We start from the raw sequence: 144,179 nt of genomic DNA, 5'->3' as shown, positions 1-144,179 counted from the left end.
AGCTGGGAAGGTGTGGCTGTAAATGTCAGCTGACCTTATGTTCCTAGTTCACCATGCAGTGTTTTTTTCCTTTTCCTTTATATATTTCCCATTTTCTGCACCTGTCCAGGAATAGTGACCTATCTCAGCACTGATTTCAAAATAAAAATTGTTTTAAACCCTTTTGAGCATTTGTTAGTTTGGTACTGATACAAATAAAGTTGGGTGAAGAAAAAAAATGGCTGATTACCATACGCTCACCTGTGCCTGATTTTAGTCTTTTTTTGCCCTGCAGATGAAAGCACATGGCCTGCTGTAGCCACATGCTTGGTAAGTATTGTTTGAATGTGATTATGATTGCAATGTTCATTTTAATGCTGCATTCTAAATGTGTTTTTTTTTTTTTTTTTTATTCCCTGCACTTTGTTTAAATGTGACAAAAACATGTTACAATATTGATGTATAATTGCTTTTTGGTTTACTGTCAACTGTTGTATTATGGCCTACCAAAATGGTTTGTATTCACATGACTCGACACCAACATTGTGTTGTCTTGGTTATAACATGGATAAGACTGTGTTGCTAGATCCCATATTTCTCATAGGTTTATGGCAACTGTTTTGATCTGTAGGCATTACATTTTCAGTGGTTATGATGCAATCCTTTTTTCGAACCCCCCCCCCCCTTTTGTTTAATTATTTTTATTTTTCTAGTTCCTACTGGGAAGAAAAAGCTCAAAGCAACGTGGAATCCGTTCTGTGGCCCTGCTGCTTCAATAAATGGTAAGCACCCATAGAAGCACGCTGCCATAGTGGTCCCCAGGTTCTGGGGTCTTGGAGTTGAAAGTGCCAGTTCAGTGCAAAGTCTCTGCCAGAGATCTTCTAGTATGTGGATTGTCTACCCTGTAATCTGGTTTAAACAGTGTTGCTTGCACTGCCCTGTTATACCAGAGAACTTGGTTTTCGCCACATGTGCGTCCCCTGCCCTGATGGTTACCGGTTTCTAGGAGTTTTCTGCAACAGAGATGGAGGGCAGTTCTGTCATTTGATGCACCAAGATCACTCTTGGAAAGTCTACAGAGAGCTTGGGCTGAGCTTGGACTGCATTGTGAAATTGCTTTCTGGAAGTGAGGGTCTGCTGTTTGAAGGGAATGTGAAATTTCTGTTGCGAGTTGATTGGGTCCATGAACTGGTGGGGCGGCCGGTCGAGACTGAATCCAATCTCAGTCATTGCTGGAATGGAAGAGGGGTGCCCACTCATCCAGGAAGGCCGTGGCTAGCTTAAGACAGAAAGAGTAGGATTGTCTTCACTGCTTATCCTTCTTCCCTGGGAGTACAGAGTGGGTTCTGGAATGGTTCCTGGTCGTTTCTTGGTTAGAGTATGAGGGCACCACATACTAGAGCCATCAAACACGAGGGGCCAGACTGGGGTCCACACTTACACTCAGGTTAGACTTTTGGTATCGAGTCACAACCTTAAGGGGAGAGGCTGACACGTGCCAGTTCCACAATGGCAGCACTTGGTTTTCGGTTGTCCTATATGGGGTGTTTTGTATGGGGGTTAATGCCTACGTTTTTATATTGTAGCTGGTGAGGTGACTCAAGGCTGAACTATGACAACACTGTTGGAGACTAAACAGGAGTAATGTGAGGTATGTATCAGATTTAGCTATATGCTGTAATGTGGGGGACATTTAAATGAAATATGTTTTGATGTGTATGAAGCTAAACTACCAAATTCCAAACCAGCAAAAATGTTGTCATTCTGTGTTCTGAGAGCTGACTTGCCATCCAACTCCTGATTGTGGCTGTTGCATCCAGCCGCTGCACTTATCTAGGGGTCTGCTTGCGCTCACTTGCTAAACTGGGGTGACTACTAGGATTTACCGTGTGCCAGCCTGTAGCCCAGCTTGGCTGTCTGAAGAAAGTAAAAAAAAATGCTGCTTATGCTGACTTGGAATGCATGAAAGATTTTTTAATGCAAATGGTGTCTTATGGTTTAGTTTTATTTTTCTTGATGTCCTATCTGCCTTTTTTGGGAGTAAGCATAAACTTCCATTATGGGTTTCTCCTTCTGGACATATGTTGCCCAGCTGTCATGCTGATCTAAACCAGGACTAGTATGCAGAAAAGACTGACCTCTAGACTTTGATCTGCACACTTAGGGGTGACCTGGAACAAATGAAGCCAGGTGTAAAGCATTTTACGTTTAATGAGCTTCTATCTCAATGACCGGTTTAGATTTTGTATTTTAACCCCAGCCTTTTAAGCTATCGAGGCATGATGCCATTGTGAATTTTTCTCTTTTCTTTCCATGACTATTTGAAAGCCTTGACCACTCCAAGCAAGATGGAATCCCTTTTTCTTGTCCTGCAGCATTGGTTGGATGGTGGGTACCTATAGAACTCATTAGGATGATCTACCTTGCTAAAGGTTTCACCAGAGTTATGCGCTTTTCTCATAACTCAGATTTTTGGGGTTGAAGAGGGGTCCTGGATCTCTTGAAATCTCTGTGCAGAAATGGGCTCCTAGGCTGTGGGTTTTGTGAGCTTTGATGGGGCAGGGCCGGGCCATTGGAACACTGCTTCATCAGACTGTTGGCCTCTTTAACCCACTTTGTGCTTACCCTGCAGGTTACCTGTTTCTAGGAGTTCTTTCTTTCGCGTACAGGGATGCATAGTAGAGAAGGGATTTCACTCTGAAACCTCTTGGGAAAGTCTACGGAGAGCCCTATGGGCTCTCTGGAAGAAAGGGTCTGCTGTTTAAAGATAGTCTGAAGTTTTTCTTGAGTTATGGTCGAGTTTCTGGACCGGTTGCCAAATTGTGGTGTAGCAGAGGGCTTGAAGACTGGGTCTTTCCCAGTCTTTGCTGGAATGGATCAGGGGTGCCCACTCATCCAGGAAGGCCAGGGCTAGGTCTGATTCAGTCCTCTTGCCCACTGCCTCATTGCAGCCTGGCAGTCGGTCCAGAAGCTTGATTATGACTTAAAATAGAAATGGAGGGTTGTCTTTAACTGCTCATCCTTTCTTCCCTGGGAGTACAGGGTGTTGATTATGGAATGGTTCCTGGTTGTTTCTTGGTTAGAGTATGTGGGCACCATACTAGAGCCATTGAACACCAGGGGCCAGACTGGGGTCCACACTCTTATTCTTGGGTCAGACTTTGGTATTGGGTTAGAATCCTTATCTCTTAAGGGAAAAGGTCTAACCCGTGCCACTCCCACTAGTTTAACCTTTAAGCTCCACTAAGGCAGTTTAACAGATTGCACAGTTTTAATTATTTGCTGCATAAACTGAGCAGTTACAGAATCAATCTTTAAAATATAATTATAGAAATGTTTACCACTGGGGCTTAAAGAGCCCAACCAGGAAAGCATTTCTAGCCAGGAGCCTGCCCAGTTCATGGTTTTTAAAATGTCTGTTTTGTCTATTACAGTAAAGATTTGTTACTGGAGCTTTAAGGCCCTTATCCCATGTGTTCTAAAGGTACTTTTATTTTAGATGGCTGGGTTCTGGTAAGACACTGCTGGTGTTGGAAATTGGTAAGCATCCATATGTAACCTTTGTAGTACTAAGCTTTCTAGGAAATATGTCCGGCAGACAGTGGGATGTACAGTAAGTGAAGGGTTTTGTTGTATCTGTACTTGGATAATGCTCTTTACAAGCTTAAAGGAGTTTGGGGGATAATCTGTTTGCTTCAAGAGAACTCCCACCCCCGTGTTCCTATTCACACAGCATATCAAAAATTGGGAAAACCACTCACCTTTTTTAGATAATTCTAGGGAGGTGTCATAGGTGACTGTAAATTTCTGGAGTCTCAAGCTGTCCTCTACTCTACCTAGCTCTTAACCTACAATGCAGGAGGGTGGTTTAAATTTTGTTTATCTTTTGTTAGGACAGTGTTTAAATCCCGTTCACAACCGATACATGCAAACACATTACAGACAAGGCTAGGTATGGTAAACCTTACAAAGAAGTGCCTCAATACCCTTCATGCTCTACTTACTGTTATATTAATGGCAACCTGGAATCCCAATTTGGCTACAAAACTGGAAATACTCTTTTAAGGGGCTGATTTACAAATGTCTTGTCTCTAATCCTATACTTTTTTTTTTCCTTTTTAGCTGCTGCCACCATTATAACATCTCTGCTCAACTATACTGGCCGTGTACATTTGCACAAGGAGAACATTGCTTATCTTAGACGGCGTCCTTTGTTCCTTTGCCAGATTTCCTTACAATTTTTTTTTTTTTTTCCTGTGATTGCAGTAGGCAATAGCTGCTTTCTGATCGCCTAAAGGTCCTTCAACTAACATTGTAATATGGACTAAAAATCTATTGTACATTGCTGAAGAATAAATGTTGACATGATTAAACATAAGGAATGTCTTCCCAGCTTTTCTTTACTATGTTTTAACTAGATTGTGGTGGGCAGTTTGCTTGCACTTGGATTAAATGGCAATTCAATCTTGGTACTTTAAAAACAATTGTGAAAGACCACATATCGGCCACATACAAAAATACAAATACTTAACTTGATTTAGACTTTACTGGTCCATAATAAGCATGTACATATTAAAATCAATATACTTTTATTTATTCCATCTTCATTAAAATCTGACATGAGTGGCATGACCATAAAATTAATAACAATACTGCAGCATACATACACAATATAGGCCTAGTATTTGACCAATAAAGTAAAGTTGGCATGTGGCTTTGTGGTGATCCCCTTAAAGTCAATGTTTCGAACGATTTTCTTCAGGACTGGTTAAGGATCATGCAGGCAGGTAGCAATACATACTAAATGAAAAATCATATTGCAATCAATTTACAACCAGATTATATATACAACATATTAATAAAGGAATGTGTTCATTGCCTGCCTCCTGCCTTGCGATGCATACATGCGACCAGACAGGATGAGAATTCTAAAAGGACACACCAGTGTTGTCTTCCTTTTCTGGCACCCTTGCACAGTGATTGGCCTTGGTATCATGTGATAGCTGGCTGCTCTGATATTGCTGTATGTCAGTGCCACCAGCCAGTGTCTGATCACCACCACAGCATTACAATTGCTAATGCTGCCAGTCAGTGTCCCTAATCACCGCACCACCCAGAAGTTCTAATCCCTACCACACCAGTCATATTGTCCCTGATCACTGCCCGAAAAGGAAGGTGCTGGTAAATTGACATATTTACTAGTCTCTTCCCCCCCACCCTCCATTCTAAAACTCTGCAGCAGCTAGGGAGAGGAAGGAAGCAATCGGCAAGGGGGTCAATACAGGGGATTTGGCACTGCAGGTAGTGATTAGGGTGTTCCCAGGCACCCTCCCTGCACACACCAGATTAAAATAGTCCACACAATGATCGGGTGCCTGCTGGAGGAGTGTTGTTGAAGCTGACAACCCTGGGTTCCGTACCTGCTATTTAAAGACTCCAGGAAAGGAGAGGCAGACAAACAGCATCAAGGTAAAAAAGCACATGGGGCCAAGGCTTGAAGCAGAGATAATAAACCTGTGAGAGTTAACTTTAAGTCGGTGTGCTATTCTTCTATTCTCCACGAAATGAAGGATAAAGTTCTTTACTAACCATGAAAATCGCATGATAAAACATTGGCGTTCAGAGTAAGCCAGGCTATGCTAATCAAGGACACTGAATGGATGGAATAAACAAGACCCATTGAGCCAGCCTACTTGCCAGACAGTTAAAGGTATTCACAGTGTCTTCCATTGGAGAATTGAGTCCTCAGCTGGAACTAAATGCAGGGCTGCCAAGCTTCCATAAAGGCTGCGATGACGCAAGGCAGATGGAAAGACGGGATAGTAGAACCCTGTGCACACCTATGGTTCTAATTGCCATCACACTAGTGCAGTGTTGCCTCTGCCTGTACTAACCCTACCCTGTTTATTGGCCATGTTGCTGCTTGGACTGATTCTTTGCCCATTTGCTGAAAATGTATCTGCCTGAATCGACCTATCTGCACATCCTGCTGACTACATTCCTGCAAGACACCAATCCTAACCATCCCCTGCAGACAACTGCAAGCCTGGAACCACAGGAACTCTTCCTTCAGCCTCCTTTGCTTCTGGCCAGTGAATGTGGCATTCCTGGAGGTAGCAACATAAGTAGGCTTGCTTGACTTGTAGGAACTGCTTATAGGTGATGCTATATTCCTTGACCACTCATACAAAGGTGACCATTACAGTACATTGGTTTTGACAAAATTGGTTTCAATTTTGTGATACAAGATCTTCAAAGGACTCTCCATGCCCCCTTAAATACCTTTGGTGTTCTCCAAAATGTAGTTCCTTTGTGTCTCTACACTGTCCTGGTACTCCCAAGGTCTCAAACTGGATGTGCAATTTGTGATCCTTGGCAGGGCCGAAATAACGTAGGGGTTATTTGAGAGGCATCGCTAGGCCCAAGCTGCCCAGTTTCATGGTCATGGTTTCATGCTGCCAGGGCACAGATGTCAGAGAGTGCTGGCTGGGGAACGAAGCTTTGGCTTCGTGAGTAAAGGGTGCAGAGGTGAGCTTTAGATGTGGGGGCAAAAGAGCCCCCTCTGCATCGCAGAACCCTGCGCTCTGTGTATTATGCACTCCTGATTTTATTAAACAATGCTCCTTTGAGACCCTCCTACTGTACAATTTGGCCACAACCACCCTATGACGTGGCATGCTCCTCCGCGGAAGGAGGGGGAGAAGGAATTCCAGCACCTATTCCCCGAAAAGAAAAGCCCTGGGCCCAGCTGCCCACAAAGTACAAGCCGTGCACAGAAAGCAATAAGCCGATGTGGAGAAATCTCCCCTGGCCTGACCGGCCCTACATTACACATATCACCGCCTGAGCCAGAAGGCCGTGTGATAAATAATGGGCACTGGGTGGGCAGTCCTAATGTAAGCCTGGTATTTGGCTTCTGCAGAATTTGTTTTGGGGCTTAATTCCAAATATGCTCATGATGTACTAGAAATATCTTATTGACCATTTTGTGTTAAACATCCTGCAGTATTCGAAAACTTTTGGCAAAAAGGCCTTTACAGTATTTAGATGCATAATGTATGCTCCTTGAAAGCCCAAATATGCTGCTTTGGATGTTGGGCAGCTTTATGTTTTTAGGCTGTAGTCTCGTGTGGTATCCCCCCAACTCAGGAGGAATAGTAGAAGAGGCATTTCAGGTGTGTGTGTGTGTATAATATCTTGTTACTTGTTAAAATGACGACTTTGTAAAAAAAAAAAAACACATTAATTTTTCCCCAAAAATCTGACAAAATTGCAACTTCAAAAACTACTACTTACTACCTTGGTCTTGCTACTTTCCAAAGACGGGTCATCTAAAAGGACATTTGTACTGTCCTGGTATTTTAGAGCCTGAAGAAATGAGATGGTCGTCATTACTAGAAATGCCGTGAACATAAAATTTTCCGTTCGCGAATATGTGAACAGGGCGAACCGCCATAGACTTCAATAGGCAGGCGAATTTTAAAACCCACAGGGACTCTTTCTGGCCACAATAGTGATGGAAAAGTTGTTTCAAGGGGACTAACACCTGGACTGTGGCATGCCGGAGTGGGATCCATGGCAAAACTCCCATGGAAAATTACGTAGTTGGGTTTTAATCCATAAAGGGCATAAATCCCCTAACATTCCTAAATTGTTTGGAATAATGTGCTTTAAAACATCCAGTGTGTGTATACGATCAGGTATGATGTTGTATTGATCAGGTAGTGTAAGGGTTACGCCCGCTTCACAGTGACAGACCAAACTCCCTGTTTAACGCACTGCGAACAGTCCATTTGCACAACTGCAAACTCCCCATTTTCACAAGGTTGGATACCAAGCTAGCCATGTCCCGTTCCTTGTCCTCACTGATGTCCATTGAAGGTTTCTTCCTCCACCCAGCCACGTACAACACCAAGGGTCCCCAAAATGTGACAACAAGCCCCCTGGGACGCCTGCTGTGGTTGGTCTTCCACCTCCTCAAAGCCACCTTCCTCCTCTTCTTCAGACTCCTCTCTCTGCGTTGCCGCAGGTACAGCAATCGACGTCAAGGCTGCTTCTGGTGGCTAGGGTTTTAGGGGTTAGGGTTGCCTATTGCCGGAACAGACACAGGGGATGGTTTTTTGACACAGGAGATGGGGGGGGGGTGTCATGGACCCACCCCAAAGGTCAAAGGTCAGGAGCGTTTGCTCAAAGGTCATAGCGCCACCTATTGCTGGACACGGAGTGGCGTAGGCTAAAAAAAAAAAAGACTGATGTACCAGCCCTAGAAAGTCCTTTTTTGGGGTGCTGTCAGGATGCTGTCCTTACAGCAGATGGGTCTTTGAGGACTGGAGTGGACACAGAACACTGGCCTAGCTATTAATTCAGCAGCACTCTCCCTGCTCTAACTAACACTGCAGCTTCAGAATGAATCTAAGATGGATGCTGTCCTTGCTTTTTTATAGGAGGTGGGAGGGTCTTGGAGGGAGGGTATGCTGATTGGCTGGAATGTGTCTGCTAACTGTGAGGTACAGGGTCAAAGTTTGCTCAATGAGGATGTCTGGGGGCGGACCGAACATCGCATATGTTCACCCGCAGCGGCGAACGCTAACAAGCGATGTTCGCTGGCAAATAGTTCGGGACATCTCTAGTCATTACATCAGGACTGATCAATTTTCAAATATATCATGCATTCATGAAGTATTCAGATCCCTTCACATTTTCAGTTTTGTTATGTTGCAGCCTGAATATAGAGTTGCTTAACCACTTTAACTTTAGAAGATTTTGCTGTTCAATGACCAGGTCACTTTTTTCAACTTGGCACTGCGTGACTTTAACTGGCAATTGCGCGGTCATGCAATGCTGTACCCAAACAAAATTTACATCCTTTTTCCCACAAACAGAGCTTTCTTTTGGTGGTATTTGATCACCTCTGCGCTTTTATTTTTTGCGATAATAAGCGAAAATTTTGCGAAAAAAATTTCTACTTTGTTAAATATCCAATATATTTTAATTGTTGTCATATATTTAGGCCAAAATGTATTTTGTTACATGTCTTTGACAAAAAAATTCTCAACGAGCGTATTTTTATCCACTTTAAGACCAGAAGATTTTACCCCCTTCCTGACCAGGCCATATTTTGCAATTTGACACTGCGTTACTTTAGCGGACAATTGTGCGGTCATGCGACGCTGCACCCAAATGAAATTTACGTCCTTTTTTTCCCCACAAAAGAGCTTTCTTTTGGTGGTATTTGATCCCCTGTGCAATTTTTTTTAATTTTTGAAAAAAAGAGAGCGACAATTATGAAAAAAGAACCAATATTTTTCACATTCTGATATAGAACATTCCCAAAAAAATTAAAAAATCAATTTTTTAACATTTTAGGCCAATTTGTTTTCTGCTACATATTTTTGGTAAAAAAAAATTGCAATAAGCGTATCTTGATTGGTTTGCGCAATAGTTATCGCGTTTATGGACTATGGGAAAGATTTGTCATTTTTGTTTGTTTTTTTTTTTTTTTTATACTAGTAATGGCGGTGATCTGCGTTTTTTGTGGGATTGTGATATTGTAGCAGACAGATCGGACTCCTAACTAAGATTTTTTACACTTTTGGGGGGACCAGTGACATTACTACAGTAATCAGTGCTAAAAATATGCACTGTTACTGTAATAATGACACTGGCAGGGAAGGGGTTAACACTGTTGGTGATCAAGGGGTTAAATGTATGCCTCATGCTTACTGACGTGTGTGGGGGGAGGGGGCTCTGTGACAGAGACAGAGATCGCAGGTTCAGCTATGCTGAATACTGTGATCTCTTCCTGTCTGTCACAGAGAAGATCTGCCTGCTTTGTTTACACAAGCAGGCGGATCTTCTCACACTTTCCCGATCGGGGAAGAGAGAAGGCAATCGCCGCCTCTCCTCCTCCGGCCCGACTCCCGCTGTGTTTAGACACAGCGGGAGCGAGACTCCGGCAGCGCGTGTGCCGCCGAGACAGCTAGGATTTCAGCGACGTACGTCTACATTGCTAGACCTAGGGCTGCCACTGTGCTGCAGTAGCAGAACAGTGAGCGGTCCTAAAGTGGTTGAATTAATTTTTTTCTATACAGAAAATGAGGTTCCCCTTATTGGGACTTTATAGGCACATAAATTATATGAAAAATAGTAATTTAGAAAAATAATTTTTATTTTATCAACACAAATGATAAGTTTAAAAAACAAAGTGCAAAGCAAATATAGACAGGTAAGTCAACCACATGTAGTCTGAACTATAAACCCGACATGTTTCGAAGCCAGAGAAATTTGCTTCTTCTTCAGGGGATGGTTCAAACGGTACTCTAGTGAATAGATAAATTAACATGTAAAAAACCATGAATTTTTAAAGGTTTTTAAACATTAAAGAGTGACTATAAAAGTTCACATGATAAATACAATAACATTGGCGAGTACTCACAGGGTTGAGACATGACTGTATTTAGGTAGCCTGCAAAGTTTAAAAACATCTGATGGGTGCGAGTGTCCTTGCGACAGAATGCAATGTATATGGTAAGTAAAATGTACTGGTTAATAGACCACAGCTGTTTAGGTTGGGTGTGCGGTCTACAATCACTGGGCATCTGAAGTCCTCAAATTGAAGAAGCCAGGGACAGTCTTTAACCATAGGTATATATCAGAAACATAGGTATCACCGATCTAAAACAATAGGCAGATCAGGGCTAATTAGTATGTATATTTGGGAACAGAGGGGAATACAATTTTCAGCATTTAGCAAGAAAATATGCCATGAATGACCCAACAAGAGGAGGGGATTTAGAGAAGATTTGTATCATAATGGCTACATAAGAGCCAAGAGGATCACCTGAACTTGCTGCATAATAGAAAAGTCCATTAGGGAAGGAAAGGGACAATACCTGTATGTTGAAGGTAAGATGGTAATCGGCGTCCTCTCTGCACCACAGCCAGCAAACAATAGCGCTGGCTGTGTGTTGCGAGAGGTGCACTATAAGAGTGCTGGCCGATTGATGAAAGATACCTGTCAGCTGGCTTCATGGGGAGGGCTTCCCGGAACGCTGGTGCCGGGACCGCCCCCAAACGACACGTGTCACACGTGACACGGTGTGGGCGGAAGCGGCATCTGCGCTCCACCGGCACGGAGATCAGAGCCGGAAGTGAAACCACACTGCGGCTGCTGATTTGTCTAGGCTGAACCACATGGGGACAGACGATGGAAAGAAGGGACCAAACTACCACACGCGAAGCGCGGTGTATGTCTCCCCGTGCCGCGACGTCCAGGGAAGGAGGGGCACACACCAAACCAAAAACAATTTGCTGGGGAGAATACTAATGGCATAGTATTATGATTAATTACAGTGCATTAAGATATACTGTGATTGTACCAGTTAAAGACAACAATAATAACTATAATTATTGCATATAACTGTCAGCAAGGGCACAACCCTCAGATGTGAATAGTTGAAAACACGGGAAAACAAAAAATGACAAGATCATCAACAAAGGGGAAAGAATATGCATAACAATGTATGGCAATATTTAGTGGAAAATCATATAGGAACAATATGAAATAGTATGAAACAATCATCAAGGATACATATACATATTATATTAGGAAACATGACTGTTATAATCAAGAATTATAATTATACAGTATGGTAAAAATAGGGCAATTGAGCCATAGACACCAATATACAAAATGATATTATATATAGACACCAATATACAAGATGATATTATATAAAGTCCCATTGTGCTGAGGGTGGATATATGGAGTAATGGCATCACGTTGGGAGGGAGAATTAGACCTCCATCCCTCCAGAGTTGAAGCCCTCAAGAAAAGGCTTGAACGACAGGGATCCATTGAGCCCTGGGGGCTCAGTGGCCCTGAGCGAATAGATCCACCTTAATTCAAGCTGAAGGAGGGACTTATTCCAGTCTCCTCCTCTAGGGGCAGGGTAGACTCGATCAAGGATCAAGAACTTTACCTTAGGCATTTTGCCGGCATGTGTTGTAGCTACATGTCTACCCAGAGGTAACTCTGGGTCTGCTTTTCTCATACTTAAAAGGTGACGGTAGGCGCGTTGCCAAAATTCCTGTTTGGTCTTGCCAATGTAAAAACACTGGCAAGAACAAAGTAGGAGATAGACCACGCCTGCCGTGCGGCAATTTGCAAAATGTTTGGGTTGATGGATAGTTCCATTGGGCAATGTAGGGGATCTTTGTGTAAACATGTAGCCACAATACTTGCAGTTGCCACACATATATGTCCCCCTATATTTGCAACAGGTGGACATATCGGTGCCGCGAAATTCACTGCGGACTACTTTGTCTCTCAATCGCAAACATATCTTCTCTAAATCCCCTCCTCTTGTTGGGTCATTCATGGCATATTTTCTTGCTAAATGCTGAAAATTGTATTCCCCTCTGTTCCCAAATATACATACTAATTAGCCCTGATCTGCCTATTGTTTTAGATCGGTGATACCTATGTTTCTGATACAGTGGGTACGGAAAGTATTCAGACCCCCTTAAATTTTTCACTCTTTGTTATATTGCAACCATTTGCTAAAATCATTTAAGTTCATTCTTCTTCCTCATGAATGTACACATAGTACCCCATACTGACAGAAAAACACAGAATTGTTGACATTGTTGCAGATTTATTAAAAAAGAAAAACTGAAATATCACATGGTCCTAAGTATTCAGACCCTTTGCTCAGTATTTAGTAGAAGCCCCCTTTTGATCTAATACAGCCAGGAGTCTTTTTGGGAAAGATGCAACAAGTCTTTCACACCTGGATTTGGGGATCCTCTGCCATTCCTCCTTGCAGATCCTCTCCAGTTCTGTCAGGTTGGATGGTAAACGTTGGTGGACAGCCATTTTTAGGTCTCTCCAGAGATGCTCAATTGGGTTTAAGTCAAGGCTCTGGCTGGGCGATTCAAGAACAGTCACAGAGTTGTTGTGAAGCCACTCCTTCGTTATTTTAGCTGTGTGCTTAGGGTCATTATCTTGTTGGAAGGTAAACCTTCGGCCCAGTCTGAGGTCCAGAGCACTCTGGAGAAGGTTTTTGTCCAGGATATCCCTGTACTTGGCCGCATTCATCTTTCCCTCGATTGCAACCAGTCGTCCTGTCCCTGCAGCTGAAAAACACCCCCACAGCATGATGCTGCCACCACCATGCTTCACTGTTGGGACTGTATTGGACAGGTGATGAGCAGTGCCTGGTTTTCTCCACACATACCACTTAGAATTAAGGCCAAAAAGTTCTATTTTGGTCTCATCAGACCAGAGAATCTTATTCCTCACCATCTTGGAGTCCTTCAGGTGTTTTTTTAGCAAACTCCATGCGGGCTTTCATGTGTCTTACACTGAGGAGAGGCTTCTGTCGGGCCAGTCTGCCATAAAGCCCCAACTGGTGGAGGGCTGCAGTGATGGTTGACTTTCTACAACTTTCTCCCATCTCCTGACTGCATCTCTGGAGCTCAGCCACAGTGATCTTTGGGTTCTTCTTTACCTCTCTCACCAAGGCTCTTCTCCCCCGATAGCTCAGTTTGGCCGGACGGCCAGCTCTAGGAAGGGTTCTGGTCGTCCCAAACGTCTTCCATTAGAGGATTATGGAGGCCACTGTGCTCTTAGGAACCTTAAGTGCAGCAGAAATCTTTTTGTAACCTTGGCCAGATCTGTGCCTTGCCACAATTCTGTCTCTGAGCTCTTCAGGTAGTTCCTTTGACCTCATGCTTCTCATTTGCTCTGACATGCATTGTGATCTGGAAGGTCTTATATAAACAGGTGTGTGGCTTTCCTAATCAAGTCCAATCAGTATAATCAAACACAGCTGGACTCAAATTAAGGCGTAGAACCATCTCAAGGATGATCAGAAGAAATGGAAAGCACCTGAGTTAAATATATGAGTGTCACAGCAAAGGGTCTGAATACTTAGGACCATGTGATATTTCAGTTTTTCTTTTTTAATAAATCTGCAACAATGTCAACAATTCTGTGTTTTTCTGTCAGTATGGGGTGCTATGTGTACATTCATGAGGAAGAAGAATGAACTTAAATGATTTTAGCAAATGGCTGCAATATAACAATAGTGAAAAATTTAAGGGGGTCTGAATACTTTCCGTACCCACTGTATATACCTATGGTTAAAGACTGTCTCTGGCTTCTTCAATTCGAGGACTTCAGATGCCCAGTGATTGTAGACCGCACACCCAACCTAAACAGCTGTGGTCTATTAACCAGTACATTTTACTTACCATATACATTGCATTCTGTCGCAAGGACACTCGCACCCATCAGATGTTTTTAAACTGTGCAGGCTACCTAAAAACAGTCATGTCTCAACCCTGTGAGTACTCACCAATGTTATTGTATTTATCATGTGAACTTTTATAGTCACTCTTTAATGTTTAAAAACCTTTAAAAATTCATGGTTTTTTACATGTTAATTTATCTATTCACTAGAGTACCGTTTGAACCATCCCCTGAAGAAGCAAATTTCTCTGGCTTCGAAACATGTCGGGTTTATAGTTCAGACTACATGTGGTTGACTTACCTGTCTATATTTGCTTTGCACTTTGTTTTTTAAACTTATCATTTGTGTTGATAAAATAAAAATTATTTTTCTAAATTACTATTTTTCATATAATTTATGTGCCTATAAAGTCCCAATAAGGGGAACCTCATTTTCTGTATATTGTTACTAGGGATGTGGCACACATAAAGCGTTAGGCTTAAGCACCTTTCAAATTCATTTTTTTCCCCCTAAATCTACACTCCGTACCCTGTAATGATAAAGTGAAAACAGAATTTTAGAAATGTCTGTGAATTTACTAAAAAGAACTAAAATATCACATGCGCTTCGGCTCTCACCCCTTATAGACCAGAGCAATTTTCAAATTTCTGCTATGAGCCTGTTTATTCAGCGATAATTCTTCAATTACTTACGATAGAACCTAATACATATATATAGGCTTTCTGTTAGTGAATATTGTCCTGCGACAATTTTTTTTTTTTTTTTAACAATTAGACAGTTATGCGTATTAAAACTAAACAAAAGGCGCTCTTTATTTCAGCAGTGTTAGTTTAAAAATAGTGTTACTGCACGTAAGTGTGCATTTTATTCTGTAATTTGTCCTGCTTGCAATACATTGTAGCAGAATCATAATTTTAGTGTTTTAAAGTCATTTACAAATGAGTTAAAGTTGTTTTTTTCAATTTTGCGCTTTTTTTTTTTTGTAAATGTAAATATATGTAAAGGTGTAAAAATATTAAACATAGCAAACAAAATGAAAACAAGTTTAAATATTACATAACATAATAGAAAAAAAAAACAAATCACAAGGAAAATTTTAATTGAACGGAGAAGGAGTCAATTAGGACTGATTAGAGTGAACTAAGGGTTAATAAGAGGTTCAACAGAGGAACATTTTTTTTTTTTTGTTTGTTTTTTTTTTGTCAGGTTGCAATAACTGCAATTCATCTGCGATCGAAGTTCTTCCCTTTAAACTGTAGATGAAAAAACCAAAAGATAAAAAAATGAAAGTGCTTTATTGTATCTTTTCATGGCTGAGCAATGTTGTGGGTAAACATTTTGGATAAATGTTTTTACATGAATAAATGAATGCTGGTCATTGTAAGCACCCCTGTCAGTGGTAAATTGTTGGTCTCACTCCCTTAACTAGTACATCCGCAGGAGCTAGTTCTGTTAAAAAATAGACTTTCTGGCTGGATCACCAGGTGAAAATAGAAGAAAGCCTATAAATAGAAAACTAGTACAGTACATCTAAGAATTGGTAAGCTGCATTACATAATATTTTTGTTTTTGAGTTTAATACGGCTTTATTAAACTACCTCAATACTGGGCACTTAAACCCCCTTCCTTCCCAGACCAATTTTCAGCTTTTAGCGCTGTTGCATTTTGAATGACAATTTCGCAGTCATGCAACAACTGTACCTAAACCAAATTTATGTCATTTTTTCCCCACAAATAGAGCTTTCTTTTGGTGGTATTTGATCACCGCCAGGTTTTTTCTTTTTTGGTGCACAAATAAAAAAAGACCGAAACGTTTGGAAAAAAAAAAAAAAAGTTTTTTTGTTTAGGTTATAAAATTTTGTGAATAGATACGTTTTTTCCTGCACTGATGACGCCGCACTGACAGGCACTGATGAGGAGACACTGATTGTGTGGCACTGATATGCAGCACTGATGGGCACTGATAGGTAGCACTGATATGCAGCACTGATGGGCACTGATAGGCGGCACTGATGGGCGGCACTGATGGGCGGCACTGATGGGCGGCACTGATGGGCGGCACTGATGGGCGGCACTGGTGGGCAATAATGGGCACTGGTGGGTGGCACTGATGGATGGCAATAACGGGCACTGGTGGGCAGCACTGATATATGGCATTGGTGGGCAGCACTGATAGGAGGGCACCACTGGCAGGCTGTTTGCCATCCCTGGTGGCCATGGTGGGCATCCCTGGTGGTCATGGGTGGGCATCCCTGGTGGCTCTAGTGGCACCCCACCCCCCCCCCAGGGCTGCACTGGTAATCAATGTTCTGATTACCAGCACAGACCCCCCCCCCCTGTGATCAGTGAGTACTTAGAAATACTCACTGATCCCCCCAGCTCCAGTATCGATCCTCTTCTTCTCCTCACTGACAGGATCTGTCAGGAGGAGAAGAGATCGAAGCCGTTACAAGGGCTGTGTTTACATTGCATGATGGCTGTGATTGGACACAGCCGTCATGTGATCAGGAGGGCCAATCACAGGGCCCTCCTGACGCATCTTGTTGCTCTGTGTTCGAGGGACACAGGCACATCGAGATCGCGCCGCGGCGCAATCTCGCTCCTTCTGAAGGGCGTTCCGGAACGTCCGATCAGAAGGACGAGACTCCCACCCGGCCGTATATGTGCAATGGCCGGGTGGGAGGTGGTTAAAGATTTTTTAGCAATTGCTTTTGATGAATGTGAAGGATTGGACTCGCAAGGATGTAGGGCTGCAAAGCGGCCTCCCTGCCCTTGATCAAGTATCGGGTATGTGAACGTCCAGCTCTGCTATGATTCATCATAGCACAAGCTGATCAACAGGTCTTGGCCAATGATTGGCCACTGGCAGCCGCTGATCGGCTCGGTTTTCACATTGAAAACGGCTTTGAAATCCTGTGACTTCATCTGAAATGTCGCTGGTGAGGTCTGTGGTAGTTAGTCAGTCCCTCCCCCCCCCCCCCCCTCCACAGTGTCACTATCGCAGTCCCGTTATAAGTCGCTGATCACTGCCATTAGTAGTATATTATAAACCAACAAACCAAACAAACCAATCAATATATACTGATTGGGACTTTGATTTTGGCCAAACTCTATGAAAAAAAAAATTAGATTTTTAATTTTTTTTGTATTAGGTACACTATATTACCAAAAGAATTGGAACACCTGCCTTTACACGCTCATGAATAGTGATAGACGAACATCGGCCGGGGCTGTTCGCGAACGTCAGCTGCAAATTTTCTCAAATGTCCGCGAACCGCAAGTTCGCGGCGGGCCCATTGACTTTAATGGGAGGTAAACTTTAAAAACCTTTTAGGTCATATTTGCAGCCACAAAAGACTTACTAGCTGTGCACAAATAGTCCCACCACATGGACAATGTCATAACAGAAGTATTGCAATTGGAAAAGTTGCTCTAAAAATTTTATTTTTTTTCATTAATCAGCCAGAACTGACAGCAGCCAGTAAATACATGTCAAATACATATAGGGTCCATTCACACATCATCTGTAAAATGGGTCCGCATCCATTCCACAATTTGGCGGAACGTTTACAGACCCATTGATTTTCAATTCCAGTCTGAAAAATTAGGCATTCACAGGATACAGAAGTGTGTGTCAGCCATTCCAGGCCCCATAAATTAGCCCACATTGACAGCTAAGAACGTACAGTGGGGATCGAAAGTTTGGGCACCCCAGGTAAAAATTTGTATTAATGTGCATAAAGAAGCCAAGGAAAGATGGAAAAATCTCCAAAAGGCATCAAATTACAGATTAGACATTCTTATAATATGTCAACAAAAGTTAGATTTTATTTCCATCATTGACACTTTCAAAATGACAGAAAACAAAAAAATGTCATCATTGTCCTTTTTCCTCCTGTAGCTGCAGGAGGAAAATGGAGAAGATTGGTTCCTGTGTATGCTGCCCCCGCCACTCCTATCCAGTTCACTTGTGTTCTGTCTCTGGGCCCCTGTGTGCTCCCCTGGTCGTCGTCCTCCCCACTGTGCTCCCTCCCCTCTCCTGCCAGCTGCTGCAGGGGATGTGTCACAATAGAGAACCAGGAAGGGGTCGGTAAATATGATATTTACCAGCTCTTTCCTTTTCTGAATGGACAGAGTCATAGTCAGTGACATTGTAAAAAAATTAAATAAAATGATAAAAAATAATAAAATTAAAATATCAAAAAATAACAACTACTGACACCAGTGGGTGAACTTCCAGGATTGCAAAGGTCACACTTGCAACCGGGCCCTGGCATTCCACCAACATGGAAACCAAGATGGCAGGAAGGGGGCCCACTACAGAACTTGTGAAAGGGTCCCTCTGCGGGATCGGATTAAAGGGCCCAACAATGAGAGTATATGGCCACAGGATCAGTGGGAAGAGCCCCAGGCTCGAAGGGAAGGGCCCCGGCCAGGGTCCGGGGGCCCTTTATGGTTTCTTGCACTGGGGCCCTGAAGGTTCTAGTTACGCCTCTGCTCCTCTGACTCCTCTTCAGACTCCTGTTAACTTGCCTCAGATGGAGTAGCACCCCCTGGGAATTCATCCAACATTGCGACTTCCTCATCTTCCTGCTCCTGCTCCTCGACGGCTTGATCAATGACGCGACGCAATGCATGCTCCAGAAAGAAGGCATAAGGTACGATGTCACTGATGGCACCCTGGCCGTGACTGACCAGTTTGGTGATTTCATCAAATGGCTGCAGAAGTCTGCATGCATCGCGCATGAGCAGCCACTGGCGAGGTGACAAAAACTCCAAGCTCCCCAAAACCTGTTCTGCTGCAGAATTCGTACAGGTAGTCGTTAACTGAGCGTTTCTGCTGGAGCAGCCTATCAAGCATAATGTTGAGTTCCATCGCATTGGGCAGTCACAAATAAGACGCTTGACGGGCAGGTTGTGTCACCGCTGAATGTCAGCAAGGCCTGCCATGGCTGTGTAAGATCTTCTGAAATGGCCCGAGATTTTCCTGGCCTGCCGCAAGATGTCCTGGACCCCAGGGCATTTGGCAACGAATCACTGCACGACCAAGTTAAGGACGTGTGTCATGCATGGCACGTGTGTTATTTTGCCCTGTTTCAGTGCGCTCAGCAGATTGGCACCGTTGTCGCACACCACTTTACCAACTGTCAAATTGAGCGGTGTCAGCCACTGATCTGCCTGTGAACGCAAAGCTGAAAGAAGTGTAGGACCAGTGTGGCTCTTAGCTTCCAGGCACAACAGACGCAGCACAGCATGACAATGTCTCACCTGGCATGTTGAATAGGTTAGGGCAGTGATGGCGAACCTTGGCACCCCAGATGTTTTGGAACTACATTTCCCATGATGCTCATGCACTCTGCAGTGTAGCTGAGCATCATGGGAAATGTAGTTCCAAAACATCTGGGGTGCCAAGGTTCGCCATCACTGGGTTAGGGGGTCTTGGGCGGCGCAGCGGAAAAGGAGGAGTCAGCCGATGAGGAGATGGAGTAGGAGGAGGAGAAGAAGAGGCAGGCCTGCATGCAATCCGTGGCGGTACAACCAAATCTACATGGGTGCCACGGGTAACATGCTTGACGGCCGTCAGAAGGTTCACCCAGTGGGCAGTAAAAGTGATATACCTTCCCTGCCCGTGTTTGCTAGACCATGTGTCTGTGGTCAGATGTATCTTGACACCGACACTGTGTGCCAGAGATACATTGACTTGCCGCTGAATATGGCCATACAGCTCTGGAATGCCCTTCTGCAAGAAATATTTCCTGCCCGGGACCTTCCATTGTGGTGTTCCAATGGCCACAAATTTCCGAAAGGCCTCCGAGTCCACCAGTTGATATGGCAGTAGTTGGCGGGCTATCAGTTCCGACAAGCCAGCAGTCAAACGTTGGGCAAGAGGGTTATCCGGTGTCATAATTTTTTAACGCTCCAACATTTGGGCCACGGAAGCCTGCCTTTTTCCACAACAAAGTGAGGATGGCATGATGGAAAGTGAAGTGGAGGACAATTGTGAGGAGAAGGAGAAGAGGCTGGATGGTGAGAGCCTGGAGTGTGGCTTTGTGGGTTCTGACGGCGTTGCTCCAACTGGGCTCGGTGATGGGAGTTCAGGTGCCTTCTTAAGGCGGTTGTCCCTAGGTGAGTGTTGGGCTTACCACGACTTATGCGTTAACTGCAAAGGCTGCGGATGGCAACACTATTGTCTGCAGTGGACACATTAAAAAAGCCCACACTGCGGAGCCATGTGCCGTTGTCCTGGGAGCACCAGATGTGACTGTACGTGGTTGATGGCTCACTCCTGATACATTTGCAGTCTGCTTTGTCCCTCCTGTGCAATGCAAGTTCCGCCCGCTTCTCCTCCCTATCTGCTGTTTCGTCTCTCCCTCGGAACCCCCCTCCTCCTCTTCCTCTCTTGTGGCCACCCATGTGACATCCATAGACACGTCATCATCCACGTCACCTTTCCCACCACTAACATTCGAGTAGGTAGTAACAGCGGGGACCAACCTCCTTGGGCTGATCTGGGTACTGTCGTCAGACTGCTGAGTGGCTGCTGTTGCTACCTCCTCTTCCTGATCCAATGCTAACAATGTCTGCACACCGCAAATGTCTTGTGATGGATCAGAAAATAATTCCAGTGACTCAAGTGGAGGGTATATGGTGGTGTTGGTGTCTTTGGGGGTGCACACAGCAGAGAGTGAAGAGGGTGCAGATAGAGAGGATGAGGAGGGTGCAGAAGAGGAAGGCTGAGTGAGCCACTCAACCAAGTCTGGTGCGTCCTTTGATGTAATCAAACGTACCTTCTGAAACTTCACACTTTGGCTCCGGCTTACTGCTCCTGCCCTACCCCTACCACCCCTGCGTAAGTGCCTGCCTCTTCCTCTGCCTGTCATTTTTTAAATTACCATGTGACAAAAGTCCCTAGAGAAGCACAGTATATGTGGTACAAGGTCCTTGAGGGCAGGGACTGATGTGAATGTACAATGTATATGTAAAGCGCAGCGTAAATTGACAGCGCTATATAAGTACCTGAAATAAATAAATAAATAAACCAATTGGGGGGCCACTGGTTTATCACACCAGTTCTACAAATAATTGGCCAGTGAGTTTGGCACTGTGTGTATCAGAGTTAACGCAGCAAAAGAGACAATATTGTTGCAGGACACAAATACACTTATAAAAGTATACTCAGATAACACCCCACTTCAATATGTGGTATTGGGGGGCCACTGGTCTATCACACTAGTTATAATACATTAAAAGTGCTTTTGTCACTGTTTGTAGTATTGCTGCAGCAATGCTTACCACATCAGTCACAATGCTGCACAGTGCACAATACAAATCCACTATAATATGCTTTCGATATTAGAAAGTATATTATACGTGGATTACACCCCTATATAGTGCACTGCACGCCTATCCCAAATAGCAGCCCTTAAAATGACTTTTGTGGACCTTAACAGAGCGATTTGTGTCACTGGCGATCTGTCCCTGATGCACTCGCCAACCTCTCCCTACACTGACAAAAAGCAGAATGTGAAATGGCCGCCAGCTCTGGTCTATTTATAAGGTAGGAGGCATGTCCATGTGCTGAAATGTTTCAATTGGCTGTCCCGTTCCACAGACAGCTGTGTCATGGGTCAAAGTTCTCCCCAATGTAAACTAATATGGCCGTCGCGAATGTCATGTGTTCGCAAAATCGGCGGGCTGCGAAAGAGCAAAGTTCGCCACGAACCGACCGCCGGGCGAACCGCAAGGCCATCCCTACTCATTAACTTACTCACTGGCATCCCAGGCTTAGTCTGAAAGGTTCAATATTCAGTTGGCCCACCCTTTGCAGCTATAACAGCTTCAACTCTTCTGGGAAGGCTGTCCACAAGGTTTAGGAGTGTGTCTATGGGAATGTTTGACCATTCTTCCAGAAGCGCATTTGTAAGGTCAGGCAAGGATGTGGATCTCAGTCTCTGTTCTAATTCATCCCAAAGGTGTTCTATTGGGTTGAGGTCAGGATGCAGTATAGGCCACTCAAATTCCCCCACCCCAAACTCGCTCATCCATGTTTTTATGAACCTTACTTTGTGCACTGGTCAAAATCATTTGGTGGAGGGGGGATTATGGTGTGAGGTTGTTTTTCCAGGGGTTGGGCTTTGCCCTTAGTTCCAGTGAAGAGAACCCTTAAAGCGGAGATCCGGCCTGAAAAAAAAAAAATGTAGATAAAAATACCCCCGGGACAGTCAGGGCTAGTGCATTTCAGAATGGATAGCCTCTGAATTGTCCCAGGTTGCACTTACCTTTTAGAAGAAATAATTACCTTGAAAATTTCTTGTCCAGCGCTGCCATCTCAGGTGTGGGCAGCTAAAGCCAGAGCATCCTCTTCGGTCCCAGAATGCCCTGCACCGGCCCCGATCATCAGTTCCGGCGCAGGCGCGTCAACCCTGTACAGCTTCTAGGCATGCCCAGAAGCTGTTTAGCAGGGAATGACGCGTCTGCGCCGGAACTGACAAGCGGGGCAGGTGCAGGCGCATTGACTCCTGGGAGTGATGACGTTCAGCTCCCAGGAGTCAACGCAAGCAGGAAGTGACAGTGGGCCGTGGCTACAGAGGGAGGAAGAGGAAGTAAGGTAAGTACAGTGCCTTGCGAAAGTATTCGGCCCCCTTGAACTTTGCGACCTTTTGCCACATTTCAGGCTTCAAACATAAAGATATAAAACTGTAATTTTATGTGAAGAATCAACAACAAGTGGGACACAATCATGAAGTGGAACGAAATTTATTGGATATTTCAAACTTTTTTAACAAATAAAAAATTGAAAAATTGGGCGTGCAAAATTATTCAGCCCCCTTAAGTTAATACTTTGTAGCGAAACCTTTTGCTGCGATTACAGCTGTAAGTCGCTTGAGGTATGTCTCTATCAGTTTTGCACATCGAGAGACTGAAATTTTTGCTCATTCCTCCTTGCAAAACAGCTCAAGCTCAGTGAGGTTGGATGGAGAGCGTTTGTGAACTGCCATTTTCAGTTCTTTCTACAGATTCTCGATTGGATTCAGGTCTGGACTTTGACTTGGCCATTCTAACACCTGGATATGTTTATTTGTGAACCATTCCATTGTAGATTTTGGTTTATGTTTTGGATCATTGTCTTGTTGGAAGACAAAACTCCGTCCCAGTCTCAGGTCTTTTCCACTCCCATCAGGTTTTCTTCAAGAATGGTCCCATCAATTTTAACCATCTTCCCTGTCCCTGCTGAAGAAAAGCAGGCCCAAACCATGATGCTGCCACCACCATGTTTGACAGTGGGGATGGTGTGTTCAGGGTGATGAGCTGTGTTGCTTTTACGCCAAACATAACGTTTTGCATTGTTGCCAAAAAGCTTGATTTTGGTTTCATCTGACCAGAGCACCTTCTTCCACATGTTGGTGTGTCTCCCAGGTGGCTTGTGGCAAACTTTAAACAGCACTTTTTATGGATATCTTTAAGAAATGGCTTTCTTCTTGCCACTCTTTCATAAAGGCCAGATTTGTGCAGTATACGACTGATTGTTGTCCTATGGACAGAGTCTCCCACCTCAGCTGTAGATCTCTGCAGTTCATCCAGAGTGATCATGGGCCTCTTGGCTGCATCTCTGATCAGTCTTCTCCTTGTATTAGCTGAAAGTTTAGAGGGATGGCCAGGTCTTCGTAGATTTGCAGTGGTCTGAAACTCCTTCCATTTCAATATGATCGCTTGCACCGTGCTCCTTGGGATGTTTAAAGCTTGGGAAATCTTTTTGTATCCAAATCCAGATTTAAACTTCTCCACAACAGTATCTCACACCTGCCTGGTGTGTTCCTTGTTCTTCATGATGCTCTCTGCGCTTTAAACGGACCTCTGAGACTATCACAGTGCAGGTGCATTTATACGGAGATTTGATTACACACAGGTGGATTCTATTTATCATCATTAGTCATTTAGGTCAACATTGGATCATTCAGAGATCCTCACTGAACTTCTGGAGAGAGTTTGCTGCACTGAAAGTAAAGGGGCTTCTCCTCCTGAAACGTTCCCTAGAACATACAGTATCCTCCTAGCACCCCCCCCCCCCCATCACTTATTCCCAGCTTGTCTCCCTCATCTTCCTTTCTATACTTCCCTCTCCCAATTCCTCTCTGCAAGTGTCACCTACATTGTGTGTAATTGTGTAATGATCACAGACCTCAGATCAGTGCGGAACATGCACAGCAGCACAGCGATGTCGCTCCTCCTGTCTGTGTACAGGAATACATCACAGCCGAGGAGAAGGGGTCGGTTCAGTCCACTCTGTGAATTGCAGCTGGTGGGCGGGGAGAGATGCCGGGGGCCATGCAGAGAGGTCACCAAATACCCTGCACACGCTGTGGGGTGGGTGACGCTGGTGCCCACACTAGCCGCCCCTGCCGGGCAAGGGACCGATAGCAAGTTCCGACACTTGCCTCTGCTCCTGGATTCGCCAGGGCTCCTCTACAAGACTAATACAGGAGGTATGGGAATTCACCGGCCCTGCCACGCTAGTACCCTCAGGCGGCTGCCTTATGGTAGCGCCAGCCCTGATTAACCACTTCTGAACCAGAAGGATTTGCCCCCTTAATGACCAGGCCATTTTTTGTGATTCTGCACTGCATTACTTTAACGGACAATTGTGCGTCGTGCGACACTGTACCCAAATAAAATTGATTTCATTTTTTCAGCACAAATAGAGCTTTCTTTTAGTGGTGTTTGATCACCTCTGCGATTTTTATTTTTTGCACTATAAACAAAAAAAGAGCCACAATTCTGAAAAAAATAAATATATATATATATATATATATATATATAATTTTTTTTCACTTTCTGCTATAGAACATTCCCAAAAAAAAATTTAAAAATCACATTTTTTTCATCCTTGTAGGCCAATTTGTATTCTGCTACATATTTTTGGTAAAAATAAAATCCCAATAAGCGTATTTTGATTGGTTTGTGCAAAAGTTATCGCATCTACATACTAGGGGAAAGATTTATGTCATTTTTATTTTAATTAAAGCTAAAAAAAAGTTGGAAAAGAGACTGACCAAGGCATATAAGGGTGCAATAAAAAGAGGGGCCGCTAGGTGGCAGTACTTGTTATGGATTCTGGCAGGGACTTTGTATCGTCCAGCTTGTATTTTGATGAGTCATGTTGAAGTTGCGAATTCCTCGATATACAATCCCTGTATAGAAGCTGATAAGTCAGATTGGTGCTGCTCTCATTGTGCGGATCTTGCGAAGACTGCAGGGCTGAGGCTGGGAGAGGATAGACTCATACATTCAATCAGATCTCAGCAAATTCTAGGATCGGTAAGTGTATGCCGCACACACAGCTGTCATGTGCTGAGTATGGAGTCCTGTAGCATGTAATAGTGATCTTGTAGCCTGTGGATAGATTAGATAGATCGATGGATGGTATTGGGATGCCTGCCTTTTCACACACATGAACTTTAACCACTTAAGGACCAAGCCTATATCTGACACTTGTTGTTTACAAGTTAAAATCAGTATTTTTTGCTAGAAAATTACTTACATCCCCAAACATTATATATATATATATATATATATATATATATATATATATATATATATAGCAAAGACTCTGGAGAAATGGCGGTTGTTGCAATATTTTTTTGTCACCCAGTATTTGCACAGCGGTCTTTTAAACGCATTTTTTTTTTTAAAAATACACTTCACTGCATTAAAAAAAAAAAAAACAGTAAAGTTAGCCAGTTAATGTTACGCTGAGTAAATAGATACCCAACATGTCATGCTTCAAAATTGCGCATGCTCCTGGAATGGCGACAAACATTGGTACTTAAAAATCTCTATAGGTGATGCTTGAAAAATTTCTACAGGTTACCAGTTTAGAGTTACAGAAGAGGTCTAGGGCTAGAATTATTGCTCTTGCTCTAACGATCACAGGGATATCTCACATGTGTGGTTTGAACACTGGTTTACATATGTGGGCGCTAGATTTTTTTTAAAAAAAATGTCTTATTTATTTTACCTTTTTTATTTAAATTTTTTTTTTTACACTGTCCCTTTAAAAAAATGTTTTTGATCACTTTTATTCCTATTACAAGGAATGTAAACATCCCTTGTAATATAAATAAAGATGGCAGGTCCTCTTTATTGCCGGTTCACACTAACGCGGCACGACTTCGGGGGCGACCTGTGAAGTCGTGTGCACGGCGACTTCGGCGCAACTTTCATGGACTTCATATAATGAATGTCTATGCAAGTCGCTCCAGGTTGCCCCGAAGTAGTACAGGAACCTTTTTCTATTAGAACGGTTTCTGTAGCACACAATGGACTACGACTTGCCAGGCTGACAAGTCGCCTGACAAGTCGCGGTAGTGTGAATGGACACTAAATGTCAGATCTTGGGTCAAAAAGACCTCACATCTCACATCTAGACTAAAAGGCAAAAAAAAAAAAAAAATTCATTTTTTCCCATGATGATAAAAAATGGGCCTTTTAACCACTTAAGCCCCGGAAGATTTTACCCCCTTCCTGACCAGGGTTTTTTTTTGCGATTATTTACTGCGTGACTTTAACGGACAATTGCGCGGTCGTGCGATGCTGTACCTAAACAGAGCTTTGTTTTGGTGTTATTTGATCACCTGTGCGATTTTTTTGATCACGCGCTATAAACAAAAAAGAGCGTAATTTTTGCAAAAATAACAATATTTTTCACTTTTTTTTATATGAAATTCCCCCCCAAAAAAATGTAAAAATCAAAATTTTTTAACATTTTCAGCCAAATTGTTTTATGCTACATATGTTTGGTAAAAAAAATCGCAAAAAGCGTATTTTGATTGGTTTGCGCAAAAGTTATCGCGTTTACTAACAAAGGGAAACATTTTTGTCATTTTTGGTGTTTTTTTTTTTACGAGTAATGGCGGCGATCTGCGATTTTTTTTTTGCGACATTGCGGCGGACAGATCGGACCCTTGACTGACATTTTTGACACTTTTGGGGGTACCAGTGACATTACTGCAGTAATCAGTGCTATATATATGCACTGTTACTGCAAAAATTACACTGGCAGGGAAGGGGTTAACTGTATTGGACAGGGAGGGGTTAAGTGTGTCCTAGGGGCGTGATTCTAACTGTAGTGGGACATGGCTATTGGTGTAAAAACAAAGATCAACGGTTCTACATAGTAGAACCGTCTGATCTCCATTTTTAAACAGGGGAGAATGACAGGCGGCTTGTTTACCTAAGCCGATCTGCCTTTCTCCCGCTCTACCGACGATCGGCGAGTGACCGGCGGACATCGGGTCCGCCGGTTTACACGCCCGCACTCCTCCCTGAACGAGCCGAGGCGGGCGCGCGCTCGCCCGCTATTGACTCGAATACCAGTGACAGGCGAGCGACGTAGACCTACGTCACTCTGCCTGGCCGGGGCTGACTGCCGCAGTAAATATACTGTGCGCAGTCGGCAACCAGTTAAGGTTGTTGGGAGGAAGTGACGTATGATGTTGCTCCAGTCCTCCAAGGCCATAGAGTCGAGTGGGGGCCAGCTTGCCTTCGCTCGACTTCCTGCCTCAGACTCCATCAGACAGAATCGTTCCCCCACCCCCCATCGACAGCTCCAATAAGTGGGCAAAACAACCAGGAAGCTGCCGGAGGTTGTTAATGGCATCCCAGTTTTAGTCCATAGGGTTTAATATTGAGTTGGCCCACCCTTTGCAGCTATAACAACTCCATCTCCTCTGGGAAGGCTGTCCACAAGATTTAGGAGTGTCTATGGGAAGGTTTGACCATTCTTCCAGAAGCGCATTTGTGAGGTCAGGCACTGATGTGGACGAGAAAGCCTTGCTCACAGTCTGCGCACTAAGTCATCCCAAATGTGTTCTATTGGGTTGAGATCAGGACTCTGTGCAGGCCAGTCAAGTTCCTCCACCCCAAACTGACTCATCCATGTCTTTATGAACCTTGCTTTGTGCACTAGTCCAAATCATTTGTTAGAGGGGGATTATGGTTTGGGGTTGTTTTTCAGGGGTCGGGCTTGGCCCCTTAGCTCCAGTAAAGGCAACTCTTAAGGTGTCAGCATACCAAGATGTTTTGGACAATTTCATATACCCAACTTAGTGTGAACAGTATGGGAGTGGCCCCTTCCTGTTCCAACATGACTGTGCACCAGTGCATAAAGCAAGGTCCATAAATAGACATGGATAAGAAAGTTTGGGGCGGAGGAACTTGATATGCCTGCATCTCAACCCGACAGAACACCTTTGGGATGAATTAGATCGGGTTGAGGTGCAGGCCAATTAAGTTCCTCCACCCCAAACTTGCTCATCCATGTCTTTTTATGGACCTTGCTTTGTACACTGGTGTGCAGTCATGTTGGAACAGGAAGGGGCCATCCCCATACTGTTCCCACAAAGTTGGGAGAATGAAATTGTCCAAAATGTCTTGGTTTGCTGATGCCTTTAGAATTCCCTTCACTGTAACTAAGGGGCGAAGTCCCACCCCTGAAAAACAACCCCACACCATAATCCCCCCTCTACCAAATGATTTGGACCAGTGCACAAAGCAAGGTCCATAAAGACATAGATGATCGGGTTTGGGGTGGAGGAACTTAGCTGGCCTGCACAGAGTCCTGACCTCAACCTGATAGAACACCTTTGAGATGAATTAGAGTGCAGACTGTGAGTCAGACTTTCTTGTCGAACATCCGTGCCTGACCTCACACATGCGCTTGGAAGAATGGTCAAGCATTCCCATAGACACACTCCTAAACCTTGTGGACAGCCTTCCCAGAAGAGTTAAAGCTGTTATAGCTACAAAAAGTGGGCCAACTCACTATTGAACCCTACGAACTAAGACTGGGATGTCATTAAAGTTCATGTGCGTGTAAAGGCAGGTGTCTCAATATTTTTGGTAATATAGTGTGTGTGTATGTGTATATATATATATATATATATATATATATATAAAATCCATTTTTTGTGCTTTATCCTTGTCTAAGCACCAGCATGGGATCCAAGCTGTCCGTGGATGAGTCTGTACGAGTGGTGATTGTGGGTGGAGGATTTGCTGGCATAGCCACTGCCAATCAGCTGAAGTCACATGAAATCCCTTTTGTTCTGGTGGATATGAAAGACTGTTTTCACCACAATGTTGGAGCACTTCGAGCTTCTGTAGAGAGCGGTAAGACTTATCGCATGTTTTATAATACAATGTTGTACAATAATGAATACTGCCTTTGATGGCCTTAATTAATATGACTAACAAATGATAAAAACAAATCAGTTGATTGCAGGCTGATGAATGTGTCCTTCTGCTGCAGTATGCATAGTCAAACACTCGCTGGTAGCTGCTATCAACTGTATCTTGTAAAGCAATTGTTCAGTACTGTATGAGGATTGGGCTGTACTGAGGTTAGGGGGTAGTAGAAATTGCTTACCCTGCAGGGCCAATTTGGGAATTTGCATTCCCAAAATAGAAATCCTCAGTCTATATTCAATAAATCTCTCACTATCCTAGGTAATTGAGAGTGAAAGAGGGGGACTGCTATTGCTAGCTGTTGTTTGAGAAAACCTTGCTGATCCATTGGCCTTAAAGCGGAGTTCCGGCACAAAAAACAATATTTTTTTTTTGTGCCCCTCCGCTAGGTAGACCTCACCTGAAAAGGAATTGGATAGTTATTTTTTTTTTGTTTACTTACCTTGTAATTGAAGATTGAAGATACTCACCTCAGAGTACTTCCTCCCTCGGAGCCGCGGCTCACCCCGTCACTTCCTGTCTCGCTATGATTCCTGGGAGCTGAACGTCATCGCTCCCAGGAATCAATGCGACGGCACCGGCCCCGCTCGTCATTTCCGGGCGACGCCGCATTCCCCTGCTAAACAGCTTCTGGGCATGCCCAGAAGCTGTGGAGGAATGCGGCGCCGCGCCGGAAGTGACGAGAGGGGCCAGTGCAGGCGCATTCTGGGACAAGAAGACGCGGAAGAAGACACAGAAGAGGACCGCGCCGGCTTCAGCTGCCCACAAGAGAGATGGAAACGCTGTGGAAGAAATTTTATAAGTAAGTATTTCTTCTAAAAGGTAAGTGCGAACCGGGACAGATCAGAGGCTAGCCATTGTGGAATGTGCTAGCCCTGACTGTCCCGGGGGTATGTTTAGTAAAAAATTACCTCTGTGCCCGGAACTCCGCTTTAACATGAAGACCCTTATCAGGTTTTTTTTTTTTTTTTTTGCCTTATGCATTTTGCTGCGGAGACTTTCCTTCACTTCCTGTCTCAGAGATGTAACAGGACGTGGGCGGAAATCTCCACAAGTGGATTTTCCAGCTTAGACGGTTGTCACCAGAACAAGATTTCCCCCACCTCATGCCACAGTGAAGTCAGGACTGCAGTTCAGCGACATGAAAATGATTAAAGCCACAGTGCAGGCATGATATACAAAAAAATTGCTTTTTTCAAAAGGGGAGGTCAGCAGTAGCAGTAACGCTGTACTTTACATTTAAAATGGTTCTAAAACCTTAAGGTTTTTCACCTTAATGCATTCTATGCATTAAGGTGAAAAACCTGTGCTACAGAGCCACATGAGGACGCTGCAACACCGCTATGGACATGGTCACAGGACCAGGTGGGACAGGCACAGGCACCAGCAAGGCCCAGGTAAGGGGTAGATTGGTCATCTTGCCCTGATTACTGTGGGGTCTCTCTCCTGGTTGCTGGGGGCCTTTCTGGGCACATGGAGTTTTGTTTATGCTTCATGTGCAACTGTGGTGACCCTGATGAGAAATAGGTTGACTCACTGGGATGGTTTGTCTTGTGTTTTTTTTTTTCCCATTATGGCAGGGTAAGAGCTCTGACCTGGCAGTTAAAAAGAAATGCCCTTAATGCAAAGCAAAGTTACTTGAGGGCTGAAAGAAAACACTATGTCAGACATGCATTTACTCCCTGGTTAAAGAGGAAGCTTCTACTGCATACAGCGACTTAATCGCATTTGTTAAAGAGCTGGATGCTACCATTCAATCCTTTCGCTCTTCGCTAACAAACCCATTCTTAAAGCGGAGTTCCACCCAAAAGTGGAACTTCCGCTTTAGGTAGTTTTAACCCCCTGACATGCCACATTTGGCATGTCATTTTTTTGGGGGGGGGGGGGGGAGCGGGTACCTAGTTTTGACAGGTACCCGCTCCCACTTCTGCTCGGAGCGCCGCGGCGCCCTGAGCGGAAGTTCTCCTCTCCCCCTCCCTCCCTGCAATCTTCTGGGACATGTCAGAGGTCCCAGAAGATTGCCGGCCAATCACAACGCGTAGCGCAACTCGGCATTGCGCAGTGCGTACCCGGCTGTGAAGCCGCAAACTGTCACAGCCGGGTGCCCACACCAGAGCACCAGAGCAGAGAGGGAGAAGAGCGAGGCTTCGGACGGCCGCATCGCTAGACCGTTGGACAGGTGAGTGTGTGAGGCTGGAACGCCGCTTTAAGTCCGCCATCTGCCCCGCATTCCTCTCAGGGCTCACAGTTAATCCCTGTGGTGGAGGTTGAAGTAGGCCCCCCTACCCAAGAGGAACATTTCCCCTAGCATTCTAAAGAAGGTTCAGAGGAAGAAGAGGAGGAAGGGGTAGAAGATGTGCCCTCTAAATACAAGTTGTCTTTAGATCAAGTTGATGGTTTGTTAAAGGCAGTTTGTTACCTTGGGCTTAGGAGAAGAGAAAAAAAGAATTATCTCTGCATGATCGGATGTATGCAGTTCTGAGTGAGCCTAAAGGTCGCACTTTTCCAGTACATTCAATCTCTGAGGCAATTAAAAAAGAATGGGCAGAACCAGAGAGAACTTTTTTTTTTTTTTTTTTCCCCAAAGGCCCATAAAGGCGCTTTCCTTTTGATGAAGACCCAGAGACACTTTGGAATAAAGTACCTAAGCTCAATGCAGCCTTTTCCCAAGTTTCCAGATCAACTGACTTGGCATTTGAGGACATTGGAATACTGAAAGATCCCATGGACAAAAGGGTGGATCAACAAATTAAAAAAGCTTTGCAATCCACCATGAGCAATCTCAAGCCAGCTATGGCGACTACTTGCGTATCTAGAAATCTGGAGTACTGGATATATCAACTCAAGGCACATATTATCGCAGATTCACCCGTACAAGAGATCCTTGATTCATTTTCAACTCTGTCAACGGCTGTAGCCTACATTGCAGATGCATCAGCAGAATCCATAAGGATGACAGCAAGATCTGCATCCCTAGCTAACTCAGCCAGAAGAGCTCTGTGGTTGAAGACCTGGCCAGGGGATGTGGCATCCAAAAGCAAGCTCTGTGATATTCCTTTGATAGGAGATCTATTCGGTCCTGATTTAGACTCGGTTCTAGACAAGACAGCCGACAAAAAGAGATCATTATTAAGAAGAAAAAGCAACCAGCTAAACAGCTTTTTCGACCTCAAAGGGCTCAGGAACAAGATAGCAAGCCCCAAGGTAAATAAAGAATTGCGCCGGGCTAAAGGCAGAGGAAGCGTCCCTTTTCATCCTCCTGCATCAACCAACAAAACACAATGAAGACGTGTGGGAGGAAGACTTCAAAAACTCCTCCCCCCACTGGGCAGGCATGACAGAAAATCATTATATTCTAGCCATGCTGTCCCAGGGATTCCAAATATAATTTTTTGGATCCTCCTCCAGAAAGATATTTTGTTACTACCTTCCAAAAGACACAACAAAAGCCCTGGCTATGAAGGACCTGAGGCGACAGGGGCTTGTGAGTCAAGTATCACCGAAGGAACGGCATCAGGTTTTCTATTCACATTTAGCCATCCAGGAGTTTGTCTCATCCTCAACTTAAAGCCACTGAACAGGTCAGTCCAGAATATGTAGTAGCCTATGCTACAGACAAATCAGGAAATGTCAGTCAAAAAGGTTATGTCAGCCTTAGGGACCCCTAACCTCAACTATGCCAGCTATTCAAAGTGCAAGGCTCCATTTCAGGCCACTCCAAAATTTCCTACTGAAGATATGGGATCACAGTTCAGAAACCCTAGAAACAAAAGGTAAAGATCCCCACCAGGGTCAAAAGAACCATTTGGTGGTGGAGGATTAATTGATCTTGTCAAAAGGCTTACTATGGTCCTTTCAGATCGAAAGAAGAGCGACAACAGATGCCAGCGTGTGGGGATGGGGGGACCACTGGGATCAGAATCTGGCACAAGGAGTCTGGTCCTGAGCTGAGGCAATGAAGTCCTCAAACTGGAGAGAGTTAAAGGAAGTCGCCTTAGCTTTGGCTGCCTTCTATCCAAACCTCCAGGCAGATTTTTATCAGACAACGCCACTGCTGTGGCTTACTTGAACAAACAAGGAGGCACGCGAAGCAGGCCCCTTCAGTTGCTGTCAACAAAAATCCGGAGGTGGGCGGAAAGTCACTTACTTTCCTTATCAGTGGTCCATCTCCAAGGCATGTTAAACATTATGGCAGATTTTTTGAGAAGACGGCAAATTCAGGAAGCAGATTGAAGCTTGAATCCAGAAATCTTTGCAAAAATCACCAAGACTTGGGGGCATCCACAGGTGGACCTGTTTTGTATCAAGAGAAAAAGCACAGCTCCCTCAATTCTTTTCTCTCCACTGAGACGACGGTTCACTGGGGATAGATGCCTTAGCACGTCCTTGGAGCTTTCACCTGGAATATGCTTTTCCCCATTTTCAGCTATTTTCAGCTAATTCCACTGGTATTAAGGAAGATACAGAAAGAAAGAGTGTCGGTAATTCCGATTACTCCATTCTGGCCAAAGAGAGCCTGGTTCTTCACCATTCTACAAATGGCAGTCAAACCATTCTGGCAGCTTCCTCTCAAACAGGATTTACTACTTCAAGGCCCAGTATGCCACCCAGGTGTAGCTGGCTAAGCCTCACCGCCTGGTATCTGAGGAGTAGCTATTAAAGAGTAAGAGAATCTCAGAACCTCTAGTAACCACTTAGCTTTCTCGTAGAAAGAAAGTAACAAGGGCTATTTACACTAAAGTTTGGAAGGTCTATAATGCCTGATGTCATTGGACAAATCAAACCTTGGAACATATTCTTTCAGTATTGGAATTTCTACAGAATGGCGCAGACAAAGGTCTGGCATTTAACACTTTTAAGGTGCAAGTGGCTGCCTTAGGAGTATTCCTGGAGAGACCAATTTCTTCAGAAGCCTTGGTCGCAAGATTTTTTTAGGGCACTTACTTGTTCCAGACCTGCGCCTGCTAAACATTTTCCTAAGTGGGATTTGTCAGTGGTTCTACAAGCCTTTACCTTTTGAACCTTTAGAATCTATTGCTTTGAGGAATCTCACCCTCAAGAGGGTATTTTTAGTTGCGATTACATCCGCAAGAAGAATCCGTGAACTGCATGTGCGATCAGTTAAGTAGCTCACTGTTCTGTTTCTCTCATTGATGATTGCGGGTGGCCGGCGGGCATCGGGTCTGCCGGACCCGTTGATTGACATTCCCGCTATCCAATCACTGCGCGATTGCGCATCCAGCGGCCTGATGGAGCCATCTAGTAGCTATTACAAGTACGTAGTTTCGCGCAATAGCGCCACAATGCCGTAGTATATATGCGGAGGCTGGTCGGCAAGTGGTTAAAGAAGAATTCCAGGTATGGATATTTTATACATGCATCAAAAAGGGTGTAAATTGCTCAAAATATATATAGGAGCATAGGTTTACACTAGCAGCGCTAGATGAAATATGAATATATATGAACATATAAATCATGTAAAACAAATGTCCATAAAGATATACCGTATAACACGCACGTCAAATTTAGGAGGGAAATTTTAGGAAAAAAGCTTAAATTTGAAATAAACAGCATTGAACTCAGAATATACATATATGACTTTACAATCAATTTACAATGAAGTAATGTGATATACATAGCTGCACCAGATTTTGCAGGCTCTAGAAAATCAACCCACCTCGTATGAAGGATCTATTTACTGACTGTGCTTTTTACCAGTTTATGACTTCATTTGCTCTATATACACAGGTCACACTCATACCTTTTACCCTACAGAGATAAAGCATATACAGGAAACCTCCAATACTCTTCATTCATTAATAGTTAATCACACTGTGCTAGACGTGCCGATGACAATTCATAAATGACTGCTAGGACAATAGTATAACCAATATCTAAAAATCAATACACTTGTGTGCAATTATTGTAACAAAAGCTCTCCTAAAGAACTCATGAAAGAAGTCTATAAAATAAAAGCCATTAAGAATTTAGCCATGTACTTGCAGCGATATACCGGTATTTTAAAAACAGTCCAGGCAGCGCTGAGAGGCAGAGGAGGGGGTCGGGCCGGACCGAGGGGAAGCTAGGACGAGCGGCCGCTGTCATCAGAAGTCCCGGCGCCTATGATAGACGTCAAACGTCCCGCATCCCTGCATTGGACCACTGTGCTGTCTATCATACGAGGCGGGACTTCCTATGACAGACACCGCTCGTCCTTCCTTATACTCGGCCCGGCCCATCCCCCTCCTCTTCCTCTCAGCGCTGCCTGGGCTGTTTTTTTTTTTTTTTTACTAGATAGACGTATAACACGCACTGGTGTTTTGCCCTCCATTTTTAGGAGGAAAAAGTGCGTGTTATACGCCGATAAATACTGTAAATCATGTGAAACAAAAGTCCATAGTATTGGTGAAAGTGCTGTCACATTGCAGATTGCACACCCCCGATGTTACGACTTCTGTGGAAAGTTTTGATAGATATACGTTCCTTCACCACAGTGCCACCACGATCTACAATACACCTCCACTACACCACTGTGAACTCCCTGTGGCAATGGACACTCACCGGAAATATCTTTCAAAGTGCTTTGAATAGACCATTGAAAGGTATATGTCTCCAGGGGTAAAACACTGCCTCACTGCTCTGCAGGTCAGGATCCACCCGGCTGTCACCAATCCTCACAGTGATATGTTTGAATACTCCAAGACAACCAGCTCCGCATTTATGGAGATACCATGTAATCAAAATAGAGGACTCATAGCGTAATCTTGTAAATTAACTGCTTTATTTAAATAGTCCCCTTTCCCCTCATAAAATGCACTCACATGAAAAACATTCCATTAAGCATGTCAAGAAAAAACTTATAGGGAAACCTGCGTCTTGCAGTCGCGCCCAGCTTGTATTCACTTGCCGCTCAGTACCTAGACAGCGAAGTTCCGGGTATGACGTCAGATGTCAGGCTGCCTAGGTGACCGCGTGCTCACGCTCTTACGCGTTTCGTTATCAAGGACTTCTACAGAGGGCGTGGGCACGCGGCATGGCCACCTTCCTTTATCTCACTACGGGGTAGGCGGCGCTTGCTCCTAATCTGCATACACAGATGACGCAGAGACAAACCCACTACCGCCACTACCCGGGAGACATACATGTAAAGCATCATTTCTGCCAACACTATGCGTCACCTCCTCTCCGGATCGGTTAACCCCTTCCATCCCTACATGGGTCAGGGGTCAACCTGAACACCCAGATCATGCGAAGTTCATCCACATAATAGGTAAAAGTCATGGAACAATCCAATGACAATGCATAGCATATACACCCTTAAAGAGCAAATACCTGTGGCTTATACCACATATTGACAATAAATAAAATATAATATGCATGACAAAGATTATTAACAAGCCCTAAGGTAAATGAGAAATAAAAATATATCCTAAAACGCCAAGGCTGCAGTCTCCAGTCTGCAGTCTTAGTGGTTAAAACTCATCCTAAAATATTACTGTATCTTACATATAATACCCACAACAACTATGGTTAAAGGACACAACACAAGTGAGCATTACAATGATCCTGGGCTTCCAAAGACGCCCATAAAAAAATGTAGTGATAGAAATGCAAATTTAATAATTACTTATAAAACAATTGATATCCAGGTCGATATTTAACCCATTGGGGTACAAGGAGTTGGTGAGAAAAATCCAATGGGTTTCTCGTTTAGAGAGTTCTCTAACTCTATTAGTACCCCTCCACACTGGATAAACTCTCTCAATGCCCCAGAATTTCAAAGATGATGGGTCCCTATTGTGATGTCGTCTAAAATGTAGGGATACACTGTTGTCCTTAAACCCTTTTCTGATATTTGCAATGTGTTCTGAAATTTTTATAGCTAGGGTTCTCTTGGTCCTGCCAATATAGATGAGACCACAGGGACATTCCAGACCGTATACGGCATGAGTCATATTACATGATATAAAGTCTTTTATATCAAAATTATGCCCATTCGCTGATGAAAGAAAAGATGTAAAACTCCTCAGGTGTGTATTGACCTGTCTACAGGCCCTACAATTGCGACAAGCAAAAAAACCTTTTCTGTCATCCCAGAACATTCTAGGTCTAACTGGAGGATCCAAAATCTTCTGGACCACTTGATCACCGAAGGCAGGTCCTCTTATATATAAAGGTTGGTGCTGGTGGCAAAACTTTTCCCAAAATTTTTGTCCATACACAGGACACCCTAATGTCGTTTGATGACTTCTTTGACCTCCTTGTACTGTGCGTTATACTGGGTGATAAAACTCCATTCATGCTTGGTATTTGGTTCCATATTTTTCTCAACTAGACACTCCTCTTGTAAGAACCTGCCAACCTCCATGATACTTCTGTTATATCCCTTTTCATTGAACCATTGTTTGATAATGAGAGCCTGGGAGTTATAATCAACATCGGAGGTACAGTTTCTTCTAACCCGTAGAAGTTGCCCTTTGGGGATGTTTTTTAGCCGTTGTTAATGGTGACCACTCTGGATAGGAAGATAACCATTCCGATCGGTAGGTTTGAAGTATACCTTCGTCTCTAATTTACCATTCCTCAACATCCAAATAGTGAATAATTTCTCTACTCCAATTGAACTCCAATCTAATGTTGATCAGGTTGGAGTTCAATGAGTGTGCAAAGGCCTTTATTTTTTATATTTGAAATTTTATATTTATATACAGACTTTGCTTAGCGCTGGGTGAGTGGGTTCCTTATAATATATACACCTACTCCTTTTTTGTTTATTTTATACAGTTTGTATCAATGTAACTTTTTTTATAGCACAAAATAAGTGTATGCCTCAAGGTTAAAGCTCTAGCAAATGGGTCCCTTTATCCTATTAATAGTAGTATTGATATGTTTAGGGGATACCCCCACTAGACCCCAGCATAAGGAAAATGGACTATCTTGGCACCCAAAAAGTAAGTATTTTTTGGGTGCCGAGAAAGTTCATTTTACTTAGGGGGGTCTAGTGGGGGTATCCCCTAGCCCTATCAACACTGATTTTTATATACCATACCTACCCCGCTGATCTCCACTTGCTTCCGGGTCGCATGCTGAGGAGATGACCTGCTGCATTTTGAACACAGGCGGTTGGTTGCTCAGCACTAGTGCCATTCAGAAAATGTTTTGCGTTTACTAAATGAATGCAAGGTATTCCCTGATTGGACGAGCTGGAAATTTCAGGCAGTGACACCTTGTCCAATAAGTGCCATGGCATCCTCTGTGACAGCATCTAAGCATCTTGTGAGCCTAACAACCTTCTTTACAACAGCCACAGATCACTGCAGCATTCCTGGCCAGCAAAACACAATTACTGCTAGCAGCTATAGCCGTCGGCAGCAAATCGTATGTAAAAAAAAAAAAAAAAATCCTACTGGCTGGTTGTACCCAAGTCAACTGACTTGGGTACAACCAGTCTGCCCATAGATGGATCAAATCTCAGTAGGTCCCTGCTGAACTGCCAGAGATTCAATCTATCTATGGCCAACTTTAGAGTCTAAAAGAGCAAATGTTTATGGGGCAGAGTGAATGTAGTTAGGTTAACCACTTGCCAACTGTCCGCTGCATATATACTGCGGCAGGCTGGCTCAGCTGCACGAACCGATGTCGGGGTATGTCGGTTCACTGGAGTGGTGCTGGGGGGGCGAGCGGGCGCCACCACCGGCGCGCTCCCGCCCTCACTAGGAAGCATGGATGCCGATCCACGGGACCGGTGGCCGCTATTGCCACTGGGCACCCGCAATCGCTCCCCGCTGGAAGAGGACTGTCAGCTATTGTAAACACAGCTGACGGTTGTTCTCTCTGAAATGATCAGAGCGTCTGTGATCCTTCTATATAGGATCACAGGTCTCTGTGATCATTTCACAAGTCCCTCCCCCCACAGTTGGAACACACTCCCCTAGGCTCACAATTAACCCTTTGATCACCCCTAGGTTAACCCCTTTCCTGCCAGTGTCATTATTACAGTAACAGTGCATATTTCTAACACTGATTACTGTAGTAATGTCACTGGTCCCCCCCAAAAGTGTCAAAAAGGTCAGTCAGGGGTCCGATTTGCACTGTTACTGTAAAAATGACACTGGCAGGGAAGGGGTTAACTTTATTAGTGATCAAGGGGTTAAATGTGTCCCTAGGGGTGTGATTCTAACTGTCAAGGGGCGTGGCTTGTGATGTAACCACAGAGACATACGATCCTACATAGCAGGATCGTGTAGTCTCTGCAGTTACACCAGGAGAATGACAGACGGCTGTGTTTACATCAGCCGCCTGCCTTTCTCCCTCTCCAGTGGGAGATCGCGAGTGGATGTTTTGTGAGAAAAAAAGGACATCAATTTTATTTAGGTACAGCGTCGCATGATTGCGCAATTGTCCGTTAAAATAACGCAGTGCCGAATCTCAAAAAATGGCTTGGTCATTAAGGGGGCAAATCCTTCTGGTCCAGAACTGGTTAAAGCTGGGGACATTTTTGTCACTTCGGGTTCCCGAATGTAAACGGCACCATTTTAAATAGTGTAAGCCTCTAATCACAGCGATCTTGATGTGATTAGCTGCTTTTAAGGGCAGAGGAGACATCTAGGGTCCAATAGACCTCAGATCTCTCCATAAAGGGTTCCTGTCATTGCTTATTGCTGTCGCAAGCGATGTTTACATTGCTTGCGACAGCAATAAAAGTGAATTTTTTAAGCCACCCCTGTCCACCGTGCTCAGGCACAGAGGTGAATGCATATATAGGTCGTGCACGCATCTGATAAAAATGCTGTTCGCACCACACACGTGAGGTATCATCGTAAACGTTCTAGCAAGAGCAATCACTTTAGTGCTAATAACATAGAAAGCGGACCTGGTGTTGGGGGGGGGGGGGGCGCTGTGCCATCATCACTGAAATATCTAATTCTAGTACTAGATCTCCTTTTTGTAACTCTCAACTGTCAACCTGTAAAAAAAATGTTTAGAGCGTCATTGTTGGAGATTTTTAAGTATCGTTGTTTGTTGCCATTCCCACGAGCAAGGTCAATTTTAAGGGAGGTATTTACTCGGCATAACATCATATTTTATATTTTACCAAAAATTGGGTTATATATTTTTTTGCATTATAAATTCAATAAAGTGTGTTTTCCAAAAAAAAAAAAAATTACGCTGTGCAAATACTGTGTAGAATAAAAAAATTGCAACAGCCACCATTTTATTCTCTAGGGCTTCTTCAAAAAAAAATATATATATAATGTTTGGGGGTTCGAAGTAACTTTTTTAGCAAAAAAAATACCAATTTTTACATGTCAACAAAAAGTGTCAGAATAGGCCTGGTTGTCAAGTGGCTAAAGCCCAACTCCAGGATATTAGCATGGATCAGTGTCAAGCTCTGCCCCACCCACACTCCTACAAGAAATCAATTCTGCAATCAGGGGCAATACTAGTTTCTAATGTCAGGTGTGTACTTTTTTTTTTTTTTTTTTTTAATTGAATAAAATATTTGAAAAGGTAAATGTTCAATGTGTTTTGGTTGTTGTATGTACAGTTCATATTCCTATCGCACACCTTCCTGGTTTGTAGGCTCGTGTGTACTGGGTGCTGAAGCGATCACCAGTTGGCAACTGGATTAGTTACAAGTAAATACATATTCGCCAGCACACCAAGGATCTTGCAAAAGCAGTCCAAAAAACTTTATTCAAGATACGATCACATCAAAAAATGGTGCAACGTTTTGGAGCCGTGCAGGATCCCTTCACATGCCTGACGAAGAGGTACTGCGTGGCTCCGAAACGTTGCACCATTTTTTGATGTGATCGTATCCTGAATAAAGTTTTTTGGACTGCTTTTGCAAGATCCTTGGTGTGCTGGCGAATATGTATTTACTTGGTTGTTGCTGTATGTTCCCTTTATCTCTAGGCAATGTTTGAATTTAGATATTTAGAGATTAGATTACAGATATTGTACAGATGTACTTGATGCCACTACTTTGCAGGAAAAGTAGACAAATGGGTTATGTGGACACGCAGTATTTATTTAACCACTTCTTGCCTGCTGTATGCAAAATGACGGCTGCAGGGTGGTTGTGTTATCCTGACTTGGCGTCATAGGTCGTCCAGCAGGATAAGGTGCTCGCAGAGTGGCTATCAGTGGTGCAGTGTGTCACTCTGTCACACCGAATTTCCCATCTTTGTAAAGAGGCTCTTTGCTATGTCACAGCTGGTCACATCGTAACCAGGAAGTGCCATTTATCGGCTTTTCCTCTATTTGCACTGATAAGGCGCGAGTAGAGGAGAGATGATTGGCGGCTCTACTGACTGGGGGGGGGGTCTGCGTTGATATTCAGCACAATGATTACCAGTGCAGAGCCCCAGGGATTGCAACCCGTGCCCATCAGGGATGGCAACCCGTGCCCATCAGGGATGCCAACCCATACCCATTAAGGATGCCAATCAGTGCCCATCAATATTGCCTGTCAGTACCATCTATCAGTGCCAGCTATCAATGCCCATCAGTGCCATCTATCATTGCCTATCAGTGCTGCATATTAGTGCCTCATAATCAGTGCCCATCAGTGCAGCCTCATTAGCCCCCGTTCACACTAAGGCGACCTGTGAGGCGACCTGGTCGCCTCACAGGTCGCCGTAGGTCGCCTCCCATAGGGAAGCTGCGGACCCGTTCTAATAGGAGCGACACAAGTCGCTCCGACTTAGAAAAAGGGTCCGGAGCTTCTTTGGGGCGACCAGGAGGCGACCGCCATAGACTTCAATGTTATGAAGTCCATGGCTGCTGCTCCGAGGTCGCGGCGCGGTGCGAAGTAGCGTCGCCTGCATGTGAACGGGGGCTTAGTGAAGGAGAAAACGTACTTATTTACAAAATATTGTAACATTTTCTATCTTTTATTTATTTGTTTTGCAGGAATAATTCCTCATTCCACATTCCACAATTTGGCTGTTGCATTCCTTAGCAGGTCACTTAGTTCATCACTGGTTGTTGCAGACATAATTATCGTGCAAAAATGAAGAGTATGTATCCATGTGCGTGCAAGTTTGGTTAAAGTTTGTTTTTTGTCTAACAGGTTTTGCAAGAAAGACCTTAATTTCTTATATAGATTCATACCAGGACAGCTTCAAACAAGGCAAAGTCATTGGAATCAACCTGGAGACCCAAAATGTGGTGCTAGAAAGCAATGAGGTAAATACAAGGCGAGTAGTGTGCTGGATCAACACAATCCCACCATGAGAAAAAACAGGGGTTCTCAAACTTTCTCAACAAGGGTCTGTTCACCGTTTTTTAGAGTTTAGAAAAACCAAACTATGACCAGATGTCAAGCTTTCTTGTTTTAGTTTTGGATAGACAGGGGAAGGGTTGACCCTCTGGCATGGTTTTTTTTTTGCGGTCTGTGTCTCTTTACTTGTAGAGTGAATCCAAAAAGTATTCACAGCGCTTCACTTTTTCCACATTTTTTTACGTTACATCTTTATTCCAAAATTGATTAAATTCATAATTTTCCTCAAAATTCTACCAACAATACCCCATAATGATAATGTGAAAGAAGTTTGTTTGAAATATTTGCAAATTTAAAAAAACATAAAAAAAAACCAAAAAAAAACAGCCTTTGCCATGACACTCAAAATGGAGCTCAGGTGCATCCTGTTTCCACTGATCATCCTTCCCCAGATATGTGCCTTAAAACAATCCAATCAAGTTGTAGCAACATCTCCACTGCAGACATGGATTTGACTAGATATTTACTTTGGGAGTTGTTATAACATTTTAATAAACTGCCTATTGCGCTTCGCTTTCTTTACTGGGTTCTCACACAGGAGCGGTGGGGGAAATTCCATGTGATCAGGACAGGAATCGCACTGCATTCCTGTTCAAATCGTATGCAATTCTTTGCAGTGCAATTTGCGCCCATTCAGTTTGTACGGATGCAAATCGCACTGCAAAGAATTGGTTTTGGTATCGGGAGCATTTTCACAAGTAGTCATGAAAATCTTGGTATCAGTATTGGTGTGGGTACATCCCTAATTACAACTATATATGATGTAAGACTCACTTTATGGGAGCATAACTGCTTTTATGTAATGTTACTATTGTATTAAATATAACCCTATATATATATATATATATATATATATATATATATATATATATATATATATATATATATATATACACAGTGGGTACTGAAAGTATTCAGACCCCCTTAAATTTTTCACTCTTTGTTATATTGCAGCCATTTGCTAAAATCATTTAAGTTCATTCTTCTTCCTCATGAATGTACACATAGCACCCCATACTGACAGAAAAACACTGAATTGTTGACATTGTTGCAGATTTATTAAAAAAAGAAAAACTGAAATATCACATGGTCCTAAGTATTCAGACCCTTTGCTCAGTATTTAGCAGAAGCCCCCTTTTGATCTAATACAGCCAGGAGTCTTTTTGTGAAAGATGCAACAAGTCTTTCACACCTGGATTTGGGGATCCTCTGCCATTCCTCCTTGCAGATCCTCTCCAGTTCTGTCAGGTTGGATGGTAAACGTTGGTGGACAGCCATTTTTAGGTCTCTCCAGAGATGCTCAATTGGGTTTAAGTCAGGGCTCTGGCTGGGCCATTTATATACCCACTGTATATATATATATATATATATATATATATATATATATATATATATATATATATATATATGCGTGTCCGATAGAGAGAGGGCTTTGTGATATGAATAGTTATGCTCCCATTATGGTTTGAGCACAACTCTGTTAGGTAAAAGGACTGAAATATTCTTGTTTTTGCTGCATGACAACTGTGAATATGAGTTTTTTGATTTTCCTCATTGATGTTGTTCTACTTAGGAATTGCACTTCTCCCATCTCATAATTGCTACAGGGAGCTTTGGTCCCTTTCCTGGAAAGCTTACCATAACGACCACCAAGGATGCAGCTATTCAGATGTATGAAGATCTGGTAACAGAGGTAGGTGTGCAAAGTAAAATGCATTGCTACACACATGATTTATACTTGGGTTTCAACATTTATATATTTAATGCAAAGATACACTATATTGCCAAAAGTATTGGGACGCCTGCCTTTACAAGCACATGAATTTTAATGGCATCCCAGTCTTAGTCCGTAGGGTTGAATATTGAGTTGGCCCACCCTTTGCAGCTATAACAGCTTCAACTCTTCTAGGAAGGCTGTCCACAAGGTTTAGGAGTGTGTCTAAGGGAATGTTTGACCATTCTTCCAGAAGCTCATTTGTGAGGTCAGGCACTGGATGGACAGGAAGGCCTGGCTCACAGTCTCCACTCTAATTCCTCCCAAAGGTGTTCTATCAGGTTGAGGTTAGGACTCTCTGCAAGCCACTCCACCCCAAACTCACTAATTCATGTCTTTTTGGGCCTTGCTTTGTGCACTGGTCCAAATTATTTGGTGAAGGGGGGTTTATGGCGTGGGGTTGTTTTTCAGGGGTTGGGCTTGGCCTCTTAGTTCCAGTGAAGGGCACCTTAGTTCCAGTAAACGTTTTGGACAATTTCATGCTCCCATCTTTGTGGGGACAGTTTGGGAATGGCCAGTTCCTCTTCCAACAGGACTGTGCAGCTGTGCAAAAAGCAAGGTCCATAGAGACAGTGGAAATTGTCCAACATCGGTGCCGGACCTTACAAATGCGCTGCTGGAGGAATGGTCAAACATTCCCATAGACACACTCCTAAGCCTTGTAGACAGCCTTCCCAGAAGAGTTAAATATGTTATAGCTTCAAAGGGTGGATCAACTCAATATTGAACCTAAGGACTAAGACTGGGATGCCATTAAAGTTCATGTGCATGCGCGTACGTGCTGTAATTTTCTGTAAAATGCCATGCATTGTGGCAACCTGGAGGCATTCTCTACACAGATGATGTACAGAATGTCTCCAGATATGTAATGTCCTACTTGTGAGATAAAAGTACTGATTTTCCCAGAAGTCTGTACTGGGATACAATTCAGATTTGGGCATCCCCTGCAACAAAACATTTTGGTTAGATACTCTCAAAGGGAAATTACATCTAAAGGGATACAAATCCTGCCACTTTCCTCAATAGAACCCTGCAGCTGCTGATAATTCTAAAATCACTCCCATTGGCATTCACTTTCCATGTGGACACAGAGACACAAACAGGTGTTTCTTCAAAATAACAAAAGCTAGGGAACTTTAACAAAGGTTGTTAAAATTCTTGCACTGTACATTGATCACCCAGAGGGGAACGTTTTTTTTTTTTCTCAACAAAAGTAGAGTTACTCTTTGGGCCTCTAATGGCTCAGTAAAGAGAACTTACCTCCATCCCGATCTGGAGTGAGTGAGGAACACCCTCCTTGTTGCTGGGTTGTGGGAACTTTGCCTTCCTGGGAATGGAAAGAACCATAAGACTCTCAGCTAAGGGTCACTATATACTGGTATGTGATGGCATGTCAGCTCCCTTGTGAAAGTTAGGGGAAAAAGTGAAATGTAGTAAGTGAAACACATACATGTAGCTAGCACACGTTTACACACATATATAACATAGACACAGAAGGCACAAATAGACAGAACATCAATCTTATGCTACATGCAAATGTGTAAAATATATTTAAAGTATGATTAAAAGACAATTTTTTTTGTTATATCAATTTTTTTTTTTTTTTTTAGTTTTGGATGGAGTGGAGAGGGTTTGTAACACCCAGGTTCTATCACTGTCTGTGCCTCCAATAGGGAGTTTCACCCTCTCCATTACCTCTAATACACCATCATCAAACGTTATCATCAAACGTGCAGCCTCATTCAAAAAATACATGCAGACAAACTGATGGGGGGAAAAAATGCAGCTCTCTGCAAGGGAATACAGAAAACAATTGTTTTCTATGTTCCCTGTTCACACTTCCCCCGCAGCTCTCACCTGCGGTGCAAAAATCTGCAATACTGCTGCAGTTTTCCGCACCACTCTGGAGGTGAATTGTGCCTATATCCATTTTCATGAGTGTTTCAGTGAGCTTTTAACATGGTGACATCCTGTGACATCGCCTTCTGCTATTGCATATACATCACAGTCCACATTAGAGCTTTCCTTTTTATCATTATCTCCATCGGAGCCTCTTTTTATGTCATAGTGCCGATCAGAGTCCCCTGTGCATTATAGTTCCCGTCAGTGCCCCCCCTTTACATCATAGTCCCCATTAGTCCTCCTTTAAATCATAATTCCCATGAGAAACCCCCTTTACATCATTGTTCCCATCAGAACCCCCCAATCATAGTCCCTCTAATAAGAGCCCCCCTATTATAGTCCCCCCATCAGTGTCCCCTGATCAGTGCCCCCTTATCAGAACTCATTGATCAATGTCCCCCATCAGCGCCTCTCCATCATGGTCCCTTCATCAGAGCCCCCAAGTCAGTGTCCCCTCATCAGAGCCCCCAAGTCAGTGCAGCTCCCCCATCAGGGTTCTCTCATCAGAGCCCTCCAATCAGTGCCCCCCCCATCAGAGGCCCCTCTCTCAGGGTCCCTCTCATCATAGCTTCCCTGTGCAAAGTTCCCACTATTGGAGTCCTCCTCAACAGTGTCTCTCCCCCCTTAGAAATCACAAGGCCCCATACAGCCTACCTGACCGGGCCCTCCAAATCATTATTAGTGGATATAAACACAACATAACAAAAAAATCTTGCTAAATCTAAAAGATAAACGTGTATTAATAAAAGGTTAATAAATAAAGTTCTGTGTATGAATAAGTTATTTGGGCTCATTCACATGGGTGCTGTGACCTGTACAGTGTGAGTCAGCATTTGTTTTTTTTTGCCTTTTTGGGTTGGTGGCTGGAGCTGTGTGTAGGCAGCCTTTGTTACACTTGGAGGACACAGCAGAAGTACGAACACAGCCGCAGGTCCTAATTTGGCAAGTGTGTTGGTGCAGGTATATGAAACTGAACACAGATGGTGTGCATTCTGGGCCACTCACCTGCACACATGTCAAATTAGGACTTGCCACTGCGTCCCCATGGAGTAACCGGCTGCTTCAGCTGCACAAACTGCCCATTCACACTGAGTGGGATGGAGAACCTGTGGGAATGAGCCCTTTAAGTGTTACTAAAGGTGATTCTTTTTTCCAATAAGCATGTTATACTCGCCTACTCTGAGGTTTTGCACAGAGCAGCCCTGATCATCCTCCTCCTAGGGTCCCCTGCCGGTGATCTTGGTCCCTCCTCTTCTTCATGTGCTCCCAATCTGCTTGCTATTGGGGCACATAGTGTACGTACGCCCCTGAGCAGTGTATGTCTATGGAGCTGCACTACACACAGTGGGGCTTAGCCCCGCCCCCCGCTTCCTCCGCACTGCATTTGATTGACAGCAGCAGGAACCAATGGCTCCTGCCGGAGTCCCTGTGTGAAGAGGAAGAGGGAAAAGATCCATGCACAGCGCTGGATCTCTTTTCCCCTCTCTTTCCCTTTTACATAGGGAAGGAGATGAATAGAAAGCTATAAAATTTATTTTTTACCTTTTTTAAAGTGATTGTAAAGGAAATATTTTTATTTAAAAAAAAATAACAAACATGTTATTCTTACTTACTCTGTACAGTGGTTTTGCACAGGGCAGCCCAGATCCTCCTCCTTCTCAGGTTCTACCGCCAACGCTCTGGGCCCTTCCCCCTTGCCGAGTGCCCCCATAGCAAGCTGCTTGCTATGGGGGTACTTGACATGCTCGCTCCTGAACCGACACTCTGCATCTATAAGACACAGAGCGCACGGCTCAGCCCCGCCTCCGCTCCCGCCTCTCAGGCTGTGATGGACAGCAGTGGGAGCCGATGACTCCTGCTGCTGCATTTTAGCCAATTTAGGAGGGAGAGACCAGGAGAGACCCAGGAGAGCCTCGGGTCTTGTGCACATCTCTGGATCGATATCAGGCTTAAGTAAGTGTTAGGGGGGCTAAGGGGGGGGGGCTGCTGCACACTGAAGGTTTACCTACAACCTTTAAAACCACATTAATGCAGGGACTGCATTTTTTTTCACAATGCTTTTGAGGGGGGCTTTGATGAAATATCAGAGGTATAAACAAAGCCTCTAATATGTCACTTTTGAGCCAGAGAAAGGGATTGAGGACATTCCTTAATCCCTTTCGTTGCAGCCTCAGCTGCACTGCAGAATAAATGAGAAGGAGGAGCTCTGTGCAGGGGTTCCTTTTCATTAATAAACTGAAGGATCGTAAATAATGTTTACTATGCTTCAGTTATGAATGAACACAGTGAATGATCATTACCGATTTTTTCACTATGTTCATTCAGGAAAGGAAGGGGCTGGTAAACCTGACAGTGGTGTATTTTGGTTTTGAGCTGCTCTAGGCAAGACTAAAATTGGGCGCCCCCCTCCTATTTAAATTTGCCCCACCCCTTCCTGTTTAACGGATGTGACTCCTCCCAAAATTGAAGGACTACAAGTCCCAGCAAGAACCCCTGAGATCTCAGAGGGGGTGGAAGATAGAGAGGGGGGTGGGTAAGGGAGGGTGAGGGGTATGAGAGAGGGAGAAGGTGGTGGGAGACAGAGAGGGTGTTGGGGGGGAGAGAAAGGGTGATGGGGGAGAGAGAGGGTGTTGGGAGATATATAGAGAGAGAGGGTGTTCAGAGGGAGAGGGGATGAGAGAGAGAGAGGGGGGTGGTGGGAGAGATGAGGGAGGAGGTACGAGAAGGTGTGACATCACTGATTGCTAGACGCCAGGCGGCTTTAGCAACCAGTGGCTAATGGAGGCGAGGGTGGCTGTTTTGCTGCCCCCCTGCAAAGTGTCGCCCTAGGCCTGAGCCTTGTCGGTCTAGGCCAAAATACAGCACTGTATTTACAGTACCTGCAACTTACCCCACTATTCATCCGAAAACATCCCTCTGTGTGCCGGCATTAGCCAGCACGAGAGGAGGGAAGTGCTGTGGAGAAAGGGGCACACAGGGGATTAACAGGTATGGTGATGTGAATGGGGGGGGGGGGAATACTGGAACTGATTCCCTTTGCAGCAGCTGAAAGCAGGTAGGAGGGGGAAGGGGGGGCAGCAGCACTGCAGGGGAAAGGAAAACATGGGGCCCGGGCAGCAGGAGGAATCGGCTGTTGGACTGGAGGGGGTGATTGGTGCAGCAGGTGGGGAGTACCTACAGAAACTGATCCTGTGTGTCTCTCCCTGCAGCAACTGAAAGCTGGTGGGGGGGGGGGGGAGGAGAAGAAGATGGCTTTCAGCTGCTGCAGGGAGGGACACATAGGGGATTGGTCCCGGTAATTGCCCCCCTCCCGTTGTACCGATCACTGCAGTTCTCTGCAGATAATGTGAAAAAACCCTGAAAGTAAAAGAAAATCGCAAATTTTGGGTTTGTTATCAGAAATGTAATAGGAAACCTTCCAATGGGGACACTAGTTGTAGTGACACCCTGGGATTTCCTCACTTTGGAGGGATTTCTTCTCACTCAGCTATGAAGAAGGAAGAGAGAGAAAATCTCCCTTATTGGACAGCAATTTTAACCATTCCTTACTTTATCCAAAATCTGGAAAAACATTTTTAACCTTAAAGGCCCCTTTCACACATTTTTCCCGCAAATTTGACTGGACTTGAAGCAATGGCTGTGTAATTATTATATATCATATGTGTTAAGCTACTCAGATAAGTGGAATAAATCCTCCTGAAAAGTGAAGCACAAATTCGCAGCGCTCGCCAAAGTCATTGTATTCCCCGAAAAGGAATGGAGTCTAAATAAATATATTAAAAAAGGCGCAGTCACTTGATGTAACCAGGGTATTGTATCTTTTCACCAGTGTGTTTACTATCCAGAGCATGCGCCTTCACCACACCTCATGTGCCGCTCTCTAGACAATGCTCACTCACCCACTAAACTCTTATAATGCGCATTTGTTATATTCTAACCGCTGGATTCGCTATGCCCTACACTTCCAGAGATCAGAATGGAAAGAAAAGGGGGTTCAATAACCCCCTTTTATCGATGGGATAGTGACAGGTCTAGCTAAAGTAAATTACAGCTATTTTGGCGGGCTTAGATTGTGAGGAGACCTTAATGCTGAGGTAGAAAAGGTCTGTAGCGCTCTGTTAGGTGAGAATAAGCCCCGATTAGCTTAAGCCTGCCCCTGCAGCTAGGAAGATTAGGTAGCATACCTGTTTTTTCCTGTATTTCCCGCCTCAGCGCTATCTAAGGGGGCTTATCAGTGACCGGACCTCACATTACCTCACAGAACACAGCTGACAGTCCTTCTCTTTGGAATGCTCACAGAGCCCATGTGATCCTTCTTTATTGGATCACAGGTCTCTATGGCCATTTCACAAGCCACGCCCCCCCCCCACAGTTAGAATCACTCCCCTAGGCTCACATTTAACCCCTTGATCACCCACAGTATTAACGCCTTCCCTGCCAGTGTCATTTATTACAGTAACAGTGCATATATTTAGCACTGATTTCTGTAGTAATGTCACTGGTCCCCCCATAAGTGTAAAAAATGTCAGTTAGGGGTCCAAGCTGTCTGCCGCAATGTCGCAGTCCCTCTAAAAATCGCAGATCGCCACCATTACTAGTAAAAAAAACAATAAAAATTACATAAATCTTTCCCGTAGTTAGTAGAAGCTATAACTTTTATGCAAACCAATTAAAATACGCTTATTGTGATTTTTTTTTTTTTTTTTACCAAAAATATGTAGCAGAAAATAAATTTACCTAAATCGTTAAAAAATTTTGATTTTTATATTTTTTTGGGAGGGAATGTTATATAGCAGAAAGTGAAAAATATTGTTTTTTTTTTTTTTTCAGAATTGTCGCTCTCTTTAAAAATCGCAGAGGTGATCAAATACCACTAAAAGAAAGCTCTATTTGTGGGAAAAAAAGGACTACAATTTTATTTGGGTACAGCGTCGCACGACCGAGCAATTTTCTGTTAACGTAACACAGTGCCAAATGGCAAGAAAATGCCCTGGTCATTAAGGGGGCAAACCCTTCCGGTCCAGAAGTGGTTAAGTGGGTAGTAAACAGCAGCTGAAGAAAAAAAAAAAAATCCCCTGCAAGGCAATGTCATAATGTGCTAGTATGCATTGCTTACTAGCACATTATGAGAGATTTACCTCAAAAGGAAGCAAACCTAGTGCCACACTGTCACTGCTGAGAGGGCTTTCATCTTCCCCTGGTCTTCCTTCTGGGTTTGCGGCTTCCGGTTACGTTAGTGTTTGGGGGTGCGATGACGTCACTCCCACGCATGCCAGACCGTCAGAGCGCATGCCATTGGCTGCATGTATTCTGAATATGCCCGAAACAGTGCAATTTTAGGAGATATTCACAGAACCTACAGGTAAGTCTTGTTATAGGCTTGCCTGTAGGTGTAAGTGGTAGAACAAAGTTTACTACCAATATAAGCCTATAAGATGGAAAATTTTACTTACCCGATCTTCCACTCCCCCAGCAACCTTGATGACTGTTCCTTGCGTCCTTACGTCCATTAGGATGTTCTTGCCAGTCATTGTTACCGCCATCATACACATTACAACCTAACCATTCAATCTCTACAACCAACCTTGTATCTACAAAACGTTGTAATATGAGGACTTACATAGTCTTTCCAATCAGTCTGCATGCAGCCACTCAGGTCTTTGCTCTAGAAATAGATTGTATTCTATTATCTCCTCCATGGTGTTTTCTTAGTCTAGGAGTATATAATGGTTCTGTTGCTATAGTTTTAACAAGGTATTTTCTTGTACCATCTGAAATAGGTTGGGAAACATGGAGATTTTTTTACACATAGTTTGTTTGAGTCCCTGGTAGCCCCCTATATTGCGGAATTTGGGATATTTTTTACTTTTGACAAGCATATTAGAACATATTGAATACAAAACAAGAAGAAAAATTCCCCTAGTGGTGGGACTTTATAGGCACTCGATTATAACATATACACAAATAGAATTTTACAAATAATGTTTATTAGAAAAAATTATTACATAAGATTGGCAATTCTACAATTTCCAAACGGCATCCCTGTTGTTCGGGCTGAAGCACGCTGATTTCTTGTTTTTAACACTTGTGGGCAGGCTAATTGTTTGAAATCACTACAGTGGAATATACCACTTTCTGAGGGCAGCCCTGAGGAAGGAGTAATCACTGAGACTCTGAAACGCGTCGGGTTATTACCCTGGGGCCATGTGGTCACTATCCATCTGTTAATGTTGTATTACACAAGCTTGCCAATCTTTTAATCTTTTGTAATAATTTTTTCTAATAAACATTATTTGTAAAATTCTATTTGTGTATATGTTATAATCGAGTGCCTATAAAGTCCCACCACTAGGGGAATTTTTCTTCTTGTTATATATTTGGGATGTGGCACCTTTGGTGAGCATTCAACATGAGCACATTTTTGCATATTGAATACAAATTTCATACTTTAGGCCCCTTTCACACTTGTGCGACTTGTCCTGCGACATGGGACTGCAAAGTCGCAAGACAAGTCGTACTCTATGATTTCCAGTGAGTACCGTTCATATCTGTGCGACTTCAAAGTAGTCCCTGCACTACTTTGGCCCAACTTTGAGGTCCATAGACATAGGCATTGCTTCAAAATCAAGGCAAAAAAATTTCTGTAAAATCACGCAACTTTTAGGTCGCACAAGTGTGAAAGAGGCCTTAGACTGATTTACATTTTAGAGAACATAAATATTTAGAACTTTGATGAACCGATATTACTACTAAATTGTCTAAAATAATTAAGTTTTTCTGATACTGTACACATTCCATAAGCTGGATGTCTATTATTTTACGTCATTATTGGAAATAATCAATTTTATAATTTAAAACGTTGTGTAACACATGAAAACTTTTCCTTCGTACGTTTGTATTTTGGCAGTGTGCGTTGGCAACAGTATGTGTTCTAACTAAATAGCGTCACCTTGTGGCCAAGTAACGCATGCTGTATTTGTCACTTTTGCTGGCTTATTATTTTGCTCTGCTAAACACATCCATATTTGAAAGTATACAATCAGCACCTAAACAAGTTGGGGGTCAAAAAAACTTTTTTTTTTTTTTTTTTTTTTTGTTTACAGCTTTGTAGAATGAAAAACATTTCTAACCACTTAAAGGTCACAAGGAACACAAGATTCTTCCAAATGTAGCTATCCTGTACTTGAATACCCCATAGCCTTAAATCCAAAAGAATCATATCTAAACCCAAAAGCAAATATGTAAAGTGTGTTTTTTTTTAAATTAAAATAATAAACTTGTTATACTTCCCAGCTTTGTGCAGTGGTATTGCACAGGGTGGCCCTGCAGGCGCTATCTGCTACTCCTCTACTGTGTGTGACCCCATAGCACAGTGGTGTCCAAACTTTTTTCAAAGAGGGCCAGATTTGATGAAGTGAACATGCGTGAGGGCCGACCATTTTGCCTGACATTTGAACCATTAAAATTAAATACACACACACGCCTTTTGGTCAATCAGGAAACGGGTCTCGGACCTGCTTCCTGATTGGCCAGGAGGAGGATCAGGAGGCGGATCCGTGTGACAATAGCGAATATTCATTTGCTATTGTCACACAATGGGTGGGCTCAGGGCGCACTGCTCTGCTCCCCGGGTCCACACTTTTCTGAAGAACAATGCAAAACGCCGGTGGCTGCGGTAGGCACTACATTCCCCATACAGCTCAGGGGGCCGTATAAAACTAAAGGACGGGCCGTAACTGGCCCGCGGGCTGGACTTTGGACATAACTGCCATAGCAAGTGCCTTGCAGGTGAGTTCTTGAGCCAGGCTGTGTGCATCCATAGACACACACATCATGCACTGGTCCAAATCATTTGGTGAAGGGGGGATTCTGGTGTGGGGTTGTTTTTCAGGGGTTGGGCTTGGCCCCTTAGTTCCAGTGAAGGAAACTCTTAAGGGGTCTGCATACCAAGATATTTTAGACATTTACCTGCTCCGAAGGTTTAGGAGTGTGTCTTTGGGAATGTTTGACCATCCTTCCAGAAGCGCATTTGTAGGGTCATGCACTGATGTGGATAAGAAGGCCTGGCACGCAGTCTCTGTTCTAATTCATCCCAAAGATATTCTATTGGGTTGAGGCCAGGGCTCTGTGCAGGCCAGTCAAAATCATCCACCCCAAACTCACTCATCAATATCTTTATGGACCTTGCTTTGTGCAAAGGTCCAAACCAATTGGTGGAGGGGAGGTTATGGCATGAGGTTGTTTTTCAGGGGTTGTGCTTGGCCCCTTAGTTCCAGTGAGGGGAACCCTTAAGGCAACAGCATACCAAGAAATTTTGGACAATTTCATGCTCCCAACTTTGTGGGAACAGTTTGGGGTTGGCGCCTTCCTGTTCCAACATTACTGCGCACCAGAACACAAAGCAAGGTCCATAAAGACGGGGATGAGCGAGTTTGGGGTGGAGGAACTTTTCTGGCCTGCACAGAGTCATGACCTCAACCCGATCAAACACCTTTGGGATGAATTAGCAAGCCAGGCCTTCTCGTCCACATCAGTGCCTGACCTCAGAAATGAGCTTTTGGAAAAATGGTCAAACATTCCCATAGACACACTCTTAAACCTTGTGAACAGTCTTCGCAGAAGAGTTGAAGCTGTTATAGCTGCAAAGGGTCGGCTAACTCAATATTGAACCCTACAGACTAAGACTGGGATGCCATTAAAGTTCATGTGCAAGTAAAGGCAGGCGTTCCAATACTTTTGGTAATATAGTGTATGCATTGGAAGCTCCTGATTCTGCTATTTGCAGAAACAGTTATTTGGACATGTTCGAAAACCTGATCAATAGCATGTTTTCCCTTTTGAGATAAGCTCACCCTACCTTGGACAAGCTTGTCATATTAGTTCACCGGCTGCTCAGCCAGAGTAGATCATTCACATACAGTATGTCCAAATAATTATCCAACTACAGCCCATTTTCTTTTTAATTTTATCAGGAGTCAGGCTTTAGGCGTTGAGCTGTCATAGTCTAATCATTGCTCCTTTCCTGGACGGCCACTATTATAAAGTGACAATTGAGTGTGCACATTCTCTTTTATAAGCAGTAGGCAACAGACAGGTTTACTATGGAGGTCATTGTAGTCCACAAAAAATGGACTGTCTGCTCTGATCATTTCTTTCTTGGAGATCATGTTGGCTTCTATTAACAGTAAGAAATGTCCTATTGATCTAAAGGCTTGAACATGTTGCCATAGCAACTGTGTCTTGGGAGAATGTGATCAAGTGGAAAGGGTCACTGGAGACCAGAGAGCAATAACTGTAAAATATTGGTGTGATCAGGCTTTTTAGAGGAAATAGCTCCATTACACACTTGTCTATTATATTGTGCTGCTGTAGCTAGGTGATTCAGAGAAATAAGGTTCAGTTGATGCTGCAACAACACTAAATCAATTCAGTTACATATTGCTTTGAAATCATTTCAGTAGAGAACTGAATACGGGAAAATGTTTTCTTTTCATTCTACATTTTATGGCTGGACTAGTTCTCTTCCAAAAAAAACTGCAAGCATTGCAATGATACCCTCCAAAAACTAGAAAATTGCTTCTAACCCCTAAACATTATACATTATTCATAAAGCAGTATACAGTTTCAACGCACTATAAAACAAGATATTTTATGTTACCTGTAACAGAATTGTAGGGGAATGTTTCAAGTTTTTTACAGACAGTCACAGACGTTCTATGTGTGCACCCTTAGGCCCCTTTCACACAGGCGGACTGTTCAGATCCGCCTGTCAGTTTTTTTGGCGGATCTGAACGGACGCCCCATGCATCTCTATGTCTATGTCAGTGGAGACATGTCCGTTGACATCCGATCCGATCCGTCAAATCTGGACGGATGTAAACCCTATTTTCCATCCGTCCAGCGGATTGGATCAGATGGGATCGGATGAGAACGGACAGATGGTCCGTTCCCATCCAATTCCCCCATAGAGAACAGCGGGACCTGACAGCTCTGTCTCTGCACACAGCGTGGAGACACAGCTGCCATCCGCCTGCTCAGCTGAGAAAAACTGAGTCCGCCGATGGACTCCACTGTGTGAAAGGGGCCCTAGTCAAACGACACACATTGAGCCGGTAATCTATTTCCACCCAAACGCGAGCTAAAGAGGAGTCCGCCCTAAAGCTGGTCATACACTAGCTGAAAAATCGTTCGAACTCCTTTTTGAAAAACAAAAAATCGGCCGTGAGATCAGACGATCGTGCCATCATGTAATTACTGAATTTCGAACGATAAATCATTTAATGGACATAAATGAATCAGTTTTTCGTTCAGTTTGTCACATATGCCTAGTGCAAACAATTCGGGCGAGAAACACATTACCTTTCAATTTATCGTTCGTTAGTCAGAATTTTCAAAACCGTTCCTTCGATTTTTCGACTCTGAAAAGTGAAAACCGATTTTCTATTTGTGCCCATTAACTGGAAGAAAAACGAACGAACAGACCAAATGACAGATTTTCGAACGATTTTTCAGCTAGTGTATGGCCAGCATTACACTAACCTGTCTAGCCTTGTAAAGAAGAAATCAGTATACTTTTTTGAAGCCATTCTGACCTCATCCCACGCTGAGCTGTCAACTGCGAACACAGCCAACAATGGAAACCCCATAGTAAATCTATGGGTGACACCACTTCCCGTTCATTTCACAGCCTTTGTCGGCCGTGTCCTCTGCAAAGCTTCTGCTTCTGGAGATCGGGTCAGATCGATTTAAAAAAAAGGTACTGCTTTCTTCTTTACAGGGCTAGATAGGTTAGTGTTAGATCATGGAGGTCTATAGATGCAGGGATTTACCGTTTTAGGGTGCACTTATCCTTTAGGATATCTGAATCAAGTTCAGTGATAGTGGCTGTGATTTGCTATTTTAGCTCCGCTAGATCAACAGGAAGGGGAGGGCTGAATACCTTGTCTTTTGCGTACCCCCACAGGAAAAAAATCACAAGGTGTTAAGTCAGGACTTCTTGGTGGTCATTGGGTCAGTGGCACGTTGTAGTCCGCGGCTCGTTCAATCCATCAGTTAGGAAGATGTTTGAGGTAATCTCCTGACCAGTGTGGTGGTGCACCATCCAATTGGTTGATGTTGCAGGACGACAGTGACAACTTTATTCTTCAAAGACTTAACATATTTAGAAAAGAACCTCCCTTGACAGGTTTCTCATGATAAGAAGGGGCAATAAACTTTTTTTTTTTGGACACAGCACAGAACACATTTACCTTAGGGGAATCTCGTTAATGTTGCACTATAAATCTGGGATTCTCCGTTCCCCAAAAGCGAACATTTTGCTTGTTTACCTGAATGCTCACGTAAAATGTAGCTTCATCGTCAATTTCAAAATGGTGCTGCATTACGGCACACAATTCAAAGCGCTTTGTCTTGTCAAGGTCAGTGAGATATTGCAATATCTGCACTTTGTATGGAATAATTTTCAGCCTATTTCTCAAAATTCTCCAGACAGTGGGCTGTGAAATTTGCACTTCACGATTCACCCTCCACCCTCGGGGTTGATTTTTCCCGGGCTTCGTTGAATGGTGGTGACGACTTCTTCTGATACACGTGGTCATCCAGGAATTTTAAGTTTCCACAAACAGCCTGTTGTTTCAAATTTTTTTATGCCAATCGTAGATAGATTTTTATGGTTGGAGGTTCTTTTCCGAATCTTGATAAAAATGCCGGTGCACAACAGTTACAGATTCCGTTTTGCTCAATTCAAGAACACAAAATGGCTTCCCCACTGCAGAAGCTGCCATTTTGACTGACTAGTCATGTGACACACATTGCCTACGTCACTTCCCATGGTAGCGGGACACAAACTTTATAAGTACATCTACCTAACAGTTCGCAGTTGTGGTCCGTGTCTTCAACTGTTCTTTTTACAGCATCTGTAAAATGTATACTTCTTAATGATCCCCTTGTATATTTTTATTAGCAGACACCTTAGGGAATAAAACGGCGATCGTTGCAATTTTTGGTAGGCCTCACTAGGCCCGAGGACACGTTCTCGTTGGCGCAAAGCCGCCATTTTGCCCATGGCCTGCAGCCTTAACAGGCCTCAGCAGCCTGCCTGGGTATCCCTGTAATGCCGGTGGCCATTTTGCTGGAGCCGGAGACAGAACAGCACAGGAGCTTCTGGCTCTTGTGGGCGGGGGCGTTTCCTTCTACTTTCACTTCTCCATGCTGCTGATGAACCTTGCAGTGTTCTCCATGTGGTAACTACTCTAAAGGAGTTTAATTACCCTAACCTTCACCTTTTCATCTTCAGAGGGGTTTCAGGCCTTTAGGGGGCTTAGGATTATCCCCCGGAGTAGCACTGCGTGCATCACGATCGCCTCTTAAAGGCGCTGTTCACACCGGTAGTGGCGGACTTGCAGGGGCGTTAATATTTTGGCGATTGGGCGCTGATTGCTCCCTCTTAGGCCATGCTCAGGAGAAGCTTCTGTTTAACCACTTGCGGTGCAGGTTCCGGTGTTTCCCCGTTTCCCTCTCTGCTCTTTACATCACTCTGCAATTTTTTTGTGATGCTAACCTGGACATTCTTCCGCTCGCGGCCAGAGCATCAGTGGTAAGTGTGCTCATCAGATGTGCGATCTGGCTAAAGTCCTGGTCGACCGACCAGGCTTCTAAGAAGCTTTTGGCAGATCTTCCCTTTGAGGGTGATTGCCTTTTTGGTTCCTCCTTGGATGACTTGATCAAGACGGTCACTGGGGTAAAGAGCACACTCCTTCCTCACTCAACTAAGGGTAAGTCTCCCTCGTGTAAGCGAGTTCCTTCCTTTACAGCCCAGAAGCATCTTTTTTGTGCGACCGTGTCGCAGAAAACCAAACAGACTTCGGGCGGAAAAGGATCCGGGAAATGGTAGGCTGGTAAGCCGAAATCCTCTGCCCCCAGCACCTCAAAGCAGACCCCTTCTGCCTGAAGGGGCGTCCCCACCCACTTAAGGGGTGGGGGGACGTCTCAGTTTCTTCCCAGATCCTTGGACCTCACTGTTGCACTACAGGTGGCTCCATGAGGTAATTCAGTCCGGGTACAAGATAGTTTTGTTCCCGTCCGCCAGACAGATTTTTTCCCTCCAATATTCAGCTGTCCTCAGACCGCCTTGCGAGTCTGCAGGAAGCGATTTGGGATATGCTGTCACAAGGCGTGATTGTACCAGTTCCTCATCAGGAACGCTTTTGAGGGTTCTATTCAAACCTGTTTACCGTTCCATGGAAGGAGGGCAAATTGCATCCAATCTTGGACCTCAAAACTCTCTGAACCGCTGTGCAAAAAGGCATGGAAAGCCAAGACACCAGCTGAAATCTATCAGTAATTAGAAAACAATCCTGCCCCTTGTCAGGGCAAATTAATATTAGCTGACTCAGTCTCAACTGATGGCCTATAAAATAGTGTCTCATTACCAAGGTGTCACACAAGAAACATCCTCATGGTGGGTAAAAGCAAAGAGCTCTCTTAAGACCTTTGCAACCCTATTGTTGCAAAACATACTGATGCCATTGGTTACAGAAGGATTTCCAAACTTCTGAATGTTTCAGTGAGCTTTAGAAAGACCTGGAAAAAGCAGGTACAATGGTTTCAAAGAAAACAATAAGTAATGCATGGCCTGTATGCACGCTCACCACGCAAGACTCCATTGCTGAAAAAAAGCATGTTGAAGCTCGTTTAAAATTTGCTGCACAACATTTAGACAAGCCTGTGAAATACTGGGAGAATATAGTCTGGTCAGATGAGATCAAAATGAAACTCTTTGGATGCGATAATACACACCATGTTTGGAGGTCAAATGGCACTGCAAATCGCCCCAAAAACACCATACCAACATTGAAGTTTGGAGGTGGGATCATCATGGTGTGGGGCTGTTTTTCAGCATACGGTACTGGCAAACATCATGCCGTTGAAGGAAGAATGAATGGAAAAATGTACCAAGACATTCTTGATAAAAATCTACTGCCACCTACCAGGTTGATGAAGATGAAACGAGGGTGGACATTTCAGCAAGGCAACGATCCCAAACACAAAGCCAAGGAAACTCTCAATTGGTTTCAAAGAAAGAAAATAAAGCTGCTAGAATGGCCCAGCCAATCACCTGACTTGAATCCAATAGAGAATCTATGGAAAGAACTAAAGATCAGAGTTTATAGAAGAGGCCCACGGAACCTTCAAGATTTGAAGACTGTGGAATAATGGGCCAAAATCGCACCTGATCAATGCATGTGACTAGTTTCTCCATACAGGAGGCGTCTTGATGCTGTCATTACCAACAAAGTATTTCGTATGAAGTATTAAAGCGGTCGTATCCCGCTTTTTGACACTTTTACCTACAGGTAAGCCTATAAAAAGGCTTACCTGTAGGTACAAATAATACCTCCTAAACCGGCACGGTTTAGGAGATATTTACAGTGCATGCAGCCGCTCGCGCGAGCGGCGCATGCGCTCTGAAGGTCCGGGGGGACCTTCAATTAACTTGCCGGGAGCTTGCCGGAAAAATCACTCCCGCGCGCATGCGCGGGAGTGACGTCATCGCGGCTCCGGCCAATCAGCGTGCTGGAGCCGTCTCTTCCGGCCAATCAGCGCGCCGGAGCCGCCGAACCCGGAAGAGACGTCGAGGGATCATGGCAGCGCCCGCATCGATGTCCGGGGGTCCGTGTCGGGGCTTCGTTTTAAGGTAAGTTAAACATAATGGGCTAGTATGCGATGCATACTAGCTCATTATGCCTTTGTCTTGCAGGTTTTTTTTTTTTTTGTATTTTTTTATATAGGGTTTACAACCGCTTTAAATAAATTTCAGTGCTCAACACTTTTTTTCCCTGTGTCATTCCATTTTATTACACATACCTTAATGGATAAGTCCAGTCAAAACCTAACTAACGCTAAACCTGCTCTGTGCCACATTCTAAAACTATTCTATCTAACCCTGTAAAGCAAAAATCACTAAACTTACCTTTTCTATACCCGATCCGGTCCCACGCTGATCTGTCAGCGGCGCTTCAGTGTGGAGGCGGGTGAAAGAGAGGCACTCGACAACGGAAGCCCCATAGTAAGTCTATAGGTGACGTCACTTCCCATTCATTTCACAACCGTTGTCGGTCCTCTCCTGCACAGAGCTTCCGCCGCTGGAGACCGGACCAGATCGGGTGTAGAAAAGGTAAGTATAGTGATTTTTGCTTTACATGGTTAGATAGAATAGTCTTAGAATGTGGCAAAGAGCAGGTGTAGCGTTCGTTTTGACTGGACTTAACCTTTAATTTCTGACTTTATTGGTTTTGGTTCTTTGTATGTATGGAATGCATGGGTTGTTACCGACATGTGGTGAAAATATCTTGTCAATAGCACCTTTAGAAATATTTCTGCCTAGAAAAATGGTGACGTGTTCAATACTTATTTTACCTGCTGTGTGTGGTTTTCATTTGTTAAAGTCAATTCCGTCCAAAATCGAATGTTAATAGCAAAATTTGGAAGTACTTTCGAACAAGATTCATCAAGCTGTTAAATGTATTGACTCTATTAAACTCCTAGTGTATGGCCAGCTTAACGGTGGTCCAAGTTGTCACAAAACCCAATCTGCAACACTGCTCCTAACCAACTCCACTCATCATTAGGGAGCTGTTAGGGTGCTGGCTACTGTAGCCCATCTCTGCTTCCACAGAAGTATAGAAAATGTTGAGAGTCGCGCTCCATCTTAAATTCCTAATGTTGTTTTATTCCATAAAAGCCAACGTGAATGCAACCACTTGATCTTCACCCGACATACCACACTCTCAAATCACTTTTCACCCTTAAGGGCTTGCTCACAGGGTTTAAAATCGGTACCTACTCTAATCCCTGTGAGCAAACCCTTAGGGGTGAAATGTGATTTGAGAGTGTGGTATGGTTGGGCGAAGACCAAATGGTTGCATTCACTTTGGCTTTCATGGAATAAAACCACATGAAGAATTTAGGATTTAGTGTGACTCTTCAACTTTTTCTATACTTCTGTTGTCCAAGTTGTATTTCATTTTAGCTGCCTGCTACTGTTCTCCCAGAGGTAAGGAACGATAAGGACCCGTAATGATTGTTTATTGTAGCACAATGGCTTAACGCCATATAAGGTCTAGCTGCGGCCTAGTCAAATTTACCTTCTTTTTACTTTCTTTTTTTTCAAGGTCCAGAAAGCTAAACATGTGATTATTGTGGGTGGAGGTTCCGCAGGTGTTGAAATGGCTGCAGAAGTGAAAACAGATTATCCAGAGAAAGAGGTAAAATACAACCTATTTTTTATAATTCATGATACCTGAGAAAGGACAAAGTCACTGAATCCCTCTCCTTGCTATAAGAAATACTCCAGAGGTGTGGAGAAAACTGAACCTAAGGCCCCTTTCACACTGGTACAATTTTCCACCATTTTTACTCTGCAAGAAAAACGCAAGAATAATGTTTCCCTTTAAATCCTATGGGACTTTTCACACCACTGCGCTGTGGGTGCTGTGCGTTTTTTGAAAAGTCCTGAATGCTGCATCTTTGATGCGATGTTGAAAACCACACCAAAAACACAGCTTCCCATTAAAATGAATCAAAATCGTGGCAAAATCGCGGTATAACTGAACTGGCCGAGATTCGAACTGTTAATGGGCAGGCTAAATGTACCAAGTTGATCGCTCAACTTGGGTACAACCAGCCTGCCGGATTCGCTTCCAATTATCGCAAGCGGCTGCTAGCGATAATCACTGTCTTTTCCTGGTGGGGACGGCTTCCCCTGCCTGCCCCCGCCAGAGGAATACAATGTCCCTGTCAGCGCTGTCTGTGTTGATGGGAGAATTGTGTGAATTTCTTTCCTGCAACCCGTGACTGCAGGAAAGAAATTTGCACCATCTATGGCCAGCCTTAGGTGGTAGGTTGATATTAGGAGTTATAGTTCCAGGGACCAGGCTATAAATTTAAGAGGATATGTTTAGAATACGGAACATTTATGTGCTTTTCATTACTATACTTTGTATGTAATGATTTGCTTTTTGGAATCTTATTTGAACGGTTAGAGATTTCTAGAGCTGGTGCTGATTGATCACAAAAGTACTGTTCTTAAAAACGCTCACATCCAAAGAAAACTGACCATGCTGGTCCAGAAGCCCTTACAGTGTTTGTTTTTTCTCATTAGAGGTATGTAAGTGATAAGAGAATGCAAAAATATAACTTGGTCTTACATTTTCTATGTTTCTGTTTTGCACAGGTTACATTGGTACATTCTAAGGTCGCATTAGCAGATGCGGAGCTGGAACCATGTGTTAGAAAAACTATAAAGGAAATCCTACTGAAAAAGGGAGTAAAGCTAGTATTGGGTAGGTCCCTATTACCTGATGATTCTTAACATTAATATTGTCGTCCGTGCTCGTCACAGATCTATATATTTTATCTATATAAGTGCATCATCTTATTGTTTAGTGTTCCAAAAGGTTTCCATGACTCCATGGCAGCCTAAAGGTAGTGACAGATACCATTGTGGAAATCCTGTAGTGCAGGGGGGCTCAACCTTTTGAAGAACGAGTGGCATTTGAGTGATTTGGTTACTGGTCACAGGCTCCAATGAAAGGGTTCAGAATTAAACTTTTTTTTATTTTGAATAAGATAATGAAGATTTTAAACAATCAGGATCTTCATTTTCTCTGGGACCAATGGCCATTACATGTTTACCCACTGTTCACAGTCGCAAAAAGAAAAAAACAGACAGGTGGACCCGATTGGACCGATTGTGTGAAAGGGGCCTAGGACTGCTTTCACACCGATGTGCTGCCGGTTTACTAGCACAGTGGGTACAATGCAGTGCACCTACAGGTTAGCTGCGCTTTGCCGTAGATTTCTATTATATCATGCAGGTTTGGTGCACTTTCCTGCATTCAGGAGTTTTGGTGTGCTTTCAGAAAGTGCACCAAAACCGCAGGAAATAATAGAAGTCTATAGCTCAGCACAACTAACCTGCATGTGCACTGCGCTGGTCCTGCAGATCAGTGTGAAAGCAGCCTAATAACCCTTTTTTATTTATTTATTTTTTTATGTGCTTATGTACGCCCATTGCAAAACTATGATGTTTAATACAGTATTTCACAAAAGTGAGTACACTCCTCACATTTTTTGTATATATTTTCTTATATCTACAATGTAAGGTAGGGAGTGTACAGCTTGTATAACAGTGTAAATTTGCTGTCCTCTCAAAATACTTCAACACACAGCCATTCATGTCTAAACTGCTGGCAACAAAAGTGAGTACACCCCTAAGTGAAAATGTCCAAATTGGGCCCAATTAGCCATTTTACCTCCCCAGTGTAATGTGACTCGTTAGTGTTACAATGTTTCAGGTGTGAATGGGGAGCAGGTGATGTTAAATTTGGTGTTATTGCTCTCACCCTCTCATATTGGTCACTGGAAGTTCAACATGGCACCTCATGCCAAAGAACTCTCTGAGGATCTGGAAAATAAAAGAATTGTTCCTGTACATAAAGATGGCCTAGGCTATAAGAAGATTGCCCAGACCCTGAAACTGGGCTGCAGCACAGTGGCCAAGACCATACAGCGGTTTAAAAAGGACAGGATCCACTCAGAGCAGGCCTTGCCATGGTCGACCAAAGAAAATGAGTGCACGTGCTCAGCGTAGTATCCAGAGGTTGTCTTTGGGAAATAGACGTATGAGTGCTGCCAGCATTGCTGCAGAGGTTGAAGGGGGGGGGTCAGCCTGTCAGTGCTTAGACCATACGCCGCACCCTGCATCAAATTGGTCTGCATAGCTGTCATCCCAGAAGGAAGCCTCTTCTAAACATGATGCACAAGAAAGCCTGCAAAGTTTGCTGATGACAAGGAAACCATGAATACCAACATGTACTGTGACATATTGAAGCAGAGCATGATCGACTCCCTTTAGAGACTGGGCTTCAGGGCAGTATTCCAACATAACAACCCCAAGCACACCTCCAAGGATGACAACTGCCTTGCTAAAGAAGCAGAGGGTAAAGGTGATGGACTGCCCAAGCATGTCTCCAGACCTAAACCCTATTGAGCATCTGTGGGGCATCCTCAAATGGAAGGTTGAGAAGCGCAAGGTCTCTAACATCCACCAGCTCATCATGAAGGACTGGAAGAGGACTCCAGTGGCAACCTGTGAAGCTCTGGTGAACTCCATGCCCAAGAGGGTTAAGATAGTGCTGGAAAATAATGATGGCCACAGAAAATATTGACACTTTGGGCCCAGTTTTGACATTTTGACTTAGGGGTGTACTCACTTTTGTTGCCAGTGGATTAGACATTAATGCATGAAGGTAAAAAAAAACCTTCTGTGTGCAGCAGCCCCCCTAATATACCTTCCTGAGCCCCCTCTCGATCCAGCGATGTGCAGGAGAGCCTTGCCTCTCCAGGTTCTCGCACTCCCGATTTGGCTTTTGGCAGCTGCCAATCACAGCCAATAAACCAATTAGAAGATGGAAGGGGCGGAGCCGAGCCACAGCTCCATGTCTAAATGCTGCTTGCTATAGGGCCACTCGGCATGTGGGAGGGGCCAGGCTTGCCGACGTGGGACCCCAGGAGAGGAGGATCCAGGCTGCTCTGTGCAAAATCACTGCACAGATCAGGTAAGTATAACATGTTTGTTGTTTGTTTTGTTTTTTTGTTTTTTTTAATTTAAAAATTAGACTTTAATATTGCTTTATTTAACTGCCCTTTTAACTTTAAGTTTTGCTGGCTGTTAGAAAAGTTGCTTTCCTAGGTAGAGTTATACCAAATGCACTTTGCCTGGGACAGGAGGTGGTGCTATAGAGGAAGCATTATATAAAACAGGATAATTTTCTGCGCTATGTAGAAAAAAGTGGATGATTATCTGTAACAAAAAAAAAAAAGCAAAGAAAGCCGCATACACAGACCTATAGAGAAAAACCATATAACAATTGTTGTATAACGTATAGCGCTAACATAGAAGTGATATTGAATAACAATGACTCAAAAACAGAAAAAAACCTTGAAAAAGAAAATCTAAATGTTGAAAAATATTAGAGGGACCACAAGTCCCAGCAAGTGAGTAAAAAAAAAAAAAAAAGGTGACAAAATGGAAAGAAAATTGCCAAAATAAATGTGCAATACACTATGGAGGAACCACAAGTCCCAACATATGTATGTGTCCAAGATTCTTCACACCATGCATGGAAGGAAATCACCCGTGAGTAGAAGGACATATAAAGTGGCTGCTTACCAGAACCATATGGCCATCCAACCTAATGGACTGGCCACAAGCGCTTAAAACAGAGCAGGTATGCAGAAGTCAATCATCAGGATGCACCAGACAAGGACATATGCAGACCGTATATAAGGAAGAGAGATGGAAGAGGCACATAGTGTAATGCTGTATTTAACTAAAACCAATTTTATTTAAGCACTTTAGCCCCGGAGGATTTGGCTGCTCAGTGACCAGGTCCTATTTTGCAATTCGGCACTGCGTGACTTGAATTGCGCGGTCGGGCGACGCTGTACCCAAACAAAATTGATGTCCTTTTTTTCCCACAAACAGAGCTTTCTTTTGGTGGTATTTGATCACCTGTGCGATTTTTTATTTTTTGCGCTATAAACAAAAAAAGAGCGTCAATTTTGAAAAAATAACAATATTTTTCACATTTTTTTTTTATATGAAATTCTCAAAAAAAATTAAAAAATCTAAATTTTTTAACATTTTAGGCCAATTTGTTTTCTGCTACATATTTTTGGTAAAAAAAAAATCACAATAAGCATATTTTGATTGGTTTGCGCAAAAGTTATTGCGTTTACTAACTACAGGAAATATTTATGTAATTTTTTATTTTTTTTTTACTAGTAACAAGGTAAAAGCAGGCATGGCACAAAGCCGATGTTAAAGATGAAAGTCGCGGCGTCCCGCGTTCTCACAGACAGCCTAAAGTCGGCAAAGGGGGCATGGTGACGTCACGTCTGGCACCGCCCGATGCGTTGCGTTATAGGTTGACGTTGTCTTTTACCTTGTTACATGTAGGTGAAACTTTTAAATAAATTGGTTTTAGTTAAATACAGCATTACGCTATGTGCCTCTTCCATCCCTCTTCCTTATATACGGTCTGCATATGTCCTTGTCTGGTGCATTCTGATGATTGACTTCTGGTAAACCTGCATACCTGCTCTGTTTTAAGCGTTTGTGGCCAGTCCTTTAGGTTGGATGGCCATATGGTTCTGGTAAGCAGCCACTTTATATGCCCTACTCACGGGTGATTTCCTTCCATGCATGGTGTGAAGAGTCTTGGACACATACATCTGTTGGGACTTGTGGTTCCTCCATAGTGTATTGCACATTTATTTTGGCAATTTTCTTTCCATTTTGAGGACTTTTTATGGACTTTATTTGAATATTGTCACCTTTTTTTTTTTTACTCACTTGCTGGGACTTGTGGTCCCTCTAATATTTTTCAACATTTATATTTTCTTTTTCACTCAAGGTTTTTTCTGTTTTTGAGTCATTGTTATTCAATATCACTTCTATGTTAGCGCTACACGTTATACAACATAGAGAAAGCATTAGCTTATGCAGTTCCTGCCCCATCCGCACCCACTTGCTTCCTCTGTTACCAGCTCCATCCACTCTAATGCTCTGGGATGGCGGGTCAGCAACCTGCGATCTGGGCTTGCCGACCCACCATCCCAGAGCAGGAGGTTGCAAGCCACATCAGAGGGCCCTGTGGGCCACTGGTTGAGCACCCCTGCTATAGTGTTATTCCTTTTTTTTTTTTGTGGGAAAATATATAATTTTAAACATTAATGGGTTTATCATGTTAGGGCTTTGAAGAGTTAAGAGATTGCTATTAAGTGCTGGTTAACACATGTGCAATGCGGGAACCCTGCCAATCCACTGCGGGTTCCCGTATCACACCCGACTCACAGACACACTGCCATATGCGAATCGCTGGGGGTGTCGATACAGAGTTAACGACATCACCAGATCAGTTCCCATATCGCAGTGCGAACTGTCAATTCGGACATGAATTAGGTCGCATTGGTGTGAACACCTATGCGATCCGATTCTGGTGGGGACCAAAAAAAGGGTCCTGTGCAACTTTGGCCCTAATGCAATGCGAATTCAGCCATACAATCAGTATGGCTGAATTTGCAACGCATAGATATCACGTGTGATTTGCAGAGCAGTGTGCTCCCTATACTATGCGATGTCTGACATTGCGTATGTGTGAACTGACACTAAAACTGGTCCCATAATGCTTTGACCTAGAAAATAGTGATATTGTAGGTTGTCAAAAATAGACAATATTATTCAGCGCAAATCACAATAATGGCTATCAACTAAGTATGCAAGCTGAACACTTCAAGGTCAGTGCACAACCCCTTATTGTAAGTTGTGTCTGCCTTTCAGATTGATATTGATAGTAACACTAATAGTGTGACACTGGTTGCATATTCGAATACTATATAAGAATAATACTATTTACATCTATTGTAGAAGTGAGGCCTAAGGGCTTCTGTGCTTTGAACCTCATTTCAGTACCATATATGCTGCTTAGAATATGAAAAGAAAAAATAGGATTTTAATGCTAAATAACTGCTAACTGTTCTGCTCACACAGGCCAGAAAGTTGCAAATTTGCATGAACTTACACCAAATGTGGTTCAAGGCACTATGGAAATACGTTTGGATAAGGATCCTGAGGTGATCACTGCCGACCTGCTCCTCTGCTGTACAGGAATCAAAATCAATTCATCTTGTTACAGCGATGTATTTGGTAAGTACACCAGTGTACACAGCGGGTATAAATAGTTGTATGCATAATGCTCTGGTGTAGGGTACTGGATGTAAGAAGCAAATCTGTATAAAGTTTGAGCTGAAGATAATGTAACAGGGAAGCACAAGATTATGTTTAATACTCGATTTATGCTTTCCTGTAATGTATGTGCAGGAGTTTGTTTTAAAGGCGAAGTTCCCCTTTTGTAGAAAATAGCCTATGCGGTCAAGGGGACCAGTAGATTTTAAATATCTCTCCAACTTTGTAAAATGATTATTAACCACTTAAGGACGGCCCCACGCAGATATACTGCGGCAGGGTAGGCCCTCCTGCATGAAATGACGTACCTGTACGTGATTTCGCGACATGGTTTGTGATTGGACACAGCAGAAGCCAATCAGCGGGACACACCGCTTGTTCACAAGAGAGGCAGAACAGCAGTGTGTATATGTAAACAAGGCAGACCGCCATTCTGTCAGAGAGGAAGATGGAGATCCCCAAAAAAGGGTCAGAAGTGTCAGTTAGGTGTCCCATTTGTCCGCCGCAATGTCACAGTCCCGCTAAAAATTGCTGATCACCGCCATTACTAGTAAAAAAAAATGTAAAATCCTTAAAATATCTCATAGGTTGTAGTAGTGATCGACTGATATAGTTTTTTTTAATGCCGATACTGATATTTTGGTCATCGGATATCGGTATCGGCCGATATTTGCCGATGTTTTCGGACATGTAAAAAAACTTTTTTTTCTAAAGGTACTCTTGTGGAGGGATCTGGGGGTCTAAAAGAACCCAAACCCCTCCTCGGCACCGAAAAGCATTCAAAATGTCAAGTTTGGCTGTTTTGAATTCTGTCAGTTTTTTTAATTCGGCGCCGAGTACCCGGAATGACATCACTTCCGGGGTTTTTCATGGAGACGCAGTACACCGGGTCTTCTCTTCGGCAGCGGTGGCAGTGGAGGTAGGATGCCCGGGTCTCCCGGTGGGACGGGAGACCCGGGCGAGCCACGGAAGGCGGCGGGAGGGAGGGGACATCCCCTCACGCTACTTGTAATGACAGCCGAGCGGCTTCTCAGCCGCATCGGTTGTCATTACAAGTCAGCCGACCGTCTGCTATGGACACCGGCACCAGGGTGATGCCTCTAGCTGCAGGCATCACCCCAGTACAAGCACTTTCCCTAAATATCGGCAATATCGGTAAATCCAAAGGCCGATTCCGATACATTGGGGAGAGTGCATATCGGCCCCCGATATATTGGTGTTGCCTAGTTTGTAGTAGCTATAACTTTCTCTATCGTTCATTGATGGATGCTGTCCTCTGATGCATAATAGTAGGGTAATACCGCCCCCTACAGGAGTAGGACACTAGGCATAAAGAATTTCTGGCTACGCCTATGGGCAGTCCCTGGGGGTATACCCTCTCTCTTTCTGCATAGGATGTCAATTTTTAATCTGCCTAGTTAGGAGTAAGGCCCTAGTTCCTTGCTGGGATCTTTGGTCCTGGCATAAAAGTACTTTGTTTATGTAGATTTTTTTTTAGCTAGTCTTTTTTTCTCCAGAACGTTTCTCCCGTGAGATCTTCAAGCAATTATGCCAGACTGGACCCCCATATCCAGTGGTCACCCCAGTCTGGCCATCAAGCGCGTGCAGGCCTTAGCTCCACGCTGGGTCGGCCGCGACATAGTTGCACTGGACGGGGACTGGTCCCGCGAGTTAAACGCCTCGCCGGGACACACACGACAGGGTCTAGGCTTATGTCGCAGCGTTCCTATTTGGCCGACAGCCCCCCTTCTCCGGTGGCGTGGGGTCCTGTCATGAGATGGCGCCCGCCTTTGTTCCCGGTATGGTGAGTACACGTTCACGTTACACGTTTTGGGTTGTCTGTCATTTTCGGCGGTGGTCATGAGGCATATGCTCTGGCTGAAGTGTTGGTCTGCGGATCAGGCTTCTAAGAAGGCCTTGACGGAACTCCCCTTTCAGGGGGACCGTCTGTTTGGGGCTGCCCTGGACGACATTATTAAAGGTGTTACGGGGGGTAAGAGTACCTTTCTCCCGCAGGCTTCCAGGGGTAGGGACTCTCGCCATAGGCGGGGTCCCTCCTTTTTGCCTCACAGAAAGTATTCTCCTCCCTCGGGGGCAGCCGATAAGGCTAAGCCCTTCAAGGCTCCCTCGGGTGCTCCCAAGCGTCCCTGGGCTGGGAAACAGAAGTCCGGTTCCGCCAAACCTGTGGACATGGCCTGTCGGCCTGAAGGTGCGCCTTCACTCGTGACTGGGGTGGGGGGATGCCTTTGCCGGTTCTCGGACGTGTGGCTGGCCCGGATCCCAGACAAATGGTCTGGGAGGTTGTGCGGTCCGGATTCAAGATCGAGTTACCATCCGTTCCTCCGGCCAGGTTTTTCCCTTCCAATGTCCGCCTATCCCCAGATCGCTTGCGAGCGCTCTATGGGGCAGTGCAGGACTTGCTACAGCAAGGAATGATAGTGTCTGTTCCGCAGGCGGAACGCTTTCACTGGTTTTATTCCAACCTGTTCACAGTTCCCAAGAAGGAGGGCAAGGTGTGGCCGATCCTGGACCTAAAGGCACTGAATGTGTTCGTGCATGCTCAAAAGTTCAAGATGGAAACTATTTGCATGGTGGTGGCCTCCCTACATCAGGGGGACTTCCTGGCCTCAATAGACATCAAGGATGCTTACCTTCACATTCCAATCTGTGCTGCTCACCAACGGTTTCTCCGTTTTGCCGTGGGAGAAGATCACTATCAGTTTGTGGCGTTACCCTTTGGTCTCGCCTCCGCTCCTCGGGTCTTCACAAAGGTGTTGGCCCCGGTTCTGGCACTGTTGCGACAGCGGGGGATATCGGTCCTGGGCTACCTGGATGATCTGAGTGCGGAGTCCCCCGTGTTGCTGACGGAAAACTTGGGGGTCAGCATGCGTACTCTTGAGGAGTTTGGTTGGATCGTGAACCTTCAAAAGTCGTCTCTGACCCCTTCCATGAGACTGGTCTATCTGGGCCTGACCTTGGACTCGTCCTCTGCCAGGGTGTTTCTTCCTCCGGAAAAACTCCTGAAGGTCCAGTCAGCTGTTTGTTTGTTGATGTACAACGACCAGCCGTCCCTTCGGACCTGTATGAGAGTACTGGGACTGATGGTGTCCTCCTTTGAGGCCGTCCCCTTTGCTCAGTTCCACACGAGGGTTCTTCAAAGGGAAATTCTTCTCAAGTGGAACAAACACCGACTCTGGATTCTCGGATTGGATTAAGCCACAGGACCAGAGAGTCCCTGGTCTGGTGGCTCCGCCCCTCCATGCTTCAGTCAGGGAAATAGTTTCTCCCTATATACTTGACAGTTGTCACCACAGATGCGAGTCTGTCTGGGTGGGGGGGAGTCAGGACTCGGTCTGGTCCCCCGAGGAATCTCGATTGCCGATCAATGTCCTGGAGCTGAGAGCGATCCAGCTTTGCCTGACGTACTGGACTGACCGTCTGAAAAGGTTGTCCCATGTGCATTCAATCAGACAATGCCACGGCCGTGGCTTACGTCAATCACCAAGGGGGCACCAAGAGTGTCCTTGCGGCCCTGGAAGTGGCAGACATTCTATGTTGTGCGGAGCGCCATATTCCAACTCTCTCCACGGTCCACATTCCGGGATTTGGATGCAGGGGAGTAGTCCCTGCATCCAGAGGGGTTTCAACAGTTGTGCCTTCACTGGGGCACTCCGGATGTGGATCTGTTGGCGTCTCGAATCAACAGGAAGGTACAGAGGTTTGTGGCCCGCTCCCAGGAACCTCTGGCAGATGCGCTGGTGGCCCCCTGGGGCCAGTACTGGCTGATATATGCCTTCCCTCCTCTCAAGTTGCTGCCGAGACTTCTTCGCAGGATAGAGGTGGAAGGGATTCCGGTCATTCTTGTGGCTCCAGACTGGCCTCGTCACGCCTGGTACAGCGACCTGGTCAGGCTTGTCGCAGAAGCCCCGTGGAGGCTCCCTCTCAGGGTGGATCTGCTCTCTCAGGGGCCAATCTTCCATCCTGCTTTACAGTCGCTGGCTTTACAGTCGCTGGCTTTAACGGCTTGGCTGTTGAAAGCCAGGTGCTAAAGGACAGTGGTTTATCTGCTAAAGTGATTCCCACTCTGCTAAAAGCAAGGAAGGCGACTTCCAGAAAAATTTATCATCGTACGTGGAAGTCTTACATTGCGTGGTGTGAGTCCCTTGGGACCCACCCTCGCTCCTATTCGGTGGCTCGGATCTTGGCTTTCCTTCAACGGGGAGTTGATCAAAAGTTTGCCTTGAGTACTATCAAGGGTCAGGTCTCGGCCTTGGCTATTTTCTTCCAGAGGCCATTGGCCACCCATTCCCTGGTGCATAGTTTCTTCCAGGTGGTGCGACACTTGGTACCTCCGGTGCAACCTCCGCTACCCCCATAAGATCTTAATTTGGTGCTGTTGGTTCTCCAGAGGCCTCCCTTTGAGAATATTCAGGAGGTCCCCTTGCTTACCTTGTCTCAGAAGGTGGCCTTCTTGGTGGCTATCACTTCTGCGCGCAGGGTGTCGGAACTGGTGGCATTGTCCTGTCGTTCTTCCTATCTGGTGGTTCACAGGGAGAAGGTGGTACTTCGGCCTCATCCGTCCTTCCTGTGGAAGGTGTTTCTCTATCGCTCATTGACAGACGTAGTCTTCTTGATTCTCAAGAGCTGGGTTATGTTGTCTCCGCAGGAGTAGGACTAGGCAGAATGACAAAACGTTCTGGCTCCACCCTAGGGGGCAGTCCCTGAGGGTATATCCTCCCTCTCTCTGCTACAGGGAATCAGTTTTTTTCTGTCTAGTCAGGAGTAAGGACCTAAGTTCCTTGCTGGGATCTTTTGGTCCTGGCAAGACTTTTTTTCTTTAAGAAAAAGACATTTTTTAGGTAGTTTTCTCCAGTGTTTTTTTCCTGTGAGATCTTCAAGCAAAAATGCAGGACTGGGCGACACTTGTGGTCACCCCAGCCGGCCTACGAGCGCGTGCAGACCATGGCATTGCGCTTGGTCGGCCGCGACATATTCAAGTAAGTATGCGGGGCCGGGCGACGGGCTGGATATGAGATCCAGTGGTCACCCCGGTTTCTGCCTAAAAGCGCGTGCAGACCAGTGCGCTGAGTCGGCCGCGACGGAGTCCCAGTAAAGGGACTGACTTTGCGAGTTAAAAGCTCGCTTGGACGCCAGGACCAGAGAGTCGAGGCGTCCACAAACCCCCACCCCGGTGGAGAGGGTATTGTGAAGAGAGGGTGCCTGTCGGTTCGGTATGGTGAGTAAACGTTCCCTTTTTTCCTCATTTATGAGGCAGTATATATTATGGGCCCCTCCATATATGGTCAGTATATATCTGATACTTACAAGTCCCCCTTGTAATACAGCATGTGTTTGTGGGAAGTGGACTTGGTTCAAGAGCTAACACTCTACCCAGCAGACTGTAACATTACAGCAGACATAGGAGGTATAATCCTACCTTATGTGCAGTGTATCTCTGTAGATCCATATGTCACCTCTCAGCAGAGTGCAGGTGGATGTGCTGGGAAGACGATATCGGCGGTCCGCCGCCATTTTGCCATAGACCGAATGCATATATGTCCTCAGGTCACGCCGGCCGCCATGTTTTTGGAGTCTTATGTCTCTTCTATGGGGGCGGCCATGTTTTGTGAGCCCAGCTTCCTCGTGGAGGGCTGGGAACGTCGGAAGGCGTACACAGGGGGCAGAGCCACGCCTTCTGCCCGGGAAAAAGCAAACCGCTCCTTCCAGTCTGTGTAAGACAGACGCTGGCTGCAGTTTGTTGGAAACTGCACTGCATCGGTTGGTGAGCCTTGGGGGTCCCTCTCTCTCTCTCTGGGATCGAGAAGCAGGTACTCTGAGGGGCGCTATTGCGCTAGGGGGAGACACACAAAAAAAAAAAAAAAAAAAGAAAAAGTTTTTTTGTTTTTGCTGGCAAAAGTGTCCTGTATTAACATGGACCCTGCCACTCATGTATCTCCTCCGGATCCCCTCGAGGGATCTGCGGGATCCTCCAGCACCCCATTGACAATTGAATCTTTGTCAGCTATTATGGAAACTTTTGTGTCCCGGGTGGAAGTGGCTTGTCAGGGACAGGGCGCAAGAAAGCGACCCCCGCCTAACCCCTTATTATCTGAAACCTCGGATTCAGACTCTGAGCCTATTTCTGCAGTTGCAGGTACTTCATCTGGTATTGGTGTCTCGGGTCCTGTCTCTTCAGACAGTGAGGAGGATGTTTCGGCATCCGCCATAGCCCGAGAGGAAGCGTTGGTAAACGCACTCATTGTATCTGTTCAAGAGACTTTAAGGTTACAGGGTATTCCATCAGAAATAGCTGAAACTGAGATCCCCTTTGGGACTAAAAAGCGCATCAAAGTAGCAAAGGTTTTTCCATTGCCCAAATGTTTTGGCAATCCAATCGATGAAGAATGGCGTCTGCCAAAACGCACTTTTAATATTTCTAAACGCATTGACAGGCGTTATCCGTTTGAGGAAACCCTTATTAAGAAATGGACAGAACCACCTGTGGTGGATTCACCTATTGCTAGATTGAATAAAGCCACGGTTATTCCTTTAGAAGACGCTCCGTCTTTTAAAGATCCAGTGGATCGCAAGATAGAAGCTATGTCTCGCACCATGTTTTCCTTGATTGGATCAGCTTTCAGGCCAATAATTGCTATTGGTCTGGTTTCGCAGGCTGTAACTGAATGGACCAAGTGGTTACGCCGGGACTTAGAAGAAGTCCCTCAGGCGGTATCAGATTTGTTGGAACAAATGATACAGGGGTTACAGTTTGTATGTGATGCGGCGTTAGACGCCACTCCATTAATGGCGCGAGCATCAGTCTCAGCAGTGGTTCTCAGGCGTACACTGTGGCTAAAAGGTTGGTTAGCCGACCAAGGTTCCAAAAAAGCATTGGCTAATATCCCCTTTTCAGGAGAGCGTCTATTTGGAGCCAACTTAGATGAGATCATTAAGGATCTCACCGGTGGAAAAAGCACCTTTTTACCGCAAAATTTTAAAGGTAGAGGAACTCGTCAAAGACGAGGGCCTTCTTTTTCTGCTCACAAGAGGTTTTTTCGTCCAGCGGGTGAAAAAACTAAGTCCTCCAAAGCTCCTGCAGGAGGCGTCAGGGGTCGTTGGTCGGGCAAGCAAAAGCCCGCCCCCTCCAGACCTGAAGATAAACCATCCAAAGCCTGAAGGTGCGCCCCCACCCATAACTGGGGTGGGGGGACGTCTTCGCCGGTTCCCGGATCCATGGCTTTCCAGAATCCCGGACAAATGGGTTTGCGAAGTCATAAAGTCAGGGTACAAGATCGAGTTTCGATCTCTCCCACCGGCGCGATTCTTCCCTTCCAATATCCGACTATCTCCGGATCGTCTAGAAGATCTGCGGAGAGCAGTCACAGATCTACTACAACAAGGAGTGGTAGTCCACGTTCCTTGGACAGAACGGTTTCAAGGGTTTTATTCAAACCTGTTTACAATACCCAGGAAAGAGGGCAAAGTGCGTCCAATTCTGGACTTAAGAGCGCTCAATTCTTTCGTCAACATAAGAAGATTCAGAATGGAGTCCATTCGCACGGTAGCAGCCTTCCTGCATCCAGGGGATGTCCTAGCGTCCATAGACATCAAGGACGCCTATCTTCACATTCCCATTTTCGCAGGACATCACCGTTTTCTACGCTTTTCCGTAGAGGAGAACCACTATCAGTTTGTGGCGTTACCTTTCGGTCTCGCCACGGCTCCGCGGGTCTTCACAAAGGTGTTGGCCCCAATGTTGGCACTTCTGCGCCAAAGAGGTATATCGATTCTAGGTTACCTAGACGATCTTCATGCAGAGTCTCCTCAGACCTTGCTACAAAACATAGAAATTACTATGATTTCTTTACAGGAATTCGGGTGGCTGGTGAACCAGCAAAAGTCATTTCTGGTTCCCACCCAGAGGCTCGAATATCTGGGTCTAATTCTAGACACAGTCAGGACAAGAGTTTTCCTTCCGGTAGGGAAACTCCGAAAGATTCAATCAGCAGTCCAGTTGTTACTGTCAAACAGCTGGTCTTCCCTTCGGACTTGCATGAGGGTTCTGGGGTTGATGGTGGCTTCATTCGAAGCAGTCCCATTTGCCCAGTCCCATACCCGAATTCTTCAGCAAGAGATTCTTCTCAGATGGAATCGGAATCCGGAATCCCTGGACAATCAGATCCGATTGAGCAAACAGACCAGAGAGTCTCTGGTTTGGTGGCTTCGGTCTCCAATGCTCAGCCAGGGAAAGTCATTTCTGCCAATATATTGGACGATAGTGACCACGGATGCCAGTCTATCCGGATGGGGAGGAATTCTCGGTCAGTTATCTGTCCAGGGACTTTGGTCCCCGGAAGAATCCAGATTACCGATAAATGTATTGGAACTGAGAGCGATCAGACTTTGTCTGATTCACTGGACCGAGCAGCTCCAGGGCAGCCCGGTTCGGATCCAGTCGGACAATGCCACGGCCGTGGCTTATGTCAATCATCAGGGGGGCACCAAGAGTGTCCGAGCGGCCAAAGAAGTGGCTTGCATTCTTCGCTGGGCGGAACGATTTGTTCCAGCAATCTCTGCGGTGTTCATTCCGGGGGTGGAGAATTGGCAGGCAGATTATCTCAGCCGTCAGACCCTGGATCAGGGGGAATGGTCCCTCCATCCAGACGTTTTCCACCAGTTGTGCCTACGGTGGGGCACCCCGGATGTGGATCTGTTGGCATCACGATTCAACAGGAAAGTTCAGAGATTCGTGGCTCGCTCCCGCGATCCTCTAGCAGAAACCGCAGACGCACTGATCGCCCCGTGGGGGCAATACCAGCTAATATATGCCTTCCCTCCTCTCGCGTTACTGCCAAGACTTCTTCGCAGGGTAGAGGAGGAAGGAATCCCAGTAATCCTGGTAGCTCCGGACTGGCCTCGTCGAGCTTGGTACGCCGACATGGTCAGACTGGTGGCGGACGTCCCATGGAGACTTCCTCTCAGGGAGGATCTACTGTCTCAGGGACCGATCTTCCATCCTGCTTTACGATCGCTGGCTTTAACGGCCTGGCTATTGAGACCCAGGTGCTGAAGGACAAAGGTTTGTCAGCTTCAGTTATTCCTACTCTAGTTGAAGCAAGGAAAGCGACTTCCAGAAAGATTTATCATCGCACGTGGAAGTCCTACATTGCATGGTGTGAACCTTTGGGGTTCCGTCCTCGGTCTTATTCGATTAGTCGAATATTGGCTTTTCTGCAACAAGGGGTTGAGCAGAAACTGGCCTTGAGTACTATCAAGGGTCAGGTCTCAGCATTAGCTATCTTCTTTCAGAAGCCTTTGGCTACTCATTCCTTGGTGCGGAATTTCATCCAGGGGGTGCGACATCTGGCTCCGCCAGTGCACGCGCCGTTACCCCCCTGGGATCTTAATTTAGTGTTGTCGGTTCTTCAGAAACCTCCCTTTGAAGATATTAGGGAGATTCCTCTACCCACGTTGTCCCAGAAGGTGGCCTTCTTGGTGGCTATTACTTCTGCACGCAGGGTGTCAGAACTGGCCGCATTATCTTGTCGTTCACCATATCTGGTGGTTCATAGAGATAAGGTGGTTCTTCGTCCGAATCCATCCTTCCTACCAAAAGTGGTTTCAGAATTTCATCTGAATGAAGAAATTGTATTACCTTCCCTGTGTCCTAAGCCCAGTCATCCTCGGGAATTTGCTTTGCACTCCTTGGATGTGGTCCGGGCGATCAGGGTATACTTGAAAACGACAGATTCGTTTCGCAAGACGGATTCACTTTTTGTGATCCCAGATGGACCCAAAAAGGGGTTGCCTGCATCTGCCGCGACCATTTCCAGATGGATCAGACAGACGGTAGTGCAGGCTTATTCTATTAAGGGTCGGGAGCCCCCGTTCCCTGTTAAGGCGCACTCCACTCGGGCACTTAGTGCGTCATGGGCCTTTCGCCATCAGGCGTCAGTGGTCCAGGTGTGCAAGGCGGCTACCTGGTCGTCGGTGCATACCTTCTCTTAACATTATAAAGTTGATGTAATGGCATCGTCTGATGCCTCATTTGGCCGCAAGGTTTTGCAGGCCGCAATTTGAGGAGACCAGTGGTCTACCTCGAGGGTTTTTTTCCGTTGGAAAATTTTTTCTTTTAGTCTCATTCTTTGTTTATAATGAGCCTTTAAAACTTCTAGTTTGGCACCGGTTGGGCCTACTAGATTGGATTTGATTTTGTCAATCCCACCCCTCATTTGTGGCACTGCTTCTGGATGTCCCAGCTCTTGAGAATCAAGAAGACTACGTCTGTCAATGAGCGATAGAGAAAAATGGATTTTTGTAAGAACTTACCGTAAAATCCTTTTCTCTTAAGCTCATTGACAGACGTAGTACCCGCCCCTCTATCATTGAGTTGGGTTGGGTTAAATTCTCTGTACTGCTTTAAACAGAACTGATTCCCTGTAGCAGAGAGAGGGAGGATATACCCTCAGGGACTGCCCCCTAGGGTGGAGCCAGAACGTTTTGTCATTCTGCCTAGTCCTACTCCTGCGGAGACAACATAACCCAGCTCTTGAGAATCAAGAAGACTACGTCTGTCAATGAGCTTAAGAGAAAAGGATTTTACGGTAAGTTCTTACAAAAATCCATTTTTTCCAGTTTTCACTTAAATGAGGACATTGTGTTACCTTCCTTATGTCCTAAGCCAAAACATCCTAAGGAATTTTCCCTGCATACCCTGGATGTTGTTCGAGCGCTCAAGATGTATTTGGCATCTACTGAGTCTTTTCGCTAGTCTGACTTGCTCTTTGTGCTCACGGAGGGCCCAAAGAAGGGGTTGCCTGTGTCTGCTGTGACTATTTCCAGATGCATCAGACAGACAGTGGTGCAGGCCTATTCCATTAGTGGTCAGGTTCCACCCTTCCCTGTCAAGGCACACTCTACTCGGAGGTTTAGTGCTTCTTGGGCTTTTCGCCATCAGGCGTCTGTGCTTCAGGTGTGCAAGGCGGCGACTTGGTTGTCTGTTCACACCTTTACAAAATTTTATAAGGTGGATGTGATGGCATCTGCGGATGCCTCCTTTGGCCACAAGGTTTTTCAGGCTGCGGTTTAGGGGGCCTCTTGGCCTTCCTTCAGGGTGTTTTTTTCTGTTTGTTTTCAGGTGGACCTCCTCTGATTGTTCTGAGGTGTCCTGTGTTGCCTGGTTGGCCATGTTGGACTTGGGGGACTGTTTTCTCTTTGTTCTGGTTCCCACCCCTCATTTTGGTACTGCTTTGGGATGTCCCTACTGATATGCATCAGAGGACTGCGTCTGTCAATGAACAATAGAGAAAACTGGATTTTTGACTTGCTGTAAAATCCTTTTCTCTTAGGATAATTGACAGACGCAGTACCTCAAAAAAAATTTTTTTGAGTGGGTTGGTGTGTATTTCTCTGACACTGCTTTGATACAAAACTGACATCCTATGCAGGAAGAGAGAGGGTATACCCCCAGGGACTGCCCATAGGCGTAGTCAGAAATTCTTTCTGCCTAGTGTCCTACTCCTGTAGGGGGCGGTAATACCCTACTGCTTTACATCAGAGGACTACGTCAGTCAATGAACCTAAGAGAAAAGGATTTTACGGTAAGTGAAAAATCCAGTTTGCGCAAACCAATCAAAATACACCTATTGTTTTTTTCTTTTGTTTTTTAACCAGATATATGTAGCAGAATACATATTGACCTAAACTAAGGAAAAAACTTTTTTTTTTTTTATATTGGATATGTTTTATAGCAGAAAGTAAAAAGTATTGTTTTTTTTTTTTTTCAAAACTGTCAATCTTTTTTTGTTTATAGCACAAAAAATAAAAGCCGCAGTGGTGATCAAATACCACCAAAAGAAAGCTCTAAGTTTTGAGAAAAGAAGGACATTTTATTTGGGTACAGCCCAGCACGATCGTGCAATTGTCAGTTAAAGTAACGCAGTGTTGTATCACAAAAAATGGCCTGGTCAAAAAAGGGGATAAATCTTCTGGAGCTGAAGTGGAAATTGTATTACCTGTAAGTCCCCTCAGAAGCATGGGTAAAAAAAAAAAATCCTATTTGGCAACCCCCACGTCCTGACTTGTTGCTAGGCTGCAAAAACTATTGGCTTTCATTACTGTAATGCTGGGAATGAGCATCCAGTGGTTTTGTTGTCCAAGCAACAACTCCAGGGTCCTGACTTGTTTAAATGAACATTTTACAAAGCTGCAACGACTTTTAATATCTGCTGGGGCTTTTTTCTGGAAAAAAAAATGAACTCAGTCTTTAGGCTGCTAAAATTCATAAAATCAGCATTTGTGCTAGATGAGTTTGAATGTGGTTGTCTACAGCACAATGGTATCCATCCACTATAGGAAAGGGCTGAGCTCTGCCTGTCTTTGGCTGCAGTGTATGTTGCTAAAATGGGCAACAGAGTAGCCCCTACATCGAATGCTTGCTTCATTAAACTCCACTGACACTAGACACAGATGCTCTTTATTGAGTTTTATAGGCATTATATATATATAAATACGGTGAACATAATTCACAAACGTGTGTCCCTCAGAGAAATAGCTAGCAGAAGAAAAAGACCAATATGTTTCAGGGGCCAAACACTTTCTCCCCTTTTGTCAGGGCTCAAAAATTTTGACTGTGCTTAAATAAACTCTGATAAGCAGATACCAGACAAATTTGTACTGTGTTTTTTTGCTTAAAAAGGTTTCAGAAGGGGTTAACAAATGCAAATCCTTGTGCAAGATTCACTGGCATCTGCGTCTTTTGAAACACTGTCAAAATTCTAGAGCCCTAATGAAGGGGGAATCTGTTTGGCTCCAGAAACATGTTGGCTTTTCTTTGCTGTAGACCAATTTTATCATTAAAAACTTTGGACTCTTGGATGTTTGTTTGGTGCTGGAATGTATATACATAGATTCTCAACTCTTGATCCATTATATCGTATTCATTGTGTTTGATTTGTGCAGGACTGTATGACATACTTTCTGGTGTGCCTGCAAAACAATTAAGTACAGGTGTACATTATTGGGAGGTGCTGTTCATAGGCCGCAATAAACTCTAACAGCATCAGCAGCATCAGGTTGAAGGGGATGTCCTTAGTTCTAGCCCAGACTTTGCTGATGACCATCAAAGGGGTTGGTGGGTCTTCAATTTCCTTTACACCTAGGCTTTTTATTATAACCATTCTGTTTTGGAGTAACTGTGTGCTTGCTTGTAGACACTGTATCTGCATGTGTTTGTGTTTCCCCAAAAACATTTTAACATTTGATGCATGAAATCCACAAAAATTGATGGTGGTTGTTATTGAACACTCTGTTGGAGATCACCTGTTCAGTACCAGCTGCTTTATTACATATTAACACCTCTAACAGTTATGGCTTATCCTCACCAGTTTGTTGCAGTAACACACATTTCCACAAAGCATAGTAATGTACATTACATGAGTTAGTGTGTTCTGGTGTAATTCATTGTGAATAGCATATCAACACACCTTCCCAATATTTGAGCCTTGCAGCAAACCACAACGCAATGTACTAACCTGTGTTGCAGTGTGCTGCATCAGGCAAGCTTGTTACTGCTCCAATTTCTGGTCTTTTGTGGTTTATCAGAATGGGCTGGCAATTATGGGTTAGGGTGGTTTCCATTTGTTTGTGCTGTTAGTAAATTGGTGAGGGGATGCACTGGATACCTTTGCTGCCATTGTGCTATTGCTTGGTGTCCAGTGTGTCCCTGTACCTGTAAGGAGGGGTGGGCTCCCTCCAGACATACCTGCCCTTTATCTATTATCATATACAGTCAGGTCCGTAAATATTGGGACATTTACACAATTCTAATCTTTTTGGCTCTATACACCACCACAATGGATTTGAAATTAAACAAACAAGATGTGCTTTAACTGCAGACTTTCAGCTTTAATTTGAGGGTATTTACATCCAAATCAGGTGAACGGTGTAGGAATTACAACAGTTTGTATATGTGCCTCCCACTTTTTAAGAGACCAAAAGTAATGGGACAGATTAACAATCATAAATCAAACTTTCACTTTTTAATACTTGGTTGCAAATCCTTTGCAGTCAATTACAGCCTGAAGTCTGGAACGCATAGACATCACCAGACGCAGGGATTCATCCCTGGTGATGCTCTGCCAGGCCTCTACTACAACTGTCTTCAGTTCCTGCTTGTTCTTGGGGCATTTTCCCTTCAGTTTTGTCTTCAGCAAGTGAAATGCATGCTCAATCGGATTCAGGTCAGGTGATTGACTTGGCCATTGCATAACATTCCACTTCTTTTCCTTAAAAAGCTTTTTGGTTGCTTTCGCAGTATGCTTCGGTTCATTGTCCATCTGCACTGTAAAGCACCCTCCAATGAGTTCTGAAGCATTTGGCTGAATATGAGCAGATAATATTGCCCGAAACACTTCAGAATTCATCCTGCTACTTTTGTCAGCAGTCACATCATCAATAAATACAAGAGAACCAGTTCCATACATGCCCACGCCATGACACTACCACCACCATGCTTCACTGATGAGGTGGTATGCTTTGGATCATGAGCAGTTTCTTTCCTTCTCCATACTCCTCTCTTCCCATCACTCTTGTACAAGTTGATCTTAGTCTCATCTGTCCATTGGATGTTGTTCCAGAACTGTGAAGGCTTTTTTAGATGTTTTTTGGCAAACTCTAATCTGGCCTTCCTGTTTTTGAGGCTCACCAATGGTTTACATCTTGTGGTGAACCCTCTGTATTCACTCTGGTGAAGTCTTCTCTTGATTGTTGACTTCGACACACATACACCTACCTCCTGGAGAGTGTTCTTGATCTGGCCAACTGCTGTGAAGGGTGTTTTCTTCACCAGGGAAAGAATTCTTCAGTAATCCACCACAGTTGTTTTCCATGGTCTTCTGTGTCTTTTGGTGTTGCTGAGCTCCTTCTTTCTTTTTAAGGATGTGCCAAACAGTTGATTTTGGCCACACCTAATGTTTTTGCTATCTCTCTGATGGGTTTGTTTTGTGACAGCTAGTGACAGCTCTTTGGATCTCATATTGAGAGTTGACTGCAACAGATTCCAAATGCAAATAGCACACTTGAAATGAACTCTGGACCTTTTATCTGCTACTTGTAAATGGGATAATGATGGAATAACACACACCTGGCCATAGAACAGCTGAGCAGCCAATTGTCCCATTACTTTTGGTCCCTTAAAAAGGGGGAGGCACATATACAAACTGTTGTAATTCCTACACCTTTCCCCTGATTTGGATGTAAATACCCTCAAATTAAAGCAGAAAGTCTGCATCTTGTTAGTTTCATTTCAAATCCATTGTGGTGGTGTATAGAACCAAAAAGATTAGAATTGTGTCAATGTCCCAATATTTATGGACCTGACTGTATGTGCTCCAACTTTGGAGACTCTCAAAATGTATAGAGTAAGGACTGCAGTGCACTGGAGTGCTGTGACGTGGCATCTGCATCTTAAGCATATACAGTATTTGCAAATGTGTGCAAACTAAACCCCGTGTTTTAACATTAACTGTTAGACCGGACAATTCAGTTTGTTGCAGGCTGGTTGGTAAGTGGGCTGGGAATTATTGTTTGTTTGTTTTTTGACATGTGTCACTCTTCCATGTGCTTCTTGCTGCAAAGGCCAGTTATAGGTTGGGGTGGTTGCCATTTAATAGTATCATTAGAATGGGCAGCCTTAATGCAATGCACAATAACCCACGCAATGAAGGTGATGCACTGCAGCAAAGCTCTTTGGTGTGAATGGACCCTTAAATTGCTTACATCCAATCAGTTTATTGTCCTCCCAACTGTTAAAGCCCACATACCTTGATTATACTCCTACCAGTTCCTGCCACAGGTAAGTGATATTAAAGAAAATTCTCAGTTCATGTCTCCAAGGTCCACCGATAGCTCTGAATTTCCAAGATTGAATTTCTTAAGCAATAAGAAGATGAACAGTTTACACAATGCTGAAACAATATGGAGCATTAGCCAAATGTATGTTGTCCTGACCCATTGCTTTGCAATAACATAATGCAATTTGTTTCTCATTTAGGTGAAAAAGTAGCAAGCAATGGAACTCTTAAGGTGAATGACTTTCTTCAAGTGGAAGGATACAGCAATATTTATGCAATAGGAGACTGTGCAGATTTAAGAGAACCTAAAACGGCTTACGGTGCAGGTCTGCATGCCAACATTGCTGTCACCAACATTATCAAAAGTTTACTAGGGAAGCCACTGAAACAATATAAAACAGGTATTTTCAAGCATTTATATTTACATCAGTAGTCTAAGGGATCTGTTCATAAATGTTTTCATGCAAAATTCTCACAACTTTCACCTAAGATTCACATTTATCCACTTAAACCCTGTTAAAAAATGCGTGAGGCTGGGTTCACACCTAAAGCACATGCGGCTCACAGCAGGGGTCTGGTGCGTCCCTGTTCCCTGTTTCAGGGACAAATCTGGCCTGATCTTTTGTCTGAATTTGGACCTGAAACGGAGCCAAAGATGCACAGGCCCCTGTACAATCTGCTGTGCAGTAGCCACGGACGTGTGAACCAGCTCTATTGAGTGCCGGTCACAATCACCTATCATGCAAATTGGATGGAAAACCGCATCCAATTCGCATAAGTGTGAACCCAGCCTGAGTCTTGGTTGAAATTTACATTCAAATGGTGTAACATATCGAGACCAAAAAAAACTGTATTTCTCATTCGTTCATTGATGAATACAGCTCCCCATATTAAAAACCATATGGTTATATTGCCCCCTACAGGAGTAGGACACTAGGCACAAAGACTTGGCTATGCTTATGGGCAGTCCTAGGTGGTGTACACCCCCCTCTCTGCTATAGTCCTTCAGTTTTTTTTCTTTCTAGTCAGGAGTAAGGACATAGTTCCCTGCTGGGATCTCTGGTCTTGGCATTTTTATCTTTTTACATGGCATTTTTTTGTTCCTGTGAGATTTACAATAAACTGCCGGACTGGGCGACGGGCTGGATATCTAGATCCAGTGGTCCCCCTAGTCTGGCCAGAGAGCGTGTGCAGACCAGAGCTCCGTGCTGGGTCGGCCCCGACATAGCCCCACTGGATGGGGTCTGGCCTGCGAGTTAAATGCTTTGGCGAGGTTGCATACGACCTGGTCTTGGCCTGAGTCGCAACATTCCTCCTGGCTGACAGCCCCCCATTTCAATGGTGAGGAGGTTCTGTCTGGAGTGGTGCCCGCTTGGTTCCTGGTATGGCGAGTGGCTGTCTCCCCCCCTCCCGGATGTGGTTTGGGGTGGAAACGGGCCCCTCCCTGGGACAGTCCAACTTGCGGGTTCCCCTCTCTCCCCCCAGACCCCCCTTTTGTTTGGTGGGCCATCTTGGTACCCCCCCCCCCCTCCCCGGGGTAGTGCGGTTGGTTGGCAGATGGTAGGGGAAGGAGTGTGCAGCACTGTAATGGTGAGGAGGGGGGGGGGGGACGCTGGTCGCTGATGGTGGTCCTGTGCCCGGATCCCCCAACTCCGTGGTGGCTGTTGCCAGGGATCCCTAGGAGCTTTGTGAATGCTGCGTGTGGTGGCCATTTTACCGTGGTCGGCCCAATTTCTTTGGGGCCGGTGTGAATCTATTGACCGGTGGACATGTTTGTGTAGTGCGGTGGCCATGTTTGGTTGGTCCGGCGTGCATTAGGAGCGGCTGCCATGACAGTGAAGCCTCTGGGCGGCGAATTTGGTGGTGGTAGCTCCTACTTTTCCCCTGGTGTTGACTTCTGTGTTTTCTTTTCCCTTGAACGCTGCATGTGGATACTGAGCTATCTTTGGTGCAGACCTGTGCTACTCTAGTGGGGTGGTGAGTCTGGTGGGGTCCCTCCCTCTCTCTGCTGCAGGTTGTGGGGTGCCCTGCTTGCTGGTGCCCCGGTGGTGTTACCGGTGCAGTGAGGGAGTCCCATAGTGGTTCTAAAAACTTTTTGTGGTAGGTTCCACCTTTTACATTACGGAGTCTAAGGAGCATGTCTAAGGAGCCCCACCTGACCCCCCTCTCAGAGGCAGCAGGTCCCTCTGGGTCCCAGTCATCCATTGATGCACTGATGGTGGTCTTGGAGTCCTTTGTTTCCCGGGTGGAGGTGGCCTTTGGGCAGCAGGCTAGCAAAAATCGTCCCCCACACTCCCCTGCCTCATCTTTCCCGTCAGATCCTGATGTTGCCCACCCTATGGGTTTGTAGCCACACTCTCTGATGTATCATATAGTGAGGATGATTCCTCCACACCTGTAGCTGCACACGAGTAGGTGCTAGCTGACCCACTGATTACATCTGTGTGGGAGACTTCAAAAATGGAGGATGCAGCTGAGACTGCGGCGGAGGTAACTGTCCCCTTTGGCACCCACAAGCTATCTCGTAGAGCAAAAGTGTTTCCTTATCCCTCCTATTTTGACAAGTATCTCTAGAAAGATTGTGAACATCTGCGCACTCTACTGGGTCTCTTATTATTCTATGCCAGGAAGGCGATAGTGTTCAAGTGGAAATCAGCTGTAGCCCCTAATTTACCCTTCTGGAAGTGTCTAATCAATAGGATTGTACCCCTATACAAAGCTACATATTTGTCTCGAGGTTGCCCCAAAATTTGAGAAAGTCTGGCACTTGTGGACAGACTCAGAATACACAGCTGACGATCAGGAGTCCATAGACTGAATCCATTCGCTCCTGATTCGGTTTAACCTAAGATATATATATATGGCTTTATAAATTTCCAGTGATTCGCGTTATATTTATTCAGGTATGAATCCAAATATGAGTTCATGTTCTTCTGACAAATCAGGAATCTCCTTATAACCCGTTAATTCTTGCATTGAATTGCTTGAACATCATCTGAGTGAAGGTAACCAAGGAAAGAAAACTGCCAAGGCCGAAACCTGGCCCTTGATAGTACTCAAGGCCAGTCGCAACTCAACCCCCCCCGTTGGAGGAAAACCAAGATCCGAGCCACTGAAAAGGAGCGAGGGAGAACCCCAAAAGTCCACAACCACACAATGTACGTCTTCCAAGTACGATGGTAGATCTTCCTAGAGGTAGATTTTCTGACCTTTAATAGCGTAGGAATTTCTCTGATTTAGACAAACCTCTATCCTTCAGCACCTGGCTTTCAACAGCCAAGCCAATAAAAACAGTCACTGTAAAGCAGAATGGAAGATTGGACCTTGGGGCAGCAGATCTTTCCTGAGAGGAAGGAGCATCGGCGACCAGCCATAACAGATCGGCGTACCAAGATCGGCAAGGCCAGTCTGGAGCCACTAGAAAGATTGGAATCCCTTGCTGCCTCTATCCTGTAAAGGAGTCTTGGTAGAAGATACAGCATAAATCAGACAATACTGGCACCAAGGAGCCACTAATGCATCTGCGGCGTCGGCCACATGATTCCGAGACCATGCCACAAACCTCTGTACCTTTAATGGAATGTGTACAGCAGAGAGAGCTGAAACAGTCGTTCTGCCCACCTTAGAATGCCGGTTACTTCCCGACCCGCCAGGACACTTCTTGTGCCTCCATGGTGATTGACATAGGTCATGGTTATGGCATTGTCCAATTGAATTTGTACCGGACACCCCTGAAGACGAATTGTCCAATGATCCAGACAAAGAGGGATCGCTCAGAGTTCCAGTACATTGATCAGCAGTCTGGACTCTTCCCAAGTCCAGACTCCCCTGAGTCCAAGCTGTGCCAAGGACGCCTCCCCACCCGAACAAAAGGGGAAGAAGGATTTTCCTGTTGAAGTACCAGAGAACAAAGCCACCTCTAGAGACTGTGGATTCTTGTCCCATTTCACCAGAATCTCTTTTTGCAGAGATCTCATGTGGAACTCTGCAAACAGAACCGCTTTGAAGGTGGACACCATCAGGAACAGAACCCGCATGAAAGCCCGGAGGGATGACCGTCTGCTGGACAACAGAAGCTGAATTGCCTCCTGCAATTTCTGGAGTTTTTCCAGGGAAAGCAACACTCTAGCTGAGGCTGAATTCACCCAGATAATCCAGTTTTGTGGATAGAAACAGAGCAGACTTCTGAAGGTTCAGAAACCACCCGAACTCCCTCAGAGATCGCAGAGCATTCTCCAAGGCATCCATCAGAGCAGTCGGAGTCTCTGCTCACAGAAGAAGATCATTCAGGTACCCCAGTACCATGAACCCTTGCTGACGCAACAATGCCAGCACCGGGGTCAACACTTTGTGAAGACCCGATGAGCGGAGGCGAGACCAAAGGTAAACGCCACAAAATGATAATGCTCCTCACCCACGGCAAAGCAGAGGAAGTGCTGGTGACTGGCACATATTGGAATGTGAGGGTAGGCGTCCTTGATGTCGATAGAAGCAAGAAAACGCCCCAGATGTAGGGACGCCACTACCGTGCGGATGGATTCCATTCGGAGCTTCTGTACCTGCAGTTTAGCGCCTTGAGGTCCAGAATTGGACGCACCTTGCCTTCCTTCCAGGGAACTGTAAACAGGTTTGAGTAAAACCCCTGAAAACATTCCGAAGCCGGAACCGGGACAATCCCCCCCATGAAGTAACAAGTCTTGCACTGCCCCAAAGTGACCCCATTAGTGATCTGGGGACAAGTGCAGGTTGAAAGGGAAGAACCTTTCTGGAGGAAAAGACCGGAACTCAATCTTGTAGCTGGACTGAATGACTTTGTGGATCCACTTGATCTCTACCAGAGAGGTCCATGGATCCGGAAATCAGCGAAGATGTCCCCCCACCCCAGATACGAGTGAGGACGCCCCTTCATGCAGAGGAAGCCTTGTCCACAGGTCTGGAAGAGCCCCTCGTGGCTTGCCAGACCAGGTCTTCTGGAACTTCCTGGGGAGGCCCTGAAGGACTTTTATCCCTTAAGGGACGAAAAAGGCCTCTTATGACCCGAGAGGAATGGCCCATGTCTACTAATGATGTCATCCAAGGAAGCTCTAAACAGGCGATCCCCCACAAAGGGGAGATCGGATAAGACCTTCTTAGAAGTCTGGTTTGCAGACCAGCATTGCCAGCCAGATAACCAAAGGTTCACTGCTGATACAGCCTAAAATCAAAGGAGCCGCATCCAAAGAGGCATCACAGATAAACTGTAGCCCCTGGATGAACTAATCCGCCAGCTCCGCAAAGGCAAGGGAAAGCCATTTCCCTTAAAAGATCCCGACGTAAAAGTTTAGCCCGATCGTCAGAGTTTGCAACACCAGGGCAATAGTAAATAGCGGCCTAAGCTGAACCAGCCATAGTGAAACATATGGTGGGCCACAGCCTCGGCTCTCCTATCAACCACATCTTTAAAGACCAAGGACTCCTCAACCGGAAGTAAGGTAGCTTTATTTAACCTGAAAACGACTTTTTAGACAGGGAGTCCTTATAAGCATACCGCATAAAAAAATGCTTAGGGTGCATTTTGTACAACCCCACTGTTATGTGACAATGTTGTAAAAGTAAGCGGGAAAAAGGACCAAGTGCCAAAAAGGACCGGTGCCTCTGACGCAGCATCTCCGCCATGTTTAAAATTTTTCACTCCGACACAAATGTCAGAAATTTTTTCGCTCTGACGCATCCACCAGCGCGAACACATCCTCACTGTCCGAGCACTCAGGGTGGGTGGACGCAAACCCAGCAGGGTGACTACCGCCCACGGCGGCCGAAACAGATTCAGTGTCTGATGGACAGATGAGGCAGGGGAGGACGGTGGGCGCTATATACTAAGGTCACCCGGAAAAACATATCAATCAGGGGAGGGCTGCCGACTGTGATCACGCAAGGGGGACGCTGACAAAGGGCCCACGAATGGAGCACCTACTGGATCCCGCAAAATACAAGGGTCGCCCTCCAAGCCTCTCTGTAGAGGCCCACACAATAGGAGATATGATGCGGATGCGCAGGGTATCCTGATGGTCCCGCAGCACTAAAAGAGGTAGGTGCCCTACACAATAATGTCAACATTGTTGCCATCAAAAATTAAACCGTCCCCACAGCACCACCCATTCCAAGGGACGTGCCAAGCTGACCGCATTGCCTAGTAGGCTGCAAGCTGTGGCCTTAATTTGTGTGGAGGCCCAGCTGCTAGTGCACTCATCTCAGCCAGGCTCACTGGGGCTGCCCCCCCCCCCCAGCCCCAACAGAGGCCGACTTGGCCGCATGGCCTAGTAGGCCACAAGCCACGGCCTAAATTTTTATGGATGCCCAGACGTTTGGGCTCGAGCCTCAGTGGAGCCAACAACCCAGCGGCAGCGGAGGGGAGGCCGGATGCCCAAACAGAGGGTAGTGGCTTCAGCCATCCTCACTGGGGACACCCCGCATAGCTCCCGACCACTGCCTAAATATGGGGCCGGATCTGACCGCATTATGCGCGGACCCGCTGATGCCAAACCATCTGCTCCCCCAGCCCAACAACTGCAGCAGGGAGCCCAAAGGATATCCATGCCCTAGTCACCAACTCCCAGGGGAACTCCCACTAGGGCTGTGCGGGGAGGGAGGGGAACTCAGGGGTCCCACCATCCCAGGGAGGGGCCCACGTTCACCCCAAAACCTCCAGGGGGTAGAGGGGGAACAGCTAATTACCATACCAGGAACAGGATGGGCACCGCTCCTGACTGACAGACCACCGCTCCATCGGGATGTGGGTTGCTGTCGGCCAGGAGAATGCTGCGACTCAGGCCGAGGCCAGGTCGTATGCGTCTTTGCGAGACATTTAACTCGCAGGCCAGCCATCGTCCAGTGGGGCGCGGTCGACCTAGCACGGAGCTGAGGCCTGCGCGTGCTCGCTGGCCAGACCTGGGGGGGGCCTTCTGGATCTAGATTATACAGTCCGTCGCCCAGTCTGGTAGTTGATAGTAGATTCTCACAGGAACAAAATAGCAAAGATAGGAAAAAATTAATTTAAAAGGAAAAAAAATTGCCAGGATCAGAGATCCTAGCAAGGAACTAGGTCCTTACTCCTGACTAGGCAGAAAAAAACTGAGTGCCTATGGCTGAGTGTGGGTGTATACCCCCTGGAACTGCCCATAGGCGTAGTCAAGATTTTTCCTGCCTAGCGTCCTACTCCTGTAGGGGGAAGTATAACCCAATGGTTAAGAAGAATCAGGAGCTGTGTCCGTCAATGAACGAAAGAGAAATAGGATTTTTGTACATACCGTAAAATAAATTTCTCTGAGTTCATTGATGGACATAGCACCCACCCCTTTATAGAGTTTTGATACTTCTGACACTGCTTGTTACTAAAACCAAGGCCTATATCAGATGGATGTATATTTCCTAGGACTGCCCATAGGTGTAGCCAAGTAGGGGGCAATATAACCCTATGGTTCTGAATATGGAGAACTGTGTCCGTCAATAAACTCAGAGAAATGGATTTTATGGTAAGTACAAAAATCCTATTTTTTGGTTTTCTCAGGATTCTGTAGTCCTGCTCAGGGCCTGGAGCTTGTAGCGTATTGGGTGGGATGAAACCTTTAATCCAGGTTCCTGCAGCTTGTGGGAGTACACAGGTGTGCAGAGTCATTATATACTCAAGCCTGAGGATATCTTAGGGCTCCCAGTTTGGAGACAGCTCCCATATTGGAGACAGAAGGCCTCACCCAGGGGTCAGAGGAGCCTCAGTCAGGAGTCAAGAGACAGTAGGTATTGCCTAGGGGTCAGAGGAGCCCCGTAAGGAGACAGGAGGTCTCATTCCAGGAGTCAGGCAGGGTCCTATCTGGGTGTCAGGAGAACCCTTATTTAAAGGCCAGGAGGGGGCCATGGAGCAGGGTGCTGTGGCTAAAGACCAAGCGAGCCAAGTGAACCAAGAGAGCTGGGCGACACAATCAGAGGGACTGGTAAGAAGAGCAGCGGAGCTACTAACAGGGGAGCCAGGTGGCCGGGTATTTACAGTTGACTGTTGATGGTGGGCAACTGATGTTACCTGAATTTTCCGTTCTGTTTAATAAAAGTGGGCTGCCATGCCCTAAAATAGTTTGGACTTGCACAACTCATTGGAAAAGCACCTAGCATCCTAGCAATGTGAATGCTAAGTGAAAGTTGTGTAAAACATTTATAGACCCCCAAAAGTTAATGAGCTGTATGCCATAATACATACTGCTAATGTTTCATTCCACCAATTATTTGAGGATGTACATGAGTTTATGAACCAGTGTTTAAAGGATTATTATTATTTGTACTCTCAGTACCTGCCCCATGCTTAAAAGGTTATTTCACCCTTAATGACTTTTGCCCCAACCTTCCTATACATTACATAGTCCTCATTAGAGTGCTCCAATAGTATAAAAAAAAAAAATAGTGTAAATACTAGGGATGGGCGAACTCAGGCTCAGGTCGAACATTTGCCTGTTGGGAATGCAGCCTGGCAGGTCAGGAAAGGGGGGGGGGGGGGGTTGGGCACTCATACAGCACCTTGTCCCTATGTTGATGGGGACAAGGGGCTCTTCCCGACTACCCTGGGCTGTGGTGGTCGGGGTCTGCGGGCAGGGGGCTTATCGGAATCTGGAAGCCCCCTTTAATCAGATGGGCCCCAGATCCCGCCCCCCCCTCTATGTGAATTAGTAGTGGGTACATAGTACCCCTACCCATTTACCAAAAAAGTGTACAAAAGTAATAACCACACAAGAGTTTTTGACAAATTCTTTATTAAAAGATAGTGTCCATTGTCAATCACACCAGCCGCTGACATGAGCCACCTATGCCCGCTCCGCACTTTGACATTCCCTATATAGGTAAGGGGCCCCGCCCCCTTCCGGTGTCGCATGACGCCCATACCCCTTTTATGGCTAATTACTTGCATATATGCTTTCAAAATGGGCACTTTTGATTTTTCTTGTTTGGCTCCCATAGACTTTAATCGGATTCGCTGTTCAGGTTAGAACATTTCCCCTGTTCAGGAGTTCTGCTGCAAACCAAACAGAGAGACCCATCCCTAATAAAATACCTTTATCTTCCAGAATGTAATACACAAAGTGTTTTATTGAGCCACATAGCCGTGAAGCATAAGAAGGTTATAAAACACTTAAGAGCTTGCTGTTTTGAAGACTTTGGGCCAGTGATCTGCTGCCTGTTTGCTCATGGACTACTAGAACACCTCGTCAGATTGCTGATCTTAACCTACATATTGTATGTGTGAATGTAATTGTCTGTCTGTTTCCTCTTATTCAGGGCCAGTTACAATGCTTCTATCAATGGGTCGAAATGATGGAGTGGGGCAGTTCAATGGCTTTTACATGGGCAGAATGTTAGTGACCAAGGCTAAAAGCCGAGATATATTTGTCTCAAAGAGTTGGAACAACATGGGACAGACGATGCCAAAATAAGTGCTTTCATAGGGCCTCATACTTGATTTTCCATTTTGAAGACTACCTCAACCAAGGATCATCTTCCTCAATAAGCAAGCATTTTATACATCTGTACATAACAGAATTTCTAGTGTAATTGTTATTCAATGGTAAACAAACTGCCTGATTATGTATTTTTTTTTAAACTCCAAAAATATAAATACTGTTAATGTTAATAAATTAAGTTAAATATTTTAAAATGTATGCAAGTTTACTTTGTTGGTCACAAGAGATTAACAGTAAAGTCCATCAGCAGGTTAGCAACCACTTGCTTCTGCGCATGTACCTTTCCCAAAAAGATTACATAAGAAATAGTTCAAGATTGGGAGCCATAAAGATATTCAAATCTGTGTATATAGAATTGAACTAGTGTCTAGGATTCCATTAGGTTGAAATAAACAATTGTCAATAAATGAAGTAGTAACAAGACTTCTGTCTGGTACCTGAATATATCGTATGGCGCATGTACTTCTAGAACCCCACAGAATGGAAGGAGCTGCAGTGCTTAAGGAAGCTCCGCATGGGATGAGCACGGGGCTATGTGTGCTGATTGTCATGTCTTTTGCAGGTGAGGATGGAGAGTTTTGAATTCCCAGAGCAGCTGTAATTGGATAGAATTAATATGCAGAGTACTATGCAGCTCCCAGCCTATTTAGGCCCATGCCAGAGCAGCTGTGATTGTAGCACCAGCAAGAGTGACAGAGAGACGCCCTCCCATGTGTCTGAACATGTCGTGGTGTTAGCGGGGTTTGGTCATCCAGTATAAGGTTGGAGGGACAAAGTTAAAACTTTTTTTTTTTTTTTTTTACCTAAGCCTTGCCTTTAAGGCTACGCTGTTTGTTTGTGAAATTTTGTTATCTATAGATAAATGGGTTACCCCATAATAAACATATTTTAAGCAATAAAACAAATTTTGTGTGTGTACTTATTCAGGTTTGGTATTTACAATTGCTATTTGCTTTTTGGGGCTGTCTCATACCATGATATGAAAATGGTCGCACACCACCACGGGATCCAATGAAGAAATTTTCTTTATCCACATGCCTGGTACAAGGCACAGCAGGGTAGGTACTGTACAGCTGACGTATTAAAACGAAAATAAATAAATAAAAATCCCCTGCAAGGCAATAATAATAATAATGTGCTAGTATGCATCGCGTACATGAAATACTTACCTTAGAACAAAGTCCTCCAGCAGGAGGCTGTCATCGCTGACAGGGCTTCCTTCCGTCTTCATCCCCCCCCTCCCCCCCGGTTTTCCTTCTGGGTTTGCGGGCTTCGGCTGTAGGAGTGGCTGGTGCTGCAATGACGTCACTCCCGCACATGTGCATGGGAGCCCTCAACTGCAGCACAGATGTCCGGCATACCATGCTTAAAGCGGTTGTAATCCCTAGGGGAAAAAAAAAACCTGCAAGACAAAGGCATACTGGGCTAGTATGCATCACACACTAGCCCATTATGTGTAACTTACCTTAGAACGAAGCCCCCACACGGACCCCCGGACATCGCTGCCATGATCCCTCGCCGTCTCTTCTGGGTTCGGCGGCTCCGGCGCGGTGATTGGCCGGAAGAGACGGCTCCGGCGCGATGATTGGCCGGAGCCGCGATGATGTCACTCCCGCGCATGCGCACGGGAGTGATTTTCCGGCAAGCTCCCGGCAAATTAATTGAAGATCCCCCGGACCTTCAGAGCGCATGCGCCGCTCGCGAGAGCGGCTGCATGCACTGTAAATATCTCCTAAACCATGCCGGTTTAGGAGATATTATTTGTACCTACAGGTAAGCCTTATTATAGGCCTCATGCACACTTGACGTTATAAAAACACCAGCAGCTTTGTAGTGAGTTTTTTTCCAGCGTTTTTTTTAGCATTGGTGTTTTTAGCTAAAAATCACCTCTCTGCTATTTTAGTAGCTTGGACTTTCCCACAATGCAATGCTTGCCAGAATTGCATCGCATGGGTGTTCACGCCCATGGGATAAGATTTAGATGTGGGGGAAAAAGGGTCCTACAACATTTGGTGCGAATGTGGACCCTTTTTTCCCCAGCATCAAAATCGCATCGCATGGGTGTAGATTCGGTCAAGCTCACTGCATTTTGCAATCTGTTTCAGTGTGTCGTTCATGGAACATTAAGCTCCTGTTCACATTGGGCAGATTTGACATGCAAATTCACATGTCAAAATCGGAGCCTATTGCCGGCAACGTCACTGTCCATATTGGTGCAACCCTGACTTTGTGGCACCGCACAGATTCCAAAAAGTAGTTTCTGCACTACTTTTGGCGACTTCAGGGCAATTTCAAAAGACATCTATGCATGAACCCATACAGATTTCTGTCAAAACGCCCCCGAAGTCGCACTGACATGCGAGTTTGAAATCGTGGGCGTTCAGCTGAATGATTTCAAACCTGCCCTCAGTGTGAACCGGTGCCGTTGCTGGCAATAGGCTCCGATTTGACATGACAAATCGCATGCCAAATCAGCACAATGTCAACAGGGCTTCGTGTTTTTCAGAAACGATACCCCAAAACAGATTGCAAAATTCAGTGTACTTGCCAGAATCACATCACACAGACATCGCATGCAATGTGCACAGGAATGCGGGGCGTTTTTGGTGCAAATCACATGCAGTGCTCAGCATGCACCAGTGTGAACCCAGGCTATGTTCCATGAACTACACCTCCAAACAGAACCCAGGCTTATAAAAAAAGCAATGGAATAAAAAAACGACAGTAAGCAGCATTTATTGACGTTACAGCATTTTTACAGCTGAAAAACGCCACTCAAAACCCACTAGTTTTTGGTTCTTTTTACAGCCAGAAAACGCCCCTGACAAAAACTGCTGATAACAGCCTATGTGTGCATGGACACATAGGATAACATGCTGGGGCGTTTATTGGCTGCAGAATAAAACGTCTGATGCCAAAAACAGCAGCTGTAAAAAACGTCCAGTGTGCATGAGGCCTAAGAGTGCATGCGCCAGTGACGTCACCGGCTGCATCAAGGGTGAATATCTTCTAAACACTGCAGGTTTTGGAGATATTCACTTTACCTACAGGTAAATCTTTTTGTAGCTCAAAGAAAGATGTAGCCGGCAACTCAAACCTCCAGTAAAGGTCAAGGCTAAAAACAGCTGACGCAATTTGTCATACAGCCTTGTTCACAGTTGCTGTAAACAAGGCTGTATGCCTAAACGCATCAGCCGTTTTTAATCTTGACCTTTATGTAGCAAATAAAGATTTCCATGGGATTCTAGAGTTGCCGGCTACATCTTTCTTGGAGCTTTGTTTTCAATGGCTGGGGGCCATTTGAGCCAGAAGACCCAGTGAAGGACTCCACCCTCGTACACACGCAACAAATTTCCGCCGACCGGTCTACCGTCTTTTGTCCAGAGTAGTGTCTGTTGGTTGGAATGTGCTCTAGACTGCACACAAATTTTCCCGCACGACAGAATTCTACTTCAGAAGTGATGTCATGTGTTGGATTGCTTTGTATGTGTTCTTTCTTCTCTGAGCATGCCTAGTCTTGCTCTTAAGATTTTTCCCCATCTAAATCTGTACTGGCTGCATGAAAATCGGACGTGTTTTGACGGAGGACAAAAATTTTATAGCCTGCACACCAGGATTTTTTCGGCCGAAAAGTCGGAGTCGGTTGTCGAGAGCACCATACTAACAAGCCAAAATTCGTCAGATCGCTCGTCGGACGAAAATTCCCGGCCGAATTTCCATTAGGTATTTCCACTCTATTAGGTGTGTTCCCTGTTGTGAGCTTTGCTTTCCTAAACCTTATTTGTAGGCTTACCTGTAGGTAGGTACAAGTTCAAAAAAGTTACCAACACTTTAAAGCTGGGTACTCACTAAGTTTTTTCATTCAACCCTGTGGGATGAACAAAAAAAAAAAAAAACAGAGTTCATCATACTAACACAAGTGATGCTAGTGCTCAATCTCCCCCACTGTGCTAAACACAATGATCAGATGCTGGTTTTTCAGCATGCTCATTTGACAGAAACCGGTCGTAAGACGGGACGAAAGCCATCCAGTTCCTGCCAAACTTGATAATTTTGTAACTTTTAATGCATAAAGTGTGTAAAAAAAAAAATAGTACATGACATATGCATCAGTTTAGGAGCATTTTTTTTTTTTTTAAACTGGTTTTCTAAGATAAAAGTTTTGGAAGTAGAAATTTTGCAGGCATGGTAAACCTTCCTACTTGTGCAGAAGATGCACATTCATCATGTACTAAGAACTGGAACATCCTTTGAAGGAACGACATCACAACTCCTGGGTCTCTAATTAAAGCAGTGATGCTGGTAAGAGCTAAATACTAATTCAATATAAAACAGACACAAGCATGCAAAGCAATTAACAGAGAGATCACCATGTTGGAAGAGATGTGTACCTGATCGGTCTTGCCAGTGTATGGCCTGGCTTGCCTGACTTTGCTCTTCCTCCAGGACCTGCCTGTCAACTAGCTGTGCCTGCTTACCCACTCACTGTCTGCTACCTGTATATGCCTGCTATTGCTAGTGCCAGCCTGCTGCCACCCAGCCTGCCTGCTTCACTGAAGACCTCTGGTGATTAACCCTGCCTGGCATGGACTCATGGCTCTGCTAGCAAGACTTGCAGGCACTCTGCACTCCTGCGCCTTCTGTTCACACTATCAGGGGCCCCGAGTCAGAGGTGTAAGAGAGGCCTTCCTTATCAGGTAGGTACTTGATAGACCCTTTACCTCGCTGCTTATATTCTCCATTTTTTTCATAAGTATGTAGCTCATATCTTGCATTGTCCAAATCCAGCAAGCCTACACAGCTGTATCCAAGCTGGAAAAGGCTAGAGCTGCTCATTGATGAAGTTGACCATTGGGGTATAAAAAATTGATTTGCATGTTCTACCTGCTATGCCTAAAAAGAACCAGTACACTTTTCCTATACAAGATCAGTGGCAGCCCGTCCATTGGGGGCGCAGGGACGCCGCCCCCCCTATCCATGCATCCCGCCCCCTAATCTACATGCAGGGCGCCAGATGCATGGATTCCAATGGGCTTTTTTTTAAAGCCCCTGATTAGAGCCAGAGGCTCTAGTAGGCTTCTAAAAAGGGTGGCCTCGGGCGCAGAGCACTGCACCCTGAGCCCACCAAGTTGTTTGACAAATAGCAAATGAATATTCACTATTGCCACACTGATTCTCCTCTCGGCCAATCAGGAAGCGGGTCCTGAGACCTGTTTCCTGATTGGCCAAAAGGAGAAGGCATGCTATTGGCCAAGAAGGGGGGAGGAGACGGCCACTGAGAAGGGACATGAAGGAGCCTGAGGGGGAAGCCGCCGGAGGAACAAGGTAAGTAAACTGACGGAGGGGGGGTGATGTGGTGGTGCAGGCTGGAGTGATGGGGGGGCCACAGCCAGGTCCGTCTGTTGCCCCCCCCGACTGATGGAGCACCAGCCGCCACTGTACAAGATGCAAAAATTGTCACTTTAATTTACAAGCTGTAATTATTATCTCTCACCTTCTCTCCACCACCTCTGTTCATCCTCAAGGAGCAAAGAGAGGAAGCCCAGGGTAAGCTCCAAGAAGCAAATTGGAGCTTACACAGGACTAATGACTCTCTTCCCACTCCTCATAGAACATGGCTAGGTGCCTGAGCATGATCCTCCATATCTGGAAGTACCATGTATTTTTCTTCACTCTTAGCAGGTAAGCAAAAAGAAGTGAAAATGTACTACTAAAGGGGCCAGCATAGTAGTGTTGGATGTCTTACATGGGTAAGTAAATCACAGGTTTACTTTACCAAACATTAAAATAAAAAAACAAAAAATTTTGGTTTAAAGGTAAACTGTGGTATAAATGTGTGCTAAAAGTGATGGCTTGTAAAACACTTTTTTTTAGTAAGAAGGTAATATTCTACAAGACTTGCACTTTGCGAAATTATATGTTTGGCCATGGTAATAAACTACATTTGACCCTTTTAGGTGAAAAGCGTTTAGTCTGACAGCCATGTATTTGGCTAAAAGTAATAATCCAATGAAATACACAAGAGACAAGCAATATAAGAACGTTGATTTTTTTTTTTTTTTTTTTAAATAATATTGTGGTCTTATTTCTTTTGTAAAATCCAATACTACAAATCTAAAACAAGTTTTTTTCAGCTGTTTTTTTAACACTAAATCTAAAATAATAAGACAGGAAAAAAAATAAGAAAACATTGGGAACAAGATTCTTGAAGAAAAACATGGCTGATGACGACAGAGGGATATATTTTCCAGATTCTATAAAAATGCAAAGGGGGTGCTGGCTTGTTACATGAGGGGGTAGGGGGGATTGATAATGAGACTTGTTTAGCCCAAACATACCTCTTCAACCATGGGGAAAAAAATCAATATCTGTCCTTAAACCACAAAACTTCAAACATTGTTCACACCTTCTTATAATTCTTAACAATAAAACATCAGCTCTTGGTCTTCTTATCCTCTTGTTACAGGTTTCCAACCATCCCTGTCTGTAAGCTGTTTCAGCCAAGGTCGGCCTTCTTTCTACTTTGTATCAAGCTTGGCCATTTCCTGTACGTAGATACCAATACTTTCACTGTCAAACAACAGGAAGTAAATATTCTTCACAGTGGATGAGCTGGAGGAACCAAAATGGTTGGAGATGGCTCGCAAAATGACTTGAGCCGCTGTCTGCTTTGGAAAACCATTTCTGTGTACAGAAAACAAGTAAATTGTTAAAAAAAAAATCTATATGCAGTGGCAAAAACAAGTACTGTAAAGGAGCAACTAGGCCTCTTGGCGCTTCATTTTCACTCTAAATTGTCTTCGAAACCCATTATGACTAACAAAAACTAGCAAAAATATTAATCACTTAAGGAGCAGAAGATTTACCCCCCTAATGACCAGGCCATATTTTTGTGATAGTTTAACTGACAATTGCGTAGTCGTGCAAGGCTGTACCCAAGTTAAATTGATGTCCTTTTTTCCCCCACAAATAGATCTTTCTTTTGGTGGTATTTGATTGCCTCTGCGGGTTTTATTTTTTGCACTATATACAAACAAGCGAAAATTCGGAGAAAAAAAAAAAAATATATATATTTTTTTTCATTTCTGCTACAAAACATTCAATTTAAAAAAATTTTTTCATTGTTAGGCCAATATGTATTCTGCTACATATTTTTGGTAAGAAAAAAATCCCAATAAGTGTGGGACTGTGACATTGTGACACTAACTGACACTTTTGGGGGGGGGACCAGTGACATTACTACAGTAATCAGTGCTAAAAATATGCACTGTTACTATGCTAATTACACTGGCAGGGAAGGGGTTAACACCAGGGGCGATCAAAGGGTTAATTGTGTGCCTAGGGGGTGCTTTCTAATGGTGTGGGTGTTGTAATCACTGGATGAACACAGAGACCTCTGTTCCTAAATAGGTGGAACACAGGAACCCTGTGTTCATCACTGACAGAACAGCAGTCTACCGCATTTACATCGGCAGACTGGCGTTCTGTCTCCATGGGGAGCGATGGTGGGTGCTCGGCGTGTCCGCTGGACCCGCCGACTGGCTCCCCCATGTAGCCAAGATGCGTGCGCCCCCACTATCTGCTACATGAAGCGACGTACAGGTAGGTCGTTTCGTGTAACAGAGCCGACCTGCTGAAGTAAAACTAGGTTAGTTTGGATGTTGGCCAACCGCGCCCCCCGTGGTTTGTGGAGAAGTGTAGGCTGAGGCCGTTTCCCACTCTTATCTCACATGATCAGGAGAGTCGCGGTTACATTACCCCAAAAATATTGGATACTTCATTCTTTGCCCCTTTAATGCACCAGTGCAATTTTTCCAATTCTGCCTGGGCCTATTAATACAGTAACTTTGTCCCTGAACAAAAAGAGCCAAACACACGTACCACTTAGTATGGCACCATCCAGCCATAGACTGACAGGCTGCAGTTGGTTTGGACCCTGCATATGTCCCTCCTGAGATAAGTAAAAAGACAGGGGAACGCACTGCCCCTAGATGACCCTATTTGCAAAACTTCCTAAGAAAAAGGGGCACTGAAACCCTTCTTGAGGTAAATAGTATGATCTTTGTGAGTGTATGGCCTCATTCACATGAGTGTTGAACTCGTAGACCTGAATGGGTCATTTGTTTATGCGGTTAGAGCCGCCAGGTACTGTGTGCAGGCAGCTCATGTAAATGTTTGGGGACCCAGTGGCTGCACAGACGCAGCTGCTCGTACCAATTTGTATGGGTGAGTGGCCCTGAATGCACACTGTTTGCGTTCAGGGCTGCTGTGTCAATGCAGCTGGTGCCCTCCTATACGCACGCATGCAGCTTTTGGTGGCTCAAGTCACATAATAAAACAGGCCCATTCACAATCTATGGGCCTCAGCACCTGTGTGAATGAGGCCTATACATTTGCATTTAGGCCTCATCCACACTGGATGTCATCAAAATGCCAGCAGAAATCTGTAGCTGTACTCCCACAAAAGCTTACGGCTAAAAAAAAAAACGTTCTACACCGAATAGCCATCTTTTTCAGCTTTTATCAGAATTAGAGCGTTTTTACAGCTGAAAAACTCCTCCTAAAACCCACTAGTTCTGGGTTTTTTTTTTACAGCCAGAAAATTCGCCTGCCAAAAACTGCTGATAACAGCCTATGTGTGCATGGACACATAGGATAACATGCTGGGGCCACAGAAAAAAAAACATCTGACATCAAAAACAACAGCTGTAAAAATGTTCCGTGTGCATGAGACATAAAAGTTGCTATAGGGATCAAGGATGGCTCGTTTTGCCCATAAATTTAGTAGTTGGTATTTTTCGATCCACTAGTCATTTTGACATGGTTTTGGCTGAAATTGATTCCCAGGATTCTGACAGGTTTACTTTACCCAGGAATTATCCAAAATGTGTATTTCTTCTTACTAGGTATATTGTCCAGTTCCTGGTGACTTGTAGAACACTACACTCGTACCTCCCAATATTTACAGAGGAAGTAAACTCCTGTGCATAATTTGTATCTATAGGTAAGCTATTACCTATTTGTTTTTTTTTAAATCAGATAATTTTTATTTAGAAAACACTTTTCATTACAAACAACAGAAAAACAAAAAGAAAAAGAAACATCCATTACAATGAACTCCGGCCAGGTATCAATAGCACGTAACAGCAGACAGCAAGAGACATTGGAATAATAACAAGCATAAATTCTCCATTCCATAAAAAACATAAATGAATGAAATATGAATCATCCCTAAATTGGGGGTCCCCCCTAGGTTCAAGGAGAATGTACCAGTGCACATAACATTGTCGGCACTCTGATTCATGGCCAATCAAGGATCTTTGAAACCGGCCTCACCATATTGGAAAAGCATAATCGGACATATAGAGAGAAAGAAAAAGATAGAGAGGAAAGATAGAAACACAGAATCAGAAAAAGGACAAAAAGATAGTAGTTTGGTGGTGCAACCTCCAGTCATAAGGGGGAAAATCACAGAGAGTTCCCTCCCCTCTCCCCACCGACTTCCCCACCATCCCTCCAGGTAAAAAGGGAGTATGTAGCCTGACCCTGTCCACCCCCACCCACCAGACAGTTATCCAGGCCCAATCTAGAATAAGTAATGAAATCCACAACAGGTTCAAGGGGCTGAGGAAACTACCCCCCCCCAGGAATCTATTAGTGACCAGGTGCGGAGGAGCCAGTCCTGGCACGTCCAACCATGGTCCCCAGATGCGTTCAAACTTCATGTGGCTGCCCCTATGTAAAAAAGTCAAATGTTCCCTGGACAACAGAGACTTAACCTCAGCCATCCATTCCGCATGTGTGGGAGCAGATGGAGATATCCATTTCCTCGCTATCAATTTGCGGGCGAGAAATAGGGTCCTGAGGACCGCCTCAAACACCCCTGGGGTATACAATTCCTCGTCTAACCAGCCCAGAATACAAAGCTTCGGGTCCTGAGGGAGCTTCAGCCCCCATATAGTGTTAATGGAGCGAAGTACTTCAGTCCAGTAGCGGTGTAATTTTGGACATCTCCAAAGCATGTGGATTAGTGTTCCCTCCTGAGTCTTGCAGCGTGGACAGAACGGAGAATCCCTCCTGCCCCAGCTGTGCAGTCGCTGCGGAGTCCGGTATGTACGATGCAATATGAATAGTTGCGTAAGGCGCTGTGAAGCCGACAGGGACACCTTGAGCACATTGTCAAGTATACCTGTCCACTCTTCCGACGCTAGTGATCCCAGTTCGTCCGCCCAGGCCGATCTGCACCTATATGTCATGGCCCTCGACACGTGTTCCATGAAGGAAGAGTATAAGGAGGAAATTTGCCCCTTCTTCACTGTAGAGTTTACTAGGCTCATAAGTATAACCGGGTGGCATAGACCCCACGGGGACTCCCTGGTTTGTGCCGCGATGGCATGTCGCAATTGTAAGTATTGGTAGAATAATGTGTTAGGCAGCCCAAATTCAGCCCGAAGTGCCTGGAAGTCTTTGAGAGTATTTCCCCTATACAGTTGGAAAATGAATCGGATGCCATAGCTAGCCCAGTTCAGGGTATCCCGGAGTCTATCCAGCTCTGGGTAGTTGGCATTACGAAGTATGCGGGAAAACCTGGAGAACCCCCTATAAGTAAAGTGATCTCGGGCCCTGCGCCACACCTTGTCTACCAATAGCAGAGTCGGGTGCTGGGGAAACGTACCCAGCTCCCCACTTTCTAACGATTCCACCAGCGACTCCCCCCCAGATAAGCCACAAGTATCCTGCGGATCGGGTCGCCGTCGTCAACCCGGGACCAGCCCGTGAGATGCTGTAGTTGGGAAGCCAAAAAATAGTACAATGGGTTGGGGACCGCTAGGCCTCCACTATCCTTAGCCTCCTGTAGCGTCCCCAGGCGGATCCTAGGGGACTGTTTTTTCCATATAAGTGCCCGGTAAATAGTGTCAAACTGTTTAAAAATGTGGATCGGTATCCATACGGGGGCATTATGTAGAGCATACAACAGTTGTGGATTCCAAATCATTTTGATAAGATTGCACCTACCAACCACTGACAGCGGTAGTCGGACCCAGCTGGACAGTTTCTCCTTGAACCTTCCTAGTAATGGGGTTACATTAAGTTTGACATACTTTCTCAAATCAGGATGCACAGTAATACCCAAATACCGAAATTCGGACACCACCTGGACCTGAGACGCCAGGGGTGGCAGAGCAGCCCCCAACGGGTCCAACGGTAGCAGCACCGACTTGTCCCAATTGATTCGGAAGCCCGAGAAGGATCCAAACTTAGCTATCATAGTCATCAGTTCTACCAAAGAGCCCGAGGTATCACCAAGGAACAACAAAGCATCATCAGCATATAATGCAATTTTCTCTTCCCCCTCTCCCCTTCTGAACCCATGGATGGCGGGGTTGGCCCTAACTGCTGCCGCCAGGGGCTCCACCGCCAGGGCGAACAGCAAGGGCGACAATGGGCAGCCCTGCCACGTGCCCCTGTGCAGCGGGAACACCGGAGACAGCATATTGTTGACCCTCACACACGCCGTAGGGGCGTTGTACAATAATTTGATCCATGCTATAAACCGAGGCCCAAACCCCAGTCTCTCTAAAACAACCCAGAGATACTGCCACTCAACACGATCAAAGGCCTTAGCCGCGTCGAGTGACAGTATAGCCCTGTTCCCACAGTTATCTGGAGGAATCTGCATATTCAAGTACAGCCTGCGTATGTTAGTCGCGGTGGAACGCCCCGGGATGAACCCAGATTGGTCCCCATGTACAATTTTAGAGATCACTTTAGAAAGGCGGTTGGCCAGTACCTTAGCAAAAAGTTTGAGATCCGACGTGAGGAGGGAAATGGGTCTGAACGAATCAGGGCGCGTCGGATCCTTCCCGGGCTTCAATAGAACCACCACCACCGCCTCATACATAGAGGGGGGAAGCGACCCCAACTCCGATGAGAACTCAAGAGTGCGCAGGAGTTCCGGCAGCAGCACCCCACTAAAGGCCTTGTACAACTCAATAGGGAGCCCGTCCGCACCCGGTGCCTTCGAGTTAGGGTAACCCGCCAGTGCCTCCTGGAGTTCCTCCAACTTAATGGGGGAGTCCAGGAGAGCCCTATCAGCTGCGGCAAGTTGCGGCAACTGGAGGTCATGTAGGAATGCCAATAAGTCACTCGGGTCGTATGACACCTGGGAAGCGTAGAGATCCCTAAAGAATGTACTGAAGCCCTGCAGGATAGACGGAGTATCAGAAACCACATCCCCAGAGGGGAGCGTCAATCTGTGAATTATCGGGGGAGGCCTCTGCGCCCGTGAAATGGTTGCAAGCATATGCCCAGTCTTTTCCCCTTCTTCAAAGTATGCCTGTGACATGAAAAAACGTTTGTGTTCAGCTTGTTGCTGCTGGATGGAGCGAAAGAATCTCTGCGCCTCCAGCCAACAACCCTGATTATCCGCTGTGGGAGACGCCAGGAAAGCAGCCTCCGCCCGGAGCACCGCCTCACTGGCATCCCGAGCCCATTGCCTGCTCCGTGACTTAACCGACGAAATTTCTTTGATACAAATACCTCTAAGGAAGGCCTTCATGGTATCCCACACCATTCCCGGAGCTGCAGAGTGTCCGTTATCGGCAAAGAAATTAGTAAGATGAGTGGCGATTCCACTGCCTAGGCAGACTGGGACCAGGCAACCTGAGACTCACCAACATCGGGGAGTGGTCAGAGAGCCCACGCGCCAGATAGCTCACCACGGGTGCGTAAGAGAACAGTAGGTCAGATCCCAGGGCCAAGTCAATACGGGACAATGTAGAGTGTGACAAGGAATGACAGGAAAAGCCCGCCTCTAAGGGGTGCTTGCTACACCAGATATCCAGAAGTCCCAGCTCCCCCAGAAACCTAGCAAAGGGAGTGGGAGTCCTGGAACCATCCGGGCAGAACCGTTTAAGTATGTCAAGAGTTGGGTCAAGGACATTGTTAAAATCCCCCACAGCCAACACCGGGAGTTGGGGGTGTGCACCAAGAAACCGGGACAGACACTCCAGCACCTCGAACGTGAACGGGGGAGGAACATATATGTTAGCAATAATACACTTAAGAGTATCCCACACCCCCACAAGAAAAATAAATCTCCCCTGCGGATCAACCAGAGAGGCAAGAGTCTCAAATCTTGTTGAAGCTGATACTAGAATGGATACCCCCCTAGAGTACTGGGTATGAGAGGAATGAAACTGCACCGGGTATTTAGAGGTGCTAATACAACCCATAGAGTCAGTAGTCAGATGGGTTTCTTGCAGGCAGACAATAGCAGGACTCTGGTGTGACAAAGAGGTCCATATGGCAGTACGCTTGCGAGGGTCCCCCAGGCCACGGACATTCCAGGATATCAAAGTGCCAAGTGGGCTAGCCATGATGGGTATCTAGCACTAGAGGAGTTGCCTGCGTTACATCAGCAGGCCAGGGGGAGATTTGCCAATAAGGAAATCCGGTGAGGGACAGCGACAAAGTCTCAAGGAGGTCCGTCAGAGACTCGGGTGAGTCGTGCTCAGCATATCCTAACAGTATAGGTCGTGGAGTTGCACCAAAACAGAAAAAAAATGATGAGGACAGGAACAACAAAAAAAAAGAAGAAGCAAACAAAGTACAGACGATGAGAGAGCACACTTTAGGCGGAGAGCCCGAAGGGCGACTCCCATCCAGACCCCGCAGGGAAACGTCCGTTGGCCCACAGGGCCCAGGGGGGTGAAGTGAAGAGGGCCCGGACTCGAACAGTCCAGAACAGAAGGCCATTCCAAACAAAACTGCAGTCAGAACGGCAAACTTGAGAGTGCAAACTGTTGCAAACAAGGGGGAGACCGTTCAGCTCCCAACAGGGTGAGTATGGACCCCTACGCAAGGTATCGAAGCTCACGCCATCGTGTATCATCAGGCCGCAGCCTCCCGCAGCTGGCGTTCATGGCGGTCCAGCCAATTAACCGCCATGGTGGGATTTTCAAAGAAATGGACAGCACCGTTAGCCACTACTCGCAGTTTGGCAGGGTACAACATGGAGTACACCAACGGTATGGCACGCATTCGTTTTTTAACTTCCGTGAATCGTGCGCGTTGTTTCTGGAGTGCCGCAGAAAAATCAGGGTATATAGAAATCCGCGATCCTTGAATCTCCATACGAGGTTGTTGTCTGGCCAGTCTCAGGATAGTGTCTCTGTCCTTGTAGTGCAGAAGTTTCAGTAGAAATGGGCGGTCAGGGGCCCCTGGTGGTGGAGCCCTGAACGGCACCCTATGTGCCCTCTCCACCGAAAAGAAAGGAGAAAGGCTATCTTTTCCAAAGGTTGTTAGTAGCCATTGCTCTATGAACTCCACTGGCGTTTTGCCCTCTGCCTTTTCTGGTATGCCCACCAAGCGAAGGTTACTGCGGCGCAGCCGGTTTTCCATGTCCTCCAGCCTGGCCATTGCCTCAGAGACCCCAGAGGAGTTCATTCTGACATCTTGTATAAGGGGTTGCATTTCATCCTCCACCACACTAACCCTGCCCTCCAAGGCCGTGGCCCGCTCCCTGATTTTTTGCATATCCTGCCGCATGTGTAACAGTCCCTCTTTCATACTTTTCACCTCCACAGTCAGGTCAGCAAGGGATGCACCATAGGTGTGCACAGCCGTTAGCACATCTTGAATAGTGGGGGCAGGTGGTTCAGAGTCCCCAGGGATATCATCCTCCCTCCGGAGCCCCACAGGAGTACTCACTGTGCCGGCAGTGGAAGCCATGGCTGCATCATCCCTCCCGGGAGAAGGCAGCTGCGGTGCAGGAGAGTGGCCGGGTTGCTTGCTCGTCGAAGCTGCGGTCTGCTTGTGCTGCGCTCTCTGTGACGCCGGGACATGAGCGAACTGCTCCAGTCTAGAGAGCGCCGCAGGCACCTTGTCCTTGCCCGCCCGCTGTGGCAGCGTGGCGCCGCCATGTTGGATTTGTTTGGGCGCCGGCAGGCTCTCCTCCTTCTGCCTCGTCATGGCCACCGATGCGGTCCGGGACGCTGTGGACGGTGCCTCGGAAAGGCAGACACGACTGCGGAGCACTCGGGCGATGTTTCCGGTGGGTGAGGGTCCACTAACAGGATGATACAGTATCAGGATATCGGAGCCGAGGAGAAACACGTCCTTCTACATGAGCCGGTAAGCCACGCCCCCTAAGCTATTACCTATTTGTACCTAAGGTAGGAGATATTCACATTACATGCAGCCGATGATGTCATTGGTGCATGTGCTTTGAAGGAATGGCTACCCGTGCTGTTCCTTCAGATGCCTGTGCCGTGAATGACGGCTCCCCTGCGCATGCGTGGGAGTGATGTCATCGCGGCTCCGGCCTGTCACACAGGAAGAGTCCGTGGACCTAGAAGGAAAACAGGGTGAAGGTGGACGCTGCCTCCAGCGATTACATTGCATCGCTGGAATCTATTATTTTTTTTAGGCAATTTTCACATAATGTGCTAGTATGCAATGTATACTAGCACAATATGGCTTTACCTTGCAGGTCCTATAAAAAAACAAAAAACAAACAGCAAGTGGTTTACAACTGCTTTAATCGCTTGCCGACCAGCCACTGCATATATACTGTGGCAGGTCGACTCTGTTACGCGAAACGGCATACCTGTAAATAGCCAGTGGGGGCTTGTGCGTGCTGATTGCCCAGAGGGGGAGCCAATCAGTGGGTCTGGTGACCGCAATGTCCGCCAGCCACCCACAATCGCTCCCCATAGAGACAGAACGGCGGTCTGTCACAGATGAACACAGGGAACCTATGTTACTGCTATTTAGGAACACAGATCTCTATGCTCATCTAGTGCAGTCTTCAAACTATAAAAAAAAACGATAGTTGAAAAGGATTAAAAGAGGTGCATGGAAGCCAGCCCCCAGTCTGATGTACTCACCATCCAGTCTGCCACCAACCAAGTAGACCTGTCTCATGTTATAAATAAAGAACAGGGGTTTAGTTGACATGCATTTGCAAACGCATGTGTAAACTGCAGGGCCACTTCACCCTGTGTTACCTGCAGTCCTAACACTTTTAATTTGAGTGTCTCAAAAATGACCTGCTTGTCTCGTGTAAAGTCCCAAATATTTTATGAAATTAGGGATGGAGGCACTGTGCTTTACAGGCCAATTGCCTCATATAAAGTCCCAATCTGTGTTTTACACTGCATCCGCCAAGGGGTTGGAGGTGTATGCTTCTCAGCTGGTCATTTTCAGTTTTTACCATCGCAAGAACATCGTTATTAGAGTTTTGAGATACTAGACCAGTCATGGATGGGGGTGGGTTGGGGGAGGTTTGGGCTGCCATCCATCTATTAGCAGCCATGTGCTTCCATTGTGGAGACACTCAAACCCCTGTTCTTTATTTATATCATAAGACAGGTCTACTTGGTTGGTGGCAGACTGGGGGCTGGCTGGCTTCCATGCACCTCTTTTAATCCTTTTCAACTATCGTTTTTTCTGATACAGGGATGGAGACGCTGGGCATTACCTGCTGGTGTCTCACCTAAAGTCCCACATAGCCTACATTTTTTAGGGGTCTTCAAACTATGGCTCTCCAGTTGTTCAGAAACAACAATTCCCATCATGCCTAGTCATGTCTGTGAATCTCAGAGATTTACAATGCCTCATGGGATGTGTAGTTCCGCAACAGCTGGAGGGCCGTAGTTTGAGGATCCCTGATAGTGAGTCCATCCCCCACACAGTTAAAAAGCATCCCTTAGGCACACATTTAACCCTTTGATTGCCCCAGGTGTTAACCCCTTCCCTGCCAGTGTCATTAGTACAGTAACAGTGCATATTTTTAGCACTGATTACTGTGGTATTGTCACTGGTCCCCCCAAAAGTGTCAGGTGTCCGATCTGTCTGCTGCAATTTCGCAGTCTCGCTAAAAATCGCTGATCGCCGATATTACTAGTAAAAAAAAAAAAAAATGCCATAAATCTATCTCCTAGGTTGTAGACGCTATAACTTTGGCGCAAACCAATCAAAATACACTTATTTTTACCAAAATTATGTGGCAGAATACATATTGGCCAAAAATGATGAAAAAAATTGTTTTTTTTTTTTTTTTTTTTACGAACTGTCGATCTTTTTTAGTTTATAGCGCAAAGAATAAAAACCGCATTCGGGTACAGCGTCGCACGACTGCGCAATTGTCAGTTGAAGTAACGCAGTGCCGAATCACAAAGTGGCCTGGTCATTAAGGGGGGTAAAACCTTCCATTCCAGAAGTGAATAATTCACCATTACCCTTCACTAGAAGCTTTATGAGCTTTCATAAATAAAAAAAAGTGTGTGTCTTACACCACACCTAAATTCTTTTAGAAAAACATTACAGGAAAGAGATGCTGTTATCAGTTAGGCATGGTGAGTGCTCTCTTACTCACGCTTGTAGTTAACATACCTGCCACTAGGGAAAGATGGAAATGCCACAGACTTGAGTTTCTTCTCCTCGGCGACAGATAAACAGTTTTTGATGGTCTTTTCCAACTGCTCTTCACATTTGTCTGATCCCCACTGTGGAATGTGGCAGTGGATAACAAATTTGGCTGCTATTCCATTTGCTTGACTAAGAGCAGCTAACAAGAAAAAAAAAGAAAAAACACAATATGACAGCTACTCTGGGAGAACACAAAATAATAACCATGCTGCAAAAGGGTGTCTCAGCTATTGGGTATACCCTGTATTGGACCCTGCATGTGCAGGGCAAAAGCTCCTTATGGTATACATTGCAGTTACATCATTATACTCTATGTGCTTAAAGCTGAACTTCAGGCAGATATAAAATACACAAATTAATGTAGCTCTGTATTTCTTAATGCATCCCTAAAAGTATTTTAAATGTAAGAATTTAACTTGGTTTTAGTCTCTTGCAGTTCCTGTTATACTTACCTGCTCTGTGCAGTTGGCTTTGCACAAAGCAGTCGGGATCCTCCTCTTCTCGGATCCCATGCCAGTGTTCCGTGAAAAACCCTACCCATGAAAATTCCCTACCCTCAAACTTCCTGTGCATGTACGTCATTCAACAGCTGAGCCGCTTCCCACTGCGCATGCTCACTGCTGCGGAGGGTAGAGAATTTTCACGGGGTAGTGTTTTTTAACGTTACACCGCATCAGCTGTTGCCGCGCTTACATTAAATCATCTCCGCTCCAACCCATCAAGACTTCCCTGATCTCGGCTCCAAAATGTAAAAGCGCCGGCGGGTCTATGAAAATATAAATCACGGAGCCGAGATCTTGTGGGATGCCGCACCTGCTGATGAATGACGTGCGCCCACAGGTAAATCTCAGGGTTGGAGCGGAGATGATTTAATGTAGTGGCTGCCCATGCGCAGTGGGACGCGCGGCAACAGCTGATATGACGCGGTGTAACGTTAAAAAATACTACCCCATGAAAATTCCCTACCCTCCGCAGCTGTGAGTATGCGCAGTGGGAAGCTGCTCAGCTGTTCAATGACGTACGTGCACAGGAAGTGACGAGGGTAGGGAATTTTCACGTTACACCGCCACTCCTGGCTCCTCCCTCCTGCCGCTTGCTCTGGGGCACCCAAGCAGGCCCACTCCCGACCCCAGCTCTGTGTGTGTATATTCACATACACAGCTGTGGCTCTGTCCCTGTCCCCTCCATCTCCTGATTGGCTCACTGGCTTTGATTGACAGCAGGAGCCAATGGCTCATGCTGCCAAAAGCCAATCAGGAGTAAGAGTCCCCTCATGGACATCGCTAAATCAAGGGTGGGGGGCTCAGGTAAGTAGAAGGGGGGGGGGGGTGTCTGCTGCACACAGAATGTTTTTACCTTCATGCGTAAAAAACCTTGTGACTTTACAACCACTTTAAACTGGAGTTGAGGGAAGCAGCACAAGGAGCCAATGAGTTGTGCAGTGCAAGAAGCATGCTGATAGAATGGCAGAGCACAAAGAGCAGCTAACCAGTCTGCTTCTGCTCTTTTCACTGTCCAGGCATCCTTACTGCAAGGAGGGGTTTTTACTCATCTTGGAGTTGGGCTTTAATTTATAACTTGACAGTTCCCCAAATGACCTGAGATAAGAAAAGACACAAACTGTGGAAGATATAGAACTTAAAACGGTATTAAAACTCAAAGCCAAAAATGTAATATATTGCAGCTTACCAATCATTAGATGCAGTGGCTGCATTAGCTTTCTTTTTTTTAGGCTTTTTTCCTCTGTTTTCACCTGGTGAACTGGCCAGTAACACACCACCTGTAATTTCAGTGCCTTCACTCTGGATGAAACAGCAACAGATACACCTTTGGGTATCAGCATTTTTAATCTGGCAGGAGGGGAGTACTAGCAGATTTAGATACACTAACACATTTAAGCATAGCTGTGCGCAGCTTAATGCATTCGTGTGTGCACCCCCAAAGCTCAAACACACATGCATGTGTGTGTCTACATGTATATGGCCCCTGCACATTAATTTCCCTGCTGGCACAGTGAAAGAGAAGAGCGTAAGCACTTCTCTTATAGCAGAGCTGGTAGGAGAGAGATTTTTCCCATCTACCCACCGTCACACAGAGCGATAATGCTAATCTGCACTAGGTGATTAGGGTGTGCCCGGACACACCCAGCACACACACCTATGCATTTAAGCCAAACTCCAGCTCACACTGCAGTTACCCAAGCAGGCAAGGCAACATTTTGTTTTCTTTTTCGATAAAGGTTTTTCATAAATAAAAGCTGATCATTGTAAGCAACCCTATCAGTGGTAAATGGTTTGTCTCAGCACTCTTTACTGATACATTTGCTTGTTCTGTTAAAAACCAGCAGACTTACCAGACAGATCACCAGGTGAAAATAAAAAAAAAAAAAAAAGAAAGCCTAAAGCCCCGTACACACGATCAGATTATCAAACGATCTGTCGTTCGTTTTTTGTGGCATGCTAGTCTGATGTGGAAAGTGAAGAGGTTATTTTTATATGAATTTTCCCCTACGACAGAATTCTACTTCAGAAGTGATGTCATGTGTTGGATTGTTTTGTATGTGTTCTTTCGTCTCTTTTTTCGTTTTTTTTTCCATTGAAAACTGTACTAATGAGACGAAAATCGGACGTTGTGTTGACGGACGATAAAAATTTTATAGCCTGCACATCAGAATTTTTTCGGCCGAAAAGTCGGAGTCGGCTGTCGAAAGCACCATACTAACAATCCGAAAATCGACAGATCGGTCGCCGGACGAAATTTCCCTTCAGATTTTCTTATCGTGTGTACGGGCCTTAAGGCCCCTTTCACACGGCGCATCACCTGACGGAGTCCCTTCTGCTCAGCTGGGGATCGATCCGCCGATCCCTGCTGAGCAGGCGGATGACAGGTCCATCTCTGCTCTGTGTGCAGAGACGGAGCTGTCAGATCCCCGCTGTCCCCTATGGGGAGATCGGATGAGAACAGACCGCCTGTCCGTTCTCATCCGATCTGATCCTCCAGACGGATGGAAAATAGGGTTTCCATCCGTCCGGATTTTACGGACAGGATCGGAATCGGATAGCAGCGGGTGTCAGCGCTGTCCCATAGAGATGCATTGAGCATCCGATCAGGTCCGCCCAAAAAAACCCACCCATGTGAAAGGGGCCTAAAAAAGAAAAAAATGAATGCAGCCATTGCATCTAGGAATTTAAGCTGCAATGTAATAAAATGTTTGCTTTTGGGTTTAATATGGCTTTAAGAAAAAATATAGAAGTGGTTTAAATAAAATCTGCAGAAGAGCCATATATATATATACATCAAAATTCAAGAAAAAAAAACGAGATGTGGCTTTGTAAGGAGCCCTGGTAAGTTGAATTGTTAGGATGTGTTATCCAGCTATTTCACCCAATGCCACTATACCCACTACATTACTGTACCTCCAGTCAGCTCCAAGGGTCCATGAGATTTGCGGAGTTCTTTCACAGCTTCCAAGAACTCTTTTCCTCCCGCCTTTTCCAGGGCATTCCCTGCAATAAAGTAAACCATTAGAATTTAATGACATCTCAGGGACAGGCCTGTAGTTTAGTCAAATGAATGAAGATTGCAATAGGTCACATTCAGAATATGAATCAGCTGAAATGATTTAACAAAGGTGAGCCCCAGGCAGTGCAATCATTACATAGAAATGTAAAATATATGATTCATGAAGACCCCCACATCTCATTGAACTGCCGTAAGTTAGTTCGTCAAAGGATAGGATGGAGTGATAATTCCAAGTTTGATTTATTATTAATTGGTTTCTATATTTACCCTTTAGTCACTTTCATTCAGTTTAATATAGGAGTTTATATATAAAAGCTCTGCAGTATGAATTTTGAGCCTTGTGATGCGCTGTGGTGTTTTGCACTGCAAACACGCGGCATTTTTACGCAACACACAGGTATGGCGTGAACAGGATATATAGAGAACAGTTGTTTTTTGTGCAATTACATTGAGCCCGCATTTATTGGTGTCCCTAATTGCTTTCTTTCAGAGTTTTATTTGTTATTAGTGGTGCCCATGTAGCAAACCTATTGATAAAGTTAACCTTGAACTTACAACCTGATAAAGAAATACATTCGCTGAATATATATTTTTTGAAAGGTGTTTATTTTTAATTTGTAATATAACACATAACAAGTGTACAAAAAACAAGGCCATAAACAATTACAGGGCCAGGGCCATTGCACGTTTGGCCACAGTAGCTGTTATCAGCGTTTTTTCTGCCTCCATTCAAAATCAATGGTTCCCTATGGGAGCCTATTGATTTGAATGGAAGTCCCTTCGGGTCTGGTATGGAATTTGAGGGTAGCCCCACGCCGAAAAAACGGCGTGGGGTCCCCCCCAAAATCCATAACAGACCCTTATCCAAGCATGCAGCCCGGCATACCAGGAAAGGGGAGGGGACGAGCGAGCGGCCCCACCCCCCCTGGATCATACCAGGCCACACGCCCGCAACATGGGGGGGTGTGGGTGCTTTGGGGCAGGGGGGGCTCTGCACCCCCCACCTCAAAGCACCTTGCCCCCATGTTGATGAGGACAAGGCCCTCATCCCCACAACCCTGGCCGGTGGTTGTGGGGGTCTGCGGGCAGGGGGCTCATCGGAATCTGGAAGCCCCCTTTAACAAGGGGGCTCCCCAGATCCCGGACCCCCTCCCTATGTGAATGGGTATGGGGTACACTGTACCCCTACTCATTCACCACATAAAAGGCAGTGTATGGAAATAACGACAGGAGACGTTTTGGAAAGTTTATTAAACATCTTCATCCGGCTCTTCTTGTCTTCTCCTCGCCAGGGGTCTTCTGCTGTCCGCTCCTCTCCGGGGGTCTTCTGCTCTTTTGCTGTCCGCCCTTCTGCTGTCCTCTCTTCTTGTCTTCTCCTCTCCGGGGGTCTTCTGCTCTTTTGCTGTCGGCTGTCGGCTCTTCTTCCTCCGGTCCTCCTCCGACGACGTCTCCGGCGATTATGCTGGGCTCTGGTCTCTGCAGCTTATTATATAGCCATTATGGGCGTGGCCGCCAGATGACGTCATCTGGAGACCACGCCCCCTTGTGTCACATGTGACGTCATCTGTGACACAAGGGGGCGGGGTCTCCCGATGACGTCATCTGGCGGCCATGCCCCTAATGGCTATATAATAAGCTGCAGAGACCAGAGACCGGCGTAATCGCCGTAGACGTCGTCGCAGCTGGACCGGAGGAAGAAGAAGAGCCGACAGCAAAAGAGCAGAAGACCGGAGAGGAGAAGACAAGAAGAGAGGACAGCAGAAGGGCGGACAGCAAAAGAGCAGAAGACCCCGGAGAGGAGCGGACAGCAGAAGACCCCCGGAGAGGAGAAGACAAGAAGAGCCGGATGAAGATGTTTAATAAACTTTCCAAAACGTCTCCTGTCGTTATTTCCATACACTGCCTTTTATGTGGTGAATGAGTAGGGGTACAGTGTACCCCATACCCATTCACATAGGGAGGGGGTCCGGGATCTGGGGGGCCCCCTTGTTAAAGGGGGCTTCCAGATTCCGATGAGCCCCCTGCCCGCAGACCCCCACAACCACCGGCCAGGGTTGTGGGGATGAGGCCCTTGTCCTCATCAACATGGGGGCAAGGTGCTTTGAGGTGGGGGGTGCAGAGCCCCCCCTGCCCCAAAGCACCCACACCCCCCACGTTGAGGGCGTATGGCCTGGTATGATCCAGGGGGGGGGTGGGGCCGCTCGCTTGTCCCCTCCCCTTTCCTGGTATGCCGGGCTGCATGCTTGGATAAGGGTCTGGTATGGATTTTGGGGGGGACCCCACGCCGTTTTTTCGGCGTGGGGCTACCCTCAAATTCCATACCAGACCCGAAGGGCTGGGTTTGGAACCTGGGGGGGAACCCCACGCCGTTTTTTTCCCCATTTTGGCGTGGAGTTCCCCCTCAAGATTCTCACAGCGCAAGTCGGATCACCCTGATCCGACCTGCGGTGCGACTTCCATTCAAATCAATAGGCTCCCATAGGGAACCATTGATTTTGAATGGAAGAAAAAAAAATGTATAACGTGGCTTAACGCACGTTAAGCCACGTTATTCAGCCTTTAGCAGCGTCAGCTGTTTTTACAGCTCGACGCTGCAGCTCCAGAACGCACAGTTCCTGTTTTTTTTTTGGAGCTGTAAAACGCCTATGCCACTTGGAGCTCCTAAAAGCTCTATGTGTGCATGAGGCCATAGAATAACATGGATGGGCGTTCTGCAGCTGCAAAAAAAAAACGTCTGACGCTGCTAACAGCAGCTCCAAAAACGTCCAGTGTGCATGAGGCCTTAGAAGAGAAACAAAACCGCACAACATGGCACCAAAATTTGGTGCTAGGCCAACAGTGGCCAGCAGGATAAGGGGGGGGGGGGGGGGAAGGGTCCCATAAACAATGGGGCCCTCCTTGGAACCCAAACAGGGCAGTTCATAGGTTAAAATCTGCCAGGGCCTCAACGAGGCTCCAGGGGTATAAGTAGACGAAACACACACACACACACACACACACACACACACACACACACACACACACACACACACACACACACACACACACACACACACACACACACACACACACACACACACACACACACACACACACACACACACACACACACACACACACACACACACACACACACACACACACACACACACACACACACACACACACACACACACTCTTCGCTGAATATATTTACTTTTTTGATGGACATAATGCACATAAGCCTGCAGACGCCACTAAGGCCTTACCCACTCTACGTCCTTAGGTTGAAGTGGGTATACCAGGATGGTACCTGTAGCTACTGGTATCTTTATTTCTAACATTGATTCCCCTTTTTTGAAAAAGCCATCCTAGCGGTTAATTAGCCACTGGATTATTTTAGTCAGCGGGAGAGAATGTCCCCACCCTCCCCGCACCCACCGGTGCCTCTCCCGTGTGATTGGAGAGCCTGTGATCCGATCCGACGCTTCCACTGGGTTACCACAGAGCCAGCCATGGTCCAAATGTTCCCTGGCCATTTCTATGCTGCTGGAAGGTCAGAAGCGACATCATGACCTCACTTCCAGTTTTGGCAGATGCAAACACAACCGTCCTCTCTGCTCCACTCAAGACCTCCTACTCTCAAGCTCCCTTGTCTCCAGAGCCGCTCCCATCCTCTGGAACTTTCTACCGCAACCTGTCCAGCTATCTCCTGCTCTAGCTGCCTTCAGGCAATCTCTGAAAACTCATCTCTTCAGGGTAGCCTATCACGTTTCCAACTAATCTTTTACCACTTCCATCAGCTCATTCCTCATACAACCTTTTGTAGCACTTGCCACACCCTATTAGATTGTAAGCTCTTCTGAGTAGGGCCCCCCTAATCCTCTTGTATTTTATTATAACTGTATGGTCTCCCTTTTATATTGTAAAGCGCTGCGTAAACTGTTGGCGCTATATAAATCCTGTATAATAATAATAATAATAATAATGCACAAGCATTTGTAAGACCTCAGGCATAGGGAAACACACAAGTACTCTCTGTGGCAGCCCAATGGTCACATGTCAGGACTCCTAACATATAAGCCCACTGGTAACAAGTCAGCACTCATTTAAGTACCACAGTTGCCCTGAATGCAGGGTGCTCTGGTATGTAACTATGAACTAGGCCACCCTCCTCAGCCTAAGATTGCATTATAGTGATGATCTGACCCGACAGAGCATTAATGGATAAGGGAAGAGACTGGGCCAGGCTCCTGACTATCAAAGCTGGTGCTTTACCTCTTAAAATGGAAGCAATTACATTTAAGGTACTTTGAAGTACATGTCTAGGGAAAGGGAAAAACTATTTTCAGGACGTTTCTAAAATACATGCACACTTCCCCATATATTATCCCTTTAAAAACGCTTGTCCATTTACATCTCCCGCTGCAGAATAGAGGGTCCCATTGCGTTTGCCTAAAAAATAGACAGGTGGGCCCGATTAGACCGATCGTGTTAAAGGGGCTGCTTTTACAATGATGCGCTGCAGTTTACACACCCTGCGGGTGCAGCGCAGTGCACCCGTGGCTTTGCTGCGAGTTAGCTGCACTTTGCCTTAGACTTCTATTTTATCCTGCAGGTGTGGTGCACTTTCTAAAAGCACGCCAAAACTCCCGCATTTAGGAGCGCACCAAACCCACAGGTAATAACAGAAGTCTACGATCAGTGCAGGTAACCAACCCACAGGAGCACTGCAGATCAGTTTGAGAGCAGCCCAGTAACCACGGCAGAAGAGATATGTCTATATACACACTGTGATTTTGGAAAAATAAACTGACCTTTAATAATAATCTTCCAATCAGGAATCTCCCTTGCTACAGGTGTGCCGGCTGTTGCTGTCCCAGGCGGAGTGCATTTGGTATCACTCCGCCTATGACAGAAGCTGGCACGATACAGGAAGCATTGGCTTATGCAGCTCTGCTCCCTCTGCAGCTGTGCTTCCTCTAGTGCTGGCTCCATTCAGAACACTGATGGTCTGGGATGGGGGATTGGGAACCTGCGATCTGGGCTTGCGAGCCACATCAGAGGGCTCCACTGGCCAGCGGTTGGGCACCCCTTATTTAAAATTTGCATTTTTTTAAGGAATAATGGGCCTTTATTATCAGAGGTTCATCAGGAACCAAAAGAAAATCCAGGCACATCAACACATGGGCACATGTTTTTTAAAGTGAAGTAAGACTTCCCAACCATACCGAACAGCTTCGGGTACTTCTTGAACTGAACGTAACCTAATTAAGTGACATTGTAACCTAATCCACGCACATCAGTGAAAAACTCACCTATGTCTTCCTTTAGGTCAATTTCAGCTGTAGTTGGATGGATTATGCCTTCAACTTTCATTGATCCTATGTGAGTAAGATCACTCTGAGTCAAAGACAGCTGGATGAGAAACAGAAAAGGAAGATAAATGTCATTTAATCAAATCTAGAAGCTCGTGTCTCTGGATATATGTTTTCATCTTCTGCTTTCTGATAAATGTCTCCTGTTGCAGACTATTGGTGTGATGCAGCAATACATTCCTAATAGAACATCAGCAGTAAGCAGAAAGGACAAAGTCTAAGTACAGCTCCATCTATTAGTGACTGTCAAAAATTCACATTCTTATTGACACTAATATAAAAACACAGCATGCTTCATAATCTATCCACTGTACACACATCACCAAATACTGACCAATTCATGGGGGAAATTCCAGGATGGTTCCTGTATATATTTGTTACAGGATGTCTAAAAAAAGTAGACATCACCTCTCGCCAAGCAGGCAACTGTTTTTAGGGAAACTGACAGCAAAGAAATATCAAGGCTGCCATTGCTGGCTTGTGTTTAAAACATGGGTGCTCAACCTGTGGCCCTCCAGCTAATGCGGAACTACAAGTCCCATCATGCCTTTGCCTTTTGGAATCATGCTTGTTTAACTGATAGCCTTGCAATGCCTCATGGGACTTGTAGGTTCCGCAACAGCTGAAGGGCCATGCAGTAGGGGTTAATAGAACTGAGGGACCTGTCACAGACACTCTTTAAAGGAGAGGTACAGCCAAAGCTCATTTGGCTGTACTTCTCCTGTGGATCACAGGAGTGCAGATCATTCTGCATTCTTGTGACCCGTTTTCAGCAGACAGCAGGCTGAAGCCCGCTGTCGGCTGCCATCACAGAGGCGGTCAGACTCTTAGTGAGCTGCTGAGAGCCTGACCCAGCCGCTCCCGCCCCCTCCACAGCCCAACGCTCCAGTGACCTGGGGAACAAAGCAGAGAGCTGCTGACTGACACCAGCTCGCTGTTTAGGGAGCCCTGAGAACCAAGTGATCGGCGGTGTTTGATTGCTCGGTTCACAGTCCTAGAGCCGGCATGCTGCATCCACCTAGGTAAGTATGAGTCTGCAAACAAAAAAAAAAAAATACATACTTCTCTTTTAGGAGTGCTGACTATGCCCACCCTTTCTGCCCCCTCCTGCATTCACAGAAGCTGTGTTATAGTTTCCATGAAAGAAAAGCACTCTGTAAATGGATGAATGAAACGTCTGCCTGAACCATTTATAAAGTGATTTTCTTTAATATTTACAATTTCATTCACAGAATACAAAGCGTTCTGTGAATGGAAAGGAGGAAGGGATAAACGACAGTATGGTTTCTGTGTATGAGAGACACATTTCTTATAGGTTCAGCGCTGCAAGTACAGCAAACGCTATACTATCTAGCATAAATGAACAAAAGTGCATAATTATTTGACAAAAAAAAAAACAAAAAGTGATGTCCAGCCCTCCCTAAGATAAATACATCACTGGCACTCCTATAGTTGGGTCTACACCCCCTGCCCATCTTAGCACATTTTTATTATTTGTTGCAGGTATTTATAGAGTGCTGACAGTTTACATAGCACTTTACACATTCACATGTGTCCCTGCTCTCAAGGAGCTTACAATCTAAGTTCTCCACCTCACATGCCCACATATACTGTAAATACTAGGGCTGTGTGGAGGATTAGTGATTACAACATCTGTCTTAAAGCACTATGGTCATTGGTTAAAATGCCCATCAGGACACTAACTGCATAGAGAATTATTACCAGGAGGGTTGTTTTTTTTCAATTAATTCTGAAAGAAATTCTTGTTCATTCACGTCACATACTATAGCTTTCACTATACCTAAATGAGAATGCAACTAGTAACTTGCACATTTTCCCAGTGCTTTCATGGGTTTCCTACAGGTACTTCAATGTCCTTCCACACTCCAAAGACATACTGGTAGATTCATTAGCTCCTGTCTAAATTATCCACAGTATGTGAATTTATGCATGTGAGGCAGGGACCTTAGATTGTAAGCTCCATGCGGGCAGGGTGATGTCAATATATGTGTAAAGCGCTGTGTGAAATTGTTGGTACTATTTATATATTTACTTTATATACAAGTATTTAAAAATGTATTTAGTTAGGAGTACCCTACTACAATGTGCTTAGAGGAAACCCACACAAGCACAAAATGCGAACCCCATTCATGTAGCATTCTGGTAAGGTTTCAAACCAACGACCCTAGTGCTGCAAGGCTGAAGTGCTAGTCACTAAATCATTGTGCTGTGCTGCTATGGTCACAATACTAGTAAGGATTGCTTGGTGCATTCAGAATGTCATCAGTGGGATATCCCCTAGTTTGATGCAGCTGATGCAAATGGAAATGATAGCACGATTCTTAGCAATATCAGGTGAGCCATTGCTTTGGGATTTCAGCTTCAAGAGAAGGACATCTTTTTAGTTTTTAAAGCAGACTATTTCAGGGAAAATTCTTTACTGCAGTTCTCCATAGATCTAACAAACTAAAGGGTAAGCCAACTCACTAATGCCCACCCAAAGATTGGCAAATTATTGAGCGAAGTAAAGTGACTCAGATGTTAAACTCAAAGGGGTTGATTAACTAAAACTGAAGAGTGAAAAATCTGTGCATGGCAGCCAATCAGCTTCCAATTTCAGCTTCTTCAATTAAGCAAAAAACCTGGAAGCGGATTGGTTTCTATGCCGAGCTGCACCAGATTGTGCACTCTCCAACCCCAACGTGTCAATAAAATATCTCCCCTGCTGCCTGTAGAGCCAAGCGCTACCTACTGAAGTCCGTCTAGAAACCGCAATTTAGGGGACTGTTGATCTCCTGGTACCCCTCTGCACTTGCACAGTAGTGACTTGGGATTGGCAGAATTCCTGAGCCCCATGTGGGACCTAAAGTTTACCATCCTGGAAGTGTCTGTTCCTGACAAAAGGGAAGTATGCTTTTGTCTGCACAAGGGCATTTTGTTATTAACATTTTCATTTCACTTTAGCAACAGAGTTGCTTGAAATACCACAAAAGCACTTTTCTGTGCTGAATTGCAGAAATGAAAGAAAAATCTTCACAAGATTAGCAGTGACAAAAATACAGGTTTAGCAATCCCTTTATAGTTCAGATATAGTAATCATAATCACCTTCTGCCCAAGCAACAGACTCTTTGATGAGAGGATGGTGAAGCCATCGCCAGGTCCATCATCTGACAATGAACTGGATGCACCTTCTTTGCCATCCGCTTGTTTATCCTTGTAAAAAGAGCAAAAAAGTCACTTTGATATAAAGGAAATACCTATAATTGATCCCGCTGCACTGTTTTATCTGTTGCGATACCATTAAGAGATAGTTGTGTATGGATTATACCAGACAATTGCATCCACATTCATCTGATTGAATAAGAAACACATATGTCTACAAAAATGATACACTATGCATGTGAGTTCATGGGGGTAATAAAGCCATTATCATCAAAAGGTTAATATTTAAATCTTAGTAGCACTGGTATCTTAATACTGTAATGTCAGAACATTAACATAGAACTACATGGAGATGTAATAAAGCCATTTTTAATAAAAAATGATGCATTTATCAAAATCCTTAGGCCTCTTGCACATAAAACTCCTGTCTGAGCATCTACTTTTTCAGACGTAATTTCAGACCCTTTTTATTTTTATTTTTTATGTATTTACATGTATTCACACGCATTTTCTGGTATATGTGTTTGCGCATTTGTGTGCAAATTTGCATTAGCACACGTTTGTGCGCACTTGCCCATATTTGTGTGCATAAAGCATAAATTACTGACCATAAATACAGATTTTTCTATTTTTTTTTTCTTTTAACTGAAGAATGCACGGGGCTTGTTTACGCGCATGTGTGCATAGCCACATTACAATTAATGGGCTGTATTTTAGCTCAGTAAAAAAAAAGCTGGATTGAGTTTTTTTTTTCAAGCTGCTGTGTGCAAGAGACCTAAAAGTCCAACTCCATAAATATAAAAAAAAAAAATCATCCTTGCAGTGGGGCCCCCTACACTGCAAGGGTTAAATGCTTGTTATGTTTAGGGGTAGAGAAACAAGGAAATATTCTCACCTAAATCCTTGACCATGCAGGGTCCCTCCAGCACTGCAAATGGTCCTCAGCAGCTGCCTCTTTAAACTGAGACCAGCCATGGAGCCTCAACATACAATCCATGGATTAAAGTCCCTGTATGTGATGACTAGGGATAGGCTCAGGCATGTTTAGATCGTAGTCCCAATCCCCCTGAGCAATCTCGCTAGGAAGCCGTCACGGCACACCGCCAATCATAGGCAGTGAGGCATTTTCCGGCCCGCAGCTGCACATACACACGCTGCCTATAATTGGTGGTGTGCAGTGATGGCTTCCTGGTGGAATTGCTCAGTTGGGTTGGGACTAAGATCCTGATCTGAACATGCCTGAGCCTATCACTAGTGATGAGGCAGATACTCCAACCACAGACCAGAGCTTTGGGCAAAGGAGTCAAGGATTGGGGAGACAGATCCCCAAAATTTTCAAAAAAACAGGACTCAGACCTAGGAAAAGAAGGGACAGCAGCGTAAGTCAATCAAGCTCTACTGAATTGCATCATGCTGTCAGTCAAACACTGGAGCTTGCTGACATGAGGAAGGAGCACAGCGATAATCATATCAGTGTTCTGCTGTTCTTTCTTTATCCAGTCACAGGCTGGGCCAGGTCTTTGGCCAAGCTTTAATGCCTAAACTGTAGTGGTGAAAAGTACGGCTGATTTGTGTGACAGATACAAATGAATCCTTTGGAAAGAAAAGCTGTTTACACATATGTTTTTATGTATGTGCACCTGCTTGCTTACAAAATCTTTCGGTTCACACTGGGGCGGCTTCAAAGTCACCCGACTCTGAAGCGGCCCTGTACAGCGCAGCTTCAGCTCGGCTTGCAAACGACTTCTTTAATAGAAGTCAATGCAAGCCACTCTGAAGTCTCCCCTAAGTAGAGCAGGAACCTATTTCTAAGTCAGAGCGACTTGTGTCGCTCCGATTAGAACGGTTCCATTGCACTGAATGGAGAGCGACTTGTCAGACAACTAAGTCGCCTGACAAGTCGCCCCAGTGTGAACCAAGTCTTATGGGTCTCTATAAATACAATTTATCAGACTTTTATAAGGAAATAGTAAAAAGGACTATACAGTGAATTAGCAGGTGCAGCATAGTTTTACAAATACATTATTTGGTGTATAGATGTTCAGAATTATTTGTTTGTCTGTGACAAGCTCGTAAAGAAGTAACTAGCAATACTAATTTGAGTACAACATTTTTCACTATCAACATACAAATGGCACACTGCAGAATTTAGAGGTCAACAGTGCTGCAAAATGACTGCATTACTTGTATTCTACAGATGGTCATTATTTTTGTTCTAACCTTTTTCAGTAGCTTATTTTTCCCCGCTTTTGGTTTCTTTGCCGTTTTATCCAGTGATTTGCCACCCTTCTTCCTTTTCTTCTCCACTGGTTGAGAGAGAATGGTATCCTTGCCACGTGAGCCACGCTTTTTAGCCAAAAGCTCGGGGTGAATTCTTGGCAGGACACCTCCACTTGCAATAGTGACTCCTCTGAGTAACTGTAATTAAGGACATAGTAGGATAAAAACAGTAGAGATATTTTCAGCTGCAGCTAAGTCTTTCTCTGGATCTACATGCCTCACACATTTCTGCATTATATGAAGCTTTGGGACTTGTTCACCCATTAGTGCATGCGGCAATGCCAACACAGTAACGTTATAGGAGTAGAAATCAATAGATCTCTAGGCCATGCCACTTGTGCCTTCATTAATTAAATATAGGTATAGCTACTGTGTATACAATGGAGTAAAAAGGAAAACTTTATCATGATCTTTGCTTTTAAAGCAATATATCTCTAGCCAGTGGACTTTTACTACTGGTTTTCTTTTATAAGTTGCTAATTATTAGCATATGCAAGATTCCTGTTGACGCCTAATATAAGAAAGAAAAAAACCTGCAAAATATACTATAAGGCTACAATTCTAACGGAACAGTGCTGTTACATTGTAAAAATAAAAATTAGATCTGTGTACAGCTTAACAGGCTTATAATTGCACACCAGTACCTGATTAAGTTCCTCATCATTAGCAACTGCTAAAAGGATGTGTCTTGGAGTGATTCTGCCTTTCTTGTTGTCTCGGGCTGCATTCCCCGCAAGTTCCAAGATTTCAGCTGTGAGTCAACAGAGCAGCCATTACCAGCAAAGTAAAAATCAGCACTCATGTATCTAATGTGTTTGAGTTAAATAAAATGAAGCAATGTTTTAATTTATAGTGGCTATTTTTTTTTCCGTCATTTTATGATTTATGTTTACCCAAAAAAAAAAAAATAAACATATTTTTAAGGTTTACCAGAATCAAGCATATTGAAGTAAATGTTTAGGATCTGTGTGGGCAGGCTTATTGGGTAAATGCAATGTGGTTTTGAAATGAGTCTGAGATGCTTCTGAGATCTTTTAGGCCTCATTCCCATGGATGTACCTAGCCATACATCCGCGGGAAGAGCATCTTTGCCAACAGTCTCAATCGGCAGGCAGTTTCAATCAGGTCTATTGGGACGCACCAGTGGCATGGACACAGCCGTCCCAATTTTTAAGAGTTTTTTTCCTTTTAGCTGCTGAGCTAGTGCAAAGTGTTCAGGACACAGAGTTTAAACTTTTAATTTGAGTCCCTACCATTGGATAATGTTCATTTAACTAAACAGGCAGGGAGCCTGTATAGCCAGCCGCACCATCCACCCTGCAAGGTCAGAGGGCAGGGGAGTGGGTGGCAGATGAAAAAACTCCTGCCCTGGGTTCACCGTAGACAGGGATACCTCTGGGCTCACACACCAGGGGAAGCAGATGTGCGCTTGGCTGATGGGGTCGGAGGGTCCCTTGAGGGGCTCCCAGAACGGCACCGAGCCCGAGATGTCGCCACAGGACTGAAGCGCTCAGAAGGCCTAGACCTCCTAGCATGTGGGCGACTAGAAGAGGGCCCAAGAGAGACCTCCCTGGGCTCTTACAATAAGTGTGATAGTTGGTCTTGTAGCCACCCGAGGCCTCTGACCACAGCCGCAGCTCTAAGCTGGGACAGCATCTTTTGTTCTTCCTACAGGTGAAGTCCAGCAATGCAGAAGAAAACTGTCTGATGCTGCAATGAGCTCTGACTCGAAATCTGCCCCCACCCCCACCAAAGGACACTCCTTCTGCCTTGAACTCTTCAATCTGGTAAACAGAATCCATCCTTCTAAATCACCCCACTAATACTCCACGTCTTCTGCAGGTCCAAGTCATGCTGGCCCTGCTCCTAGTTTCACTCAGCTCCAGGCCAAATAGTGTATCCGAGTAAAATGTGCTGTATTTCCTACAGTTTGTTTTCTTTCCAAGGCTGGGTTCACACTTATGCGAATTGGATGCGGGTTTCCATGCATCCAATTCGCATGACAGGAGACTGTGACCAGCTCTCAGTGGAGTCGGCTCAGACATCTCCGAAGCGGCTGCGGAGTGGATTGCACAGGGTTCCTTTGCGTCTTTGGCTCCGTTTCAGGTTCGCGTTCAGACAAAAATTCAGGCCTGATTCGTCCCTGAAACAGAGAACAAGGACACACCAGACCCCTGCGGTGAGCCACATACAATTTGAAGTGTGAATCCAGCCTAAAGCAGCTACAGCATAAAAATAAATGCCTATTCCTCGTCAGCAAGCCTCAGAGAAGGACAATTGCTGTTTGTGTTGAAGTAGTAATCTCTCTACAGAGGTCTGACATGTACCTGCTAAATTATAGGTAGATCTCTTCAATCAGTTGGGAGCACGAGCCGTGCTCATTGCAGAGCTAGGTGTCACTCTGTAGGGTGCCTCAGACATTTCCAGAGAGACCACTGCAGAGATAAAGCAAAGGGCCCACCCTGCAGATGGCACAGGCTTTTCTTACTCAGGCTGTAGTTTTTTTTTAAAAGATAAAATTTTTTTTTAAGATATTGAACACCTTTTTGTTTTAATTCTCCTGAAATGTATATAGCTCATTTTAACTGAAACCTGAATTGGGCTTAATTTAGGACACCCAGGCTATTTCTTGTGGCCTCCTCACCTCTTCTGCAGCTACGGCACACCCACCTTTCCTCAGCAGTCAGCAGCAAAGAGGAGGACAGAACTCCTCCATCAGATCCTGCACTTTTCCTGCAGCTGCGGAGAGATTTGTCTCTGCCACCCCCCTGTCTAAGCAGTCAGCAGCTGAGAGGAGGTCAGACGCCTCCTACAGATACTGTGCCTCTGTGTAGCCCCTGCACCACCTTGTCTCCACCTTTTTCTGGTCTCAGCATTTAGCAGACTCCAGCAGCTGACTCCAGCCCTCCCCTGGTCCTCCTTCAGATCCTGCATTTACTTCCTAGTGCTGTCTCCAGCTTCTTCTTCACGGAAGCAGCACATGGAAAGAGGGGTGCACTGTATGCAAGAGAGGGTGGGGGCCTCTTGACCTCTGATGTAAGGGGATGTGCTCTGGACATCTAGTCATACAAATACAACTGGCCCTTTGAGCGTGATCATATAGCTGATGTGGCCCGAGATGAAATGGAGTTTGACACCCCTAATTTAGGAGGTTGTTAAATATCTGTACACTTTTATGACCTAAATTTATGTAGGACAGCATAAGTTTTAAATGCCATTTAACAAGTATTAAAAATTCCGGTAAGGTTAGAAGTTTTCTATGCGTCAATAAATCATCTGACTGGTGTGCCCACAGTCTTGGCTGAGTATTTACATAATTAAAATAATAGTTACCTGCTAAGTATTCTATGACAGCTGCCATGTACACAGGGGCTCCCATGCCTATCCTGTATTTGTGTGTTCCTCTTCTCAAGTAACGCATCATTCTACCAACCGGAAAGATAACTCCAGCCCTTGACGAGCGAGACAGCTTGGTTGTTTTCTTTTTCCCCCCTCTGGCAGACATCTTTGTTCTGTCTGGTGTCCGTTTCTATAAACTGTGAAGTTGTGCGGCTTAGTTAAAGGAACCAATAACTGCAAAATAAAACCATATACCCAGATCAATACAACATCCCTGCCAGTATCTCAACATAAAATTCATTTGGACAAAGACGAATACCAGTGCAAAACACTTATGGGCAGCTTTTCTATACATTTTTAAGTAGCAGCTCCTTCCCATCATTTTTTTTGATTCAACGTTTCCCAAATATTTCCAGGAGTTCTAGCAGTGCATGTTTTGCCGGGGATATTGCCTACGCAATGATAAAAAATACAGTGTATTCGCAATTCTGCCTACTTGTGTAGATGTCCATAAAACACAAATGTTTGAAGGACAGGTATAAGAAACACTGGTTTAAAGCAACCCTGATGTCAGAATGCCTCCAGGTGTCTGGAGCCATGATTCCCAATTGGCTCCCAATTCTTATGGAAACCCTGCGTGTTCAGTTTTTAAAATGGCAATCAGCTTCTGTGGTTGAGAGCTTTGGATCCTCATACTCTATGCACCTCACAGCTGGTCAGTTAAGGCCCGTACACACGTAGCGATTGTCGGCCGTAAATATTCGGCCACCGTCTGATCGGCAGATTGTCGGCTTGCTAGTATGATGCTTCCGACAACCGACTGCGACTTTTCGGCAGAATAGAATCTGATGTGCATGCTTTAAAATTTTTGTTGGCCAACACCAGAACGGCCGATTGTTCCTCAGTCAGTACAGAATTCAGCCGACAAACAGCAGATGAGCAAGACTGGGCATGCTCAGAGAAGAAAAAAACACACGGAAAGTTAACCATCACATGACATCACTTCTGCAGTCGGTTGTTGTTGGCCAACAAAATTCGTGTGCAGTCTTTAGCACTTTTCAACCTACATGACAGCACCAGACAAAAGACGGCCGATCGTTCGGCCGACAATCGATGCGTGTGTACGGGCCTTTAGGCTGCCATATCACAGTGATGAAATAAAAGCTGCTATAGGGATCCCACCACATCCAAAGCTATCTTCAAATTAGAGTTTCCTACAATCCAAGTTTTCCTATCTCTTGGGAGTTTGAAGCCATAATGAAGGGTGCCTCCCATAACTCCTGAAACATGATGACTTGTTTAATCAATAAATGGACTTTCATACTTGGACGTACCAATGGATTGTCATGCTCTTTGTTCTATAATTTGTATATCTTTTGATATCTTCATACCCCATGCACGTAACAGCTGGTCTGTTAGTCTGCCATATCACAGTGATAAAATGTAGAACCAATAAAGCTGCCATAAAGATCCCACCATATTGAAAGCTACACTAAATTACCAAAAGTATCGGGATGCTTGACTTTACACGCACACAAACTTTAAGGGCGTCCCAGTCTTAGTCCGCAGGGTTCAATATTGAGATTGCCCACCCTGCAAGTATAACAGCTTCAATTCTTCTGGGAAGGCTGTCCATGGCACATGCGCTCTGAAGGTCCGGCGGACCTTCAGAGTTCCTTGCCGGGCACTTGCCGGAAAGTGACTCCCACATGCATGCGCGGGAGTGACATCATCGCGGCTCCGGCCACTCACATCGCCGGAGCCGCCGAACCCGGAAGAGACACCGAGGGAGCATGTCAGCTCCCACAGCGGTGTCCGGGGGTCCATGTCAGGGCTTCGTTTTAAGGTAAGTATTTCATAATGAACTAGTATGCGATGCATACTAGCTCATTATGCATTTGTCTTGCAGGTTTTTTTTTTCTTTTTAGGCAGTACAAAACCGCTTTAAGAATTTCCTTCACTGGAACTAAAGGATGAAGCCCAACCTCTGAAAATCAACCCTACACCATAACCCCCCCCCCCCCCCCCCCGCCTCCACCAAATTATTTGGAGCAGTGCACAAAGCAAGGTCCATAAAGATGTGGATGACAAGTTTGGGGAGGAGGAACTTGAATGGCCTGCACAGTCCTGACCTCAACCCAATAGGACACCTGGATGAATTATAGCAGAGACTGCGAGCCAAGCCTTCTTGTCCAACATCGGTGCCTGAAGAGAATGGTCCCATAGACACACTCCTAAACCTTGTGGACAACCATTCCAGAAGAGTTAAAGCTGCTATAATTGCAAAGGGTGGGCCAACTCAATATTGAACCCTACGGACTAAGACTGGGATGCTATTAAAGTGCATGTGCGTGTAAAGGCAGGCGCCCCAATACTTTTTAACAATATAATGTATCTTCAAATTAAAGTTTCCTACAGTTCAAGTATTCCTATCTTTTGGGAGTTTAAAGCCCCAATGAAGGGTGTCCCCCATAACACGTTGACTTGTTTAATCAATAAATGGACTTTCATACTTGGATGTACCATTGGATTACCATGCTCTTTATTCTATAATCTGTATATCTTTTGGCTTGAAAGCCAAGGCTGTGGAATCCCAAGGCTGCGTAGGAGACTGAACATTTAACAAGCAGCACTACAAAAGCCACACTTTCTATCACATTGATGGGGCCAATGGTGAGGTGTGGGAGACAGGTTGGGCAAAGCAGAAATTAGAACCACAGAAGCTGATTATTTGCAGAAATAAATACAAATGTTGCAGCTACTAAGATGCTATAATAAAAATGTTGCAGCTACTAAGATGCTATAATAAAAAAAAAAAAAAAGAAAAGAAGGAATCAATGTGTTGTCTGATATATCATTGGAAGCTTTGTATTTAAAGAACACTTCAAGGGGTCAATTTATTAAAGCTTTCACCCAAGATTCACACAAATTTCACCCAAGTTTCACGCATTGTTACCTGAGATTCAGTTAGAAAAATGCATATATTTTATATATGTTGAGCAAAAATTTTGAAAATAGACCCCTTAACTTTGTTATAACAGTAACTCTCTACATTAGAAAGTACTGATTACACGATAACTTCCTTCCAGAAGTCACATTATCACTATGGCTTGACAACAAATTCTGGGTAATATTTCCATTCAATGATTTCTTTTCAATATTTATCTGAAGAATAGAACATTTCTTTTTTTTTTTTCTTCGCAGCACAAAGACTAACATAATTAGAACTGTTAAAACACAAGATCTAATGAGAATAGCTGACTGGGGAATTCTTCAAAACAGCAATCCATGTTTGCTTGTCTAATGAGTGTAATCGGCAGAACAAAGAAGAAAAAGCAGACTTTTTCCAATAATGCCACCACCATCCCGATTCCCCGGAGAGCAGCTGCATATGAAGTGCTCCAAAGATGAAGGTTTCCATGGATGTTATACAAGAATGGAATGGTATTTCCATTTTAACTGTTGCTGCTAGGACAGAGATTTATAGCATGATGCCAGCATGCTATAACGCTAAATACCAAGTCAACTCGCAAGGCAAGTGTGGATGGATAAAGCTTTCTGAAAACTTTTGCAGAAATTGGACTCCATCTACATAGGGGATACAAGATGCAAAATATAAAAGAATATAAAAATATAAAAGGCAAAATAATATTTGTCCAGCAACGTTTTTCATTCCCAACCTCATGTGATCAGTAGCTTTCTTTTGTAGTACCACTCTACCTTTGCACCATCTTGGGACCAACTGCCTCTGATGTGGGATTAAGGCAAGATGGCTTCTCTAACAGCCTTGTGGAGTAATGTCCTCACATGCCAGGTGACAAGAACTTAAACTATCCAAGCCAGAGGGGCCACAACCACTGCAAGAGGTGGCAAATTTATCTGAAGTAAGTAACGGGTCATATCTATGGGAAGTTGGCCCCAGCTTGTTTTAAAGAGCAGTATTGTACATTTAATACAGCATTGAGGACCCCCATCGCTGACACCAGGGAAGAGAAAAAGCCCAGAGATGTTAGGTGGCCAGCCGAAACACACCAGTATTTTTGCTTAACATCCAGATATTATGCCTAAGTAAAAAAAAATAATTACAAAAAAAATGTGTGTGATTTTCATGCCTAGGTAAATGATGTCATACATCCCAGGAGTCTTTACGAGGGGCTTTCTCAACTAACCACTCCCTCCTGCCTGAGCTAAGAGCAGATGGTTTCCAGAATCCAGGAAGTAAATTCATCTGCCCTAATTTTAGATGGCCACGGCCAGAAATGCTAGTGTTTTTCAAAAGGGATTTCTCAGCAAAATGAGACGTGGACATGGATGTGCGAGGGAATTTGCTTTGAATATTAAAAATGAATTAAACAGTGTTTATGTATATAAATGAGCAAGAGGACATTTTCTTCTCAGAAATAAATATGATTTACTTTAATGTGATTAAACCAATCGGGACCTGTTTATCAATGTTTTCACCCATGGTCCACACGTTTTCCACTCAAGGTTCGATTGCGTAGATTGTTTGAATCTTGGGTGAAAACGATGATTACGAGGTCTCACTTAAGCAAATTCTATGGCACTAAAATACACATAAACACCTTAAAATGCATTTAAATAGACTAAGTGCCGGTTCACACTGCGTCGCTCCGAGTTAGGGCACTTCAGCGCGACTTGCACGGACTTCATGAAATGAATGTCTATGCAAGTCGCCTCCAGGTCGCCCCGAAGTAGTACAGGACCCTTTTTCTACGTCGGAGCGACTTGTGTCGCTCCTATTAGAACGGCTCCTGTACTACACAATGGGAGCGTGATGGACCGCGACTTGTCAGCCTGACAAGTCGCGGTCCAAGTCGGATCAATGTGAATGCGGTCTTACTGTATGTAAGTGCTTAAGAAATGCTCTAGTGTACACAGCTAACCAATGTTTAACAATACAGCAAACACCCTTTGGTCCTTCACGCTGGGGAAAAACAGACAATATGTACTGGATGATTCACTTTTTTAAGACTGGTGGGAATTTTTTTTTCTTTCTTATATTTCTATACTATCTTATTCACTTTCTGAATTAAAAAAATAATAATAATAAAAAAAAATATATATATATATATATATATATATATATATATATATATATATATATATATATACACACACACATATACATATACACACACACGTTTTTATAATGTCATTTAATTATTAGAATAATATTATTATAATAAAGGTTTTCTATAGCGCCAACGGTTTGTACAGTGCTTTACAATTATTTGCTGCTTCTGGTTTCCAGGTCTAATAAGTTAGCTTCAGGGTAATGCATAATAATCAATGTAAACATTAAAGACCTCTTGGTGCACAGAGCCGATCTCTGATCTGAACAGGCAGTGCTTGTTGACCAAGCTGATTAATGAAAAAGGCAATTAAGATAATTGTCTTACACAAAAAGATCAATAAATTAGTTTTATATAATGTTCCTATTGCCAGGGATATTCTAGAAATGACACATAACCTAATTGTTATACCTGCAGCACAGGGTGATAAAAGAGAAGGATAATTAATCAAGCGATTAAATATACTTCTGGTGTTTTGAGAACATTTTTGAGTGTCTGGTATTAATGAAAAATGAATCTTTGCTAAAAAATCAATTTCAGTGTATGGTCACCTGTCACGGTTTAATGATTCTTTCTGCCTTATATAATGGAAAGTTTCTTTAGAATAGTCAGGGATAATTAAACTTGAAGTAATAGGTTCCTACTGGAAAAGAGAGACAGACGTTTAAAATAGTTAATATTTTATACCAGGTCTTTCAAATTTTATTCATGGGATGAATCTTTCTGAACGAAAGATTGTGGTTAGTAAAATAACAAATGTAAACGATGGATTTTAAAAAAAAGGGGAAAAAAAAAAAAACCTACCTTCAGTAGAATGTACAGCATTTGTGCAGGATATATTTTATCGCTTCACTTATTTTCCTATTTTTGCTAATATCATTTACACTGCAAAAAACGGAATTTTTGTAAAATCTTATATGTAAAATTCCTTTCTCTGAGTCCTCCGACAGTCGCCGCCTCTTCATATTCGTCACAATGGGGTAATTGACCTTTCTCCGTAGGAGTAGCTAGGCAACAGAATATGTCAATATTAAAGCTTTTACATATCCCACCCCCAGGGGGTGGTCCCCTCAGTCAATACCCTCCGCGCCTAAGGCAACGCAGTCTCCACATCAGCGAAAGTAACCTTACCAAAGGAAGGAAACCAGCTGGGCAGCATGAAAAAAACTTTGCTCAACAGGAGCAACAACCCAGGAAGAACAAATAACCTAGGGATAAAAACATCCCAAACAGCCAAGGACCCAAAAACAAGGGACCTTAAGGTACTGCCACACTAAGAACCTTGCGGCCAAAGGAAGCATCTGCCGATGCCTGAACATCCACTTTGTAGAACTTTGAGAAGGTGTGAACGGACGACCAAGTCGCCGCCTTACACACCTGGGCCACAGAAGCCCGATGATGACAGGCCCAAGACGTACTCAGAGATCTAGTAGAGTGCGCCTTCACAGGCATAAGAGGAACTTTCCCCTTCAAAGCATATGCCTGCTCAATGGTCTGTCTGATCCATTTGGCGATGGTAGAAGCCGACGCCGCCATGCCCTTCCGAGGTCCCTCAGGAAGGACAAAGAGAGAATCCGTCTTGCGAAAGGATTTTGTCGAAGTCAGGTAAACCCTGATCGCCCTAACAACATCCAAGGAATGTAAGGCCACCTCCTTCGGATGCTTAGCCTCCGCGCAGAGCGAAGGCAAGACAATGTCCTCATTGAGGTGAAATTCCGAAATCCTTTTCGGAAGAAAAGAAGGATTAGGTCGCAAGACCACCTTATCCAAGTGGAGTACCAGATAAGGAGACCTGCAGGACAAAGCTGCCAGCTCCGAAACTCTGCGAGCCGAAGTGATCGCCACCAAAAAGGCGACCTTTTTGGACAACAGAGGCAACGAGATCTCCCTGATCTTTTCAAAAGTACAGAAAATGAGGTTCCCCTTATTGGGACTTTATAGGCACATAAAATTATATGAAAAATAGTGAGAGGTGCACTATAAGAGTGCTGGCCGATTGATGAAAGATACCTGTCAGCTGGCTTCATGGGGAGGGCTTCCCGGAACGCTGGTGCCGGACCCGCCCCCAAACGACATGTGTCACACGTGACACGGTGTGGGCGGGAGCGGCATCTGCACTCCACCGGCACGGAGATCAGAGCCGGAAGTGAAAACACACTGCGGCTGCTGATTGGTCCAGGCTGAACCACATGGGGACAGACGATGGAAAGAAGGGACCAAATTACCACACGCGAAGCGCGGTGTATGTCTCCCCATGCCGGGACGTCCAGGGAAGGAGGGGCACAAGCCGGAACAGAAACAATTTGCTGGGGAAGATTCTAATAGCATAGTATTATGATCAATTGCAGTACATTAAGATATACTGTGATTAGAACAGTCAAGGACAACAATAATAATACTCGCCAATGTTATTGTATTTATTATGTGAACTTTTATAGTCACTCTGTAATGTTTAAAACCTTTAAAAAATTCATGGTTTTTTACATGTTAATTTATCTATTCACTAGAGTACCGTTTGAACCATCCCCTGAAGAAGAAGCAAATTTCTCTGGCTTCGAAACATGTCGGGTTTATAGTTCAGACTATATGTGGTTGATCTACCTGTCTGTATTTGCTTTGCACTCTGATTTTAACTTATCATTTGTGTTGATAAAATAAAAATTATTTTTCTAAATTACTATTTTTCATATAATTTTATGTGCCTATATAGTCCCAATAAGGGGAACCTCATTTTCTGTACATTGTTACTAGGGATGTGGCACACATAAAGCGCTAGGCTTAAGCACCTTTCATGATCTTTTCAAAAGGAGCATGTTGTAACACGGACAGAACAAGGTTCAAGTCCCATGGAGGCAAAGGCTCCCTCCTAGGAGGGACCAGGTGTCGCACCCCTTGAACAAAGGTGCCAACCAGAGAATTAGACGCCACAGGGCGTTGAAAAAGAACGGCCAGAGCAGAAATCTGACCCTTAATCGTGGCCAACGCCAAACGCTGGTCCACGCCCGTTTGAAGGAAAGCCAACACTCTCGAAAGCGAGTATGAACGAGGGGAATACCCCCTGGACTCAGACCAGGCAAAATAGGCCTTCCAAGTACGGTAGTATATTTTCCCCGAAGAGGCCTTTCTAGCATTGATCAAAGTATGAATGACCTCCGGAGAGAGACCCCTATCCTTCAGGACCTCAGTCTCTACAGCCAGGCCGTCAAAGCCAGCGACTGTAAAGCAGGATGGAATATCGGTCCTTGAGACAGAAGATCTTCCCGAAGAGGCAGACGCCATGGAGCGTCGACCGCCAGATTTACGAGGTCTGCGTACCAAGACCGGCGAGGCCAGTCTGGCGCCACCAGAATCACCGTTTTTGGTTCCGAGGACAACCTGCGAAGGAACCGGGATAGCAACTGAATTGGTGGGAATGCATACACCAGCCGATACTGATGCCACTGAGCCACTAACGCGTCTGACGCGTCTGCCCGAGGATCGCGCGTCCTTGCCACAAACCTTCCCACCTTGTTGTTCAGACGAGACGCGAACAGGTCCACATCCGGAAGACCCCACTTCGCGCACAACATCTGGAAGACCTCCGGGTGGAGCGACCATTCCCCCTGGTCCAGAGTCTGGCGGCTCAGATAATCCGCCTGCCAGTTGTCCACCCCCGGAATGTGAACTGCCGTTATCGCCGGGACGTGCGTCTCGGCCCAGGACAGAATTTCGGCCACTTCCCGAGCCGCTTGAGCACTCCTGGTGCCCCCTTGGTGGTTGATGTAGGCCACCGCTGTGGCATTGTCCGTTTGAACCCGAACCGGACAGCCCTGAAGCTTGTCCGTCCAGCGTTGAAGGCAAAGATTTATTGCCCGCAATTCCAGAATGTTGATCGGAAGGGAAGATTCCTCCTCCGACCAAGTTCCCTGGGCGGATAGAACGCCCAGAACACCACCCCAGCCTGACAGGCTGGCATCCGTGGTGATCACCGTCCACGAAAGCGGACGAAAAGACTTGCCCCCCGACACCGCCGGGGACTGCAGCCACCACAGAAGATTGCTTCTCGTGCGAGGACTCAACGATATCTGAAGATCCAGAGATTGTGGTCGCCCGTCCCACCTGGACAGGATCTCCGCCTGGAGATCCCTCGTGTGAAACTGGGCGAAGGGAATCGCCTCGAAAGCCGAGACCATCAAACCTAAACACCTCATGCCCGTCCGGAGGGATGAGCACGGAATGTCCCGAAGGGACCTGACTTCGTCCTGAAGCGTTTTGAGCTTGTCTTCCGGTAGGAAGACTCTTGCCTGAACCGAATCCAGAATCATACCCAGATAGGGAAGACGAACCGACGGGCACAGCGATTTTGGGAAGTTTATCGTCCAACCAAACTCCTGCAGAGTTTGCATCGTGACGGACAGGTCCATCACCAGACCCTGACTGGTCGCAGACCGAACCAGAATGTCGTCCAGATACCCCAGGATTGAGATACCCTGGGTTCTCAGTAAGGCCAGAACCGGTGCAAGCACCTTGGTGAAAACCCGCGGAGCCGAAGCGAGACCGAAGGGTAACGCCACAAATTGATAATGATCCTCCGCAATGGCAAAACGAAGGTACCTTTGGTGACCCTCGAAAATGGGGATGTGTAGGTACGCATCCTTCAAGTCGATGGAGGCCATGAATTCTCCTGGAACTAGAGCAGCCACCACCGAGCGCAGGGATTCCATGCGGAACTTGTGAACCCACACAAAGCGGTTCAGAGCTTTCAAGTCCAGAATTGGACGTACCTTGCCCTCCTTTCTGGGCACAGTGAACAGATTTGAATAAAACCCCCGAAATCTGTCCCGATGAGGCACCGGAACCACCACTCCCTGAGCCCGCAGGTCCTGCACCGCCAGGTGCAGATCCCGCAAACGCTCCGGAGACAGGTGAAGGTTTGAGGGAAAAAACCTGTTCGCCGGCCGAGACAGGAACTCGATCTTGTACCCGGATCGAACGATCTCCTGAACCCACCTGTCCCGAACGTGGGCCAGCCAGGGTTGAAGAAAACCGAGCAAACGTCCCCCCACCCCAGAACTGGGTGAGGGCGTCCCTTCAGGCCACGTTGTTATGGGCAGCGGATCCGCAATGGCCGGACTTCTGCTTACCTGCCCACGGTTTCTTTTGGGAGCCTTGACCCTTGAAGGGTTTGCCCTTATAGTGCGACCGAAAGGCACGAAAGGACCCCTGAGGGGGCCTAAACGAAGCGTGCTTCTTACCTTGAGCGCCCTTAGCCTCGTGAGATTGGGGCAAGACTGTGCTCTTACCCCCAGAGATCCCCTTAATCAGCGTATCCAGTGAGTCGCCAAAAAGACGAGATCCCGAATAGGGCAAATTAGCCAAAGTCTTGCGAGACGATTGGTCCACAGACCAACATTTTAGCCGAATCAAACGGCGTGTCAACACCGCCACGCTGTGCACACGTGCAGCCAAAGGAATTACATCCAATTCCGCATCACACAAATACATGACCCCCTGATGGATCTGATCCACCATTGCCAAAGTCGTCGGCGGGGCAGAATCAGCCACCAGGACGCGCCTGAGTACTTGCGTCCAATCCGCGACAGCCTGAGCTGCCATAAGGGAAGCAAAAATAGCTTTCAGCATGGAACCGGTAACCGAGTAAGTATGACGGGCAAGAGACTCCAGTCTCCTGTCCGTAGGTTCCCGAAACACCGGGGTATCCTCTGCCGGAATCGCAGTAGATTTATTCAAAACCGCCACCGCGTGATCCACCGGAGGTGGCACACACCAACGTTCATCAGTGGCGGGTGTGAAGGGATAACGCAGCTGGAACCTACTTGGCACAGCAAAAGGTTTCTTTAGAAGATTGCGCCATTGTTCACTAACAGCGCGCTGAAAAAGCGAGCTCAGTACAAGGAAAAACCTACAATGTTTTGCGCCTCCGCTGTGTCCCATAAGAAGCCAGAACGGCAGGCGGACACGGTTCATCCTGTAAATGCAGCGTTTGTTTGATAGAAGCAACCAATTCATCCATGATTGCAAGCTCTTCAGACGAGCCAGGGGGAGAATCATCAACCCCCTCAACCTCTGCATCCCCCTCCGACCCTGCAAAGTCCAGGGACGAATGGGACCCCGATAAGGGGACCCCAGCCATAGCAGCCCCATCACCTTCGCCCTCTGAATCAGAGGATATTGAAACTCTGGGCCGTTTAGTGGATTGAGCAGCCACAAGCATTTGCACCTGAGCAGCCAGGTTAGCCACAACTGTGGCCAAATCGCCCCCCTCAGGGGAAACAGCAGCAGCCCCTTGTCCACCCAGCAAAGGGGGAGGAAATTTGCTTTCCTGAGAATCCATGCCCCCAGAAGTGTGTAGGAGAAAAAAAGGGTAACTGCCCCTTTAAAAGCGCGGCGAGCGCAGCCCACCGCTCACACACACCTGCACAAGTCGACCCCCACAGGGAAAACTACAAACTCAGGCAAGGACACAGGACTAAGGAGGATAACACACAGAACACAGAACAGTGTATCACAGCCCCCCTCCTTGCAGCCCACAGCAGCATCCAGACAGGGAGCCCCACAGTGTGAACAGACATGCAGGGTTACACAGTCCCAGACTGACACCCACTAAACAGACAGGTCCCCACACAGAGTACACTTACCTTCTGAATGGCGTGGGGAACCTGTACAAGCGATCAAGCCACTGCACATGTGACAGGGAGAGTCGCAGCCAGGACGCAGTAGAACTGCGGTGCGAAACCGCATGGCGCCCAGTGAGGTAGCCACCTCACCACAGCATCCCTGCAGCGAACAGGGATGGGTCGTTCACCTATGCCAGGAAAAATACCTGACTGAACGCTCGATGGCAGGCTGGGAAGCCACTGGCCCACAACCTGCGACCAGGGGGGCCAGCCCGAGACCCAGCCCGCACGATCCTCTTCATCAGAAGAAACTAACTAATGCTGACAAAAGTAACAGCTAAGTAAAGAGAGAGAAAAAAAAAACTCAAATAAAATCAAAAAGAAGATAAAGGCTGAGACAAAATGCCCCAGCACAGAAACAGCCAGCTAACTCCTAACAGCTAGTCAATGAAACTGAGGTATGGAACAGGAAGCAGGAGGGTATTGACTGAGGGGACCACCCCCTGGGGGTGGGATATGTTAAAAGCTTTAATATTGACATATTCTGTTGCCTAGCTACTCCTACAGAGAAAGGTCAATTACCCCATTGTGACGAATATGAAGAGGCAGCGACTGTAGGAGGACGTAAGAGAAATTACATTTTCCTAATTTTAACAAGCTATCATATAGTGAAAAAGTACAACTATAACTTCTTGTATGACAGTTAAACAAGTACCAAATCCAGTTACTCTGGGATGCACAAATCTCATAAAGAAAACAAAAAACTTCCTGTATCTTCCTTGAGCCAAATCCTTCTTTATTTTTGTCTCACATGCTCTCCTCCCAGACACTGCAGCCATGGGCGTCCGCAAGGGGGGGTTAAGTGCCCCCCCCCCCCCCGAAATCTCAACTTCCCCTTCAAAGTGGTTGTTAAGCCACTTTATATCATCCTGTCTGTTATGTTTAATAATCCTGTGTGCCCGTGCCCCTGTGACTTGTGTCCGATCGCCGCTCACGTGACCTGCCGGCTCTCTCCTTCCCCCATCTGACAGCTGCCTGCAGTGGTCAGGGCCGAGAATTCCCCACCAATATCAGTCGCGAGGGGAGGAGGAGAGGCCGAGAGGAGGAGAGAGGTGCCGGGTCACATGAGCGGCAACCGGCGCTCTGAAAACTGATAAAGAACGGCTTATTTTGATAAAACACAGACACAGGATTATTAAAAGACTGTAAACAGGATATAAAACTTTAAAAGAAATGATGGCTGCAGGAAGGGAGGGGGCGCCACTGACACAGGAGCAGACAGGCAGGGAGGGAGAGAGCACAGAGGAGAACACGGTGTCAGGGCTTAGCAGCCATGATATACAGTGGTCAGTTTACTGAAGGGAGGACATAGCCAGGCAGGATCCGCTAGGAAAGGGATCATTATTTTCTTTTTTAGGTTAACAAGAGCTTCAAAAATAAATTCTGCCGTTTCCCCTTTTAAAATAAATACTCACAAGTTGCGACTCGTACGGTGACTGACGTCGCCTACATGACATTGTCAAAAAGAGGCGGAGCATGGGTGACCATAAAATGATGGTAACCTGAAAAAAAGTTCTTTGGACGCCCATGACTGCAGCTCACAGTAAGAGGGTCTCATTAACAGAGGCAATACTATGTACCCCATACTCATTCACATGGGGGGCAGGATCTGGGGGTTAAAAGGGGCTTCCAGATTCTGATAAGCCCCCCCACCTGCAGACCCCCAAAACCACCAGCCAGGATTGTGGGGAAGAGGCCCTTGAGCTCATCAACATGGGGGAAAGGTGCTTTAGGTGCTCAACATTCAAAAGGTTGGTAGGCTCTCACAAATTTTTTTTTTTAAATCCATGTACAACCCCAATTCCAAAAACAAGAATGCAATGATTTGCAAATCTCAAACCCATAATTTATTCACAATAGTGAATAAATCTACCATTTTACGAAAAAAAAAATGGGTAATTTTGAAATTGATGGCAGCAACACGTCTAAAAAAAAGCGGGGACAGGACAAAAAAAAACTGGCAATGTACAACCCCAATTCTAAAAAAGTTGGGACAGGACCATGTTTACCACAGTGTAGCATTCACACTTCTTTTAACAACACTCTGTTAATGTCTGGGAACTGAGAAGTCCAGTTGCGGGAGTTTTGGGAGAGGAATGTTGTCCCATGTTTGCCTGTGCATATGCTGCTCTAAAACCTGGATACACCTTTCAGCATTGATAGTGCCGTTCCAAATGTGCAAGCTGCCCATTCCATAGGCACTAATGTGCCCCCATACCATCAGAGATGCAGGCTATTGAACTGAGCGCCGATAACAAACTGGAATGAAGGCTCTTTGACCCCCATAGGGCAGAGATCTCCAAACTACGGCCTTCAAGCTGTTGCGGAACTACAAGTCCCATGAGGCATTGTAAAACTCTGAAATTGACAGATATAATTAGGCATGATGGAAATTGTAGTTCCTGAACAAGTAGAGGGCCATAGTTTGAAGACCTCTACCATATGGAAAGGGAGCCTTGACTAATGGTGGCATGGCTAGGAACTGGGCATGGTTACACGCAAACACATGTAAAATAGCACAAAATGATTGGCTACTTAGATGTGGGGTGAGGAGACAGAGTCTGAACTCCTATAAAACACCTTATGGAGTTTGCCATGTGAGCCTTGAGGAATTGCAGCTGAGAAGAGATGCCCACCCTGTCTGTGATGTTTGTCACAGCTTTCTCAGCGTTTTTTTCACCTTGCCAGCGTTAAAAGTAGCCTTAATGTGTTTAAAGTCTGTCCAGCACTCATG

The 144,179-nt window shown here is 45.2% G+C and overlaps 2 protein-coding genes across 2 annotated transcripts; one reads left to right on the top strand and one right to left on the bottom strand.

Moving 5' to 3' along the window:
- The first annotated feature begins 29,225 nt into the window (after positions 1-29,225).
- AIFM2 (AIF family member 2) lies at positions 29,226-94,728 on the top strand. The gene is made up of 8 exons (XM_082268012.1): positions 29,226-29,402; positions 42,556-42,671; positions 44,339-44,458; positions 62,614-62,706; positions 63,675-63,783; positions 69,057-69,212; positions 85,303-85,503; positions 94,400-94,728. Exons 1-8 carry the CDS (start codon positions 29,228-29,230, stop codon positions 94,552-94,554), a joined length of 1,125 nt encoding a protein of 374 aa, XP_082124138.1. The 5' UTR covers positions 29,226-29,227; the 3' UTR covers positions 94,555-94,728.
- A 5,888-nt stretch (positions 94,729-100,616) lies between these two features.
- MACROH2A2 (macroH2A.2 histone) lies at positions 100,617-129,841 on the bottom strand (the record flags this gene model as incomplete). The annotated part of the gene is made up of 8 exons (XM_082269400.1): positions 100,617-101,265; positions 111,979-112,153; positions 115,431-115,520; positions 120,834-120,933; positions 124,000-124,107; positions 126,277-126,474; positions 126,981-127,087; positions 129,670-129,841. The coding sequence occupies 8 exons, from the start codon at positions 129,839-129,841 to the stop codon at positions 101,100-101,102; spliced, it is 1,116 nt and encodes a 371-aa protein (XP_082125526.1). The 3' UTR covers positions 100,617-101,099.
- Positions 129,842-144,179: the final 14,338 nt, after the last annotated feature.

This window comes from Pelophylax lessonae, assembly GCF_965119305.1.
Source record: "Pelophylax lessonae genome assembly, chromosome: 9".
Classification (NCBI taxonomy): Eukaryota; Metazoa; Chordata; class Amphibia; order Anura; family Ranidae; genus Pelophylax; species Pelophylax lessonae.
Note: the sequence above shows the minus strand (reverse complement) of the source record. Positions and strands in the feature narration are given on the sequence as shown.

Excerpts from the sequence above, each read along its gene's own strand:
- AIFM2 (XM_082268012.1), top strand. The coding sequence starts at position 29,228 with ATGGGATCCAAGCTGTCCGTGGATGAGTCTGTACGAGTGGTGATTGTG. Across the intron at positions 42,672-44,338 it reads TGGTGCTAGAAAGCAATGAG|GAATTGCACTTCTCCCATCT; the intron begins GTAAATACAAGG and ends TGTTCTACTTAG. Across the intron at positions 85,504-94,399 it reads ACTGAAACAATATAAAACAG|GGCCAGTTACAATGCTTCTA; the intron begins GTATTTTCAAGC and ends CCTCTTATTCAG.